Source organism: Staurois parvus, unplaced genomic scaffold (genome assembly GCF_062004578.1).
Source record: "Staurois parvus isolate SC_StPar_1 unplaced genomic scaffold, SC_StPar_1.0 ptg000136l, whole genome shotgun sequence".
NCBI lineage: Eukaryota > Metazoa > Chordata > Amphibia > Anura > Ranidae > Staurois > Staurois parvus.
This window is the reverse complement of record NW_028317932.1, coordinates 15,539,774-15,683,952: the sequence shown is the minus strand read 5'-3', so window position 1 is coordinate 15,683,952 and position 144,179 is coordinate 15,539,774. Positions and strand designations below refer to the sequence as shown.

Below are 144,179 nucleotides of genomic sequence, written 5' to 3'. Positions count from 1 at the left end.
TGGGAGGACACAGCGGAACACTGATCGCTGTACGGGAGCTCTGTGTGAGGTCCCGATCATGTGATCACTGATTGGTCAATCAGTGATCACATGAATAGTGGTAAGAAAGATTTCACTTCTGACATCATTGCTTACTACTAGTGAAATCTGAATGATCACAGAAGTCACATGGTACAAGGCTATTCACAACAGCCTTGTACCATTTGACAAGCTGTGACCAACCACAGCTCACACAGTATTTCTCAATGGCTTTGAAAGAGTAGTAGGCCCTTTGGGCCTAGAACCAAAGAGAGACTCCATGTGAGGACCCATGTGAGGACCCATGGTTGGGATACCCATGAAAGAATATTTGGTGGAACTGATGTGTTCTGTAAATGGGAAAAGATGAATTTGAGAAGCTGTTGTGCCGAGTTTCTGACTGTCGTTATTCAGTACACAATTGAAAGAGCATCCTGTGTGGACATCCTTTATTCAAGAAGAGAGTCTCAGGACAGGAAAATGTGAGTAGTGTGAGAGACTTGGGCCTCAGGCCAGGAGTATGTAGCAGCAAATCTGGGCACTTACACAGCGCTTAAATTAAAATGGAGCATGAGTGCAGTGATACCACCACTCCTTGTACTCCATTGTTTACTTCAACCAGCTCTGTAATTAAAGGTACGGAAATGGGGCTGGAGGAAGAGTCTGCAGTTGCTTGTGCATTAATCCACTGATTGCCGTTGAAATTCTTTACAGGCACCAATGCAAGAAATTAACAAAGGCAAATTTTTCTTTTTGCAATATAGGTGCATTTTTAATTTTTTTTTTTTACAAAAGGTGGAATATTCTTTAAGGGCCTTAGCATTCACTATATAACTATAAAGCTGGCCAGACATTTTGTAACATTCTGATAGCATAACCTTATTTACATTTACCAACATCTTTTCAATGCAAGGAGCTATTTAATTAGCCATTTAATTTATATATTCCCATGTGGCTTATAATTGTTGGAAAAGTTAAAGCAGATTATACATTTAGATTAATGTATTTTACCAGTTTGAAGGTTTTTTTTCCCAGGTTCAAATTTTTTATGGTATGTATGTTTCAAGCACTGCAAGCATGTGCCCCTAGTCTGCTTCAACTGTCCCAGGTCCTAGCTGGTAGTTTCCATTTCAGTTGTGTTGCACTGCTTAGAGATAAGCTTTGAGTTGAAGGAGAGGAGGAATGCTGACATAGTTGTATTACTCTGCAACTCCCCAGTACTGTTGGCCAGTCCTTTTTTGCCATGTGACAATAATTTACCCCTGGTTCACATATGTGTGGCCGTGCGGGCCACGATTTGCACAGGTACGAGAGCCCATTCATTTGAATGGGCTCCTGTGCCCCTGGGACAGGCAGGGAAGAAGTCCCTGCAGTACTTGGGAAATCGTAGCCTGCACATGAACCAAGGTTCCCAGTACGGTTGCAATTTGTAGTGCGGACTGCACGCCATTAGAAATAATGGCACCCGCCTGCAGGTCCTGCACTCCTCTGTGTGGGTGGTGCAGCTGCAGGTATTTGTGCGAGCCCCACAGTGGCACCATCCAAACAGATGTGAACCAAGCCTTAGGAATGTGGTCTCCACCTCCTAAAAAAATGCACCCAGAGTGCACACCACTTTATGCTATGCTATATTTAGGATAGATGGCAGCATGAAGGGTTCAGGTATTTGGATTGTGAACACAGCCCTTAATCATACCAATTTCACCCAGCATTCATTGGGGGGGATAGTCACTCTTCTATAGAAGGGTATTATTGCTGCCGCCTCTAGGAGGCTGCTCACTTGGCAAAACAGAAGACACAGCCCCCTCTAGTGGCTATACCCTTCCTCCTAGCAGCACTAGAGTCATTGGTTTGAATCCCAACCATGACACCACCTGCACGGGGCTTGCATGTTCTCCCTGGGTTTCCTCTGGGTACTCCGGTTTCCTCCAATACTCCAAAGACATGCTGGTAGGTTATTTGGCTCCCATCTAAATTGGCCCTAGTATGTGTATGTATGAATGTGAGTTAGGGACTTTAGATTGTTTGCTCCTTGAAGGTTAGGGACTGATGTGAATGTACTACAATATATGTAAAGCGCTTTGTAAGTACCTGTATGTCACGGTATAGGGACCCCTGCCAAATGGCCAGCGTCCATCACGGTGGCTTCCCCCCTCCCGGCCAGCTGGCTGCATGGCCTCTACTGCCCTAGCTTGTTTCCTGCCCCAGCCCTTCTGATGTCCATGGGGGTCCAGTGTCATCCTGGACCCCTCGCTGTGTCCCCTGTCGCCAGCCCATTCATCCCTGTGGTCCAGTGACCCCCCCTCCACCTCTCATCCTGCCGCCGTGGGATGAGAGGTGCGGCTTTCCTCACCCCTGCTACTATCTTCTCCCTCTCCGGTCGCAGCCGGAGGGGAGAAGGTGACAAGACTCACACCTCTCCACGGAGAGGTGCGAGCCTCCCGTAAGGATGTTCCGGGCTACGGCGTCTCGCTGACGCCACCTCAGCCCTGTCATCCGCAGCACGGAAAGTTCCCGTGCTTGCAAAAGTCCCTGGACAAAGGCCGCGCTCATGAGAGGCGTGGCCCCTGTCCAGGGGGCATGCCTCGTTGCCGGGCAACGAGGCACGCCAGCCCGCCCCGGTTACCTAGACAACCAGGGAGCATCCCGCGTCAGCTTAAGAAGCTGATGCCGGGCGCTCCGGGTTCGTTGTTCACCACTGTGCCAGCCACTAAAGGAGCCTAGCTGCGGTGGGACCTTTGGGGGCCAGACTCTGCAGACACCCCTAGCCAAACCACACCCACAGCTGCCAGCTGCCAGAGACCCCCAGCAGGGGAGGGATTGCCTACCAGCTGCCAGAGACCCCCAGCAAGGGAGAGATTGCCTGCTAGCTGCCCGAGACCCCCAGTCCAGGAGAGGGATTGCCTGCCAGCTGCCAGAGACCCCCAGCCGAGGGGAGAGATTGCCTGCTAGCTGCCTGAGGACTCAGCCCAGAAGGGGAGACCACCCGCATGATCCGGACTCCAACAGGTACCTGTGTTCCACTTTCTGTCCCTTTTACCTGAACTGTTCCTGTACTGACCCTCTACCCCCCCCCCGTATTGGACTATAAGTGTTTTAGCCCCTCCTTGCTACTCTGTACTGGCGAATTCACCTTCCCTGCAAGTCTCTCTATTGCGTGACTGTCATCTGTTTGTCTCAATAAAGCTTTTTGCGTTTGCCATCTACTCTGTGTGTTCTGTCCTGCCTACCCTCCATCACACTGTAATTATAATACTAATGTACTGAAGGAGCCCTGTTTATCTTAGGAAGTAACTTCAAGTGAGTTTTGCATTCCCACACGTGTACAAGAGTGCAAAACCTGCTTGAAGGTCAAATGCAGTTCACAAGGAGGTCGATTTTAGGATTTTTTCTGCTTAAAGCGGAGTTCCACTCATACTGTAAATAAATAAATGTCAGCAGCTACAAAAACTGTAGCTGCTGACTTTTAAAAAACAATCACTCACCTGTTCCATGATCCCACGGTGTCCTCCCCACAGCCCGTTTCACTGGCCGTCCTGTGCTCCAAGCGCTGGCATCTTCAGTGTGGGAACCCGGTTGTGATAGCTTGCAGCTTCACAGCCAGGTGCCCACTGCACATGCGCGAATAATGCTGTGCTTCTTGAATGGTCCGTAGTCTTCTGGGACCTGTCACGTGTCCCAGAAAACTATGGGGAGGGAGGGTAGGAGGACAACTCCGTCTGGGCGATTGCTGCAGAAGTGGGAGCATGTACCTGTCAATTTCAGGTACCTGCTCCCCAAAGGTGCCAATCCTTAATGGGGCGTGGGGGACCAGTCTTTACAGAGAAACTTCCCCTTTTGGGTGGAACTCCGCTTTAAGATATAATTTAGCATGCTCCCAATTCAGTAGGTAAATTGCATGTGCCATTTTTCCTGGAGGATCACAGTCCAGCTGTAGCTAAAATGGTGTTCTTTGATTTGAATATAGTGAGTATGGGTTAAAATCTCTTTCAAGCTAATATTTCTCTTTGTAACCCCTACTGGTGAAATTTTTTCTTGGCTTATTGTATGGTCAACAGAACAAGAAGCAAGGTAAATCATGCTAACAAGAATAGAGAGCAATACAGAACTTGTTTTTCAGTACAGCAAGAAAGGTTTAGAACTTCTGGCAGCTTTTTTTAGCTGTCTTCCCCACTGGAGCAATTGACCCAATGAGCTGTAATGAATAAAGGGAGTTAGTTGTATATCCTTTTATCATAGCCTGTAGGCACACAACCTTTGACACCCCTAAAGCTGGGTATACAGTACTAGCATTTTGTTCAAATGTTTTAATTTTAAGAACATTTGTCCGATTTCTTATTCTTTGGTGAAGTCAAATCAACTGCAGTAGCCTCCATGGCGTTATTCCCAAGTGTAGCTCGGGGTAAAGTTTCAGTACCACAAGCGGTAACCCCGAGCTACACTCGGTCTTACCACGCGGCGCTGCTCCGGGATCTGTTCTTCTCTTCCCTTGTCCTGCACTCCCTCCTGCAGTGTCCCCTGTAATGTCCTCCAGCGGAAGCCGGTATCTGTCTTCTGGGTTCCGTCCCCTGCGACGTCGGGACGTACGGGGACGGAACGGCAGGAAATTTGAAAAATGACAAAAAGTGATATTCACTAAATTCACTAAAATCACATAGTAAAACATTACTGTATCAAACCATTTCACATACATTTTGTCCCTAGTGCTTTGTCCTGTGCCCTGCCTACATTTTAACTGTTCTTTCTGCCTGGAAACTGAGAAACGTCTATGGCGTCCAAAAAGCGCCCCTTTAAGTTAAAATCGGTTTTAGACCAGCTAGAGAACAGCGATAGTAAATTAGAACTACTTTGAGTATTGAGTGATAATGATTCGTGAGGAAATTCGTCATCAGACACTGAAAACGATTTTGCGACTTTGCTCAGTGATATGCCAACTTGGCGTTCTATTTCAAATTTCAGTGTTTTTGGTTTGATTATATTATTGAATTAAATTTATTATATTATTACTTTTTATGATTATTTATTAAATTATAATTTATGATTTCGTGTTTCAAATTTTAACATACCCGGGATGTTTACTAGACTCTTGTTCAGACAGATTTCAGTGAGTTATTCCTAAAAATTACAGGCCTACAATAAAAAAAATACATATTTCCATGCAATAAAATGTACTGCTTTGAGCACAGAAATATGGACATAATCAGACCGCTAGGGAGGTTAACAAGAAAATTCAAGGGAACAGGATGTAAAATTTGTCAAATGAGTTTCTAACAGTGTGTATGGCTTTGTTTGGCGAGAGTTCATTAAATTCAAAATCTTTTAGAAGCAAACAAAATTTTTAAGTACTTTAGAATCACATGCATCAAGTTGTCAAACGAACTGAGAATTTTTACACAAATATTCATATGAACGTTTGTTCAAAAATCTACTAGTGTATGGCCAGCTTATGCTATAATCACTTTCTTATACACATAGCATCTTGCTTTACTGGTCCTAACCTGGCTTATAATACTATGAAAATGTGTAAATGAACATATAGAATTAGTGATTTAAAAATAGTATTAGTCTATAACTGTACAAAGAAAAAAAGCTGCTTCTTTGCTCTGTTGACTGTAGGCATAAGTCTAGGGTGCCTAATGGTGTCTTATCTTATTTCAACAGTTACGAAGACAGATAAAGAGGGAGAGCGACTGAGTAAGTGAATGGCTGAGATACATATCGTGATATTTAATAAAAAACAAAATTATGAAGGACCAAACCTGTAGGCTGATGAGGGCAGGAGATGAGACATTGATGTGTTTCCAATGTGTTAACATTTTTAACTTGGGATATTGAGCTCCTTACAACACAAGACAACAAAAATACCATACAGGATATATACTACAATCTCTAAGAAACACACATCTGAACCATACATCCCTTGATCAATGTTAAGGTGGCTTCCCATTATAACATGAAATAATTCATCCCTTAAAGGTGTCAGGTTGGGTATGTTATATATCTTGTAGTAAATAAACCAAACAGCTTAGAGCTGAGAAACATACATAGTATAAAGAAATTAACATACTGCTCTCCTATGGAAAATATCTCCCGGGGTACCATTTGGATTTGATTTAAAAAATAAGTCCCATCACTAGTGTCAGTGGGAGCAGAAGTAAACCCCATAATTAGTGTAATTGGAAGCAAGAAAAGACCCAATCATTGGTGTCTGTGGGAATGAAAATAAGTCCCATAGTTGGTATAAGTGGGAGCAAAATTAAACTTCATGGTTAAGCTGGGCAATGACAGTTTGGAATTCAATGATCAAGCAACATCTGTCCAAAGAAAAGGAAACATTTGTTGATCAGTGGCTGTGGCCAATCACCTGCAGTGGCTAATCAGTGTATTCTGACTGTATCAGAACCCTGTGGAAGGAGGAACCTATTCATTTTAGTTTTGTTTTGTTTTTTTCATTCATCCAGCTGGGAAAAAAAAATCTATGCCCAGCTTTAGTGTCAGTGCAAGCAAAAATAAGTCCCATTATTGGCATTAGTGGGAGCAAAATCAATCATACTGTAGGTGTCACTGCAAGCAAGAATAAGTGCTATTGTTGCATTGTTTTTCAGTGGTTACACACGCTCCATCTATGCTGCTGCTTTTTCGCTCTGAGATGACGTCAAAAGTAAAGGTTTGTTTTGTTGGGCAGTAAATCAGTTGATAAACTTGCTTAATTTTTGCATAATTTTTATCACAGTACAGTAAATGGTATTCAGAGAAACCAGCTGAAAATGATTGGAGCAAGAAGTAGTAGTCATATGCATACTTTCACTGTATATCAATTTGTGTTAGTTTCCTGGCTCCAGTATAACTAATGGTGTCTAAATTAACAGCAATGTAATTCCATACACCTTGACAGATTGTCTGTGCCACCTCTTCATATGTCAGCATGACTGATAGCAGCTCAGTGAAGTACAGATGAGAGCAAGGAAGTCAGAGCCTGTGAGTATTCCCAGTATTTCAGGAGGTATGTTCTGTCTCAAATGCCACTTCATGCATTGACATACTTCCTTAGATCCAGTCTGTTATGTTTATAAAGTATCCAACTCACAGCATAGCAGTCACAAACCAAGGGAAAAGGAGCAAACCTGACCTTATCCTGACTACCACTGGGCTCACTGAGGAGTGGAGTCTAAGGGATGGGTGATATTCCCCGGGGACCCTCTAACAGGAATTAGACTCAGCTGCATCCTGCCCCCAAATAGCTTCCCAGGTACTGGCACGTGTAGCAGGAAGATGTGATAGAACCACCACCAGAAGCAGCCGAGCTTATAGTAAGGAAACAGTGGAACTGATGGGAGCGCCTAGAGCAATTATTGGATGGGCTGAGCTGCAAGTGTAGAAAGTAAATTATTAAACCTCCCAGTAATGCTATTACTACGATGTTGCTAGAGGGAGCTCTAATGATTTGTAGTGTGACTTCAGAAGACTAACAACCAACAAGCTCACATTAAACTTGGAATGAGCAAGTGAGCACATGTTTTCTGTTCTCCTCTTTGATACAGGTTAGTCACACTTGGTTTATGCTATCTTTGTTCAGTTTTGTCTTTGTTCTGACATTCACTTTCCCTGTTTAATATCCTATATGTGAGTAATGGTAACTCTCTAACACAAATTGATTGCTTTCTTCATATGGCCTGTGCTGCCACTATAAAGAAAGTAATTATCTGTATAATGCGATCCATTTCTGTTTAACACATTAAACTCAGAATGAGCACGTGAGCACAAGTGTTTTCTGTTCTGCTCTTGATACAGATACCGCAGGCTGTATCTTTATCATACCTCACACTCCTATCACCGATAATTCTGTAACACAACGACTAAGAGGAGCAGAGTTTGGCAAGGTTTTGCAGGAGCAGCGTTTGGCAAGGGTTTGTAAGAGTGGAGTTCAGCAAAGGTTTGGAGGAGCAAAGTTCAGCAAACGTAGCATACCAAGAGTGGCTGTACACAGCTGCTAGGGCCCAGAGAAGCGGAGTGTGGCAAACAGAGTGTACCAGGAGTAGTTGTGTCCAGCTGCAAAAGCTCAGAGGAGCAGAGTTCAGCAAAGAGAATGTACCAAAAGTACTGCTATTGTCAGCAGTGACAGGTGGGGCATAAAAGGAACAGTTCCAACAGCTAGGACCCACCGTTGAAGCATAAAAGGAGCAACTGCTACAGAATATTTGGACCAGGTGGCGGCAACTGCGGAAACTGTACGGCACAACAGGACAGGCTTCTAAACACATGTAGGGGCTTGCATCAACATGAACAAACATTGCATGGGCGTCTATCCACAGAATATGCCAGCCATTTAAAGTTGCAGTCACATGACACAGATACTCCAGATTGGCCACGGCTGCATGGGTAAAACCCAGAGGTGTGTGTAGCCACTAATGCTAGGAGACACATTGCTGGAGCCGAGCAGGTAAGTGACCATTACAATAACAAAAGACTGCTGAGATAAATTTTTTATACTTGCCCATATGTCGTAGCTGTGAGCCACATAAAGAGCAATTTGTTTATCTGGCTGAATGTGAAATTTGATCCAGTCAAAAAAATGAAGCAGCGCCAAACTCAACCAAAGCGTGAACTACAAAAGTTTTGCAAATATATATAAAAATAATAATTAAATGTATAATATTGAATAGGTAGCTGCCCCTTAAGTGAAACAACACTTATCATAAATGTGCAACCCAGCTATACACGGTGGTGGAACACAATTTGGAGCTGCAAGAATTGGTCACCAGCTGAACTGTCACATGTGAATGATTTTTGTGATTTTGGACTTCACGTTTTTGACACAGTATTACATGTTATGTTGATTTATAGTTATTGCTTATGATTAGAGATGAGCGAAGAAATGAAAAATTCGATTCGACTGATTCGGCGAATTCGTGGACAATATTCGATTCGAGTCGAATAAATTCGCTGTGAATTTAACTTAAAAAAGGGTGTTTCTAGGCTTCAGAGAGACTTAATATTAGTGCAGAACACTGTACCTTTAATTTAAATGCCCTTGGAGTCTGCTGGGGAAGAGAAATAATACTGTCAGTCAGTATGACATGCAGATGAGTGCCGTCGATCTTAGAATCACCGCACACTTCACTCATTTGGGCAGTCACGGGGCCAAAACCAGAGTGTGGAGCCACAGTGTGGCGGTGGAGGCAGCAGCAATGGGAGGCCATACAGCACCCTATGACAAAAATGGAAACCACCAGCAGTGTGAGGAGACCTGAAAGTGGCACATGGCAGAGTGTGGCGATAGAGACAGCAGCAATGGGAGGCCGTACAGGGACCCATGACACACTCTGGACCTGGCAGCAGCATGAGGAGGCGGTACAGGGGCCCATGACAGATTACGGGCCTGGCAGCAGCATGAGGAGTCGGTACAGGGGCCCATGGCAGATTACGGGCCTGGCAGCAGCAATGGGAGGCCGTACAGGGACCCATGACACACTCTGGACCTGGCAGCAGCATGGGGAGGCGGTACAGGGGCCCATGACAGATTACGGGCCTGGCAGCAGCATGAGGAGTCGGTACGGGGGCCCATGACACACTCTGGACCTGGCAGCAGCATGAGGAGGCGGTACAGGGGCGCATGACAGATTACGAGCCTGGCAGCAGCAACTTGGACAGGAGGACGTTCAGCTTCTGCACCGTCGGGTGCGTGCTCGCAAACTGTTGTCTCTTGGAAACGGATTCCAAGAAAGACTGCTGACGGAATCCGTGAAGAGGAGTAGCAGGAGAAGGAGCATCTGAACGAGCGGAATATGCCAACAAGCGACAACAGTGGCCCATGACAGATTACGGGCCTGGCAGCAGCATGAGGAGTCGGTACGGGGGCCCATGGCAGATTACGGGCCTGGCAGCAGCTATGGGAGGCCCGTAATCTGCCAGCACCCTATGACAAAAAATGGAACCCACCAGCAGTGTGAGGAGACCTGAAAGTGGCACATGGCAGAGTGTGGCGATGGAGACAGCAGCAATGGGAGGCCGTACAGGGACCCATGAGAGACTCTGGACCTGGCAGCAGCATGAGGAGGCGGTATAGGGGCCCATGGCAGATTAGGGGCCTGGCAGCAGCTATGGGAGGCCCGTAATCTGCCAGCACCCTATGACAAAAAATGGAACACACCAGCAGTGTGAGGAGACCTGAAAGTGGCACATGGCAGAGTGTGGCGATGGAGGCAGCAGCAATGGGAGGCCGTACAGGGACCCATGAGAGACTCTGGACTTGGCAGCAGCATGAGGAGGCGGTATAGGGGCCCATGGCAGATTAGGGGCCTGGCAGCAGCTATGGGAGGCCCGTAATCTGCCAGCACCCTATGACAAAAAATGGAACACACCAGCAGTGTGAGGAGACCTGAAAGTGGCACATGTTTGGGGCATGATTCATGGCGGATTTAGTCAGTTGTGTCAGGAACTGGTGGTTTGAAATCCAGACTAATCCACGCCTGATTCATTTTCACAAACGTGAGTCTCTCCACACTTTGGGTGGACAGTCGTGTCCTCCGCGGAGTTGCAATACCTCCTGCCGCACTAAACACGCGCTCCGATGCCACGCTACTGGCCGGGCATGACAGCCTTTCAAGGGCAAATTCAGCTAGTTGGGGCCAAAGGTCAAGTTTCGTTGCCCAGTAGTCAAGGGGATTGTCTACCTCGGTTGGCAGGGTGCTGTCCAAGTAGGCCTAAGCCTGTTGTTTGAGGTCCTGCTCCAGGTCCACCTGATGCTGCTGCTGCTGCTGCGGCTGGTTAGTAGTTTCCTCACTGCGCTGGTGAAGAAAGCTACTCATCATCGACTGCAGACTGAGGCAGCCGCTGCTGGTGGAGCTGCCACTGCTCCTACCACCCCACCCCTCCCCTGCTGCCATGGCAGCGGAACACGAGCGCACAGGGCCCACAGTGTCTGAGGATGGACGTTGGCGCAGACAGGCAGAGACCAGCTGACTACATAGGTGTTTTTTATAGTACGTTATTTTGGCCTCCCTCTCAGCAGGTGTGAAAAAGGCCACCATTTTTGAACGGTAGCGAGGGTCCAACAAGGTGGACAGCCAAAAGTCATCCCTCTGTCTGATGGTTATTATTCGGCTGTCGCTACGCAAGCAACCGAGCATGCTATGGGCCATTTGTGCCAAGGAATGCGAGGGACTCCCTGCCTCCATCTCCACAGCATACTGCCACGGTGCGTCTAGGTCCTCTGTCTCCTCTTCCTCCTCCTCTACCAGATGCTCCTGCTCCTCCACTCCTGTCCGCTGAGTGGAAAAACCACCCATTTCACTCAATAATTCCTGAGCACCAATGTCCTCCTCTACCTCCTCCTCTTCTTCCAGTCCTGCCCCCACAGGGGCCATGTGGCGTTGAGATCTGTGCGCCACGTCTACCGCACCCTGACCAGCCATTGTTAACAGCATTTGTTCCAGGACGTGCAACAGAGGAATGACGTCGTTCATCCCATAGTCCTGCCGACTCACGAATAGCGTGGCCTCCTCAAAGGGCCTGAGCAAGCGCAGGTGTCACGCATGAGCTGCCAATGGCTGACATCTAAGTTACACAGGGAGTACCTTTATCTGCTTTTAACATCAGGAAATCTGTGATGGCCTTTTGCTGTTCGTAAAGGCGGTCTAACATATGTAGGGTTGAATTCCACCTTGTTGCAACGTCACAGCATGAGGAGTCGGTATAGGGGCCCATGGCAGATTAGGGGCCTGGCAGCAGTTATGGGAGGCCCATAATCTGCCAGCACCCTATGACAAAAAATGGAACACACCAGCAGTGTGAGGAGACCTGAAAGTGGCACATGGCAGAGTGTGGCGATGGAGACAGCAGCAATGGGAGGCCGTACAGGGACCCATGAGAGACTCTGGACCTGGCAGCAGCATGAGGAGGCGGTATATAGGGGCCTACGGCAGATTAGGGGCCTGGCAGCAGCTATAGGAGGCCCGTAATCTGCCAGCACCCTATGTCAAAAAATTCAACACACCAGCAGTGTGTGAGGAGACCTGAAAGTGGCACATGGCAGAGTGTGGCGATGGAGACAGCAGCAATGGGAGGCCGTACAGGGACCCATGACAGACTCTGGACTTGGCAGCAGCATGAGGAGGCGGTATATAGGGGCTTATGGCAGATTAGGGGCCTGGCAGCAGCTATAGGAGGCCCGTAATCTGCCAGCACCCTATGTCAAAAAATTCAACACACCAGCAGTGTGAGGAGACCTGAAAGTGGCACATGGCAGAGTGTGGCGATGGAGACAGCAGCAATGGGAGGCCGTACAGGGACCCATGACAGACTCTGAACTTGGCAGCAGCATGAGGAGGCGGTATATAGGGGCCCATGGCAGATTAGGGGCCTGGCAGCAGCTATAGGAGGCCCGTAATCTGCCAGCACCCTATGTCAAAAAATTCAACACACCAGCAGTGTGAGGAGACCTGAAAGTGGCACATGGCAGAGTGTGGCGATGGAGACAGCAGCAATGGGAGGCCGTACAGGGACCCATGACAGACTCTGGACTTGGCAGCAGCATGAGGAGGCGGTATATAGGGGCCCATGGCAGATTAGGGGCCTGGCAGCAGCTATGGGAGGCCCGTAATCTGCCTGCACCCTATGTCAAAAAATTTAACACACCAGCAGTGTGAAGAGACCTGAAAGTGGCACATGGCAGCAGAGTGTGGCGATGGAGACAGCAGCAATGGGAGGCCGTACAGGGACCATGACAGACTCTGGACTTGGCAGCAGCATGAGGAGGCGGTATATAGGGGCCCATGGCAGATTAGGGGCCTGGCAGCAGCTATGTGAGGCCCGTAATCTGCCTGCACCCTATGTCAAAAAATTTAACACACCAGCAGTGTGAAGAGACCTGAAAGTGGCACATGGCAGCAGAGTGTGGCGATGGAGACAGCAGCAATGGGAGGCCGTACAGGGACCATGACAGACTCTGGACTTGGCAGCAGCATGAGGAGGCGGTATATAGGGGCCCATGGCAGATTAGGGGCCTGGCAGCAGCTATGGGAGGCCCGTAATCTGCCTGCACCCTATGTCAAAAAATTTAACACACCAGCAGTGTGAAGAGACCTGAAAGTGGCACATGGCAGCAGAGTGTGGCGATGGAGACAGCAGCAATGGGAGGCCGTACAGGGACCCATGAGAGACTCTAGACTTGGCAGCAGCATGAGGAGGCGGTATATAGGGGCCCATGGCAGATTAGGGGCCTGGCAGCAGCTATGTGAGGCCCGTAATCTGCCTGCACCCTATGTCAAAAAATTAAACACACCAGCAGTGTGAAGAGACCTGAAAGTGGCACATGGCAGCAGAGTGTGGCGATGGAGACAGCAGCAATGGGAGGCCGTACAGGGACCCATGAGAGACTCTAGACTTGGCAGCAGCATGAGGAGGCGGTATATAGGGGCCCATGGCAGATTAGGGGCCTGGCAGCAGCTATGTGAGGCCCGTAATCTGCCTGCACCCTATGTCAAAAAATTTAACACACCAGCAGTGTGAAGAGACCTGAAAGTGGCACATGGCAGCAGAGTGTGGCGATGGAGACAGCAGCAATGGGAGGCCGTACAGGGACCCATGAGAGACTCTAGACTTGGCAGCAGCATGAGGAGGCGGTATATAGGGGCCCATGGCAGATTAGGGGCCTGGCAGCAGCTATGTGAGGCCCGTAATCTGCCTGCACCCTATGTCAAAAAATTAAACACACCAGCAGTGTGAAGAGACCTGAAAGTGGCACATGGCAGCAGAGTGTGGCGATGGAGACAGCAGCAATGGGAGGCCGTACAGGGACCCATGAGAGACTCTAGACTTGGCAGCAGCATGAGGAGGCGGTATATAGGGGCCCATGGCAGATTAGGGGCCTGGCAGCAGCTATGTGAGGCCCGTAATCTGCCTGCACCCTATGTCAAAAAATTAAACACACCAGCAGTGTGAAGAGACCTGAAAGTGGCACATGGCAGCAGAGTGTGGCGATGGAGACAGCAGCAATGGGAGGCCGTACAGGGACCCATGAGAGACTCTAGACTTGGCAGCAGCATGAGGAGGCGGTATATAGGGGCCCATGGCAGATTAGGGGCCTGGCAGCAGCTATGTGAGGCCCGTAATCTGCCTGCACCCTATGTCAAAAAATTAAACACACCAGCAGTGTGAAGAGACCTGAAAGTGGCACATGGCAGCAGAGTGTGGCGATGGAGACAGCAGCAATGGGAGGCCGTACAGGGACCATGACAGACTCTGGACTTGGCAGCAGCATGAGGAGGCGGTATATAGGGGCCCATGGCAGATTAGGGGCCTGGCAGCAGCTATGTGAGGCCCGTAATCTGCCTGCACCCTATGTCAAAAAATTTAACACACCAGCAGTGTGAAGAGACCTGAAAGTGGCACATGGCAGCAGAGTGTGGCGATGGAGACAGCAGCAATGGGAGGCCGTACAGGGACCCATGAGAGACTCTAGACTTGGCAGCAGCATGAGGAGGCGGTATATAGGGGCCCATGGCAGATTAGGGGCCTGGCAGCAGCTATGTGAGGCCCGTAATCTGCCTGCACCCTATGTCAAAAAATTAAACACACCAGCAGTGTGAAGAGACCTGAAAGTGGCACATGGCAGCAGAGTGTGGCGATGGAGACAGCAGCAATGGGAGGCCGTACAGGGACCCATGAGAGACTCTAGACTTGGCAGCAGCATGAGGAGGCGGTATATAGGGGCCCATGGCAGATTAGGGGCCTGGCAGCAGCTATGTGAGGCCCGTAATCTGCCTGCACCCTATGTCAAAAAATTAAACACACCAGCAGTGTGAAGAGACCTGAAAGTGGCACATGGCAGCAGAGTGTGGCGATGGAGACAGCAGCAATGGGAGGCCGTACAGGGACCCATGAGAGACTCTAGACTTGGCAGCAGCAGGAGGAGGTGGTATATAGGGGCCCATGGCAGATTAGGGGCCTGGCAGCAGCTATGTGAGGCCCGTAATCTGCCTGCACCCTATGTCAAAAAATTTAACACACCAGCAGTGTGAAGAGACCTGAAAGTGGCACATGGCAGCAGAGTGTGGCGATGGAGACAGCAGCAATGGGAGGCCGTACAGGGACCATGACAGACTCTGGACTTGGCAGCAGCATGAGGAGGCGGTATATAGGGGCCCATGGCAGATTAGGGGCCTGGCAGCAGCTATGGGAGGCCCGTAATCTGCCAGCACCCTATGTCAAAAAATTTAACACACCAGCAGTGTGAAGAGACCTGAAAGTGGCACATGGCATGAGAGACTCTGGACCTGGCAGCAGCAGGAGGAGGCGGTATAGGGGCCCATGGCTGATTAGGGGCCTGGCAGCAGCTATGTGAGGCCCGTTATCTTGCAGCACCCTATGTCAAAAAATTTAACACACCAGCAGTGTGAAGAGACCTGAAAGTGGCACATGGCAGCAGAGTGTGGCGATGGAGACAGCAGCAATGGGAGGCCGTACAGGGACCCATGAGAGACTCTGGACCTGGCAGCAGCAGGAGGAGGTGGTATATAGGGGCCCATGGCAGATTAGGGGCCTGGCAGCAGCTATGTGAGGCCCGTAATCTGCCTGCACCCTATGTCAAAAAATTAAACACACCAGCAGTGTGAAGAGACCTGAAAGTGGCACATGGCAGCAGAGTGTGGCGATGGAGACAGCAGCAATGGGAGGCCGTACAGGGACCATGACAGACTCTGGACTTGGCAGCAGCATGAGGAGGCGGTATATAGGGGCCCATGGCAGATTAGGGGCCTGGCAGCAGCTATGGGAGGCCCGTAATCTGCCAGCACCCTATGTCAAAAAATTTAACACACCAGCAGTGTGAAGAGACCTGAAAGTGGCACATGGCATGAGAGACTCTGGACCTGGCAGCAGCAGGAGGAGGCGGTATAGGGGCCCATGGCTGATTAGGGGCCTGGCAGCAGCTATGTGAGGCCCGTTATCTTGCAGCACCCTATGTCAAAAAATTTAACACACCAGCAGTGTGAAGAGACCTGAAAGTGGCACATGGCAGCAGAGTGTGGCGATGGAGACAGCAGCAATGGGAGGCCGTACAGGGACCCATGAGAGACTCTGGACCTGGCAGCAGCAGGAGGAGGTGGTATATAGGGGCCCATGGCAGATTAGGGGCCTGGCAGCAGCTATGTGAGGCCCGTAATCTGCCTGCACCCTATGTCAAAAAATTTAACACACCAGCAGTGTGAAGAGACCTGAAAGTGGCACATGGCAGCAGAGTGTGGCGATGGAGACAGCAGCAATGGGAGGCCGTACAGGGACCCATGAGAGACTCTGGACCTGGCAGCAGCAGGAGGAGGTGGTATATAGGGGCCTATGGCAGATTAGGGGCCTGGCAGCAGCTATAGGAGGCCCGTAATCTGCCAGCACCCTATGTCAAAAAATTCAACACACCAGCAGTGTGAGGAGACCTGAAAGTGGCACATGTTTGAGGCATGATTCATGGCGGATTTAGTCAGTTGTGTCAGGAACTGGTGGTTTGAAATCCAGACTAATCCACGCCTGATTCATTTTCACAAACGTGAGTCTCTCCACACTTTGGGTGGACAGTCGTGTCCTCCGCGGAGTTACAATACCTCCTGCCGCACTAAACACGCGCTCCGATGCCACGCTACTGGCCGGGCATGACAGCCTTTCAAGGGCAAATTCAGCTAGTTGGGGCCAAAGGTCAAGTTTCGTTGCCCAGTAGTCAAGGGGATTGTCTACCTCGGTTGGCAGGGTGCTGTCCAAGTAGGCCCAAGCCTGTTGTTTGAGCTCCTGCTCCAGGTCCACCTGATGCTGCTGCTGCTGCTGCGGCTGGTTAGTAGTTTCCTCACTGCGCTGGTGAAGAAAGCTACTCATCATCGACTGCAGACTGAGGCAGCCGCTGCTGGTGGAGCTGCCACTGCTCCTACCACCCCACCCCTCCCCTGCTGCCATGCCAGCGGAACGCGAGCGCACAGGGCCCACAGTGTCTGAGGATGGACGATGGCGCACAAAGGCAGAGACCAACTGACTACATAGGTGGTTTTTATAGTACGTAATTTTGGCCTCCCTCTCAGCAGGTGTGAAAAAGGCCACCATTTTGGACCGGTAGCGAGGGTCCAACAAGGTGGACAGCCAAAAGTCATCCCTCTGTCTGATGGTTATTATTCGGCTGTCGCTACGCAAGCAACCGAGCATGCTATGGGCCATTTGTGCCAAGGAATGCGAGGGACTCCCTGCCTCCATCTCCACAGCATACTGCCACGGTGCGTCTGGGTCCTCTGTCTCCTCCTCCTCCTCCTCTACCAGATGCTCCTGCTCCTCCACTCCTGTCCGCTGAGTGGAAAAACCACCCATTTCACTCAATAATTCCTGAGCACAAATGTCCTCCTCTACCTCCTCCTCTTCTTCCTGTCCTGCCCCCACAGGGGTCATGTGGCGTTGAGATCTGTGCGCCACGTCTACCGCACCCTGACCAGCCATTGTTAACAGCATTTGTTCCAGGACGTGCAACAGAGGAATGACGTCGTTCATCCCATAGTCCTGCCGACTCACGAATAGCGTGGCCTCCTCAAAGGGCCTGAGCAAGCGGCAGGTGTCACGCATGAGCTGCCAATGGCTGACATCTAAGTTACACAGGGGAGTACCTTTATCCGCTTGTAACATCAGGAAATCGGTGATGGCCTTTCGCTGCTCGTAAAGGCGGTCTAACATGTGTAGGGTTGAATTCCACCTTGTTGCAACGTCGCAGATCAGGCGATGCTGTGGAATTCCGTTCTGCCGCTGCAGCTCAATGAGGGTGTTCTTTGCGGTGTAGGAATGGCTGAAATGCATGCACAGTTTACGTGACATTTTAAGGATGTCTTGCAGTGGGATGGTGGATTTTAGGAACCGCTTGACAACCAGATTGAACACGTGAGCCATGCATGGCGCATGGCACAACCTTCCTTGACGCAGAGCAGACACCATGTTCTTTCCGTTGTCAGTCAACATGGTTCCGATTTTTAGTTTGCGCGGAGACAGCCATCTGTCGATTTCTCTGTTCATTACACTCAGCAGTTCCTCCCCTGTGTGACTACGTTCGCCAAGGCATACCAGGTGCAGCACAGCGTGACACCGTTGCGCCCTGCACATGTGATATGCCGGTCGGGTAATGGGACTTGGCACGGGGGTGGCGGCTGAGGACACGGCGGAAAAAGAGGTGGTAGAGGCGGACATGCTTGCTGGACCAAGGACGTGCAAACGTGGAGGCAAAAGCGTCGTGACCTGTCCAAGTTGCTGGTGCGGCTGTGCCGGCACCACGTTCACCCAGTGGGCCGTAAATGACATGTACTGTCCCTGACCGTAGTTACAGCTCCACACGTCGGCGCTGCCGTGCACTTTGGCAGAGACCGACATGCTCAAAGACTGGCCCACCATCTCTTCTACATGTGAATGCAGGGCTGGCACTGCCTTTTGGGCAAAGAAATGACGGCTTGGCACTCTCCACCGCGGCGCGGCACAAGCCATCATTTCTCGGAAAGGTGCTGAGTCCACCAGTTGGAAAGGGAGGGACTGCAGCACCAGCAACTTGGACAGGAGGACGTTCAGCTTTTGCACCGTCGGGTGCGTGCTCGCAAACTGTTGTCTCTTGGATACGGATTCCAAGAAAGACTGTTGACGGAATCCGAGAAGAGGAGTAGCAGGAGAAGGAGCATCTGAACGAGCGGAAGATGCCAATGAGCGACAACTCCCCTCAGCAGAGGTGTTGGAGCCTTGACTGGCTGATAGAGGGCGATTGACGACGTCGGGTGACGGAGCAAGTAACGGAGCGGGTGATGGAGCGGGGGCTGGGGCAGGCAGAACCGCCGTATGTTTATCACGGTTTTCCCAGGCCACCGAATGGTGACGCTGCATATGCTGACGCAACGCTGTAGTCCCAACATGGGCCCCCTGGCCACGCTTGCATTTCTGGCCACATAGTCGACATACGGCTACGTTTACTTCCTCGGGCGGCTTGAGGAAAAATTGCCACACCACCGAGTAGGAAACTTTGCCCCCGCTACTCTTCACTGGCTGACTGCTACTTCCTCCGTGCGCACCGGCACCACTACTGGCCGTGGTGGTAGGCTGCAGTGGAGCTGGTGCTCTACTCCGTGGACGTTTGGCTCCACTGACACTGATGCGACCCTGCTGCTGTCTCCTGGGCAACCCACCGACTGTTTTGCTCGCTGCCAAGCTGCCACCCTCTTCTCCTGATGATGCGGAAGAAATTGCCTGATGACGACGAGGCTGCCAAGTGCGATCAACCTCCTCATCATCAAGTAGGGTCTCCGCCTCACTACTAGCCCCCTCGGCTGCGTCTGGGTCAGGAGACAGACCTGTCTCTAGACCGGCTACCGAGCCACTCTCCTCGCCAGTACTTGTTCGCTTGGCTGCTGAAAAGGCCGATGTCTCCCCCCGTTCCTGACCGCCCTCTGTTAGCTCTTCCTCACTGTACAGTGGGGCTGAGCCCACAGCATGCGATACTTCGCTTGGTGAGGGAACAGCAAAGGACAGGGGCAGGTAGAGGACACGTGATTTCAGTGGGCTTGGTCCCGGGCCATGCCAACTAACGGTTGTGTCTGACGTACCCACCGACCGTTGGCTGTAGGTGTCAGAGGTGACCTGGGAAGAGGAAGACGACCGAGCCAACCAATCAATGACGGCAGGGTTGTCGGTGGAGACACGACCGCTGGATGACACCGGGAGCACTGGCCTCTGGCTGCGAATACTGCTGCCTCGACCCCTTCCTCTGCTGCCACGTCTGCTCGCTCCTAAAACATTGCCTCCTCTGCCACTCCTCTGCATGTTGTCTGACATACTATTTAATTCAACGATTAGGTGTCCCTGAGTAACAATTCTCTGGCACTCAGTAACAATTCTGTCTGTCCCTGAGTATGAATTCTGTGGCCCTGAGTAACAATTCTGTGTCTGTGCGAGTAACAATTCTGTGTCTGTGCGAGTAACAATTCTGTGTCTGTGCAAGTAACAATTTTGTGTCTGTGCGAGTAACAATTCTCTGGCACTCAGTAACAATTCTGTCTGTCCCTGAGTAACAATTCTCTGGCACTCAGTAACAATTCTGTCTGTCCCTGAGTAACAATTCTCTGGCACTCAGTAACAATTCTGTCTGTCCCTGAGTAACAATTCTCTGGCACTCAGTAACAATTCTGTCTGTCCCTGAGTAACAATTCTCTGGCACTCAGTAACAATTCTGTCTGTCCCTGAGTAACAATTCTCTGGCACTCAGTAACAATTCTGTCAGTACCTGAGTAACAATTCTCTGGCACTCAGTAACAATTCTGTCTGTCCCTGAGTATGAATTCTGTGGCCCTGAGTAACAATTCTGTGTCTGCGCGAGTAACAATTCTGTGTCTGTGCAAGTAACAATTTTGTGTCTGTGCGAGTAACAATTCTCTGGCACTCAGTAACAATTCTGTCTGTCCCTGAGTATGAATTCTGTGGCCCTGAGTAACAATTCTGTCTCTGTGCGAGTAACAATTCTGTGTCTGTGCAAGTAACAATTTTGTGTCTGTGAGAGTAACAATTCTCTGGCACTCAGTAACAATTCTGTCTGTCCCTGAGTAACAATTCTCTGGCACTCAGTAACAATTCTGTCTGTCCCTGAGTATGAATTCTGTGGCCCTGAGTAACAATTGTGTGTCTGTGCAAGTAACAATTCTGTGTCTGTGCAAGTAACAATTTTGTGTCTGTGAGAGTAACAATTCTCTGGCACTCAGTAACAATTCTGTCTGTCCCTGAGTAACAATTCTCTGGCACTCAGTAACAATTCTGTCTGTCCCTGAGTAACAATTCTGTCTGTCCCTGAGTATGAATTCTGTGGCCCTGAGTAAGAATTCTCTGGCACTCAGTAACAATTCTGTCTGTCCCTGAGTATGAATTCTGTGGCCCTGAGTAACAATTGTGTGTCTGTGCAAGTAACAATTCTGTGTCTGTGCAAGTAACAATTTTGTGTCTGTGAGAGTAACAATTCTCTGGCACTCAGTAACAATTCTGTCTGTCCCTGAGTAACAATTCTCTGGCACTCAGTAACAATTCTGTCTGTCCCTGAGTATGAATTCTGTGGCCCTGAGTAACAATTCTGTCTCTGTGCGAGTAACAATTCTGTGTCTGTGCAAGTAACAATTTTGTGTCTGTGAGAGTAACAATTCTCTGGCACTCAGTAACAATTCTGTCTGTCCCTGAGTAAGAATTCTCTGGCACTCAGTAACAATTCTGTCTGTCCCTGAGTAACAATTCTCTGGCACTCAGTAACAATTCTGTCTGTCCCTGAGTAACAATTCTGTCTGTCCCTGAGTATGAATTCTGTGGCCCTGAGTAAGAATTCTCTGGCACTCAGTAACAATTCTGTCTGTCCCTGAGTATGAATTCTGTGGCCCTGAGTAACAATTGTGTGTCTGTGCAAGTAACAATTCTGTGTCTGTGCAAGTAACAATTTTGTGTCTGTGAGAGTAACAATTCTCTGGCACTCAGTAACAATTCTGTCTGTCCCTGAGTAACAATTCTCTGGCACTCAGTAACAATTCTGTCTGTCCCTGAGTATGAATTCTGTGGCCCTGAGTAACAATTCTGTCTCTGTGCGAGTAACAATTCTGTGTCTGTGCAAGTAACAATTTTGTGTCTGTGAGAGTAACAATTCTCTGGCACTCAGTAACAATTCTGTCTGTCCCTGAGTAAGAATTCTCTGGCACTCAGTAACAATTCTGTCTGTCCCTGAGTAACAATTCTCTGGCACTCAGTAACAATTCTGTCTGTCCCTGAGTAACAATTCTGTCTGTCCCTGAGTATGAATTCTGTGGCCCTGAGTAAGAATTCTCTGGCACTCAGTAACAATTCTGTCTGTCCCTGAGTATGAATTCTGTGGCCCTGAGTAACAATTGTGTGTCTGTGCAAGTAACAATTCTGTGTCTGTGCAAGTAACAATTTTGTGTCTGTGAGAGTAACAATTCTCTGGCACTCAGTAACAATTCTGTCTGTCCCTGAGTAACAATTCTCTGGCACTCAGTAACAATTCTGTCTGTCCCTGAGTATGAATTCTGTGGCCCTGAGTAACAATTCTGTCTCTGTGCGAGTAACAATTCTGTGTCTGTGCAAGTAACAATTTTGTGTCTGTGAGAGTAACAATTCTCTGGCACTCAGTAACAATTCTGTCTGTCCCTGAGTAAGAATTCTCTGGCACTCAGTAACAATTCTGTCTGTCCCTGAGTAACAATTCTCTGGCACTCAGTAACAATTCTGTCTGTCCCTGAGTATGAATTCTGTGGCCCTGAGTAACAATTCTGTGTCTGTGCGAGTAACAATTCTGTGTCTGTGCAAGTAACAATTTTGTGTCTGTGCGAGTAACAATTCTCTGGCACTCAGTAACAATTCTGTCTGTCCCTGAGTAACAATTCTCTGGCACTCAGTAACAATTCTGTCTGTCCCTGAGTATGAATTCTGTGGCCCTGAGTAACAATTCTGTGTCTGTGCGAGTAACAATTCTGTGTCTGTGCAAGTAACAATTTTGTGTCTGTGCGAGTAACAATTCTCTGGCACTCAGTAACAATTCTGTCTGTCCCTGAGTAACAATTCTCTGGCACTCAGTAACAATTCTGTCTGTCCCTGAGTAACAATTCTCTGGCACTCAGTAACAATTCTGTCTGTCCCTGAGTAACAATTCTCTGGCGCTCAGTAACAATTCTGTCTGTCCCTGAGTATGAATTCTGTGGCCCTGAGTAACAATTCTGTGTCTGTGCGAGTAACAATTCTGTGTCTGTGCAAGTAACAATTTTGTGTCTGTGCGAGTAACAATTCTCTGGCACTCAGTAACAATTCTGTCTGTCCCTGAGTAACAATTCTCTGGCACTCAGTAACAATTCTGTCTGTCCCTGAGTAACAATTCTCTGGCACTCAGTAACAATTCTGTCTGTCCCTGAGTATGAATTCTGTGGCCCTGAGTAACAATTCTGTGTCTGCGCGAGTAACAATTCTGTGTCTGTGCAAGTAACAATTTTGTGTCTGTGCGAGTAACAATTCTCTGGCACTCAGTAACAATTCTGTCTGTCCCTGAGTAACAATTCTCTGGCACTCAGTAACAATTCTGTCTGTCCCTGAGTAACAATTCTCTGGCACTCAGTAACAATTCTGTCTGTCCCTGAGTAACAATTCTCTGGCACTCAGTAACAATTCTGTCTGTCCCTGAGTAACAATTCTCTGGCACTCAGTAACAATTCTGTCTGTCCCTGAGTAACAATTCTCTGGCACTCAGTAACAATTCTGTCTGTCCCTGAGTAACAATTCTCTGGCACTCAGTAACAATTCTGTCTGTCCCTGAGTAACAATTCTGTCTGTCCCTGAGAATGAATTCTGTGGCCCTGAGTAAGAATTCTCTGGCACTCAGTAACAATTCTGTCTGTCCCTGAGTAACAATTCTCTGGCACTCAGTAACAATTCTGTCTGTCCCTGAGTAAAAATTCTGTGGCCCTAATAACGTTTCTGTGGCCCTAAGTAACAATTCTCTGGCACTGAGTAACAATTCTGTCTGTCCCTGAGTATGAATTCTGTGGCCCTAACTAGCGTTTCTTTGTCCCTAAATAACGATTCTGTGGCCCTCATTAACAAGTCTGTGTCCCTGAGTAATGGTTCTCTGTCCCTAAGTAACTTCTCTCTGTCCCCAATTCTCGTTTCTGTGGCCCTAACTCTGTCCCTGTCCCTAGTACAGAGCGGTCTGCCTCTGTTCAATGACTGCAGGCAAATGAAGATTTCCAAAATGGCCGCTATATATACCTCGACCATTACACAGTGCTGGCTGGCTGGCTGCTGATTGGCTGATGCGATCACATGTCGTTGAGGAATGCATTATGGGGCAGCGCGCCTTGTCTGCGCGCCTTCCCCGACATCCCCGCTCCGTCGCCGCACATGTCAGCCGCCATTTTCTGAAAAATTTCGATTCGCGCGTCCGAATTAGGCTGTTTTTCGGATTCGGCACGAATCGAAATTTTTCCGATATTCGACTCGAATTCCACTTCGGATACTTCGATTCGCTCATCTCTACTTATGATTATCATGATTGCACATTTTTGTTGAGCACCTGCTTTTATTATTTGCACATTTATGAGTGTGAAATGTGACATTTCAGAGGACTGCCACATTGCCTGCCACTGGGACCTGGCTTTGAGAACGTGGAGGGTTTTTGTATGACTATTGGAAATTATAATGAGAAGGGCAGGTGAGGGTTAAATACAGTTACCACAATGTGCCAGTGCACTGCAGTGCTATTCATTTTGAATTGTACCCAAATGCACTTCAACAACACATGTGCACTGCAATGCAGCACAGCACAATACAGCATGTCCTTTGCACTGCAAAAAAAAACATTGAGCTGTCTACTGCAGTGCACCACAATACACATCAACCTATGAAAATGCTTTGTGGTGTGAATGAGCCCTTAGCCTGCCAATCAATGTGTTATCCTGCTTAATCATCTGATCAAGGCACTCCTGCCCGACAACACGCCGAGGTCCTGCACTCCCTGTAACCTTTGGGGAATACAGCAAAGCGTGGTTGGTTCAGAGAATTGCCTCTACATCTCTCAGTCTGAATATTGCTGTGCAGGGGATTACACCAAGTACACAGGCTACTGTGACAGACAGGTTGCATCCGGGGCTGATCTGTCCCTAAATTCAGGTAATACATGCAAACAGTGACAGGTAACCATAGCTTCTGTCAGCCTGCCATTACTTTTTACAGGAGTCCCAGCCAGAACGTTTTACACCCTGTGATTCCTGCCACAGGGATCTGCAAATGGCCCTAATCACAGGTGTGAATGGGGACCAATGCAGCCACCACATATAAGGACTAAACTGCAAAATATTAAATTTTTGGTTTTGGGTTCAGACACACTTCAGTGTTTAATATAGTAATAGCAGCAATTAAAAAAAAAAGAAAAAAAAAGTTTGTATGGATCACTTTAGCATATGGCTCTAGAACAGGTTTCTCTTTATTACTGGATTGAAAGGTATGTTTGTGTGTACACACTGCTGCCTATGGAAGCAATTGCAGTGGCAATCAGCAAGTGACACATTAGAATGGTGGAGGTGTGGCCGGCTGTAACTAGGTGCATGTGCTGCTCTGTTAGTGTGCATCTCAGTAGGTGTTCTCAGCATGGAAACATCCCTGACCAGTCTCCTTATAATAACCAGCTGAACTATGAGGGATGGCAGTGCAGTACGATCTGTCCCATTACTACCGGCAGACGGAGGGTGCTCAGGACCTTTCCCCAACCCTGCAGTCATCTGAACTCTGGACACCACAACAGACTCCTCAGCGATTCACAGTGTCACCTGAACGGTAAGATGCGGGTATATAGTATTCCCTCTCAATCAAGTATTTCCCATACTAATTTTTCTACAAACAAATCAATTTCACAGTTTAAGAACTCTGATCTTGGATTTGTGTGTGGAACAAACAATGAGGTTGATTTACCAAAGGCAAATATCTGAATATGCAGTAAGATACCGCTCAGCTACTAAAATATTATATTATTTATTATATTAATATGAGTTATATTATTAAGTCAAGCAGTATTTTATTAGTGAAAACATTCTTTAATGTTTCAGCTGTCAGTGGGGTTCCCCACTGACAGCTGAATGTCAAAAGAATTGTTGGCATTGCCCGACAATTACAAAAAACAAAAACGGCATTGGGTCCCCTCCAAGATCCATACCAGACCCTTATCTGAGCTTGCAGCACAGCAGGTCAGGAAAGGGGGGGGATGAGCGAGAGCCTCCACCTCCTGTACCATACCAGGCCACATGACCTCAAGGGGGGGTGCTTTGGGGCATGGGGGCTCCCCCCCAAAGCACCTTGTCCCCATGTTGATGGGGAGAAAGGCCTCTTCCCCACAATCGTGGCAGGTGGTTGTGGGGGTCTGCGGGCAGGGACTTATCAGAATCTGGAAGCCCACAGATCCCGCCTCCCCATGTGAATGAGGATGTGGTACATGGCACCACTACCCAATCACAAAAAAAGTGTAGTGTAAAAAAAGACAGGAGACAGTCTTTGACAAGTCCTTTATAAAAAATTTAAAAAATGTTCCCCAAAGTAGATCCAATGTCAATGACGATGTTTGCTTCCACCGCCAACCCAAAAAAAAGAGAAAAAAAACCGCTCCTCCCTTTTACGCTTGCTCCCGACATCTGGCAGCTGCGCCGCGATGACAGTTCTTAAATAGAGTGATGATGTCACAAGGGGGGGATTGCCCCTGCCCCCTTGTGACATCACCATGCCCTGTGATTGACCAAGGCATTGCACCTGACCTGTGGTCAGGTGCAATGCTTTGGCCAATCACAATGCATTTTCAGGGTGCAGTGTATTGTGGGGCACGGCGTGCGAATAGCCCATCGAACACCCCTACCGTTCATATGTTCAACGAACACACAAACGACCCATATTCGAGTCATACTTACTTTCAACTCGAACATGCAGCCCATCACTATTTGCCATATATTAATATATTACATTATTTTCTCTACTTTTTTGGTGAAAAAAGAAACTAGGGAACCAAGACCAAACTGATTCCTTGCTATAATTTCATAGATGAAATCTGAATAATCATAACAAGCAAAAATTCACTTTTCGTCATATTTTGTAATAGCCCCTTATGACCTCATATATTAATTTAGGGTTTCTCAGCCAGGGTTTTTTTGAACCCTAGAGTTCCTCCAGAGATTGCTAGGTGTACCTTGAGCAATGAGAAAAGTTCTCCTCTCAAATAATTTTCTACTGACACCATTTTTTCTTTTAGCTATTTGTATGGTGGGAATTCTTCCCAATGACCACAAGTGTACGGAGCATTCTTCCCACTTACAATCGCTGTTGTAGATAGTCATTTTTAGAAGGGGTTCCTTGCAAATGGAAAGTTATTTTAAGGGTGTCTGTGTTAAAAAGGTTGGGAAAGGCTGTATTAGTTGATGAGTTCATAGCAACCTCAATGTAAATCTGTGCATAGAAATACAGGAATTACCTGTTAAAATATTTTTAGCTGTGCATGTTCCAGGGCTGTCTTTCTTTCCCTGGCTTTACTATCTGTAAAAGATAAGCAAGGATGAGTGTCTATTATAAATGCAACTATAAGTCCTCTTTCACCAGGTCGTGTACATGCAGCCACCGAATTGCACAAGAATCTGCTGATCCAGTGGCTGCATGTAAATGGAAGTTTGAAAGAAGCCTAAGGTTAGAACATTACTTAAAATCTTCAAATATTTTCTGAAAGCAAAGACCATGTAGGATAAACGGGTGACAGAAGTATTTTGTATGTTACATGTTAATTTTGCTACTGTTTAGCAGATCTTTATATTTGGTTAAAAAATAAATTTTAGTGCATATAAACACAATATGATACCATTATCATTTTTTATTAAAGTATAAAAGATGAGTTTGCCTTGAGTAAAGAGATACCAAATACATACCTCCCAACTTTTTGAGATGGGAAAGAGAGACATCTATTAGCAAGTATGTAAGCGTAGGACATACCCCTGCCATGCCCACACAAAGAAGAATTCTACAAAAAAAATGATTAGTTAAACCCGCAAGTGCTTTCTTTTTTTACCATTCTTTTATATTGGCTTTTGAAATTTACAAGTGCAGCAATTTAGAATTTGGATGAAAGGTTTAGCATTGTGAAACACTTTTTGAAAGATAAATAGTGCATTTTATATACAACTATATAAATCAGACCAAAATGAGGGACAATGAGGAGGAAAGAGGGGACAAAGGGCATTTTTTCCAAATCAGGGACAGTTCCTCAAAATCAGGGACAGTCGAGAGCTATGCAAATATGTTAGGTCTCAAAATTGCTCGCACCTGTGAAATGGCAAAAAAAAAAATTGTCTATAGGTGACGCTTTGCAAGTCTTTACAGCTCATCAGTTTAGTGTTAATAGCTTTATTGCTATCACAAGGGGGCCCATAAGTCCCTAGATGACTGGTTCTTTTAAAAGAGACATCCAGGGTCTAACAGACACTAATGTCACCTCTGCTGTCTGTTAAACTGAACATAGACTGTGCTCAGTGAGATTCTACCCTGACCAGAGCGACTGGAGATCGACAGCCCCAAACCTGGAAGTGCTTAGAGCTGACTGCTTCCAGGTTCATTCTTAACAGAGGCAGTCCTCGAACATATGTTGGCTGATTCCTCGCTGCTCTCCATCCTGACATGTGTCATGGAGGTCCTGGGCACTCAGGAGAGACAGGTGAGCCTGGGACACATGTCCAGCAGTCAGGAGTAAAATGAAAACAAACTCCCTGCTGGGCAGTTTGTGCACATGCCGGCGCTGTCGCCTAAGTGATATTTACATCACTGGAAACTAAAGCATTAAAGTTGGACTCTGAAAACATATAAAAGACACAAATTACTGCAGTTCTCTATTCAATAAAGTATAACTATGGCCTTCCATTATAAATGCATCTGCACTTAGCCTCCCTGCAAAGTTCACAAATACCTGTTGATCCTGCCAGTGAAAGTGATATTAAAGGTGTGTTTTTTCTTTTAAAAAATAACAAACATGTCATACTTTCCTGCTCTGTGCAATGGTGTTGCACCGAGCAGCCCTGATCCTCCTTTTCTCGAGTTACCTGCTGGTGCTCCTGTCCCCTCCCCCTTGCTGAGTGCCCCCAAAGCAAGCTGCTTGCTATGGGAGCACTTGTGCGTACTCACTCCTGAGTGTGGCTCAGCCACACCCCCTGCTCTCTCCTCACTGCCTGTGACTGACAGCAGCGGGAGCTAATGGCTTCTGCTGCTGTATCTTAGCCAATGAGGAGAGAGAAACCCAGGAGAGCTGCTGCTCTTGTGCACAGTGCTGGATCGAGCTCAGGTAAATATTAGGGGGCTATGGGGGGAGCAGCACACAAAATGTTTTTTAACTTCATGCATAGAATGCATGAAAGTAAAAAAAACTTCAGGCTTTAGATCCAATTGAAGTTCACCTAATGCAGCTTTCAGTGATGGTGTGGCAACAATGCTGCACTGTTCCTGAATATAGAGCAGAGTTGTTACTTTCATGTAGGCTCTGCCTGCTTGCACTAGAGTGGTATGAAAGCATGCAGCAGTGGTCATGGCTATGAGCATTGTCACTACTGATTCACAAGCCTGTTTTTTAGTATGCTTTACAGGTCTGGTGCATCACTTGGTAAATTGGTTGGGTTCTTGTTTAGATGGTTATACAGGAGCCTATAGCTGTACTTTCATACCTCCATTAAATGTAAGTAGACTAAGTACCAGAATTTGACTTGGTATCAGTTTACTGCAGTCCACTGTACAGCAGAGTTCAGAACTAAACTCCAGTTTAAAGCTGTTAGATTTCTTTTGTCCAACCTGAAGCCTGATCAAAAGATATCTAATAGAGTCCTCCATCCACGCTAAACAGCATGGATGGATGATTCTTTCTGCTTAGCTGAATTCTGAAGTTGCTACTTGCTCCTGGATGCAGGAGAGATGAAAGCTGTTCGCAGCACTAGGCTGTGGAACACCTGGGTGTAGGAGAGAAGACATTAATGTCCAGTGGTATGCTCTGGAGCACCTGGCTGCAGGAGAGAAGAAGGTAGTGTACAGAGGCAGGCTGTGGACCACCTGGGTGCAAGAAAGAAGAAGGTAGTGTGCAGCAGTAGGTTGTGGACCACCTGGGTGCAGGAGAGAAGAAGGTAGTGTGCGGAACTAGGCTGTGGACCACCTGGGTGCAGGAGAGAAGAAGGTAGAGTGCAGCAGTAGGCTGTGAATCACCTGGGTGCAGTTGAGAAGAAGGTAGCGTGCAGCAGTAGGCTGTGGAGCATCTGAGTGCAGGAGAGAAGAAGGTAGTGTGCGGCACTAGGCTGCGGCTAACCTGGGTGCAGGAGAGAAGAAGGCAGTGTGCGGCACTAGGCTGTGGAGCACCTGGGTGCAGGAGGGAAAAAGGTAATGTGCAGTGGTAGGCTGTGGACCATCTGGGGGTAGGAGAGAAGAAGGTAGTGTGTGGCACTAGGCTGCGGACTACCTGGGTGCAGGAGAGAAGAAGGCAGTGTGCGGCACTAGGCTGTGGAGCACCTGGGTGCAGGAGGGAAAAAGGTAATGTTCAGTGGTAGACTGTGGACCATCTGGGGGCAGGAAAGAAGAGGGTAGTGTGTGGCATTTGGCTGTGGACTACCTGGGTGCAGGAGAGAAGAAGGTAGTGTGCAGCAGTAGGTTGTGGAGCACCTGGGTGCAGGAGAGAAGAAGATAGTGTACAGGGGTAAACTGTGGACCATCTGGGTGCAAGAGAAAAGGTAGTGTGCAGCAGTAAGCTGTGGAGCACCTGGGTTCAGGAGTGAAGAAGGTAGTATGCAGCAGTAGGCTGTGGACCACCTGGGTGCAGTTGAGAAGAAAGTAGCATGCAGCAGTAGGCTGTGGAGCACCTGAGTGCAGGAGAGAAGAAGGTAGTGTATAGCGGTAAACTGTGGACCACCTGGATGCAGGAGAAAAAAAGGTAGGGTGCGGCACTAGGCTGTGGACCACCTGGGTGCAGGAAAGAAGAAGGTAGTGTGCGGCACTAGGCTGTGGACCACCTGGGTGCAGTTGAGAAGAAGGTAGCATGCAGCAGTAGGCTGTGGAGCACCTGGGTGCAGTTGAGAAGAAGGTAGGGTGCGGCACTAGGCTGTGGACCACCCGGGTGCAGGAGAGAAAAAAGGTAGTGTGCGGAACTAAGCTGTGGAGCACCTGGGTGCAGGAAAGAAGAAGGTAGTATGCAGCACTAGGCTGTGGACCACCTGGGTGCAGGAGAGAAGAAGGTAGTGTGTGGCACTAGGCTGTGGACCACCTAGATGCAGGAGAGAAGAAGGTAGTGTGCGGCACTAGGCTGTGGACCACTTAGATGCAGGAGAGAAGAAGGTAGTGTATAGTGGTAAACTGTGGACCACCTGGAAGCAGTAGGCTGTGGACCACCTAGATGCAGGAGAGAAGAAGGTAGTGTGCAGAAGTAGGCTGTGGACCACCTGGGTGCAGGAGAGAAGGTAGTGTGCAGCAGTAGGCTGTGGACTACCTGGGTGCAGGAGAGAAAAAAGGTAGTGTGCGGAACTAAGCTGTGGAGCACCTGGGTGCAGGAAAGAAGAAGGTAGTATGCGGCACTAGGCTGTGGACCTCCCGGGTGCAGGAGAGAAGAAGGTAGTGTGTGGCACTAGGCTGTGGACCACCTAGATGCAGGAGAGAAGAAGGTAGTGTGCGGCACTAGGCTGTGGACCGCCTGGGTGCAGGAGAGAAGAAGGTAGTGTGCAGCAGTAGCCTGTGGACCACCTGGGTGCAGTTGAGAAGAAGGTAGCGTGCAGCAGTAGGCTGTGGAGTACCTAAGCGCAGGAGAGAAGAAGGTAGTGTATAGCGGTAAATTGTGGACCACCTGGATGCAGTAGGCTGTGGACCACCTAGATACAGGAGAGAAGAAGGTAGTGTGCAGCAGAAGGCTGTGGACCACCTGGGTGCAGAAGAGAAGGTAGTGTGCAGCAGAAGGCTGTGGACCACCTGGGTGCAGAAGAGAAGGTAGTGTGCAGCAGTAGGCTGTGGACTACCTGGGTGCAGGAGAGAAAAAAGGTAGTGTGCGGCACGAGGCTGTAGAGCACCTCGGTGCAGGAAAGAAGAAGGTATTATGCAGAAGTAGGCTGTGGACCACCTGTGTGCAGGAGAGAAGAAGATAATGTGTGGCACTAGGCTGTGGACTACCTGGGTGCAGGAGAGAAGGTAGTGTGCGGCACTAGGCTGTGGAGCACCTGAATCCATTTGAGAAGAAGTTGGTGTGCAGTAGTAGGCTGTGGACCACCTGGATGCAGTAGAGAAAAAAAGGTAGTGTGCAGCACTAGGCTGTGGAGCACCTGGATGCAGTTGAGAAGACGTTGGTGTGCAGCACTAGGCTGAGGAGCACCTGGGTGCAGAAGAAGGTAGTATGCAGCAGTAGGCTGTGGACTACCTGTGTGCAGGAGAGAAGAGAGAAGTGTGTGGCGCTAGGCTGCAGATAACCTGGGTGCAGGAGAGAAGAAGGCAGTGTGCGGCACTAGGCTGTGGAGCACCTGGGTGCAGGAGGGAAGAAGGTAATGTGCAGTGGTAGGCTGTGGACCATTTGGGGGCAGGAAAGAAGAGGGTAGTGTGTGGCATTAGGCTGTGGACTACCTGGGTGCAGGAGAGAAGAAGGTGGTGTGCAGCACTAGACTGTAGAGCATCTGGGTGCAGGAGGGAAGAAGCTAGTGTGCAGTAGTAGGCTGTGGACCACCTGGATGCAGGAGAGAAGAAGGCAGTATGCACGTATTTTTTAACTTTTCCCTGCAAAGGTTCCCTTTCATCTACAGTTGTGGAGAGAATGGAATATGGAGAGATTGCGACATCATCACCAGGCCACTCCACCTCATCCAGTCAGAGAATACTTTGTATTCATTGAAAAAATTAACTCATACCTAAACTTTAGCTTTAAAGCAGTGGATGATCCCCTCAAGGAAAATCTCTGTATTCCACCTGTAGGCAGGAGCAGTCTACATTCTCCACTCTTCTTGACAGGTGCTGTCTCCAGCTCCGGCCTACTCACTGCTGACTCTCTGCTCTAACAAATGTGAGTTCCCGGTCGGGTGTGCTACCCCGCTAGGCTGTTATACTTTGTTACAAGTTCTCCAATATGTTTTCTGCCAACAAGAACAAGAAAAAAACACTTGCAGAAAAAAGTTCGAAAATATATTTGTATTAAACCAGGCTACTGCACGTAGATGACGGTGGTGCCATGATCCAGCTTTAAATATTTGTCCACAAGGTACTTGCCAAAAAGTAGCAATGCCATGGCTTTTCTTTCCTTTTGTTTTGTTCTGTATTCGTTATGCATTTGTCATTCCAGTTCAAAGCTTCGCTAAGCAATAACTAATCTAAGGATTACTGTGTGTTTAATTTTTTGACACTATTAAAACCTATAGAATAGCTAAATCAATTATAACCACATACGTCTGTTTTGTTATGATTTAGGTGTGGAGAGAGATTAAACTGCCTTTGAACATGAGAGTTTTGAAATACACTCTGTAAAGCAAGAGATTAGTTTGCAGTTTAGCTCCGTACACTTGAATGTCACTGTGAATGATTTATAAGTAAACCCAGTTGTCACCCAACAAACCTGTGATTTGATACTATTGTAAAAAGGTTCAACAGTAGATATAAGAAACAGGAACCACACAAACATTTCTTCATCTGCATCTAGCTCAGGTTCTAAGCCTTGACCCTGCCTGACAACCTACTTTTTAAAATACGGTTTTTAAAAATAGATTGTTTTTTAGATCATTTTTAGAATTCGATCAGAGTTCTTTAAAAACGTAACAACTAAACAAAGGAACAACAGTATATATTTCATATTTACATAGCACCAAAGTTATAGCTATATCTATTGTGATAAAATCTATTTAATGAATGAATTATCTTTTATATATGAACTTGATCTCTATCTCTATATCTATAGCTACTTAGTTCTCTACCTTTGATTTTATTCTCTTCAAAACTCAATCTGAGCTGGTGTAACACAAGTCTAATAAAACCAAATTTAAGTTAATGCCTTCTGAAGCTGATATAGATTTTAGTGATGCTTAGAGATATCCACGATGAAAAAATTTGTTATTATCTTTGTTTCATCATATTCGTCATGTTAGAATAATTTGTTTTCCGAATTAGTTTCATATATTCGGATTTGTTTCATATTCATACTTTTAAATCGATATTAAATGCAAAATTAGAATTTCAGAAGACGGCTAAATTGGTTCCATTTTATTCTATTCTATTCTGTTCTATTTTTCTACTCTGTTCTAGTCTTTTCCATTCTATTCTACTCTATTCTTTTCTTTTATAGTATATTTGTTTATTTTCTATTCTATTCCATTCCATTCTTTTATTTTCTATTCTATTCCTTTATTATCTATTATATTTTTGTTTTATTCTAATCTATTTTCTATTTTATTCTGATCTATTCTATTCAAGACTTTTCTATTCTGTTCTATGCTGTTCTATTTTGTTTTTATATTCTATTTTATTCTGTTCTATTTTATTCTGTTCTATTATATTCCTTTCTTTTCTGTTCTAGTTTATTCTATTCTATAAAAGAGTAGTAAGGTCCTTTTTCACTTTTATACCTTACTGTATTTATTGTAATAGGTTTCCTTTCTTAATTCAAATTCATTTTCGAATTCTAATTCAAATTCATTTTCGAATTCGGATAATTCTTTTCGTTATAATTTATTTCAGAATCGTTGACATTCTATACATCCGAATCTCCGAATAACAAAAATTTTATCTGAATTTTGATTTGTAACTAAATGAATTACACATGTCTAGTGACGATGCTTCTGCCTGTCTCCCCCCCCCCCCCCCCCCCCGAGTTCAATGAGGGATCTTTCCAAACCAAGACAGGCAGCATCAACTGGTGCAATCAACTGCTGGGATCAGTGGAAATTCTTTTTAATACTAGAGTATTATGTCCTGGCTTCAGTGCATTTATATGCACTTACTGCCACCATAACCTTTGGGTGTTAAGATCAAAACTACTGTTCCCTATATTTTCCACTCTGGGGTCAACTGCTATACTGCCAAATAATTTGTCAAAGCATTATTATGAAAGTCTGTCCCATTGTTGATTACTTAGCAGTTATTAGCTAATCAACTGCAAAGAGCTCTGACTTCACCTGAGGCCAATGATATTTCTGTACTTAAGTCCAAAGCCTAATCTCTGTGCTAAATATACAGCAAATGGTAGATCTAAATCTAACACATATTTGGCTTAGTTGACAAACCTATAACACTCATTACTTCAGCTAATAATTGTTTTAAAGCGGAGTTCCAGACGTTTTTGTTTTTATTAAAAATCAGCAGCTACAAAAACTGCTGACTTTTAATAAACACACACTTACCTGCCCCAGGGTCCAGTGATGTACTCACCCGTGCCGTCCCTTCTCTCCTTTTTCTCTCCACGGTGCCAGCATCTCAACTGTGACAGCTTGCGGCTTCACAGCCGGGTGCCCACTGCACATGTGCGAGTCACACTGCGCATCCTAAATGGTCTGGCAGTCTTCTGGGACCTGTGAAGTTCCCAGGAGGCTGTGGGAAGAAGGAGGGGACTGAACTGATAAATGTGCAGGAGGCCTGAGCAGATTGTTCTTTTCCCTCAAGGGAGGGTTCCAGTTCTTCAGGGCTGCTGTTGCCCCTGGGAGATAGCCGGGGAGACAAGAAGCTGCAGTCTAGGTCTCAGCAGTGGCTGTGCTGAGGGAAGATTGCCTGAGGATTACATTTGCTGGAGGGTACTGCACTAAAGTCCTGGGTCTGGAGGAGGTGCTTATTATCTCCCTCACTAATGATCTACCTGCGGATGCTGGGTGGCAGACAGCTTCTGGGAGACCGTAAGGAAAGATCTTGCTGGGGATTGTTAGTTGTGCAAGTGCCAAAAGGGAGATAATCAGCACCTCTTCCAGACCCAACTACCAGAGATTACTACAAGGATTGCTGCTGTAGTGTCCTATATATACTGGTCATTCTCTGCTACCCCCAGAAAAGTTGCTCTGGAAGATTAGAGAGAGAAGTTTGTCTTCCTACCATTGTTACTGATCATTTTGGAGTATCCCATAACCCTAAACCCCTCTTTAGCTATATAGCCTAAAAAGACATTCCCTAGCCTGAGCTTGAATTGTCGATGTGTGTGAGACTGAGCTTATGTGACCAGCAGCCTCTGTAGTATTTGGGAGAACCTAGGCATATTCTCAGCAACCCCTTTGGGGGTGAGCAATAAAAATGCTTGTTATGACAAAAAACATTATCCCTACACCCACTAGTTCAAACCATTTGCCTATGAGCTCACCTTCCCCTTGCACTCATCTTGCCCTAGGTTTGTAGCTGATACTAACTATAACATTTGCTCCAAGCCTAACTTTTATCTTTCCCATCAAAACCTGCAAAAAGATGCCCCTACAAGCAGAGACAAGGAAGGAAATGTCTACTAATGAAAGCATCACCTGTTTTACCATGTATCCTGCTCTTCACCCTGGCTCGTTTTGAGATAAATTATATTAAGTCATCCTTGGTAACTGAGTCAAATGAATGCAGCAAAACTGTCATTAGGCCCAGGCTGAATTATTGCATCATGTGTTACCTCACAGTGAACCCTAGGTCTCTAATGAAGGGTCCAGCCTGGGCAAAGATGATTAAATGATATGGAAGAGATTGTTGTTGATTTATAGCTGGGATCTGTAATTATATAGCAGACTCTAAGATCATATATTTCTAAAGGAAAATAAAGCCTTGCTCTGTCCTGTTTGTAAATTACATTTGAATTTCTAATGTTAGCATCTTTTTCCCAAAGGAAATATGGCAACTCTAAAAAATATATAAATATCTATATATATATTTCCATGGGGATTGCTCCTGCACATCAAAGACAGGACAGTTTTCAATGGCTTTTCATTGGCTTAAAATCATTTATTGAGCTTGTTATGTTTCAGAATCTACACAGCATAACATAGGGCTTTTTCAGTAGAGAACAATGAGCAAACCGCAGTTAGGCGCAGTAACCAATTGTGAACCAGCTTTCATTGTTCTGTACAAATTTATCAAACTATGCTTACATAAAATGAATGGCCTAAAATTACTAAGAAATGACAGATATGTACGTATATACACAAGTTATATATCATAGTATTCAGCATTTTCACACATTTCAGGGGCACTTATACACTATTTCAATGCCCCTAAGCTGGTTATGCATAATAGGCTTTGTTCATAGTTGCCCACATTCTAAAGTAATTTCTAGGATAACTTTGCTCGTATGACACTGAATATTTGCCAAACACAAACCATAAATAAATCTAAAAAAACAATACCACACTAAAAACTTATACCTGGATATCTGCTTCCTACCTCAGCTGCAGTCACAGTTCCTAACCCCTTCTCCACTCATTGTCCACCAAACAATGTGTAGCCACACATCAGGTTCAGTTAAAATGAATTTACTATTTGTGGAAAAGTCTAAAGATCACCACACCTGAGTTTAATCGTACAGGCTTAACCAAAATTATTCCATGGCAACCACAGATTATCACATTCTCCATTATAATATGCCTTATGAAAAGATTTACAGTATATGGTGGCTTTATAGAGTCCATATGTTTTTCCTGTGTTGGGGTGAGGTTTCTCCAGATGCCTCACTTTCCTCCCACTGGAAGGGTAATTGGCATACCTGAAAGCCTGCTAAATCTCAGGCAGAGATGCTGGCCTTTTACTTATGTTACTAACCAGGCTCCATTCTCCAGCACTGGATGCTTGCTCAATTATTGTGTTTCCAGTTATTGTATGTAGACACTTCTTACATCCAGCAGGCCTTAGTCCACCACAGTCTATGGACTTTTCTTCACTGATACCCTTTGACAATGGGTTTTGTGTCACACTTCAGGTCACAAGACAAGTGAGCACATTTGTTTTGTTGTTGTGGGATCACATTAGTATAATTGAGCTGCTTGCTTCCAGGAAAATGTAAAAGCCCCTTAGCCACCCTACCTCCCTCAGAGACCTTCATTCATCCTTCCTCCCCTTAGAGCCACACAGGAGCCCTTAGTTTAGTGCTCCCTAAAGAGTCTCCCACCTCAGCCCTCAAAGCTCCCCTTCTTCATCCAAATTTTTTTCTCCCACTGACAGCTCCAAAGCAGCAATTTTTCCTCCACTTAACACCTACTCTGATGCCAGGCCGTTTCTTATTACCTCACTGTAATCCCCATATTTTGAATCGCTATTAAACTCTTCAATTTGCTGTAGTGTGCCACATCCATTGGCACTTTTTCACCACATGCCTTAACTGATAAATATGTTTCAGAATAGCGAGCTAGTCTTCCCCCTGTCCCACCTCCATTCTCAGGCCTGTTAAATTTCCCGAGTATGGTTATCAGAAATTGGTGGTAACATTAAAGTGGTTGTAAAGGCTCAAGGTGAACCTTCTGTGTGCAGCAGCCTGGCCCTCCCCCATACTTACCTGGGCACTATCACAATCCAGTGATGTGCACGAGAGCAGTGACTCTCTGGAGACTCATCCTCCTCATTGGCTGAGTCAGCAGCAGGAGTCATTGGCTTACATAGAGAGTGGGGGCAGGGCCAAGCCGCATTCTGTGTGTAATCGGACACACAGAGCAGCAGCTTGGGAGCAAGCCTGCTCAGGTGCCCACATAGCAAGTTGCTTGCTATGGGGGCACTCGGGAGGAAGGAGTGGCCATAGGCTCCTGCGGGGACCCAAGAAGAGGAGGATTGGGGCTGCTCTGTGCAAAACCCATTAGAGAACAGTCCAATCACATTCCCACAGCTCTTTCTCAGGAGGTCAAGGATCCACTCCGCAACATATTACAAAGCAGGTTGATACAGGAAAGCTATTGTCCCTGGGTTTCGCCTGTAGTCCTGGCACAAAAGAAAAATTGGAAGTCTGTGGTTTTTTGTGGACTGTTGCAAAATTAATGCCTGTACCCACTGGGATGCCCACAGACTGCCTCAGATAGAGGAGTCATTGATGGCACTTGGACAAGCCAAGTTATTTTCTACCCTCGACCTGTCTAGTGGCCAAGACCGAGAAAAGACTGCCTTTATTACACCCTTGGAACTATTCAAATTTAATTGTATGCCCTTCAGCCTAAGTAATGCCCCAGCACCTTCCAACATACCTAGGAGACTTCAACTTTGAGACCGTGTTTGTTTGTCTACCTGGACAATATTATCATCTTCCCCAAGACCTTTGAGGATCATGTCAAGCACTTTGACTTGGCTTTTTTTCGTGGATAACACAGTATGGGCTAAAACGCAAGCCCAGTAAGTGCCAAATGATGAGACAAAAGATCCAGTACTTAGGGCAAGTACTCAGGACTGGCACCCCCTTCCCCCATAGACTGTCATTAAACTGCGCTCCTTCTTGGGACTGATGGGGTACTATAATGGGTTAATTCCAAGGTTTGTTCAGATACCGTTCTGCTTACCCAGCTACTAAGCAGGCATGCCACCAAAAAAGGGAGTGGGACTTCACCTACCCATACAGGCCCAGTAGCAAGGCCCCCAACGGCAGGCCTTCGAGGCACTGAAACTGAAATTGACCTCAGCATCATTGTTGGCCTATGCAGACTACACCAAGCCCTTCCAAGTGTACATAGATGGGAGCCTCCAGGGTCTGGGAGCTGTCCTGGCTCCGGCCTACCTGGACCCAGCAAAACTCAGATGTTGGAGCAGAGGTGGGCTGTACGTCTGTCATGGTTCAAGCTCAAAATTCATTACCGGCCATGGCACACAGACGCATTATCCTGGGTTCTCAGTGGAGTGCCCTGGGGAGGATGTGGCCTCTAGTCAGGAAGACAGAGGTCACCCCTGTCTTGCCTGCTCTGGCTGCCTCCCATGCTTTCCAAGAACAGGTCATCGGTCCACTGGAAAAAGCTGCGAAACTCATTAGGCAAGAGGAATGTGCACTGATCCAACAAAAAGATCCAGATCTGATGCAGGTCCAACTGTTCGTCTGCTGACGACACAGGCCAAACTCCTCTGAATGCCAAAAAAACTGTCTCCCGTCGCTCGAGCGATCCTGAGAAAGTGGGATCAGCTTGAGACATAGGACAAGGTGTTATACTACCAGTAAAGATATCTGAACAACGAGATATTCTTCAAGTTGTGGACCCACAGTCAACACATTCTGCAGATTTTTCGGGAGCTCCATGTAGCAGACGGACACTTCAGGGTAGAAGAGACCTAGTCCCTGGTCAGGAGGTGCTTCTTTTATTCCTGGCTGCCAGACTGGGTGCATAAGGCTTGCTGAGAGTGTGAGAGCTACACAGTATACAAGGTTCCAAAAAAGACAACACCCATGATGATTACTACCTCTGATTTTCATTGACCATTTCACCAAGTTTGTAGGTAGTACCAACCAAGGACCAGGCAGCTTCCACTACAGCCAAATTATTCTGGGAGTGTATAGTCCAGCCATATGGCTGCCCAAAACGCAAACTCTCAGACCAGGGCCCAAACCTTAAATCTGTGATCATGATTGAATTATGTCCCCTCAGCAGCATATGCAAAATACCACACCACTCACTATCACCTCAAGGGTAATGGAGCCCGTGAGCTGTTCAACCACACCCTATTGGGGATGCTGCAGACCTTTGAACTAAGCTACTGGGACAGATAGCATCAACACGTAGGAGCAGTAGTGCGGTCCTACAACAATACCGGCCACACACCTTTCTTTTTTATGTTTGGGCATTATGGCCAAATGCCCGTGGACCTACTCTTGGAATCCCCGGAACACTCTCCACCCCAGACACCCAGTACTTGGGTACAGGAACACTGGGAGTGGATGCAAAAATCCAAGCAGCTGGTGCTAGACAGGCATAAGGAGCTGGCACCTAACTCTGCCCAAGAGGAACTACTGTTGTGACCAGGGGACTGGGTGGTAATGGAAAAGACCAAGAGCACCAGGGGCAGTAAATTAGAGCCCAAATGGAAGCTTATCCAATATTGTAACATGCTGATGCCCTGCATACTGAGTGGGGACTGCTCCAACAAACCTGCTGGTAACCAGGAGGCTTTCAACCCTGTGTAACTTCCACCTATGCAAGAGGCCCCCATTGAATGGTTACTGCCTCCTCTGTTGCTTGAGCTCCCAGCCTCCTTCGCCTTAACCATGCCTTTTGCAGTTTTCATGTTGCTCTTAAGGACAGCATCTGTCAAGGGGTGGGAGGAGTATAGGTAGGTGTAGTCTTTTTTCTCTACTGCACTTGGAAATCAAGCCCTAGCGGCATTGCAGAGGGAGAGGAAATCAGGTGGAACTTATTCCTCTATGGTTTCCTTGGAGATTGCGAAGCAATCTGGTTGGTTGTTGCTGTCCAGTGTGACTATGGTGGCCATCTTTAGTGCAGGCAGAGTGTACAAAAAGCCCTGGCTTACTGCACTTGCATTTTTGTAAGTGCATAGTGTAGGGACAGAGCACCCATCTGTCATAGAAAGTGAATAGCGGTAGGGAAAGGTTCCAGACAAGTAGGGATAGGCTACTAACACACCTTCCTATATCGGAATCGTCCCCATTGGGCTCAGACTGCCCAGCCCGCATTCCGCCTGAGAGGCAGATGCTGTGGGTGCACCAGAACCTGCTCCACTCTAAAAGTTGCACAGAATTGTGAGTGTTTCCCAGCTTGGTGCCTTCCCTCTGGGCTGTTTGTATATTTGTTCAGTTTCTGCAATACAAGTCTTATTATTCGCAACTGGACTCTGTGTTTCCTGCCACCACACCACACTGCATCTACCCACAAGTGTCCCAAACTGATATCAGACTGATGCCACTGGCACAAGCCCAAAGAGTATTGACAGAGGAAAAAATAGTTGATTTTTAACTCATATGACATCGGGAAATTAAAATATGGCTGGTTGTGTGAGGTCACTGAGTTTGCAGAACATTATTGCTCTTTGCTCCGCTTTGTTGAACAAAAAACTATTTTAGCAATGTTCTTGTGGTTTTACCCACATACGTACTATAAAGGTGGCATCTTTAGTCTTAGAATACTGCCCTATATAAGTGTAGAAGGCCTTACTGCACAGAGGACAGTCAGCATTAAAGAGGATGAAAACAGGGAGCAGACCACAGAAGACCTAATAAAGTGAGGAAGCAACTGGGTGTGATTTTTAGTGCAGCTTAGTCCAGGGAGGCTAAGCAGGGAGATACAATGTAGTTTATAGTATCTGTACTTTAATAGGTCTGATTGATGGCTTTGTGGTGTCTTGCCATTAGCAGCCAGTTGGCCGTATTCAGTAAAACAGAGTAAGGTGTATCGTTCTTCGCTGCTTACACTCTTTATTGAAACAGGAATCCTATTCTCTAGCAGGGGGTCTATCTGAGAAACTGGTACTCACAAGTGAGATATACTGTATATCTCAGGAGGAATCCCAAGTGGCACAAGAAGTCAGTTAATGATTTTGGCTGCCTGCATCCACCCAGAAATGAAAACACTGTGGACTGATGTTTTATGAGGCTAAACTAAATTGTTATATAATTCCTGAGGAAACAAAATTAGCCAACTGGTTATTTGTGGAATTGAGAAAAGGAACTAGTCACATTTTCATGAATACTCATTAATATTTATATTCTCATAAATATTTATATCTATGTAAATTATAATATCTTTATACAGATTCATGCAAATGAGAAGAATATGAATGTGTTTAGAAAGTATATAGCTGTATTTTTCTTTTTTAGTTGTATTCACTTTTTTAATTTAACAATATATTTGCTTTTTGGATGCATTTGCTTAATGTCCTGTTGTATGTTGGTGATGTTTCTGCTTTATAGTGATCATATACTCAATTTTAAACATACAATTTCAGATGTTACAAGAAGCCTTAGGTCAGATCAGCTTCATCTGTGAATTTCTATAATTTGGTTTCACCTAGTTACTGGATTTTAACATTTCCTGGCTTCATGCATAAGCCATAAAAACTGCCATTTCACTGTCCAGTGAGGCTGCCACAGCAGCCATTAAGGGCACTTCTCATTGTACAGGAAGATAGCAGTTGTTGGAACTAAGCCATGAAATCAAGACAAAGGAGATACCACCAAGTGAAACCAGTTCAAAAAGGTGCCCTGAAGGGGCTTTTCTGTCTAATACAGGTAATAAGAAGCATATTTTATGGTCTGCTCTTAGGTGGTACTTTTACTTTTTAAGGTTTACAGAGTAGAGGTTTGCTTCAAGGATAAAAACTGATGCAGTCTCTCATAAATGTTCATCCTTGTCACATAGAGTTTGGTTCTGTACATTCCTTCACGGTTTGCTGCAACCTTGCACTGTAAATATGATGCAGTTAAGATATGTTTGCATGTGTGTTGCTAGCACATTAGCAGTTCCTGGAACTAGCTATGGAAATCGTCTGACTGGTCAAGTGTATTAAATATGAATTAAATTAATTGAATCTCCAAGGGTTTCCAACAGACATAATATACTGTATAAACAAATACATATTTTATTTTTTTTACCATTGGTCAAGCCTATCCTATACACAGGTACAAAGAAAACTTTATATCATCAGTTTGTTTTCCAGTGCCACCATATTCTTTTATACATGACATACAGTATTTGTTTACAGTCTGCAATAGCTTAGTTTGTTAAAGTTGGTTAGCATAATTAAACAACTTTAATAAAGATCTCTGTTTAAAATAATTTTTTTTTTGGGTAGAGCCTTATACGGAACCATTTGTATTTGATTATAGTTCTCTTGGGTAAATTTAAAGATGTGAGACTTAAGTTGGCCATAGACGGATCAAAATGCAGCCAGTTCAGCAGGGCCTGGCTGAATTTCAACCCATGAATGGACAGGCTGGTTGTACTGAAGTTGATCTATCAGCTAAAGCAGCCAGCAGTGATCATTGTCTTCTGATGGCTGGGAAACCTCTGCTGTCAGAATACAAAAGCTCCACGAGAGAGATTCCCCCATCAACACATGCAGTAGATGCAGAAAAGAAAATTGCTTAATGTATGGCTGCTTTAAGCCGGCCATACGTATCTCAAATTTTGGTCTCTTCCTTTTGAATCAGTCAAAATTCAAGCCATGTGTGGTTCTATTAACACCTCATCGCCTGACAAAAGTCAATTTAATATCGATTGAGCCAGGTGGAAAATGACCAGCCAAACCTCAACTGCATCCTATAAGATGCATGTGTCTTCTGAAATAAGGAACCTGCCTGTTGGTAAGTGTTTTTTTTTTTCTACTTTAGCTCAACTTTAAGGAAGTTTAGTTGCAAGGTGCACTTTTATGATTGTTCCACAATGATCACATTTCTTGCATATGAAAATATACAAACATACAATATTACACTTCACTTTATAAGTACTACACTTTTATACAGGGATTTTTTTCTCAGAGAATAGGTGCAGAAACTCCCTTCCCTTCTTGCGGAGGAGCACATGGTGTTATAGGGTGGGTGTGGCCAAATTTCACAGTGGGAGGGTCTTAAAGGAACATTGTTAAATAAAACCAGGAGTGCATAACACACAAGCACAGGGTTCAGGAGTGCATAATGCACAGAGTGCAGGACTCAGGAGTGAGTAATACACAGAGTGCTGGGTTAAGGAGTGCATAATACACAGAGTGCTGGGTTAAGGAGTGCATAATGCACAGAGTGCAGGGCTCAGGAGTGAGTAATACACAGAGTGCTGGGTTGACTAGTGCATAATACACAGAGTACTGAGTTCAGGTCTGCATGATACACAGAGTGCAGGGTTCAGGACCGTGTAATACAGAGTTCTGGGTTCAGGACCGCGTAATACAGAGTGCTGGGTTCAGGAGTACATAATACACAGAGTGCTGGGTTCAGGAGTGCGCAATACAGAGTGCTGGGTTCAGGAGTGCGTAATACAGAGAGTGCTGGGTTCAGAAGTGCGTAACACACAGAGTACTGGGTTCCGGAGTGCGTAACACACAGTGTTGGGTTCCGGAGTGCGTAACACACAGAGTGTTGGGTTCCGGAGTGCGTAACACACAGAGTGTTGGGTTCCGGAGTGCGTAACACACACAGTACTTGGTTCAGGAGTGCATAGCACACAGAATGCAGTCAGGTGTGCACTACATTCAGAGTGCTGGATTCAGGGGTTTGCTAAGCAGAGAGACCACTTCTGCTCCTCATCCACAGCTCACCTCTGCACCCTTCCCTCACAGATCCTCTCTGCAACCATCTCTTAACCCTTCCTCCACAACAGCTGAGCTCTGCAAGCAGCTGCTTCACTTTTGACCCCTGCTCCCCTACTGCCCTCACCTTTGCACAATCAACAACCCACCCCCTACTCACCTCTCAAAAACCGTGGGTAGGCCACACATTCCGTTTGCAGCTTTGCCTCTCCACCACTGAAGAGCAGCAGCGGCAGTGAGATCAGTCAGCAGGGCGCTGGCATCCAAGCACCAGGCTGTTTCTCAGTCAGCATGGGATGCCCTTTCTGAAGTCCAGAAACACAGTGTGCCCCAGCAGCTGTTCCTCTATGTCCGCCCTGAGTGTCATGCAGTGCCTGAGTCCCATTCTGAGGGAGCTGCCGGGAGAACAGCACTGTCACTTGTAGCACAGAAGCTGGGCTTCTGTGTTTACAAGTGACAGTAAACAGTGGTGACAGTAGTGAAGAGAGTGATTGCCGGAGGTGGCGGAATGACGTTCTACCACGTGCCAGCTGAAAAAATGCCCTGCTTTTATATTACACAAATGTGTGGGAACTCTACACCAACTGTTTAATTGTATTTTGGATTTGCATAATTTACCTGTGTATCCTTGTCCTACACTCATACACAAACAAAAATAAATTATTTTACTTCATAGATATCATGAATATCGTTCATCCACACCTGTGGTATCAAGACTACCATGGGGCAGAGAAAGAGAATATGGAGGGGCTGGAGAGGTGTCCCTCCCTCCAGATCACCGACCAAAGACAGAACCTCCTCCACTAGAGACAAAGGGACACAAGCACTACGGATACGGTGGAGATCCCTGGCCAAGGTAATCCTTGCCATAGTATAATTTATATTTGTGTAATATTTTTATAATTTATTTTAACTACTTCCTGCCCAACCTTGGTGTCTCTTTAACAAAACCTGTACACTCAATGGGCAGGAAGGATCAGACAATTACATGAACACAGTGATTGTCTGTCACAGTAGTACAGACCAAGAGCTGTCTCTGACAGCTTGGTTACTGTGCTGAGAGCGGGCAGTAAGCATCTCTCAGAAAAGAAAGCTCTGCTGTCCATAGATATGCATTTGCAGTATGTGAGCGTTAAAGCCCACCCTTTTTGCCAACATGCCTTAAGGTGTATGTATAGCCAAAACCTATTTATTTGGATGTAGTAGGGAAGGGTTACAACCCCTGCAAGTTTTTTTTTCTGTCTGTGTACACTAGGAACATTTCTGATCACTTTATGTCTCAGAAATGCAATGAAAAGTTAGAGGAAATCTCCCAAAGTGAGGATGGATCAGTTGTCTCCAATGATGATTTCCCCTTACTTCTTGTTTATTTCTTCTTGTATTTTCCCTCACTTTCTTTCTAGATGATAGTGGTCACCAATACAGACAGAGGTGTAAATTCCTCTATGTGTATAGACACCAATAAAAAATTTGACAAAGATTCTAACCCTTCCCCTCTCTATACAAAACTGAAATTAAAAAAGTTTTCCCCAGAGACAGAACTTACCTATTTTGTCGAAGAGTACTGTGACAGACCGCCTGGCACCTCGCCTGGGTGCCTCCGTCAGAGAACTGCTTCCTCAACGCTGGAACACAGTAACAAGGTATTATAGATGGGCATTGTACCCAAGAACTAGATGACGCTAGCTTAGGTGCAACTGGAACTCTTTATTATTGGACAGTAAAGCAATAAAAGAAAATAATTTATTTCCAAAAAATTGGCAACTCACAATAGTAGTAGTCAAATGAGCACTTGTCAAACTGGTGTCAACCGCTGTGCAACTCCTGGCCGGTCCCACTGCAGGCAGGTCTCCAATCCACTGTCCTTGGCTGTGCTGGTGGTTCCCAGTACTTCCTGGTCGGTGTGGAACCACAGGGCAGGCAGGAGTGATATCAGCTCTAGGTACAGCAGCAGTAGGTATTCTGATGGTCTGATGAAAGAGCATGCATGGTCTGAACGCATGCCATGCCTACTGCTGCTATAACCTGGAGCTGACATCACTCCCGCCTGCCCTGTGGATTCACATTGACCAGGAAGTACTGGGAACCACCAGCACAGCCAAGAACAGGGCATTGGAGACCTGCCTGCAGCTGGACTGACCAGGAGTTGCACACCAGTTTGACAAGCACTCATTTGACTACAACTATTGTGAGTTGCCAATTTTGTGGAAATAAATTATCTGCTTGTATTGGTGCACTTAGATGGCGCTGCTTCCCTATTTTTATGGTTCACAAAGAGTCTTTTGTAGTTCTTTTTGAATCGGCTGCCACTGACTCAAGCATTGTTGGATTATCCCTTAACCACCTTTGGACTTTAAGGACTTTACTTGTGTGGTTAATATACTAGCTATCACATTATACATCTGGTCTTTTTCTTCTTAGTGTGCCAAATATTTATCTTGTTCCTTTATTATTGAACGGAAATGCAGGTTTTTATACACTTCAGAAATAGGGGCAGTCCGCACATGAACAATAAAACCAAATATTACACATTGGGATAAAAATACCACACTGATTAGGTAAGGAGTTAAAGTTGACACAAGACTAATTTCATCATGTAGGATCCTCCAGGAGGACTAGCCAACAGCCAGAAACAATAGGTGACTCAATTAACAATAGGACAAAAACACAGTAACAGTAAACACATCACACTTTAATAAACAGATTACAGAAAGAGACCTCAGCATTAGGTTGTTTTGAGCTGAATATATTAGCATCTGCTCTGAGTCTCTGAGTCTATGAGGGGAGGTTGAAGCAGTCAATGCTGGTTTGTGCATAGAGACCCCAAATCTGTATCCTGCTCCTCCAGTTCTCAGAGTCTGTGTGTTTCGGGGAGACATGGACTTGAATCCAATGTAAAACTACTCCAATGCCCCCCTTCCCACCCCAGACAAACATCTCCCAAAGTATAGGGCCCTCTCAGATGCCAGGGCCCATGGTCAGTAGGCAAGAGACTAGCCTGCAATCCCCTCCAAAAGCCCCAGGTGGGTCTGTCACAAGTATATTTTCTGGCTGTTCTAAACTCTGCTTAACCTCTTCCTTTCCAAGCATCCACTCATGTCAGCCCAAGATGTGTTATATTTACAATTCAGCCTATTGCTCTGTAAATGACTTCACCTTATACCCCCCCTAATTCTAAGGAATTAGTATATGGCCGAACACTAAGGGAAAAATACAGTATCATATAACAATATTCCATTTCCCTATCTTTGTGTCAGCATATGATGGGTGCAACCAAATGAAAAGAGACGATACTGCCAACCAGCCAAAATTTATTGAACACTCACAGCAGTAGAAAGAACTCAAGGACCATACTATGCTTTACTGCACAAAAGTGATAAACGATCAGTTGGCAGCTCGGTAAACTGTTTCTGTGGAAACTTTTCCCAGTGAAGCAAGAACATCTAAATGAGAATGAAGCCCATACTACCCTAGTCTTGCTGGATACGTATTACAGTGCACAAGGAAAATTAATCTTTAACTGGTTGCCTGCTCTCTTGGGTCCTTTTGACAGAATAAATAGTTGCTTGATTTTCTAAGATTACTTTCTGTAAATATGTAGAGTCTTCTATAATCGTGTCCATGGTATGAAGTTTGAGGCAGACAGAACAATGGAAGAGGCTTGTCTACATCAAACAGGAAAGTAGATTTAGGCTTTAGGCAGAAACTGAAAAAAAGGTCCTAAGACACAAGTTTTCAAAAGGAGTAATAAGACATTGACCAGAATAAAGCCTGTGTGATGCGCCAGTACCCCAAGTCAGCATATCAAGACTTAAAAGGTTCAGCTTCAAAGCAATAGAGTCATACAGATAGTATGTGTAGTGCTACCCCGGAAGGGGTGCTGGATTATGCTTGTCCTCTTGTGCTGCCCTGAGGGAACATCTCAGTCCTTCTGACACTCTAGGTTCTGACATGATGTATACCCCTTTAAATGAACTACAGACACAATGTAACCTGAATGCAGCAGACATCTGTATTGACCAAAGCAAACCAAACCAATGGACTTAAAGGTGTCAGTCAGCCAAACCCTGGGACAGCATCCAACGCTGGTTGGCCGAAGCAATTTGTTACTTTAACATAAAAGCAAACAATAATGAACAATAACACTTGATTATGCAGAAAAAGGTTGGCACCCAATAGTTAAATGTACCCAGAGAATTTAGTGGTGGAAAGGGGGTTATGTTACAACTGGATAGAGGCTTGACTGCAGGGAATCTTAATCCTATGGTGAGGGGTTTAGCTCTATTTGGGCCAGCTCACACCCTGCAGATAAAGGGAAAAGGGTAGTCCAAATGTCAGGCATGAGCACAGTCTTTGCCAGCACGTTGGAGCTCAGTAATGTTGAAGGGAATATCCTCAGTGAGGGGAAAAGATTCAAGCAGTAAGCAAGCACATAGTGGGTATAGCAAAAGTGGCAAGTTCCTTCATGATCTGGGATATGATGTCTGCATGCAGTGTCCATGTGCCGAGTGTTACTGGAGAGAAGGCTTGAGCCCACTCTCCAGATCCTGAAGGTAGTTGGCACACACAGGAAGAGTTGCAGGGTCTGTACTTCAGCCAGAGGAAAGGTGGATGCAGTAGTTCGGTCAGTTGCGAACATGGCAGTCCGGGTTGGCGCCCGCAGTACAGTCCACCAATCGCCAGCAGAGGGGATGATGCAGGCTCACCCTTTGCAGGGATATTGATGGCTCAAAAGCTCCTGGTAGGCTGCGGTCCCAGTAGCAGGACAGCAGCTCTGATGTACACTGATGGATATTGGGGAGAGGAGAGAGAGAGAGAGCCCGCTGAATACAGCTTTTTAAATAGCCTTTCCCATAATCCCCCTTTTTGATTAGCAGCATGCTGGGAGATGGAGTCTAAGGCTGAAAAACTGACAGGCAAACCCGATTGGACCATCCATAGAACTCTATGGACCAGCGAGTGTCAGTGGACAAGTGGACACTCGCTGGCATCCAATCCTGTACAGGGGCGGACTGACCATTTGGAAACTCGGGCATTGCCCGAGGGCTCGGGGTCAGTAGGGGGCCCCATGAGATGCCCCTGGTACCTTTTTCATAGGCTTTTGTGAGTTTGGGCAAGGACACAGGGGCCCCATGATCCCTTATTGCCCGGGGGCCCCATGAGTTGTTAGTCCGCCCCTGATCCTGTACACCAATAACAGACAGATGGGAATCCGTCCCCATCTGTCTGGCAGATCGGATGGCAATTGGATGGAAATGGACAGGCAGTCCATTTCCATTCAACTGCTTCATAGAAGACAGAGGTCTGTGTACGCTCTCTAGCAGCGAAGCAGATACAGACCTGTCATCCACCTGCTCAGTGGGGATCAGCAGAGATCACCCACGGAGCAGGCAGATCCAATGATGGGTCCATCCCGTCTGAAAGGGGCCTAAGAAAGACTCATGAATCCAGTTATGGGTGAACACAGGACTACAAGTCCCACTGTCTTTTGCTTCTGGGCTCAGGAATATGATGCAAGTAGTCTGAGTGCAGCACTAGAGGGAGAACTGGAACAGCCTGCAGCAATGAAGGTAATGTCCACTGCATTCATATTATTGCAGCTGGCACCTGGTTACATACAGTATGTAACCGAGGTTATAATGAGAAGGTACACACAGCAGGAGATAGTTAGTTGAATCCCTATTACAGACACAAAGGCAGCTAGACAGGGTCACCTACACATGCCATAGCTATGATGCTTTGCAACCACAGCACAAATTATACCCCCTGTCACATTTGGCAGACAGTACCACTGCCAAATACAATCTATTCAACTGAATGAGGCCAACACCATCCTGCAACTGCATGTAATGCACATGGTTGCAGCATAGTGATTTAGCATTTAAATCCTTAATGCCTCCTTACCCCCTGTTAAACACCTCTTAACCACCTGTCAAATGCATCTGGAGAAAAATCCATCATCACACATCTAAACTAAAGCTGGCCACACATGGCTCAGTGCTTTGTTTTTTTTATTCGGCCAGCTGGCTGAAAGAAACTGAACTGATTCCCCCATCCACACAATTGAGGTTGATCCTCCCCATGGCACTATTGTAGTCTAACAGCAGGGGACTTCCCCACTGTCAAAATACACAGATCTGCACTGCAGCCACTGATCAAGTAGCTTTTATCCAACAGATCCCTTTAATAAAAGTCAGTTGGTAAATTATATTCTTTTGAGCAGCAGTGGCCACACAAAGAGTGAAATTCAGCCAGTCCCTTCTGAATGGGCCGAATTTTGATCCATCTATGGCCAGCTTTAACCAAGTCACCCTGGAGAGGTCTTTCATTCGTTATATGCATTTCTTATCATAGTAAACACAGAAAAATAGGTGACAATCTCATCCTCTCTCGTTATTCCTATAAACTGCCTATATAGGATGTAAATATGACAGTTATACTGGGTGGTCCCTACTTCATATATGCATCTTCATTTGTATTTTAAAACTATATATATTTGAAAATTGATTTGATCTGTTTTGGTACAATTGAGTACTGTCCATGATACTTTTTTTATTTGCACTAACATACAATTTTGAGGACAAGTATGTCCCCTTCTTCAAAGTCCAAGCAGTACTATTACAAATCACAAAGTTTAAGCAGAATGTTAGAAGGGATGAAAGAAAAAAAAAAGGCTACAGATAAGATACAGCAAAAGGAGGGGGGAGGGAATACTACACTCACAGAGAGGGAGTCAAGCTAGCTAATAGTCATAAAACTGTTGGATAATGAGTGAGGAATCCCATGTCCAAATTAAGGCTGTTATCTCTTGTGTCAAATAGAATTATCATTCTTAGTTCAAAAGTTTTTCTTTCCTGAATGGATTTGAATTTTCCTTTCAGAACTAAAACAATCACCTCAAGCATCTGTTTTGGTAGAAATTAAACGTTTTCACATTGGACCACTGGAGGGCAGCATATTTCTTATAAAATATTGCTGTTGAAATTTTAGCATAACTGCACTTCCAAATATCTGCCACTAGATGATGCCAGAGCAGCAGATGTCTGAGAATTTGCTGCAATGTAAGATTTTGAACATTTAACAATTAATTTTACAAATACAGTATATATCCACTTTAGAGAACAAACAATGTAGTCTCTATTATAGCAAAAATAGCCAAAATCACATGCTTGACTGTATAAATAAGCACTTCACAAGTATGTTTCTTGAACCTCTTCTTCCATGTAAAACCAACATGTTATATGTACCAAGTCAAATCTAAAGCTGCCATATACAATGGAATTTCATTGTATATTTTCAGCATGCCAAGCCACATGCCTCTCTGCTGTTCTGTGTGATTTCCAGCTTCTCCAGGGATCACACAGGTATGGTATATGCATAGTTACTTTGCTCGAAGCTGAACCAATATACAGAAACTACACAAAAATATCCATACCTGGAATTCAGCTTATAAATGTATGCTATGGGTAGATGGTAACTGTAATGAAGTTTTAATTTTGGAATAGTATATTATTAGGAATGTTGTGTACTTAATTTTTTTTTCCAGTTGTTTTTTTAACCATTCTGTAAACCAATAATTCTCTAGACTTGCACACGATGAAGATCTTACAGCACACTGGACTTTCAAATACTGCTAGAGATGACCACATAGATAAGACCCTTCAACATACTTGCCAAAAAACAAGTATGCAATTTAGTCAATACATTACTGTGTAAAATAATGGCTAAAACATCTAGTGGTAAACACTAGATGAAATAAGTCAAATCTTGCAAGCTCCTTCATACACACCCTTTGACTTTGGAACTTCTAAGCAAATAAACCTGTAAATGCAAATCACACTGTCATGTTATCACTCTATGTAGTAATAAAGCATACGTGTAATGTTCACTGTTCACTTATTGCTGAAATGGTCACAATAGGGTGATGCTGGAGGTCTCAGATTGATAGTTCCACTAGCCCCAGGGTAGGGCTTGATATCTTCTCAAATCTCCTCCTTTATCAAACCAAGACTTCATGACTCATAATAAAACTGCACATATTTTCCTCTGGGAATCTTTGATCAAAGAGCTCATTTGACTCTTTAGCTGCTAGAGACGTTTTTGCATTTTTTGTGTTTAGATTATATTTTGATAAGGTTATATTTTAATTTCTGAAAGTAGAATCCCTAGAGAATAAAATAATGGTAGTTCAAATTTTTTATGTCACATGATAATTATGTAACAGTTTATCAAGAGCAAATTCTCAGTAAAAAAAGCACGAAAGTTCATTTTAGGTCACACAAAACAATATAATATGCAATTTGGCAAAATATAAGAGATTAGGTTATACCAAATAAATTTGGGGCATGCTAAAAAAAAATTTGGGGGGGAGGATCTAACTTTATTTTTTGATATGTCTTTGTGACAAGTTCTCTTTGAGGCATCAGGGACCTAGTAGACCATATTGGCCATGCTGACCAGGGAAAGCGACAACTGAAACAAGTGAGGCTACACCAGTATATGTCATTTCCAAGTTCTTGGTAGCTAGAGGAGACCAGCTGGTCCGCCATTCCTCCACTCATCAGCACCAGCCATGCAGGTCCCAGGCCCACAGGTGGAACAGCGAAGCCCAAGAATCACAGTGGGTGGTCACATGGAGGGGCCCACTTTCAGCAGTCAGTGAAAGTGCTCAGTTCATCAGAAAGCCAACAGTCAGCCTGTGAAACATACATATTGAAAATCCCATACTGCCAATGAAGTATGAAATACATTGGTGGCAGTAAAAGGGTTAAAGCAAGAAAGATTTTAACCCAGTACATTCATTAGACTTGTGAACAAACATTCATATAAAATTCATAGCTGGGAGTGTTTCTAAAATCCTTGTCTGCTAGCCATTGTTTATAAATGGTGCTGGTAGACAAGTGGTTAATCTGCTTATATTTTGCCTTCCCTGGTTCCTCCATCTCTCCCTTGCTTATCAACATGCTAAAAAATATAATAAATGAATAACCCTATTTTAGACCCAGTGATGTCATCACTGCATCTCTGTTCTTCTCTATTCAAACAGATTATGCTGGTGGAAGGGGCCAGCAGTGTGCTGTACTTAGCCAAAAAATATCACAGCATCCTACTTCTGTACTCCTCTCAAGAGCTCTCAGCCCTGCTGCAAGTAGTGGGCTGGCTCTTGGGAGGAGTTATGCAAACATCAAAATGCCTTGATGGTTGGATGTCAACTTAGAGTAGTAGGCATTCCTAAGCCTAAGTAACACCCACATGTGATGCTGAGCCTCCATGATTGAAATTCATGGAGTAAAAGGGGTGAACCAGGGACAGTAAGACTGGGAAGGAAAGGACTAGGTGTTAGATGTCCTCCATCCTGGAAATGAGGCAGGCTCTAAAGAACTTGCTGCAGCTTCAAATGCACTCTATGAGAAGTTCAGTGTGCAGCGAAATCAGACTAAGTAATTTCTGTACAAGAGAGGAGCCTGTACAACTGTGCAAGACTGAAGGGGTGATTGTCAGGCCTGGTGCTTCGTGTAGATCAATCCCTTCACCACTTTTAGGGCTCTGGGAATCCAAGTGACTAGATGCCTATTGTGTATGTTTTTTTCCCAGACACCACACAGTGGATATGGTAAACGTGTTAACTGTGACAGTTCCAGCTGAAAGATTTTGTTTGTCATGGAGCTGGCACCTGCCGATGGCCTAACAACCAGTGACTAATCCCTGCCCTCCTCATTCAGCTGTCAGTTGTCCATTCCTGGCTGACAAGTGAATGTAAACAATAGTGTTGGGGACCCCCCACAATCAATACCAGGCCCTTTGGGTCTGGTTTAAATTTTAAGGGGAATCCAACGCAAAAAAAAAAAAAATGATGTCACCCCCAAATTTCATACCAGACCCGTACTTAAACATGCCACCTGGCAGGCTAGAAACAGGGGAGACAAGTCTGTGCCCCCCCCCCCAGCCTGAACCACACCAGGTAACATGCCCTCAAAATAGGGGGGTACCTTGTCCCTGTGTTGATATGAACAGGGCCTATTCCCCACAACCCTGGCCTGGTGGTGGTCAGGGTCTGCAGGCGAGAGGCTTATTGGAATATTCCCCCATTTGATTGAGTAAGTGGTACTTAGTACCCCTACCCATTAAAAAAAAAAATAGAATGTACCTTAAAAATAAACACACCCAAATGTTTGACAAGACTTTTATTTAAAGAAAAGAAATTAAAAATGCCCCATGTACAGTACATCGTCAGTCACACTGTCTAGTGATGCAGGCCACATCAATTGCAATGAACAACAGCTGCTGTCCTGACCGAAAGAAAAAACCCAATGCCTGCCATTATATGACCAATCCCATCACTTTCCTCATGCCTAATGACATCTCTGGGTCTACGCCACTGAAGTATACATACAGTAGGAGCAGATCACCTGGGTGATGTCATTGATCAAAAATGAACAAGTTGAAATCTAGGGGCCCCCTTTTTGTTAACGATATTGCTTTGTGAATTGAGCCCTATATCACGTTACAAACTAGAGACCAGCAGCGACCCCTTCTCCCAGGCTGGAACTTTTGAATTAGGAAGCGAGCACCAGGATTGTCATGTGATTTGAGAATACAATTTTATGGTATATTCACAATTCGTTATAGAACTACAGTTTTTGTTGCATGTTTCCCGTAAATAAGACACTGTCATATTTTTTTTGGCTCAAAAAAACACACTAGGTCTTATTTTCGGGGTACGTCTTATTTTTTAAATGTTCAGGTGTGGACAGAGGGTGCAGAGGTGAGCTGCAGGCAGTTGTGAATGAGGGTTACTATGGAGAGGGGCGACTGATGACAGTTGTGAGCTGCAGTCAGGTGTTGCAGGGGTGACTTGACAGGTGAGTTTCAGACAGGGTGCAGATATAAGCCACAGACAGGGTGCAGGGGTGAGTTGCAGAGAGGGGATGCAGAGGTGAGCAGTGGCTGGGGGGTGAAGAGCTCAGCTGTGGCCAGGGGGTGCAGAGCTGAGCTGTGGCTGGGGGGTGCAAAGGTGGGTTGCAACGCAGCTCACCTCTCCACCCCCAGAAGCAGCTCACCTATGCACCCTGTCTGCAACCCACCTGACTCAATTTACCTCTGCAACACCTGACTGCAGCTCACCTTTGCACATCCCCCCTCCCCTTCCACTGCCCTCATATGGTTAGCTAGCTTTGCAAAACACAGCTGTCAGCATCTGGCCCCTCTCTATAGTAACTCCCGTTTCGGGTCCTATCTTCCCACACAGTGCACCAAGCACACTTACTCACTGCTCCGCCTCTTCCCCACTGGCCGGTGATCACCCCTGGGGCATCGGCTTCCATGCATTAGGCTGCAGGAGGAGATTCCCCACCCATAAACACACTGCATACTGCACCCGCAGATATCTGTTCCTTCCCTGTCCCACAGTGAGTACAAAGGGAGGGAGGTTCTGTGGGAGTGGATGGTGCTGTCACTTCAGCCACGCTTCTGTGTTTATAATAGACAGTAGATATGGGTGTGCGCAGGGCTAGTAGTGGAATGGTTTTCCACCATGTTCCAGCTGAAAAAAAGCCCTGATCACAACTAGGTCTTATTTTTGGGGTAGGTCTTATACTTTAGCAATTCCCAAAAATAGCACTGGGTCTTATTTTCGGGGAAACAGGGTACCAGTATTTCCCTCCTGAACTATTTTTGTTCTTGAGCCTTCATTTACACTTTAAAGCCTAAGTTAAGTAAATAAGAAAAAATAATAAGCACAATAGACAGTTGTTACCTGTAAAATGAAGTGTCCCTTATGCTGGTGCTTGCTGTCATAGTTGAAATCCGAACTCCTCTACCCTCCCTTCCAAATACCCCCACCCCCACCCCACCCCCTGTATCCCTACAGCCGTAAACCAGTGTTGGACCAGCCATAGGCACTTGTCAAGATTGTTAACTATGTCAGCCCTTTGTGCCTCCCTCCATTTGTAGCTGTACTATAGCTTCCATCAATGAAAAGCTCTCTATGAATGGAGGACAATGGAAAGAGTAAAAGGTCTGTCTCCTCTTTTCATAGAGCTCTTTTAATTGCTGGAATGCTATAGTACAGATTTCATGAATAGAGGAAGGGGCTGGAAAGAAAAGGCATAGTCTGAACTCTTGGCAAGTGCCTATGGCAGGTCCAGCGCTCATATTAACACCTGAAGCACCAGAAAATTGTGGCTGTGGGGGTTTGGGGGGAGGCTGAGAACTTACCAAGACAGCCAGCACTAGCACAAGGGACACCTCACCCTAAATTTCAGTACCATCCCTTGTGCTGATTTTTTTTTTATTTAATTTACCTGAACATAGGTTTTAACCATACATGTTGTGCATGTCTGTCACTTCTTTTCAAATTGTTTGCTTCGTAAACAGAAATGTTCTTTAGATGCTTAAAATAAAAGTTATCAAACTATGATACTCACTAACTTTCTCTGTTGTCCAGGGGCCTCCCAATACAGCAGTTCTATGATCTGACAAAGCTGAAGAAAAGCGCAGTTCGTGAAAGTGATGATCTGTAAGTAAATAATAGCTTGTAAGTTATATATAAATAATAACTTGTAAGCAATATGGATCACAACAGAAATGAGCAGTAGTGTACCTTGTCTAACCAATGAAGAAAGGACAAAAGACCGGACACCTAAAGAAAATGACCTTTCTGTAGTTACAAAGGGGCCGGAATCACCCCACACACCCTTTCTTCTGTTGTTCTCTGGGATTTGAATTAACAGTTTCAAGGTTTGCACCATTACTCATTGATATAATGGCAGTAAAAAGGGAAAGGTGATATGATATATGCTCATCATAAAGGTGAATTAGATGCATTACAGTTGCTGTTAAGAGATTAACCTGGTTCCTATCCTGAGATAAAATCCTTTAAAAGCCACCAAGATTGGATAATTGATTTTGACAGCATTTTAAAAAGTTCTACACTTACAGAAGGGGTCTGTTCCGTGATGTAGGACCCTCAGATATTTAGGCTCCATACACACTAGCATTTACTTTAAGCTCAAAAAAACACTGGTAAAAGCAATTTTTAGTGGCCTTTAGGAGCGTTTAGGAATGTTAGCATTTTATTAGCATTTTTATAGTACATTTGGAGTGAAAAAAAGGATTTAACATTTTTGTTTCTGATGGAAAAACGCTCCAAAAAAGCTCTACAAAAAAAACATTTCTGCTCCTAGACACTGAAGCTCAAAAAATGCTAATAGCCTAAAGTATTGTGCATGGACACACTATTTAGCATCCTGGGAGCAGAAAAAAAATATGCTGTTAATAGCTTCTAGGAGCTCAAAAAAACGCTAATGTGCATGGAGCCTAAAAGTGTTTTTAAATTTTATCATATTGCAGCTTACCAGTAATTAGATGTTATAGCTGATTTGGATTTCTTTTATGTGGCTTTTTTTTACATTTTTATACCTGGTAATCCTGCCAGTAACAGATTTCTTGTCCAATGGCAACAACGCTCACTCATCATACTATATAGTAGTGTGTTAGGATTACAGAACAACTCCCTTTCATTTCTTCCATAACATGGGGGGTATTCTGTAGTCCTAACCCACTTCCTGATAATATTGCATAATGCATAGGACGGTTTCTGGGAGGATCAGCAATTGTTTTTGTGTTTATGGAACAGAAATGAGCAAATAAGGGGGCAAATAGGAAAAGTTCATTATCGGGGTTTACATACTTTCTTATTCTTGATCATATAACAGCTAAGTTAGAGGTTTGTTTTCTTAGCACAGTTTCATTTTCCACAGCAGACAATGCCTTAGGTTCCAGTTACATCTATGCAGGTGCTGCAGTGCAAGTGATTTCTGCATGTCATGTTTAGGGCAGCCAATTCATTTTGAAGAACTGCTCTATGCATGAAAATCATATCAGAGAAGTGCAAGAACATTTTCTATCCATCATGCTGCAGCAAAACAATTGGAACTTTGTTACAATGAGCTTTATTGCATCATTCGGAGCACACAGTAGCAGGAATATTTAATGGCACCACCACACGCCTGCAAAAGAAAATAATTTTGCATTGCAGGAACGCACAAGTTTGTGTACATTCCTGCATCGCACACATGTGAACCTAGCCTTACCATAGGTTCACACCTAAGCATTTTCCACAGCGTTTTGCAGAAATGCAGTACAGTTTAACATGATTTCCTATGGGTCACTTTTACATCTCCGCATATTCACTCGGTGCATTTTTTGGAAAGGGTCAGGGACTTATTTAACCACCTTCCCCCCGCCCTATAGTACAATGACGGGCGCAAGGTGGTTCTCTCGTTATGATAGGACGTCATATGACGTCCTACCATTCTCATTGCGCATGCCCCAGAAGTCCCACCTGTCAGTGCCCATCAGTGCCACGTGCCAGTGCCCATCAGTGCCACATCAATGCCACATATCAATGCATACCAGTACACATCAATGCCACATATCCGTGCCTATCTGAGCTGCCTTTCAATGTCACCCATCAGTGCCAGTCAGTGCCACCTATCAGTGCTGCCAATCAGTGCCACCTATCAGTGCTGTCAATCAGTGCTGCCTATCAGTGCCAGTCAGTGCCGCCTATCAATGCCAGTCAGTGCAGCCTATCAGTGCCAGTCAGTGCCGCCAATCAGTGCCAGTCACTGATGCCTATCAGTGCTGCCTATCAGTGCCATATATCAATGTCATGTATCAGTGCTGCCTTTCAGTGCCCATCAGTGATGCCTGTCAATGCCCATCAGTGCAAACTACCAGTGCCTCCACATCAGTGCCCATCAGTGCCACCTATCAGTGCCCATCACTGCAGCCTCATTAGCGCACATCAGTGAAGGAGAAAAATCACTAAAATTAAACTAAATAAAGTTTTTACAGGATTTTTATTTTGAAGCTGGATTTACACCACTTCTGTTGCATTTAGCGTATGTTAACCTGCATTGTGCTGATATGCATGCTTTTGGGGGTTTTTTTTACAGTAGGATCCAAAATAGTTTATTTTTCTTTCCTTAACATGCCCTGTAGAGCACTGTGATGCATTTTATTTCCGCCAAGAGGACACCGCTGTAGTGCATTTGTATGAACTGGGCCTGTTGGGAACAATGGATTTCAGCTTGCTATTGCTCTGCGCCTGTATCACAGCCTAACTTAGCCCAGTACACATTGGTGTACATTTACCTGCAGAGTAAATAATTTTTCCTCCTACCTAGAAAATATTTTAAAAAGTTAAAAAAGCTATAAAAAGGCAAATTTATTAAATACCTTTTTCAGCTCTGTGTATACAAAGGAGCATGGGGGAGCTCATGTCCATAAAGAGCATGGTATTGACACAGGCCAAGATGATCCACATTGGCTCATAATTGATATGATCCAAAAATATTTAGACAGAATAAAGCACCTGGACCGGATGGCATACACCCACGGGTCCTTAAAGAATTGAGCTCTGTCATTTCAAAGTCATTGTTTCTCATTTTTAGGGACTCTAATGACTGGCATAGTACCACTGGACTAGCATAAGGCCAATGTGGTCCCTATATTTAAAAAGGGATCAAAATCTTTACCAAGTAATTATAGACCTGTTAGTTTAACTTCTATTTATTTATTTCAGGTACTTATATAGCGCCGTCAATTTACGCAGTGTTTTTACGTATAAATAGTGTATATTCACATCAGTCCCTAACCTTCAAGGGGCGTACAATCTAAGGTCCCTAACTCACATTCATACATACACATATTAGGGCCAATTTAGACAGGAGCCAATTAACCTACCAGCATGTCTTTGGAGTGTGGGAGGAAACCAGAGTACCCGGAGGAAACCCACGCAGGCACAAGGAGAACATGCAAACTCCAGGCAGGTGTTGCCATGGCTGAGATTCAAACCAACAACCCTAGTACTGCCAGGCAGAAGTGCTAACCATTTAGCCACTGTACTTCTATAATTTGTAAGACTCTGGAGAGTTTAATAAAAGACCACATAGATGAGTTCTTGTTTGAAAAAAATATTTTAAGGAACAGACAGCATGGATTCATTAAAGATAGAAGTTGTCAAACAAATCTGATTTCTTTTTATGAGGAGGTGAGCAAAACCTTGGACAGAGGGGTGGCGGTGGACATGGTATACTTGGATTTTGCAAAAGCGTTTGACACAGTTCCCCACACACAGCTAATGTGTAAGGTAAAGTTTACAGGCTTGGAAAATTACTGTGTAAATGGATAGGAAACTGGCTAAAGCAGTGGTGGGCAACCTTTTTTTTCAACTGAGCCAAATCTCGCCAAAACCATGATTGAAATTTATTTTGAGAGCCACATTTTTAAAACTGAAAATACATCTCCCATATAGTAATTCATCCCCCATAGTAATTCATCCCCCATATAGTAATCCATCCCCCATAGAGTAATTCATCCCCCATATAGTAATTCATCCCCCATAGTAATTCATCCCCCATATAGCAATTCATCCCCCATATAGCAATTCATCCCCCATATAGTAATTCATCCCCCATAGTAATTCATCCCCCATATTAATTCATCCCCCATAGTAATTCATCCCCCATATAGTAATTCATCCCCCATAGTAATTCATCCCCCCATAGTAATTCATCCCCCATAGTAATTCATCCCCCATATAGTAATTCATCCCCCCCCATAGTAATTCATCCCCCATAGTAATTCATCCCCCATATAGTAATTCATCCCCCATATAGTAATTCATCCCCCATAGTAATTCATCCCCCATAGTAATTCATCCCCCATATAGTAATCCATCCCCCATAGTAATTCATCCCCCATATAGTAATTCATCCCCCATATAGTAATTCATCCCCCATATAGTAATTCATCCCCCATAGTAATTCATCCCCCATATAGTAATTCATCCCCCATATAGTAATTCATCCCCCATATAGTAATTCATCCCCCATAGTAATTCATCCCCCATATAGTAATTCATCCCCCATATAGTAATTCATCCCCCATAGTAATTCATCCCCCATAGTAATTCATCCCCCCCATAGTAATTCATCTCCCATATAGTAATTCATCTCCCATATAGTAATTCATCCCCCATATAGTAAGTCCCCCATATAGTAAGTCCCCCATATAGTAAGTCTCCCATATAGTAAGTCCCCCCCCATATAGTAAGTCCCCCATATAGTAATTCATCCCCCATATAGTAAGTCCCCCCCATATAGTAAGTCCCCCATATAGTAATTCATCCCCCATAGTAAGTCCCCCCTGTGTCAATTCACTTACCTTTGCTCCGCGCGTTCCTCTCGCCGTGCTTCCCGCGCCGTTCTGGTCTTCAGGGCGGACTGTGAGAGGAGAGGAGTTCGTCACGCTGCCCCGCCTACATCCTGGCTGCCCCGCCTACATCCTGACAGCTGCAGAGTCCTGACTTTTGGGGCGGCCACCCGAGAGGAGGGAGGGGAGCGGGCGGCCGTCCGAGAGGAGGGAGGGGAGGGGAGGTGAGGGGGCGGCCGCCCGGCACACGCCCGTCCGAGAGGAGGGAGGGGAGGGAGAGGAGGGAGGGGAGGGAGGGGAGCGGGCGCCCGGCACACAGAAGAGCCGCATTTAAGCTTGTAAAGAGCCGCATGTGGCTCGCGAGCCGCGGCTTGCCGACCACTGGGCTAAAGCATTGTATTCAAAGAGTAGTGGTTAATGATTCATACTCTGAATGGTCTGGGGTCATCAGTGGTGTATCCCAAGGTTCAGTGTTGGAACCCTTACTTTTTAATACATTTATAAACAATATAGGGTCTGGGATTAAAAATACCATTTCAGTCTTTGCAGATGACACCAAGCTGTGCAGTGGAATAACGTCCTTACAGGATGTCTTCAATTTACAAGCCAACCTCAATGCACTGTTTAATTGGGCAACTATGTGGCAAATGAGGTTTAATGTTGATAAATGTAAGGTTATGCACTTGGGGGCTAAGAATATGCATGCATTATACATACTAGGGGGGGGGGTACAACTGGGGGAATCAATGGTGGAGAACGATCTGGGAGTTCTGGTAGATCACAAGCTTAATAATGGCATGCAATGCAAAGCTGCGGTTTCAAAAGTGAGCAAAATCCTCACTTGTATTACAGAGGTATAGACCCCAGAGAGAGATCATATTACCCCTGTACAAATCATTAGTAACACCTCATCTGGAATAAGCAGTTCAGTTTTGGGGACAAACTCACAAAAAGAACATTGGGGAACTGGAGAAAGTGCAAAGAAGAGCAACCAAACTGATAAGAGGCATGGAGGAGCTCAGCTATGAGGAAAGATTAAAGTAATTGAATTTATTCTCTCTTGAGAAGAGGGGATTAGGAAGGGACATGATCAACATGTACAGTATCGCACAGCAGTTTAGACATTAATGGCTGTGTGTTGAGTTATTTTGAGGGGACAGCAAATTTACACTGTTATACAACCTGTACACTCACTATTTTACATTGTAGCAAAGTGTCATTCCTTCAGTGTTGTCACATGAAAAGATATAATAAAATATTTACAAAAATGTGAGGGGTGTACTCACTTCTGTGAGATACTGTATAAATACATCAGTGGATCATATAGTGAACTCTGTGTAGAGCTATTCACCCTGAGGTCTTAACAAAGGACAAGGGGGCACTCTTTACATCTGGAGGAAAAGAGCTTTAATCTACAAATACAGAAATGTTTCTTCACAGTGAAATCTGTGAAAATATGAAATAGAATCCCTCAAGAGCTGGTTCTGGCCAGCTCAGTAGATTGCTCTAAAAAAGGCCTGGATTATTTCCTAGATGCACATAATATAACTGGATACTAACATTTATAGGTAAAATTTGATCCAGGGAATATCCAATTACCTTTCAGGGATCGGGAAGAATTTTCTCCCCAGAAGGAGTAAATTGGATCATTCTTTGCTGTTTTTTTTTTTTTGCCTTCCTCTGGATCACCTATGTGTATAGAATTATAACTTTTTTTTATGGTTGAACTAGATAGACTTTTTTGTCTTTTTTCAGCCAGACTAACTATGTAACTATGTTTAAAGTGTTACTAAACTCACAACAGTAAAATCAGTCTGTATATGCAGTAAAGCATGCTTGTTATACTCACTGTGGAACCTAAGGGGTTAATCCTCTGCATTGTGTAAAAAGACAGTTTGATCATTTCTTCTCTGCCCCTCCTCTTGTTCAAATGTCCACGTCTTATCTCCTGATAAAACAGACTGAACTCATAGCCACATGCTCAGTTTAGTGTGTAGTTTTTTTGTTTTTTTTTGGGAGAGTACATGTGATCAGCACAGGGCCAATCAGCACTATCCAGACAAAGGGTCAGGGGCTTTTCATCCTCCTAGAGCAGAAAGAAAAGCTTTAACCAGTGCTCTGCTGAAATTACAAGACTGCTCTAACTGGTGATAAGAAAAGGTATTTAGCAGTTTATATTTACTAAAATAATTGCATTTCCATGTTGTGTGTACTGTGGGAGACCAGATATAGTGAATGCAGGGTCCCGGGTTTAGTAACACTTTAAGATATGCATAAGATGATGATTCTTATGTAAAAACTGATTATCAAGCAATGTAATCTACAGCAGTGCAGATAGTTGCAACATGCATGGAATGTTATGAATGTCTGTTTTCTTGTTCATACTTAACACTTTTTATAGACAGTAGTTACTGTTTCTGTCTTGAGTGAAGGTGAATAATAAAATTAACACATTACAACAGTAACATTAATAACAGAATTAGGGCTCATTTTCGCATGCGGCAGCCCCTGCCACCCTGTTTGACTGTTTTAACCATAAAAAAGGTTGAACCACCATACCACAACCGCACTACATATGGTTGCAGGATGGTTGTGGCATGGCCCCATGCACTTAAATGGGTCAAATTCAGCAACTGTTCTGTCCACTTCCCAAATTTGTACAGTGAGCTGCAGGTGCGCAGCTTACTGCAAGAGGGCGAACAGGCAGGTAAGTAACTTTAATTGAACACAGACAAAGCATGTCCCTTCTTCATTACAATTCCCACCTGTTAGCCCTTTTTGGCCTCAAATTCCACTATGAGAGCTGATTCCACATATGCGGTGCGGATTGAAGCTCAGGTTTCACAATAGTTGTTCAGCGGTTAATGTCAGGTTTACATCAGGTTCAGGACAGGATTAGGTCAGGATTTTTTTATCCTGTTCACACATATGCGGTTTAGGAACGGTTCCCATGGAAGTCTATAGTCTGTAATCCACACCTGAACTGGACCTCACTGCTCATAAATCGTACAGGATTCTTTTACAAACATCACTGAACTCGTACTGAATCCACCAGTGCACTGGACATATCTGGGGCACCATAGGAAGCAATGTTATTTCACGTGTCATGCGGATTGGATGTGGCTCAAACCGCATCCAATCTGCATATATGTGAACTGGCACTAAACGATAGATAAATAACTATATACTGTACATACTAGAGAGTTATATACTGCCAAAACAGCTAAATAATTAAATTGGCTTTTTTATATTTTAGGTATCCAAAACCTCCTGCTGCTTCTCTCAGGTTAGTCAACATTTGAACATTTAAATGTAGATGTGGAAGTTGCAAAATGCTGATGGTGTGAACACTAGAACTTACCAACACACAACAGTCTGCTCATGGACTAGTTTGTATTTGGGAAAGGTATTGTTTATAGTTTAGGCCTACAGCCCTGGCCAAATGTTTTGAGAATGACACAAATATTAATTTTCACAAAGTCTACTGCTTCAGTGTTTTTAGATCTTTTTGTCAGATGTTACTATGGTACACTGAAATATAATTACAAGCATTTCATAAGTGTCAAAGGCTTTTATTGATAATTACTTTAAGTTTATGCAGATTCAATAGTTGCAGTGTTGACCCTTCTTTTTCAAGATCTCTGCAATTTGCCCTGGCATGCTGTCAATCAACTTCTGAACCACATCCTGACTGATGGCAGCCCATTCTTGCATAACCAATGTTTGGAGTTCGTAAGAATTTGTAGGATTTTTTTGTTCACCCGCCTCTTAAGGATTGACCATAAGTTCTTAATGGGATTAAGGTCTGTGGAGTTTTCTGGCCATGAACCCAAAATTTCGATGTTTTGTTGCCCAAGCCACTTAGTAATCACTTCCGTCTTATAGCAAGGTGCTCCATCATGCTGGCATTGTTCGTCACCAAACTGTTCTTTGATGGTTGAGAGAAGTTGCTCCTGGAGGATGTTTTTGTACCACTCTCTATTCATGACTGTGTTCTCAGGCAAAATTGTGAGTGAGCCCACTCCCTTGGCTGAGAAGCAACCCCACACATGAATGGTCTCAGGATGCTTTACTGTTGGCATGACACAGGACTGATGGTCGCATTCACCTTTTCCTCTCCGGACAAGGTTTCTTCCGGATGCCCCAAACAGTCAGTAAGGGGGTAAAGTGACTTTACCCCAGTCCTCAGCAGTCCAATCCCTGTACCTTTTGCAGAATATCAGTCTGTTACTGATATTTTTCCTGGAGAAAAGTGACTTCTTTGCTGCCCTTCTTGACACCAAGCCATCCTACAAAAGTCTTCTCCTCACTGTGCGTGTAGATGCACTCACACCTGCCCACTGCCATTCCTGGGCAAGCTCTGCACTGGTGGTGCCCCGATCCTGCAGCTAAATAAGGGGACAGTCCTGGCCGTTGCTTGACTTTCTTGGGCATCCTGAAGCCTTCTACACAACAATTGAAACTCTCTCCTTGAAATTCTTGAAGATCCGATAAATGGTTGATTTAGGTGCAATCTTAGTAGAAACAGTATCCTTGCCTGTGAATCCCTTTTTGTGCAAAGCAATGATGGCTGTATGTTTCCTTGCAGGTAAATTAATATTTCTGTCATTCTCAAAACTTTTAGCTAGGGTTGTATATTGCAATTGCTTCTTTTCACTTCCATGCTATTAAGATCACTTTACAGGAGTAAAACAGAATATGCCTAAATATCATTCTTGCATGCATTCCAGAATTGAATCACATTTTAGATATACAGTGGGGCAAAAAAGTATTTAGTCAGCCACCAATTGTACAAGTTCTCCCACTTACAAAGATGAGAGAGGCCTGTAATTGGCATCATAGGTAGACCTCAACTATGAGAGACAACATGAGAAAACAAATCCAGACAATCACATTGGCTGATCTGGAAAGAATGTATTTGCAAATTATGGTGGAAAATAAGTATTTGGTGAATATGAAAAGTTAATCTCAATACTTTGTTATACAGTCAGGTCCATAAATATTGGGACATCGACACATTTCTAACATTTTTGGCTCTATACACCACCACAATGGATTTGAAATGAAACGAACAAGATGTGCTTTAACTGGAACTGGTGTTCTTTGGATGCAACTCAGCATTCTCTCTCCTCCAAACATGACGAGTTGTGTTTCTACCAAACAGTTCTATTTTGGTTTGATCTGACCATATGACATTCTCCCAATCCTCTTCTGGATCATCCAAATGCTCTCTAGCAAACTTCAGACGGGCCCGGACATGTACTGGCTTAAGCAGGGGGACACGTCTGGCACTGCAAGATCTGAGTTCCTGGCGGCGTAGTGTGTTACTGAGGGTAGCCTTTGTTACGTTGGTCCCAGCTCTCTGCAGGTCATTCACTAGGTCCCCCTGTGTGGTCCTGGGATTTTTGCTCACCGTTCTTGTGATCATTTTGACCCCACGGGGTGAAATCTTGCGTGGAGCCCCAGATCGAGGGAGATTATCAGTGGTCTTGTATGTCTTCCATTTTCTAATTATTGCTCCCACAGTTGATTTGTTCACACCAAGCTGCTTGCCTATTGCAGATTCAGTCTTCCCAGCCTGGTGCTGGTCTACAATTTTGTTTCTGGTGTCCTTCGACGGCTCTTTGGTCTTCACCATAGTGGAGTTTGGAGTGTGACTGTTTGAGGTTGTGGACAGGTGCCTTTTATACTGATAACAAGTTCAAACAGGTGCCATTGATACAGGTAATGAGTGCAGGACAGAGGAGCCTCTTAAAGAAGAAGGTACAGGTCTGTGAGAGCCAGAAATCTTGCTCGTTTGTAGGTAACCAAATACTTATTTTCCACCATAATTTGCAAATAAATTCTTTCCAAATCAGCCAATGTGATTGTCTGGATTTGTTTTCTCATTTTGTGTCTCATAGTTGAGGTCTCCCTATGATGCCAATTACAGGCCTCTCTCATCTTTTTAAGTGGGAGAACTTGCACAATTGGTGGCTGACTAAATACTTTTTTGCCCCACTGTATCTTTAGTGCACATTGAGTTGTGCATACATAGTTCAAGGTAAATGTGATAAATCTAGTATGTAAGCAGGTTTCCAACTGTAAACTGGTTAGCATGGCTGCCCTAGCAAAAGGGAAGGGGTTAATGTCTTTGCCCTCATTCCCGGTCTAAATTTGTTGCCTTTTTGGTTCTGACCCACTGTTCCAGTGCAACTATAAAAAGGGACAGGGGTCAGGATCCAGGAGTCTTGCCGAGCCTTAAGATCCAAAGAGTTGCTGTTTGAGAAGAAGACACAGCCTCATCGGGACTCTAGCATCTGGTATGCTGCCACTATGGACTGTGTCTATATGGGCTCTATCTGTGCAGGTATGCTGGGGCAACCACACCTAGAATCAGGTTTAGTTAGGGAAATAACGTATTGCTCTGTTGTAATGGTCATACCAAGTTTACAGTGAAGCCTTGAAATGTTCCCCTGACTGGTCTGAAGTTTTTCAAAGGGGTGTATGAAAGTAACCAGTACTCTACAATTCATGTGTAGCTTGGGTCAGTTGAAGCACAGTGGAGTATGAAGACATCTCTGCAAGATTAAACATGGTACTGAGTTAAAGCAAGTGGTTGCCAAGGGTAAAGGAGGTATAGTGAGCAGCATAAGCAGCCTGTTGTGGGGCATGGTACCTGTGCCAGGCGAGGAATACTCCGGTAGCAAGGGGTTGCCTCTGGGACTCCCATCCCCAGAAATCCATCTCACATAGCAATGGGAGCAGATCAGCATTATGGAGGCACTGGGCCTGGCTGCCAGGTTTGGGAGAGAAGTGCAAACATAAGATCCTCGCTGGGTGCACAGCATTACCCCATTCTGTCATTGGGAGTGAGGTAACAGAGAGATGCTGGATGGGTGGAGTGGGCATAGGCTCAGGGCGTCCTTCCTAAGTGCAAGCAGTTGCAGGCAAGATGTGCATTGACAAGGGACCAGAGAGGTAACTGGAGTCCAGTTCATTCACTCAGTTTATACAGTGTACAGCCATCTCTAAGTTGAAGGACCCCCTTAAGATTGACTTTCCCAGAAAGGTTGCTCGCTTTGTTCCGGGGGCATTGATGAGCATGACACAGCAAAGGAAGTCCATGTGTAGGACGAGTGACCACGTCCACGGTGCCTAGTGCAGTCCAGAAGAACCTGTTGGGCTTACAGTCACTTGGAACAGTCAACATCCAAACACCCACACACAATCCAAGAAAACACAAGGGCACTCATGAGATGTCACTTTATTTATGCATAAATTCCAAAGGCTAGAAACAATTAAAACACATTAAGCCAAAAACATTTCTTAATGTCTCTTTCCAATTTCTTTGGAATTTATGATTAAAGAAGAGTTACATGCCGTGAGTGCACTGGATTTTGCTTTCTTGGATTGCTGTATTGAACACTTACTTGCCAGGAGCACCAAGACCCATTACTGTGATTTTACAGGGGTCAGAAGTGTGGGATCTCTAAGGGCAATCTCTGCAATATGCACTAATCTGAGCTCCTTATAGAGTTACTAATGGTGAGTTCCACAAATCTATTTTAGTTGAATGTGAGGAATCTGTGGCTTTGTCTCTATTAACATTGATCACCAGACAGTTACAGAAAACATGGAAGAAACTAGAAGATAACGACTCACATGTTCAGTAAATTGAGTCTGCAAATAAACCTAATTTTACATCATTTCTTCACCGTTTAGTGTAAATATTGTAGGAATATTGTAGGAATTTAAATTGAGATAATGTATCAGCTGTGCTGTAAATTTCGGATAATTACTCTGACCTCATACTGTGTGTCTTGCTTAAAGAAAGAAATATTTGCAGACTGCTTTCTGAAGAAAACTTCAAACTGTATGGATAGCGAGGCTTGGCTCAGCCTTTTCTATTCAAACATCATAAAGTAATTTTTTCAAGAGATAAGAAGCATGGGTCTATATGGCTTTAAACTTTGTGCTGTGTTGTAAATCCCAAATTTACAAAAGAAATCTTGGCCATAGATACCTTAACAAATATAAGTATTTAGGAAGGTAAGTCATTTACAATACATTTAGTGGCAAGTCCCCACAAATCTTTCTTCTTCTAGCCATGTCTCTCAAACCATCCTTGCAATAAAGAAAATAAATGATCTCTAACCAATCTTCTAGTGTAAATAATGACAGGGAAGTAATTGTTGCACTCAGGTCAGGGGTGCTCAACCTTTTGAAGGGTGAGGGTCACTTAAGTGGTTTGGTAACCGGTCACAAGCCACAATGAAATTAAATTGTTATGAAGTAAGAATTATTTTTTTTTAAAAGCATAATGAACATTTTTCTCCTGCAGCTGTTGCATGCCAGTGGGAGGGAGAGGAGAAGCTAGCTTACAGCAGTTTCAGGAGGAAAATGGAGAGGATTGGTTCGACTGCATGGGCCCCCTGGAGTAATTGGTGGGGTCGCTACACCAGTAGTTCGGGGGGGGGAGGGTAAAAACATGTCTTAACTATGGGGTTTTACTGCCCCCCAAACAGCAAATGTAAATGAGTCCTTACTGTCCTGATCCCCCTATAAGGCTGCTTTCACACTGATGCACTCTGCAGTTTACCCACACCACAGGTGCAGAGCAGTGGACCTGCAGCTTCTCTGCGGGTTAGCGGCTATTTGCCATAGACTTCTATTATATCTTACAGGTGTGGTACACTTTCTGAAAGCGCACCAAAAGTGCTGCATTCAGGAGTTTTGGTGTGCTTTCAGAAAGCACAACGAACATGTGATATATAATGGAAGTGTATGGCTCAGTGCAGCTAACCTGCAGGAAAGTCTCAGGTTGCCGATCAGTGTGAAAGCAACCTAATAATCCCCCTGCAGCTGCTTGCCTCCTTCACTGCCGGTGCTGGCTCCATGCACTCTGATGCTCTGGGATCGCGGGTTGGCAACCCATCCTAAAGCATGAGGTCGTCGGCCACATCAGAGGGCTCCGTGTTGACCATGAGACACAGGTTGAGCACCCCTGATCTAGGTATATCAATGAGTGATCTGCTTATAGAGATATTTTATCCCTCACCTTTCATAATAGTATATTGTATTTTTAACATAGTGGGAAACAAATACAAGCTGATTTCCCAGAAGAACATCCATACCATTCTCACATATCTAAGTTTGCCATGTTTCCAAGCTTCAGACCAGCAGATGAACCTGGGCACTGGAGTACTCCACTCCACCCACAGACACCAGCATGTGGGCATCCTACAACTGTCCTAAAGAAAACAAAAGGTATGTCTTACACCAGGTAGAAGCACTGTTTTTGTTGTTGCATTATATTTTAGCATGTGTAGACTCTATAGATCATTCATAAAATGGCACTTACCCCCAGAGGGACCCAGATCTCCCTTACTTGTTCAGAGGCCGCCGGGCCCGACACTAGTTCCAAGCGCACCAATAAACAGAGGCTCAGTCCAGGGGGATGTCTTTTGTAAATTTATTGAAGTGCTTCAAACAGGAGAGAGGTATGAGGGTGCAGGATAACCAAAAAATGCAAAACTGATACAGGTGGACAGATTCTTGAGCAAAAAATCCTTGAACAACAGCCTTTGTTGAAAGTAGAAGAAATAGCCATCTAATCTGAGATTCTATATGAGTAGCCCCAGTCCATGTAGCAACTTTTCGCACTCACTCGCCCATAGCACAAGCACACCTGGAATCTTAGATTAGGTCCCACTCACAATGTCCAACGACAACTGTCCGCCACCCAGCCTCCATGCAACAGTCTCCATTGAGGGAGAACAGGATCCTTCTCTGGGCCAGCCTCCACAGGTGATACCCTCCAGCAACATTAGGCAAACTTCCATTGTGCCCTCAGCAAAGCACACGTTGATGCGCAACAGCAACTTTCCTCAGAAATACACACGGGCTGCTTCCCAAAAGCAGTAGCTCCAGGAGAATTACCCTGCTGAACAGTCCTCCCTAATTTATCTTCTCCCCAGTCACCTTCTGGGCACCCTCTCCCTCTTCTGATGTCAGACAAATATTTATACCTTCTGGGAGAGCTCTGCAGCCTCTCCTGGTATATCACCTCAGATCCCAGATAAATACTCAGCTGTTTGGGGGAATCCCTGGGTAAGGGGAACCAGTGCCTGCCACTTTAAGATGAACTAGTCAGGTTTACCACCAGAATGCTCTTTTCCCCTTAGCTGGCCCAGTGTGTGTAGGATTACTCTCAGTCTCTTTTCTGTGAGCTGGTTTAGGTAGGTGGCTGCCTTCAGACCTTCTGCTGGGCTGGCTGCCACAGGTAGTCCTTCTTCAAGGGATTGATGAGGCTGAGCGATCCTCCTGTTCAGGTCCCAGCCTGTAGGCTTCACCTATTTTTTCCTATTGCGCATGCACGAAGCGTGCTGCGCTTTGTGAATGGGCCACAGTCGTTTGGGACATTGGAAGTGTACCAGAAGGCTGCGGATGGCGCAGAGCTTCCACCTTAGTTCGCTGCGGTGAACTGAGCCGAAAGTGGGAGCGGGTACTTGTCAAACCAGGTACCCACTCCCCCCCCAATAGATGCCAAATATGACAGAAAAGGGGGGGGAAGGCAGAAAAGTGTAGCTTCCAGTTTTGGGTGGAAGCTCTGCTTTAAGGGTTGTCGTGACCCCATGCCAAGCCTCCTGGCTGGGGAATGGTCAGGATAGGGGATGTATGCAGATGAGCCCCTACTCATCCCTGCCCACTGCTTCTAGAATTTTCTCCAGGATTCTAGAGCAGGGTGAAGTATAAAGAACTGATCTGCACATCCTCTCAGGCCTGACCCAAATTTGACCTTGCTGACTATTCCCAGGCTGCTGCTCAGTCTTTCTAACTAAGAAAACAACAAATGTAATTAGCTCCCCCTGGCTATCTAGAGTGGCGCTACACATGACATCTCACAACATCTCATGACATCTCTTCCAGAACCACTCATCCAGAACCACAAATCTGATCTTTTACAAATTAATTTACATAAATCCCTCAAGAAAGGGGTGCATTTCAACTACCAAAGTATGTTGATTATGGTTAATAATTGTTATTTACCAACACAAATATTGTCCTTTAATGGGATAGAAGGTTCAAAACCTTTATATACAATGTTCCTCCCCTATCTCCACAACACACAAAGACAGTGGAGGCCAGGCAGCTAGTATTTTTAGATGGTCAGCTAACGCAGCACCCATGTTTTCCTTAGTAAAAGCTTTATATAAGTACACATATAAACTAACTTTCAATATACTGCAGTTTCCTGGTCATGTTTGTGCACATGGTACTAGTTCTGTGTATACAGCACATTTAGTTTCTGACTAGGAAGAAGTGAAAAGGTCAGAAGTCTTCTTTTCGGAATCTGGATAAGTCAAGTCATGTGCTTAGACACCTTCACAAGATCAATGCATGTTTTTGCCATGGGCATACTGTGTTTTGCATAAATTAAAATTAATCCAATGTGCTTTAAACCCTGACTTTAACCAAAATATTTTTGGCTAGTGGCAAGAGTTATAGCCCAGGTTACTGATGGACGTCCATTCCCCTAGTTTCACAGGAACAGAAAACTGAGAGGAAAGGCTCCCATTTGCATGACTGAAGGCAAGAGAAACGTGGAAGATGTTCTACTCTTTCAACCCTCTATCCAAAACAAAGATAGAAAATAAAGTTTAACTGAATCTGGCATTAAAATGGCATCATTTACTGATTAAAGGGCTCCCAAGTTGAGATCCACCTTTAACTTTTACTTGTAAACATGTAATGAATCTGTAACCAGGAATTAAAAATCATAAAATAGAATATGTTTTACAAAATGTGTTTTCTGCAATTATCTAGGGTGTATATAGAGTATGACATTGTTGCACTAAGCCAGTAAAACTAGACTTCCACGCTTTGGCTAGCACACATCTAGCCTACTAGCTCCAGAAGCTGCTAATATGCCTGACCAGATCATGATTGGTAAAGGTGCTGTTTGGCTGATAAGTATATCAATCTGGTGAAAAAGGCAAGCCTAGAAAAATCTTTATATCAGTAAACACATAAAAGATATTGTGGATATAATACAAGTGAATAAAATCAGTAAGTACTTTCTTGAAATAGTATTCAGCAACAGTTTGTCAAAATACTGCTGGCCAAAACAGACAGTGCCAGTTTAATTTTACAACCATTATGTAGATCTGTTTCAGAGAATAGATTGTGTTACTGTCTTTTGTCTATTATGTCTCAGGTAATCCATACAGGCATGAGGTAATTGCTATTCCTTCAGATTCACAAAAGATGGCTTTGACATGGCCAGGTCAACAAGGATACTATCATGTAAGTATATCGTGTAAATATGTATATTCCCACTTATATACAGAGCCAAGAAGCTGAATAAAAAAAAAAATTGGCCTTATCTGAAATATGACATAGGGAATGCCATAAACACAGTCAACTAACCAGATTTACTATCCAATCTAACAAAATATGAGATAAGTTGGTTGGTTGTTGGTTATTGGAATTGCTGAGCCTAAAAGTACCCATTGACATTGTATGAACATTTTGGTTCTGCAGAAATAGGCAGAAAACAGGATGTTTATGAGCACTTTAGGATAATGTACTGCAGACCTAAGCTGTCAATGATGTCTATACATATACATACCTTTTTTTGTGAAATCACAATGTAGATGTAAATCCGTGCCCAAGACTATCACTCCAGCCCCCACAGCTTTTCCTCCCGTACCACTATCCCCTCCATCCTAGATTGTAAGCTCCAAGGAGCAGGGCCCTCGAACCCCTCGTGTATCGCATTGTATTGTTATTGTACTGTCTCATGTATTGTCTCCCATTGTAATGTACAGCGCTGAGCAAACTGTTGGCGCTATATAAATACTGTATAATAATAATAATATTATATATATTGATTGGTGGTCATATTGTGCATATATTAGTATGGGGGAACTGCATGCTGATTATATTGTACTGTCACCCATGTGGGTTCATTCTGGAGGCCAAACTACTTCACTGGGGCCCTGCATATGGATGGATAATGTCCTTTACACCTAACAGTGACAACTGTCCTAACACCAACTACAGAGACATTTTGAGATATACAGAGTTGAGTGCTGGGTCTCTCCACCAGCTCTTCTCACACTGTATGCCTGACCATGTTCAACATAAAAGCAAACAGGGGAGCAAAAGTGCTTACTTTGGGAGGCTTCGTACAAAGTGGTTCGAGGGCCCAGTCCCTAGGATGGTTCCCTTCCACAGCAGGCCCTAAGATAGGTATCCAGTCACTCGATAAGGTGTACCAAGTGCCAAGCCACCCTGTCTATGGAACATCCGTCACACAGGCCACCACTGCTTCCTCAACCAAGTTGGCTGATCCCCATCTAGCTACTCTTCACTTCATAACCCAAAGGATTAACTTGTAGTTGTACACTTCATTTCCCAGTTCACCAATACACTGTAGAAGTAATCTATCTATCTATCTATCTATCTATCTATTTATCTATCTATCTATCTATCGCTCTCTCTCCGGTAAGTAAATCAGACCAGACATTGCTCTTAATCAGAACTAGACAAATTCAGATGTAATTTTCATTAATTTGAGAATCGGATGTTTCCAAACTTCTGAATCAAAATAATAATGGATTTCAATGAGTGCAAAACAAATTATAATGACATGAATTAACCGAACTTGAAAATGAATTCCAATTTGAAATGCAAACATTGCAATAAATACAGTAAGGTATAAAATTAGAATAGAATAGAGTACAATAGAATAGAAATAAAAGAACAAAATAGAAAAGAATAGAATGGAATAAAATGGAATAGAATATAAACAAATAGAATATAAAATAATAGAATAAAATATGACAGAATAGAGTAATAGAAAATAAAAGAATAGGAAAGAATAGAATAGACTACATGAATAAATAGTGAAGTGCTTTCAATAAATAAATACCAAATACCCACCCAATATACAGTAAATGAATACATAGTAACCGTGAATAAAAATAATAATATTAATATCTCTTCAAATCAGTGGGTAAGCATCTAAAAAAAAATGCAATGATAATAAATAATATAGTCTCTCTTCAAAAATAATGAATGAACTCCTACATCACTGTGCAACAATAATAAATCATCATGAAACCATTACAATAATAAACACGTGAACAATCAAATCAAGTCCCACATACTGTTCAATTTCCATGCAATCGCAAATAAATTCTGATTTCTTTACAAATAAAACAGTCTTCAACGTGCACGCACACCAATGTGCCCTTCACTCCACCTTATGGGTGTCTGCTCACCTCATCTGTAAGACCCCCACTGCAATAAAAGTAGGTCAACTGCACTTTATTAAAATATAAACATCACTCCTCTCGAGTTCTCCTCCTAAAATGGTCAACAGACTCCCAGGTAAAAAGATGACATATGGGAAGCAGAAAAACAAACTGATAGTGTAGCTCGCTAATCCATTTTATTAAGAAAGATTAAATGTGTATTTGCATATCAGCAGATAAATCAGGCATACCACTAAAACATTTCCAAAGACGGTGTCCAAACTCTACCCAGCGTGATGACATCACCGTTCCTCTGACACGTTTCAACGGGATTGGCTTTCTCAAAGGAGCTTTTCAGTCTTCTAGTCCCATTACAGGGTCCCTCTATAGGGTCATCCGACTTCTTCTGCAACAACTACTGTACATCTCTGTGTATGGCCTCCCTCACAATTTTCCATATAATGGAAGCTTAGACCCCCACTTCCTCCTGCATATATCCCTTCAGAAAAGGCCTTCAAATGCCTCCACATGTGTGATCCAGACATCAGTTGATGTCTAAAACTAAGGTAACTAGCCAAAACGATTGGCATCTGAATAATTTAACAATGTATTAATTTATTATTATTTTTTATTATTATTATTATTATTATTATTATTATTAATAATAACTTGTGAGCACACTAAACATATACTTGATGTATCAGGTCCTTTGTTCTTGTGCCAATACTCTATGAACAGCTCAGTACTCTGACACACCTCATTGGGCAAGAGACAGCTGCAGATACCTATGCAAGCACAAAGATAAATATTCTGCACACAACTATGGAAAAAAAACAGGAACTGGCACCAAAACTGGTTGACTGCAAGTAGAGTATATTATCACAGGTTAAGGATAAGCAACTGTGATTATCAGTGAAAGAAAGGGTTATCATTAACAGTTAATAACCTTAGGTTATAGTGGCACCTACTTGGCAGTTATACCACAAAAATGCATAAAAAAAACCAATAATATTATATCAAGAATAACAGCAGCAATAAAACACTATCAAGAATAATACAATAATAGCAAGGCAGTTAATCTGCCTGGTAGCAATTAGTGAATGTCCAACAATGCACGCTGTATTTACCTGCAAAAGGTTTCTCTGGCTGTAAAGAAACTCCATGGATGGTCACCATAAAAATTAGTAGTTAATTGATTCCTTGTACTCAAAATTCTGTTGGCTGTGCAATGGGACCCACTTTTTATGGTGATACAATCAAGTACCGTTCCTTCAGGCAGCCAATAGATTTTTATTTTTTGCCATTCAGCCAGCAGGTTCAAGGAAAAAAAATGCCTTGATTTCCCCATCCTCACATGAGAGGTGGATGGAGGAATCCTCCTCACAGAGCCTTTGTATTCTGATAGCAGGGAAACTTCCCCACCATCAGAATACACTTATCAGCACTGTCGGCTATAGCCAGCAGTGCTGATTTTGTGGCAATTTTCCAACAGGGCAATTGTACAGAAGCCAATTGGTAGACAGACTTCTGTACAACCAAGCTGCCCATACATGGGTCCATGTATGGCTGGCTTTGTGGAATCTGCATGGTGTGGTATAGTGTTGCTAAGTGAAAATTCAGCAGGGTATACACCTCCATTTTTTTTTTTTGCACAACCAACAGGTTGAATGAAAAAAACCTCGCAGGTCCCCGCATCAACACAAGCAATGTTGATACAGTGATTACTCCCACTGTGTGTTTATATTCTGACAGGAGAGACTTCCCCCTGTCAGAATACACAGATCAGCACTTGCAGCCATTGACTGCAAGCACTGATCAAATGCTGTTTTCCAGCATGACTTTTCAACAGAAGCCCAGCTTCTCATTAGACTGACTTCTATTGAACAAATAGCAGTATCCACATACCAAAAGTAATGAACCTGCCAATTTGCTCTGCTAACAGCGGTAGTGTGAAAACAACAAGTGGCCAGTCCCCAGTCGTGTGCGTTGCGCAGACTACCGTCCAGATACTCAACAGCCAAGGCCTCCTCTGCTGTTATTCTCAGTGCAAGTCTCCTCTCTATAGAACAGGCTCCCAGCCATCTGGGCCACAATCTCAGGCCCAAGGATGATACCCTTCTAATGACTGCAAATAGCTAAGCAGGGATGTGCACTGCTCTGGTCCCTTCACAGAAAATGAAGTTATTTTTTTCACAGCCTTGGAAAACTGCTTACTGCCCTTCGATTTATATGTCTTTGCACTGGGGATTGTAAGTTTTTCCACGTCCATAGGTGAGTCCTTTTACCAAACTACATCTCCCATGATCCACCATGATCTTGCATTAAAGTCTCTCTGATACTTTATGTCCCACTGGTTCCTTCTAGTGGATGTAAGCAGAACAGCACTAGCTAGATTAGCATAGAAGTCCTGCAGCACAGTGTCTCTGTAGTTGCTTCTTCTTGGCCAGCTATGCACCCGTCTACACAAAAATGCAGCCTACTTTGAATAGCCAATCACCTGTATGTCGTTATGTCCTATAACAACTCCTGTGGGCAAATGGATAGTGAGCTCACAATGGTGGGCTAAAGGTGAAGAGGTGGGAGGGATAGGTCCAAACCAGTAGCCACAATAGCTGGTTGTTGTTTGCCTAGCAGGAAACAGAACTTTTTCTATGAGGCTGATTTTCTTGTTGATTGATTTACATGAGTTATACCTATAGCTGGTGGAAAATAAGAACATATATATTACAATTCCACCATTGTCAGTTCTACCATCTTATTTTTATGTAGTCTGCCATACACATAGCTGCATCGTAATTGAAAGGTTTGTCTTTCAACAAAATTCATGCAGCAGAAAGGGTAGTAAAGCTTACTTTACTGTTCCATATGTTTTGCTTGCCCTTTTATCTTCGTTTCCATGGAGATCACACGTTAGCTATTAGACTTTATGGGGCTAGTGTCATATTTCCTCTCTGTCAAACCAGTCTTTTACATTTTACAGCAACATTCCTTCATTTTGTTTTACTCTTGTCTACAACTTCTTCATGTTGCTGAGACAAACACCAGGAATTTCAACTGTTTCATACAAAGTTGGGGATAGTACAAACACTGCCAAAGATGCATTGTAAATGCAGATGATCGACAGCAGAGAGAAAAGCTACACTGTGTAGACATGGTGGTGAAACAAGTGCAAATTGTCAAAGATAGCATAGGTGATATGTTTTCTGATAGGTTTAGTCAGAATTCTATTAGACCTGTTAGAAATTCTGTATATAGCCCTACAAAACAGACAGTGCAAAGTCCACATGTGTTTTTCTGCTTCATTGGACAAGGAAACAGAAAACTTATTAGAAAAGACATAGAATATACTATAGATGCAGCTACAAACATATAAACACTAAATAAGTATAAGTGGCTCAGTGCCACACAGTGCCAACATATGTAGTACATATACTATATTGCCAAAGGTATTGGGACACCCCTCCAAATCATTGGATTCAGGTGTTCCAATCACCTCCATGGCCACAGGTGTAAAAAATCAAGCACCTAGGAATGCAGACTGCTTCTACAAACATTTGTGAAAGAATGGGTCGCTCTCAGGAGCTCAGTGAATTCAAGTGCGTTACCATGATAGGTTGCCACCTGTGCAATAAGTCCATCCGTGAAATTTCCTTGCTACTAAATATTCCACGGTCAACTGTTAGTGGTATTATAACAAAGTGGAAGCAACTGGGAACAACAGCAACTCAACCACAAATGGTAGGCTACGTAAGATGACAGAGCGGGGTCAGTGCATGCTGAAGCGCACAGTGCGCAGAAGTGGACAACTTCAATAGCTAAAGACCTCCAAACTTCATGTGGCCTTCAGATTAGCACAACAACAGTGCATAGAGAGTTTCATGGAATGGGTTTCCATGGCCGAGCAGCTGCATCCAAGCCTTACATAACCAAGTGCAATGCAAAGTGTCGGATGCAGTGGTGTAAAGCACGCCACCAATGGACTCTAGAGCAGTGGAGACGTGTTCGCTGGAGTGACAAATCACACTTCTCTGTCTGGCAATCCTATGGATGTGTCTGGGTTTGGGGGTTGCCAGGAGAATGGTACTTGCCTGACTGCATTGTGCCAAGTGTAAAGTTTGGTGGAGGGGGGATTATGGTGTGGGGCTATTTTTCAGGGGTTGGGCTTGGCCCCTTAGTTCCAGTGAAGGAAACTCTTTCAGGCATCAGCATACCAAGACATTTTGAACAATTTCATGCTCCCAACATTGTGGGAACAGTTTGGGGATGGCCCCTTCCTGATCCAACATGACTGCGCAAAAGTGCACAAAGCAAGGTCCATAAAGACATGGATGAGCGAATTTGGGGTGGAAGAACTTGACTGGCCTGCACAGAGTCCTGACCTCAACCCGACAGAACACCTTTGAGATGAATTAGAGCGGAGACTACAAGCCAGGCCCTCTCATCCGACATCAGTGCCTGACCTCACAAATGCGCATCTGGAAGAATGCTCAAACATTCCCATAGAGACACTCCTAAAGCTTGTGGACAGCCTTCCCAGAAGAGTTGAAGTTGTTATAGCTGCAAAGGGTGGGCCAACTCAATATTGAACCCTATGGACTAAGACTGGGATGCCATTAAAGTTCATGTGCATGTAAAGGGAGGCGTCCCAATACGTTTGGCAATATAGTGTTTTTGATTGATTGCACGGTTTAATTTTTGGACATAAAAGATTTGTATCAAAATATATGGACACTTAGAGTTTACCATTATTTTATGTGTTGTAGTTGTGGGTGTGGATTCTTTTATATATATATAAGTTGTCAGGAATGGACTCAGCACTGGTGGTGGGACTCACCTGCCGTGTGGGCTGCAGTACCAGAGCTGACCAGCGGGTGCTCTCAGCACTGGTGGTGGGACTCACCTGCCATGTGGGCTGCAGTACCAGAGCTGACCAGCGGGTGCTCTCAGCACTGGTGGTGGGACTCACCTGCCGTGTGGGCTGCAGTACCAGAGGTGACCAGCGGGTGCTCTCAGCACTGGTGGTGGGACTCACCTGCCGTGTGGGCTGCAGTACCAGAGCTGACCAGCGGGTGCTCTTAGCAGCCAGAAGCTCACAATCAGCCAAACCTGGGGCTGATTGCAGAAAGGTGTATATAAGGCATGACCAGGCCTGTGCTCTGGGCCTTGGTGTATGGTTTCCCATGAGCCTCTGTACCTAGTATCTTGAGTTCCTGCTTCGTTGCTCACCCGGCTTGATCCTGACCTCTGCTGACCGTCTCCTGTTGAACCCCTGGCTTGCCTGGCCATCCTTCTGCCTGATCCCCTGTACCGCGCTGTCCGTGAGTTACTGATCCCGGCTTGTGACCTTGACCATTCTCTGCCTGCTCCTTTTGGTACCTTGCTGCCCGCACGTTGCTGACTTGGCCTGTCTGACCACGCTAACTACTCTGCCATCCATCCATCCTGCACGGATCCAGCCGTACCTGCACATACCTCTGGCAGATCCCTCTACCACTAGCAGGTGTACTCAGGGGCCGCGACCTGGTTCCTGTCTGCTCCAAGTCCATCCCCACCATCAGGGGCCCTGGTGAATAAGCAGACTGGGACTTAGACTCCGCGCCCTGGGGAATCCTGTCCTGGGGACCACTAGAGGTACCACCAAACAGTCATTACAGAACCCTACGGCCGGCCTGACCATTCCACCTCTCCAGCCCTGACTACGCCTGTGTTCCTGCACCTACTAAGATTAGTGGAAGGTTGGTTTGTTCACTGTGCGTTTATATATATATATCTGGGTGGCTAATAGTAAACTGTATTATTATACTATACCTAAAACCTGCGTTTCCCTGTGTCAGTCCACACCTTTCTGGTCATTCCTTGATTCCTGACATAAGTATAATAAGCTTCAGGTTTTTTTTCTTTTTCAGTTCCCAAAATTCAGTCAAGAAAATGGTCAAATCTACTACCCATGTCCCCCAAAGACTGTGGCTCCTAATCTACTGTACAAGACATATGAAGAAATGTCATGTGAAAGGACAGTCAATTTACAGAGGAATGCAAATAAATCTCAGTGGTTAACAACATACAACCGCAGCTTTACAGGTAGATACAGTAAATTCTGTGAAATCTAAGACTTTTTTTGTTGATTCCCTAGTTGTTTACAGCCTACGTTTAGTTATTGTTCCCCAGGAGTAGATGCGAGGTATGTATCTGCAGAATAAAAAATTGGTAACAGTATAGTCCGGTAATATTGTTCAATATATATATATATATATTATATATAGAGAGAGGAAGTGGACGATGCTCCACAAAATGCGTTGAGTTCTTGGATGCTTCATGGTGCTTCATTTAAAGTCCCAGGCTAGGGTATTTACAATGTAAAGCACTCTGGTAATAGAGGATGGGCAGATGAATGATAAGTCTACCTCCTCCATTCATAAAGCCACCAGCAAAAGGGACACAGCTCAATCAATGTAAGTACCATCCCTTGTGCTGATTTTTAAAAAATTTTAACTTTGGCTTTAATGTTTTTTCTCATTTATTGCTCAACACAGGAAAGGCATCTTTATAAATGTTCAAATAAATAAATATTTTATATACAAATCCTGAAGTTCATTATATTTCTTTCGTTCACTGAAGTGCACAAGATTCAGAGCCTATTGGGGTTATACTGCTACCTATAGAAGGATTTGGACATTGGCAAACAAAAAAGTAGTGTCCACCCTTCCTACTCCAAGTTTATCCATGTTATTGTCCTAAGAGAGTAAAGCAAGTAAAGCATGTCTGATTTGTTTGCTAGCCATTTTCCCTGCTTTTAAGGTTATTCATTTTTCTTTCTATAATCAAGTTTCTACTACACTCCACTTGGGCTGATCTCTATTCACAGCTACCCTGAGCAACTGGGCTTCACATTGTGGCACTTTCCACACCTGAGTGTACTGTATTAGTTAGCCACAGAAAGCTTTCAGGGTGCAGAGTCATGGCACAGCTTCTGGTGTGACCCAGTCTCTGAAGATTCACTTTGTGGATAGGCCCTGTGGGCTGAGCATTGCAAGTTACCTTAAGAATAGGACCATTGGGCATTATTATTATTCCAGGTTTCCTATCAGTTTATTGTGGAAAGGATCAACAGGACTGAACTCTGACATAATACCTTAGGTGGAGAGTAACACACATACATTCTGCACTCTTCTTCCTGCCATTCAGCGTAAGGTAACACATACCCTCCAAAAAATCCTCTCCCCAAATGTGAGCAAGAGCAGTCAGGTCCATGATGTTACTCCTCTGCCGGTTCTGCAAACCGGGCTACACCTAGTACCACTTACAGAGAAGAGTACCAAAACTGATGAACAGCCCATATTTTCTGAGCAGTTTTCTGAACAAATTTTTTCTTCGATACTCAGATCGTGGTGAAATGAACCCATTACAACTTGATGATTATTATGAGAAGGTAATTGGCAGCACAACAGGAAGAACAAATGAAAATACAGGAATAGTAAGTTTTATTCATGTATGCACACATTACATAGTTAATTTACCAGCAACATTTCCTAAATGATGTGATAAAAACAAGTGTACCTTTAATTTATGAAGCAAAATGATTCCCTCTCCCAGTGTGGGGAAGAGATGAAATGTAAAAAAAGGAACTTTAAATGTGCCATAGTATACCAAATGTGCCACAAATTGATAAAAAGTATACAAAGCTTTTTTACAAAAATAGTACACAAACATTATTAAAACCATGATCTATGGAGCAGCATACAATATGTCATGGGACAGATTTGATGGAAATTGATACATCTATAAAAGGGCATTCCAAAATTTATCCTAAGTATAACAGACCATCAGGTGTGTTGTAGGTGGAGGAGGAGGAAGAGATGGCTCTCAATGGCGTTCGGAATGGTGGCGTAAGCTTGGAGAGAGCTATATCCTTGGCCTTCCTTTTGTGATTCTTGAGGATTTGTGATTTTTTTTCTATTGGACTTGGAGTTATTCAAGTTTTATTGTAGAGTTGGTATTTTCCATTTGATTCCTGGATGCGTCTCTCTTCCTCCTCCCCCTCCACCTACAACACACCTGATGGTCTGTTATACTTAGGATAAGTTTGTGAATGTCCTTTTTGCTGGTGTGGATCCTGATAAGCAATGTTAACAAAATGTGTTGATCATTCACAGCCGTTTCTGCTTACCATCGGCACAGAGACATTGTCACATCATATGTATAAATTTCCATCAAATCTGTCCGATGACATATTGTATGCTGCTCCATAGATCATGGTTTTAAATATTTTTGTGTAGTATTTTTGTAATAAAGTTTTGTATACTTTTACTCAACTTGTGGCACATTTGGTATGCTATGGCACATTTTAAGTTCCTTTTTCTACATTCCATCTCTTCCCCACACTGGGAGAGGAAATAATTTTGCCTAATATATATTGTTTATGGGGACATGCCTGAATAAGGTTAAGATCTTATCCACATACACTTTCTTTATACCTTTAGTTTACCTATTAAACCACATGCTGACTTACTGTACCTTTATGAAAGTCCTGCCATAATCTCTGCCTTTTAAAATGTGGCTTTCAAGTACAGCTGTGTTTTCTACATCTGCACTCACTTTCTAAATAAGCACATGATGATTTCAAAACGGTGTGATGCTATCCACCGAACTGTGCAATTGTACCTAAGACCATTTTTTTTTTCAATTTTGGATAACGTAGGGAATGATCCTGTACTGTAGCCACAACAGAAAAATAGGGGAAATCTCTCCAAAGTTGTCACCAGAACAGAGGTCGCCTTTGGAAGATTTAATCTATATTCCTGTTATTCCTGTAAAAGATTTGGTTTTAAATACACTTTAAACATCAAACACCCTTGATTTACAAGAGTAGCAATGGGGTTGAGAGATAACTACCATATTTATTTTTTAGTAAAAATAACTCATGCAGTATTTATCTCAAAAGTAGTTAATTCACTAAAAAACATGCATTATTTACCGAAGGCATTAAATATTTATGTTTTGCAATATTTAGCGCTTAAATTTTGTCTTTTTTCACTATTTTTTTTTGCAGGCTAATACTGCACCAGAAGGCACACATCAATATAACACTATGAAATCATTCTAGTGTGCTTTCACCAATCTCCCTCTGATGAAATGTTACAATTTATTTTCAGTCCTGAGCTCAGAGGAGAACATGTTCACACTGATACATTGTATACTTTTCACTTCCTGGCCAGTGCAGAGTTCCTCTAATTGTTATTTTGTACATTTTTAAAATACCGCCAGCAAACACCAGGTTATAAATAACAAATGTGTGTTTTTTAGTAAATTTATGTTAATGATTTATCTCATTTTTTGCGGTATTTATCTCACTATTTTTTAACAAATGTGTATTATTTACCTCTCATTCAATATTTTACTTTGGTGAATTGACTCTTTTATGTCATGTGATATTTCCAAAATTAGTCATGTGACCTTCATATTGCATGCGGTAACCTTTAGTAAATTGACCTCAGTGACTTTATGGAAATGCTTTCTTTTGCATGCTGAAAGGTGAAGTAGGGCCAAAGCTATTTTGGCCCTACCTCTATGGATCACAGGAGTGCAGTACATTTTGCACTCCCATGACCTGTTTAGTCTGCAGTAAGCTGACAACACTCAGCTGGTCCAGGTTCTGGAAAGATCCAGACTTTAAAGTTGAGCTCCACCCAGATGCCTGGACTGGCAGTTGGCTCAGCCTCTAAATGAGTCACTGAGAGCCTGAGCCAGTCGCTCCCACTCCCCCACAGCCTGGTGCTCCAGTGGGTACTGGAATGGTATAGCAGGGAGTGGTCGCTGACAAGTCACTGAAGGCTGAGAACTAAGTAATCAATGGTCTTTGATTGCTCATTTCTCAGTCTTAGAAGCAGCGGGGGGCAGATGCGGCATCGGATCGATGCTGCATCCACATAGGTGAGTATTTTTTTTATTTGTAGAAACCCATACCTTTCTTTAAAGTTCAAGTGTAAATTATTCTCCAATGTGTAATGTGTATGAAGTAGAGATCCATTCAACCACAGACATAAATAGAAAATGTCTCATCTGCTACAAAAGTCATTTATTTGCTGCAAGAAGGCAGAGCATTGGCTTTCTTAGGTGCAACTCACCACATCATGTAAATGCCATAAAAGTAATATATCCACTATGTACAATGTAATTTCACTCAAATGACAGTAGATGGTATTGCTTGGGTATAGTGACATATTTGTAAAACAAAAAAAGAGATTACACAAATTTAAAGATTTGCAAATTTGCAGTTGGATAAAAATGCATTTATGTAATTTCACAATGATCTTTTTCAGAAGCCAGCATTCTTATCAACTGTCCTTCAAGCACGGCCAATAGAAGGACGCATTGCACGTTCAAGAGAGGGTCGCCGGACTCTCGTGAAAGAGGAAGAACCTGGAAATGGAACTGTAGAATATAAACCCAGTTCAACTGATGAGGTGGAGACACCTATACGTATACCCTGTACCTCTGACACTGCTACTAACACAACTAAGAAGGAAAACACAGAGTATATATCCTCAATGCAGGGACATAAGGAGCCTGATATACGCAAAATTACAGACACAGAAAAGACAGATGTATTGTACAGAAGGCAGCTAACACCCATACCAACTCAATATGATTTGGAGTATAAAAGAGTCCATGAAGATTTACCAGGTGGACAGGATCCATATATTGTTTTTGAAAATGCTTCTGAGCTCAGTAAACCATTCCAAAAAAGGTGTTTTACCAGTCTAGAGACTTGTTCTACAAAACCACAAGATAGTATATTAAGCCACTATATTCATCAAAACACATTAAGAACACAAAGTGCCATTCAAAATGGAAAGACTTCACCACATACAACTCTACTTGTGCTTCAAGACTCCTTCTCAAAGTCAACAGCTCAAAAAACATTCCACCAAAACTTTCCAGAAAAAACTAAAGATCTAAGAGAAAATTGTCATTCTGGAAGGAAGCACAAGTTTTATGGGTTCCATTCCTTCTATTTCCACAATTAGCAGTATCAACCACTGTATAAACAATACAAGAGAAATAAAAGAGTCTGCTGAATACAACTGTAGTAACAGTCTGTAAATAATTCCATTAGCTAATATTAAACAGATTTGCTTGATAATCCTGGGTTCAACCATGTAGTAAAGAAAATCTGTACTGTAGATGTATGGAGGATGCCATTGCCAGTCTCTTCTGAAAAGCTAGTCAAGGGTGTAACTATAACAAATCATGCAACTGATATGGGGGTCATTAACTATGGGGGCTCAGCACCATTACATAGTGATTTATGCAAGCCGATATTTAAAGAATTTGGCAAATACACTTGGATACATTATTTTTATATGTGGATTTGGAAACCTTTATAAGAGCTTATGTTGCCTGGCATGTTTTCTTGCCTTTGGAATGTACATTAAACAAAGGTCAACAAAATCCTATTGACTTTATTTCAGCAGTAAACATGGCAGTTCGGAGGCTGTATTTGACCTGCTTTGTGTTATGCTCTTTGGATGCAGTGGGATAGATTTACTAAAACTGGTGCAATCTGGTGCAGCTGTGCATGGTAGCCAATCAACTTCTAACTTCAGCTTGTTAAATTACCCCTGGTTCACACCAATGCGTTTTTAGTGTTTTTTGAAGAAACGCACTACAGTCAATTTAACATGATTTCCTATGGGACATGTTTACATCTCCGCATTTTCACCCGGTGCGTTTTTTGGAAAGGGTCAGGGACTTTTTTAAAATGCAAAAAGTTGCATTTTTGGTTTTATAGACTTCAATGGAAATGCTACAGAAAAGCATGTAGTACATTTTTGGTGCGTTTTTTGCTACATTTGCGATGCATTTAACATGATTTCCTATGGAACATGTTCACATCTATGCTTTTTTGAGCTGCTGCATATTTGGAAAGGGTCAGGGGCTTTTTGAAAAGCAAAGATCAGCATTTTGCTACAATAGAGTTCAATGGAGAAACTGTTGAAATGCATGTAGTGCATTTTTGCCACGTTTTTACAGCGCCTTGCATTTTTTTCTGCCCAGCAACAAAAAAATTTCCACTATAATATAGTTAAACATTAAAAAAAGCTTAAAAAAATGTAAAAAAAAATGTGGCAAACAGAAAAGAATGTCACCAGCACACCAAGGATCTCTGATGTGGATCCAAAGGCTTTAATAAGAGATCACATAGTTACAGCAAGGTAACGTTTCGGAGTCTCGCAGGACCCCTTCATCAGGCATGTGACAACTTGTGAGAGAACTGAAAAACTATTTAAGGAACCATCCACCAACCATCCACCAATCAGTGTGAGATTTGGCAAAAACACACATGTAAAAACACAAAACACAGTGCAAAAACTGCTATAAAATGAATCAAACGCAAAAAGCCTTAAGCTTTGGCAATAAAACCTGGAAGCTGATAGGTTTCTATGCAGAGTTGCACCAGATTTTGCTCTCCAGTTTTAGTAGATCACCCCCAGTATGTCCTTTTTGAGGTGGGCTTGAACTGTAGGCAAAGCAGATCACACACAGCCTTTTCTTGTCAAGCACTGTGTTGTGCTATGGGGCCCCATCACATATACAGGTTAAGTTACTAAAGGCAAATAGACTATTCACTTTGCAAGGGAATAATACCCAGGGCTTAGTGAATGAGGTGAAGCTCTGCTAATGATGGTCAATCAATCATATGCAATTAAAATTGCTGTTTTCCTTGTGTGTGAATGGGTATTCTTACCAAAGAAAAAGTTTCACAGCATATTCTAGGCTCTGGGGAAAAATTCTGTTGCAAAGTGCAGCTTCCCTTGCAAAGTGAACTGCTTGTTTGCTTTAGTAAATCAACCCCATGGTTACACCTCTGCATGCTGTCATGTTGGTGTTATGCCTTTTAGTACATCACTACTCCGCCTAGCACAAGTATATAAATAAGTAGTTTGCATGTCACCCTGACTTAAAGTGGTAGTAAAGTTTGATTTCAACCTATAGATAAGCTTATAATACGGCTTATCTGTAGGTACCGTAAATATCCCCCAAACGTGCAACAATTAGGAGATATTTACTGTAGTAGCGCTGGTGATGTCACAGGCATGTGTGCACTGTGCTTTCAATGGCCAGATGCCATCCATTAAAAGAGCTGTGCCATGGCCGTGACTCCTGTGCGCATGTGCAGGAGTGACGTCATCGTGGCTCAGCAATTCAAATGGCCGGAGCCTGCGAATCCGGAAAGAAGACAGGGTGAAGATGGAAGCCCTGTCAGCCGTGACAGTGTGCCACTGGAGGACATCTTTTTCAGGTAAGTATTTCATAATGTTCTAGTATGCAATGCACAATATGCTCTTGCTTTGCAGGGAGAGGATTTTTTTTTATAACTGTTCTGAATATTTGTCAGGGGCCAGTGGCTTAGAAAGCTCTGAAGTCAGATACAGTCAAGCAGCAAGCATTTCCATAAGGTGAGCAGCAATGGCATGCTACAAATTCAATTTAACACAGGTTTCCTTTTGGCACCAACACATGTGTTTGACTTCTCTTGTCTTCAGTAATAGAGCACATCTAAACATGGTATAAAGCAGTGCTATCCAAAGTGTGGGACCCATTTTCTTAGTGGTACTTAGTAAGCCTCAGAAAGTTTATAAAGGACTGTCAGTCTAGACGTGACTGCTGCAGTGACAGATAATATAACGAATACTTGTGATCTATATGAGGACTTGGCATACCTACATCCATGGGTTCTAGTGGCTAATTTAGAGATTACCATATTTTCCGGCGTATAAGACGACTTTTTACCCCTTGAAAATCGTCTCAAAAGTCAGGGGTCGTCTTATACGCCGGTATACGGCATGCTGACACTTTTTAGGGGGGCAGTGCCGCCCCCGCCCCCCCCCTTCCAACGGAAGGGACACTAAGTACAGGGGTGGGCAGGGGTTGCTGTTTCTTACCTGGCTCCGGTCCCACAGCGATCCGGTCCAGGAACTGCGGCTGCTCCTTCATTCAGTTCGGCCACTGGATGTTCGCACGGCTGCTCGGCTCCGCCTCCTCACCGGTGATTGGCCGCCAGAACTGTAGCTCAGGAAAGGCACACATGCGGCCAATCACCGTCGAGGAGGCGGAGCCGAGCGGCCCCGCGAAAATCGAGTGAAGGAGCGGCCGATAAGTGTGCCGTACAGAGGTGCTGCTGCAACCACATATGCTGGCTGCAGCAGCACCATACTGTAACAGGGGTCAGCAAGTGTCATTGGTGTCAGTGGGAGGAATAGTGCCCCATCATTGGTGTCACTGATACCAATGATGGGCCATTATTCCTCCCACTGACACCAACGATGGGGCACTATTCCTCCCACCCCCACTGACACCAATGATGGGGCACTATTCCACCCCCACTGACACCAATGATGGGACACTATTCCTCCCACTGACACCAATGTTGGGACACTATTCCTCCCACTGACACCAATGTTGGGACACTATTCCTCCCACTGACACCAATGTTGGGACACTATTCCTCCCACTGACACCAAAGATGGGGCACTATTCCCCCTACTGATACTAATGATGGAGCACTATTCCTCCCACTAATACCAATGATGGGGCACTATTCCTCCTATTGATACCAATGATGGGGCACTATTCCCCCCACTGATACCAATGATGGGGCACTATTCCTCCCACAGACACCAATGATGGGGCACTATTCCCCCCACTAATACCAATGATGGGACACTATTCCTCCCACTGATACCAATGATGGGGCACTATTCCTCCCATTGATACTAATGATGGGGCACTATTCCTCCCACTAATACCAATGATGGGACACTATTCCTCCCACTGACACCAATGATGGGGCACGATTCTTCCCACTGGTTTGCATTGGAAGAGGGGTAGTCTTATACGGCGACTATAGCCCAAACACTACATTTTAACAGGAAAAGTAGGGGGTCGTCTTCTACGCCCAGTCGTCTTATACACCGGAAAATACAGTACTTTTTCTTAAGGTTACAATTATAAACATCAAATACATTTATTAAGATTTTTTAATTCATATATTTTGTATAATAATAGTTACATCATTTTACATACATACCAAGTTTCATACCTGTCAATGTTAAACAGAATCAGAGGATTGTATAGATAAAACTAAAAATGGATCTATTCAGCAGAAAAGGTAGTTCTATTACAAGGGTGTTATCTGAAATATTGAAAGGCAGAAAACTAGCAACATTTTATTGGAATGTATAGGATTGGAAGGATATTGGGTTTTTTTCACATGAGAAGGTGTAGGCCATCTCAGTATAGAAATTATAAATAAAGGTGATATACTGTACATCAGTAATCAACAATGTGAGATGAGTCTGAGTATACATTTTTGAGCAATAATATGTAGTGACAATAAAACTCACCATACAGCAACTTTAAAGGGTGGATTATTGAGCCTGAAACCTTGCGATAACGTTGGGTATTAGAATTAGATTTATATTGTTGTCAATAGCATACTATTGATCTCATTGTCTAAATAGGTAGACAGCTCCTACATACACCAAAGGGTTACCACAACCACTATGGGTAGTAAGGGAAATATTTAGATCTGAAATGGAAGAGCCAAACCAAAATATTCAAGTCCGAAATTATGTTTATTTCAGACATAAATTGAGTACAAATTCCAACACATTTCAGGTGATAGACACTGCTCTTTCATCAGTAGCAGTGCAATCATAGGAAATGACCCAGCATTATTGTGAAAAAACATGTACATGGTCTAAAGCCTATAACAGCCATTCACATATGTAGATTGTAAAAAATAAAACTTGGCACAGGCAGCTTCCACATACTATATCTTTTGCACATTTAGGCAACTGAGAATTCTGTATTTATTGAATTGTTAGGAACAGCTTTTAGTCACTGAAGTTCAGTCGATTGTTTTTAAAAAGGCCTGGATTCTTTCCTAAATGCACAAAATATAACTGGATCCTAATCTTTATAGGTAATAACACCAAGTGTAGTTGATCCATGGAATATCTGATTGTCTCCTGGGGAAATGGGAAGCAGTTTTTGTCCCCACAGGAGCAAATTTTTTTCCTATCTCTGGATCAACTGTGGGTAAAGGATTGTGCATAATGAGTTTTTTTGCATGTATTTTTTTTTTCGTTGGTTGACCTAGATGGACTTGTATCTTTTTTAACCAGACTAGCTATGTAACTGACTACAATACTTACTTTTCATAATACACTGCAATGAAAATGAAATGAACAAAAGACCTGACTGTCAAGAGATCAGTCATGAGAACCATCCTTATATCAGCAATTGTTCATATTTGTGTGCTGTACAAGTGACCAGGATGCAAGCTTATCTTAGGAGGAACACTAATAATCATCTAGGAAAATCTAACTGAACCACTGATTCTCCACCTAGGCCAGGGATGTACTCAGGTTACAAAGAACCACAGAGAAGTGATTATCCAAAGGATCATTGGACAACCATTCTTTGTCTAAGGGCATCAATGCCTTAAAACCAACTGCATTGCCCCCCCTTAATCAAAGTTGAAAACATCAACACTCCCCCCACCCCCCCCTCCCCCCAAGATGCAAACAAACTGATCAGAGGGTGGGACATTTAAGTGACAGACTTCTAGCTGTGAGACAAATCGTGTTTGCATTGGAACAAAATAATGGCTGTCCACAATGCATACTGTGGATATTTACTATTCTCTATATTAGCCTTTCTCAACTAGGGTGTTGCAACACCCTGTGGTGCTATCTGGGTTAACACATACAGTATATACACAGAAGATAAGTGGCATGTGTTTGCGCTGGGAGCAGGCTTGATCACGCACCCCCATAATAAAGGCTGCACAGCAAAAATTTAACAGCATGTCAGGCAGGAGTAACCGCAACCCATTCAAGTGTATAGGGCTGCGCTGAAACCTGCCTGAAACCATGTGTAATGCACACAGCCACAGCACTGTTTAAAATAGGTGTTCAGGAGACAAAATGTCACTTCTGATCCACCTGTCAAATGCCTGGGTGGTAAACAACAACGCACATGTAAATGAGCTGGTAGTGTTACTGGCGGTGTGTTTTAGGTGGAAAAAAAAGGTTTTATATTTAATGTCAGTGTTAGTGTTAGGACAGGACAGTGGCTAAATGGTTAGCACGTCTGTCTGGAAGTACTAGGGTCATTGGTTTGAGTTCCAACCACGGAGTTTGCATGTTCTCCCTGTGCCTACGTGAGTTTCCTCCAGTTTCCTCCCACACTCCAAAGACATGTTGGTGGTTAATTGGATCCTGTCTAAATTGGCCCTAGTATGTATGAATGTGAGTTAGGGACCTTAGATTGTACACCCCTTCAGGGTTAGGGACTGATGTGAATGTACAATATACTGTATATACGTAAAGCGCTATATACAGTTGTGTTCAAAATAATAGCAGTCAGACATCACTAACCGGATCAATCACTGTTTTTGGTAGAAATAATATTTCTACATGGCAAATAATTTACTAGCAGGTGTAGTAGAGTAATAGAAATCCAACAGACCCAACAGTCATGACATGCATGCTGCTGATTCTGTGTAATTGAATCACTAATTGAAAGGGGCATGTTCAAAATAATAGCAGTGTGGAGTTCTATTAGTGAGGTCATTCATTCTTTGAAAAACAGGTGGCAATTATTGCCCTTATTTAAGGAAGGAAGGCAGCAAATGTTGTACATGCTGGTTACAGTGCATTTCTCTCTGAAATTCTGAGGTAAATGGGTCGTTTCAGACATTGTTCAGAAGAACAGCGTACCTTGATTAAAAAGTTGATTGGAGAGGGGAAACATATAAAGAAGTACAGAAAATGATAGGCTGCTCAGCTAAAATGATCGCAAATGCTTTAAAATGGCAACCAAAACCTGAAAGTCGTGGAAGAAAGCGAAAAAATACCATTCGAATGGATAGAAGAATAGCCAAAATGGCAAGGACTCAGCCAACAATCAGCTCCAGGAAGATCAAAGAAGGTCTAAAGTTAACTGTGAGTACTGTTACAATTAGAAGACGCCTATGTGAAGCCAAGCTATCTGCAAGAAGCCCCCGCAAAGTCCCACTGTTGAAAAAAAGACGTACTGAAGAGGTTACACTTTGCCAAAGAGCACATTGACTGGCTTAAAGAGAAATGGTGCAACATTTTGTGGACTGATGAAAGTAAGATTGTTCTTTTTGGGTTTAGTGGCCGGAGACAGTTTGTCAGACGACCCCCAAACACTGAATTCAAGCCACAGTACACTGTGAAGACGGTGAAGCATGGTTGTGCAAGCATCATGATATTATTATTATTATACAGTATTTATAAAGCGCCAATAGTTTGCTCAGCGCTGTACATTACAAAGGGGGACAGAACATGTGACAGAACAATACCAATACAATGCAAAACATGAGGGGATTGAGGGCCCTGCTCTTTAGAGCTTACAATATGGGGATGTTTCTCATACTACGGTGTTGGGCCTATTTATCTCATGCCGGGGATCATGGATCTGTTTGAATACATCAGAATACTTGAAGAGGTCATGCTGCCTTATGCTGAAGAGGAAATGCCCTTGAAATGGGTGTTCCAACAAGACAACGACCCCAAACACACCAGTAAACGTGCAACATCTTGGTTCCAGACCAACAAGATTGACATTATGGAGTGGCCAGCCCAATCCCCGGATCTTAATCCAATAGAAAACTTGTGGGGTGACATCAAAAATGCAGTTTCTGAGGCAAAATCAAGAAATAGAGAAGAACTGTGGAATGTAGTCCAATCATCCTGGGCTGGAATACCTGTTCACAGGTGGCAGAAGTTGGTTGACTCCATGCAACACAGATGTACAGCAGTTCTCAGAAACAGTGCTTATACAACTAAATATTCATTAAGTGATTTAAAGGAAAGCAAAATCTTCAAACATTTTTCAGTTTATATAGTGAATGTTTGAGTTTGTAAAGAAGAATACAAACGCTGCTATTTTTTTGAACAGTCTAATATTCACTTTTCTTCAATTTTTTTAGAGGAACAACACAAATTTGATATTGTTTTCTTCATGTTTTGATTTGGAATAGAATGTGTAGTGTTCCCAATGCATTTGTGTGTATGGAAATAAAAGCTATTAGAAGGATTCTGAGCTTTATTCATGTTTTTCAACACACTGCTATTATTTTGAACACAACTGTATATATATATATATATATATATATATATATAATATTAAAGTAAGGTGCAGCGCTAAGACAAGACAGTATATATAGTAATATAAAGTGCAAAGAAATCACTAATATTTCATCATAACCATCTAAGATAATCTTAGATGGTTATGATGAAATACTAGTGATTTCTTTGCACTTTATATTACTATATATACTGTCTTGTCTTAGCGCTGCACCTTACTTTAATATTTATATTTGAGGGTTGTTTTTTGGTTACCGTTGGTGTACAAGCGGCTATTTCCTTGAAGTAGTGCTCGCTAATATTATATATATATATATATATGTACCTGAAAATAATCTGTTTAGGTAACATAAAAAAAGCAAAAAACGCACTATAGTTTCTAGATTCTTACGGCTATAAACAACAAAAAAGGCACATATGTGGTATCCTCATGCAAATCAGGAAGATCATTTTTTTGTTATTATTTGTTTTGTTTTTTTTATAGCAGGTTAATACCATAAAAATATACAACTACATTACTTTTTTTATATACTATTTTGGACTATGTTTTCTTTAGGAACATAAATTGAGAGATATTAACATTTACCACCATCAGTTTGTCCTGAAAAAACAAGTTATAATTTACCTGGGATGCCTTGAGATATTGCATATATTTAATGGGAGCCGTGCCTGAAAAAGGCTAAGAAACTGCTTTGTGTACCACTTTTACAGAGCAGCTTTTGCACAGCAAAAACTTTAATGAGCCCTGAGCAGGCCATAGCAGTGAAAAGACTGGGTTATCTGCATCTGAGATCTGTAATGATACATGATGAGGACAACATTACTATTTAAGCTCCCAGGTTTCTATTTGATAGTATAAGAAAGTCCAGTTATATCGAGAATTTTGTTTGATAGTCTAAATTCTTGTTTCCTTCTATTAGGTATTCTTTGGAAACAAAGGACAAAGTGTTTGACCTTTGCTAGATATCAGTCTACACCGCATGAGGTCTCCTTGTAAAGTGAAAGTATGATTGTATCACAGACTACTCTGTACACCAATCAGCTGATTTATGACTGCTATGCCATATGGACAAGTGTCAAATGACTGGGCTTTCCTGAGACAGTAGCAGGTGACAGTGAACTAAGTACAGTGTGTACTACATCGACCTGACCTGCCTGAACAATGAGCAGTTTTTTTGTGATTACACAGCACATAATAGATTAATCTGAAACAGGAGCGAATATAGAACATTGGCTGAACAATAAGATCATATTTGTCTCCCACTAATAACGGGGACTAACAGATCAGGGACCCATTTTTGGTCCATTAATACCTTTGTGCTAATAAACGTTGTGTTAACTATAACTGAAGGCAAAACTTCTTTTTAGATTTGGGTAGAGTGGTGAGGGGTTAAAACCACTGTCAGGTTTTTATTGTCGTCTGGATCCCCACTAGCAAGTCGAGGGAGCCAATACAGAGTGAGTTTGACAGGTAAGCAGAGAAAGGTGCATGTCCTCAAATGCAGAGCATGTGCATTTGGAGCCTTGCAATCATCCCCACATGGGTGGTGCTAATGCTCCTAGACCCACTCATCATAAGATCGTTAAGACACAGGTTTAGTCATTTCCTGAGTAGATCCACAGGAAACCAGTTACAGGGGTTGGACAAAAAAAATGGAAACACTACATGATTTGAAGGTGTAAAAATGACCACGTTTCGCATTGAAAGCGGAAGTGATATAATACTCTTTTGCTTCCGCTGTGTGATGGGACACCTAGCTAACAGGTGGGAAGCCTTACTGTGTGCACTACCAGTAATACTGAGTCATGTCAGCTTACTGAGCTTCAAAGAGGGCAAATTGTTGGTGCCCGCTTAGCTGATGCCTCTGCGACTGAAGTTGCCAATTTGTTTGCTACGTCGTGGGGTACAGTATCAATGGTTATGACAGCATATACAGTTTCTGGGAAAACGTTGTCTGATAAGCATAAGCATGGTCGATATGGTCAACTGATCAGAAAAGGCAAAAGGACAATGCACAGGATTGTGATCCAGAATAAGAAAACAACTGCTGCAAATGTGACTGCAGAGCTCAATCTCAGTCTTCATACAAACTATTTCCCAAGTGACCCTACCCTGCAACCAGTTACACAACAGATTCCTAACCTCTTCACAGAGATCTGGGGGAATGTTTCAGTATCTTCCTCTAATGGGGGTGGCATTGCCAGTGTATATGGGGTGGTCCAAAGTGGTAGTACAGCCATATTCCTCTGGCACTTCAGCAAAAACAAGCATGTGTTACATCATTAACTGGTGTAGCAGTTTGTTGATTAGATGATAATTCATGCACTGGTCAGGGGGAAGAAAAATGGCCGGAATTGGTGGTCAGTGGCAGGAAAAAAATGTTCAGCATCATTGGAAGGTAAAAATACCCCAATGAGGATAAAGAGAGGAGGCATTGGTGCTCAGGGGGTGACAATGGTACAATGAGACAGGGAGAGGGGGGGGCAATGGTGTCCATAGAGGTAGGGGGGAGCCATTAGTGTCAGTGGGGGGCTTTGGTGCTCAGATGGTGACAAGGGGGACAATGGTACTCTGAGGCAAGGTGAGGGAGGGCACTGGTGTCCGTTGAGGTAGGGGGAAGCCATTAGTGTCAGTGGAGGACATTGGTGTTCTGTAGTTTACTTACCTATTCATGACTCACATGGCCCACACGGCTGCCTCATTCTGCTGGAAGTAAAGTGTTCCTGATGGCCAGAAGATCACTCCACCCAACAGAACTGCAAAGAAGCTGAAGCTGAGTACAGGAATGAGTCTTACAGCCCCAGCCAGCAGCAGGACAGATCCCAGATCCACGGCACACCAGTACTGTTACATCATGGGACATTCCAGCATAATCTGGGACTGTTGGGAGTTATGCCTGTATTCCATCCTCAGTCATTTGGTAGTGGTTGAGGTGTCCAGAAAGTTGACTCGTATATGGCAGCCTTAGGGGTCCAATTCACTATCATCTGCATTGCTGAAAACAATATACAATCTACTCATCCCACATCGATAATTGCCTGTTCAGTCAGCTCCCTTAGGCTAGATTTAGGCTTGTGTTTAAACAGCTGCACCTATTAAAGGTGTTCCACATTCAGATCACTTTTCAGAGGTAATTGATAGATGAGGCAGAGAGGAGGTGATATATCGTCTCCTCCCTGCCTGTTTTACAACCGTAAATGTCACATCAACATGCCACAACCATTTGCATTGCACACAGTTGTGGAGTGTTTGTGGCATTCTCAATTCACTTGGATAGGTTGAATGGACAGCACAGTGGCTAAATGGTTAGCACTTCTGCCTGGCAGTACTAGGGTCGTTGGTTTGTATCCCAACCACGGCACCACCTGCCTGGTGTTTGAATATTCTCCCTGTGGGTGTCCTCTGGGTACTCCAGTTTCCTCCCACTCTTCAAAGACATGCTGCTAGGTTAATTGAATCCTGTACATTGGCCTTAGTATGTGTATGTATGAATGTAAGTTAGGGACCTTAGATTGTATGTCCCTCGGGGGTTAGGGACTGATGTGAATATACAATATATATGTAAACCGTCATGATGTCAAAGCCCATCCCCCATCAGGTCACGTGGCTTCATCATTCCCCCTGATGAAGCCATGTGACCCGGTTGGCGTAACGCGTAGGGAAGGGGCTTTGATGTCACGACACTCGCAGGAACAGGATTGAGGATATAGCCGGCTGTAAGCTTGAGGTTAGAGGATCTACAATCACACAATCATATATCACTGGAGATTTATTATATGAAGCGCATTTTTACTTCATTCATTGAGTGGAAAACTGTTGTTTTATATGGATAAAAACCTGTTCTGGTCACCTCTTCCCTGTGTAAACATGATGGTGGAGGTGTGTGGAGAAGGAGAACAAAGAGAGGCACTCATTGGAAGAATGTACCCATTCCCATACTGAGGGATGCATGTGATTTATGGCCTGACCTAGCGGTTTGGTGGTATATACCAGGTGAGAGCACAAGCGCTGGAGGCGGACACACAGGAACATTTGTGGTGGCATATTATGGAAGCGCTGGGTGTGTACAAGGCACTTTGGAGCTGAAGCATGTTCTGTCTGTGAGGACACACTCCATGGCAGTCTAGGCCTAGTTCAAACATAGAGGCAGGGGTGTATTTACAACAAGGCATTTGCCTAGGGCGGCATTTTTTGGGGGGGGTAGCACTGCCCCTCGGACAAAGGGACACACGCGGCATGGGGACCTGGTGGGTTCCGAGAGACGCTGCGAGTTTCATGATGTTGTATGCACAGCCCGACTCTCATTCCCAGGGATGTCCGGAGCTGCTAGGGTGAGTGTCTCTCTCTTGCAATGGGGGATGGTGGCTGGTGTATGGGGGACAGTGGTAGTGGCAGGCTCTCTGGTGGGGGGGGAAGGGGTGTTGTTGGTCAACGTCAGGCCCTCTCTGTGGGGGGAGGCGCCGATTTTTGTGTTGCCTATGGCAGCACAAGACCTAAATACTCCCCTGTATAGATGTTTAGGCCAGATCTGATTTCCTGCACATTACGTTTGTGTTCTGTTTTATTTTATTGTATAGCAATGTATATTGGTGAAGCGTGACACTTAGATTGTTACACATTTCTATAACACCAAACGTCAACTAGAAGCACACCGATCTCTGATACGTCTTCTAATGCCCCAAACCATCTTTCCCTAAAAATGAGCTCATCACAGTACGCATGCGCACTATCTCCAGTCACGTAACATTCTTATCAGCGGCTTCTTAGAAAGACCCACCTCTCTGCCCTTTCTTACGTCACGGGTCGGCGCCTGCGGGCTTCCGTAATTCCTGGGAACGCCTCTTCCTCCGTTTGTTCAGCCTAGTATGGTTACGGTGGAGCGGACCAATGAAAAGAGAAGGGGAGTGGAGGCGATTGGGTGGTTGGCAATACTGGGGGCGGGGATTGTAAACGTAGCACGCAGTACGTAAGTCTGGTTGCATAAACACCGGTTACAAAGGGTTGGTACAGCGTGTCCTTGGGAGGAGATAGTTCGTGGTTGGCTGCGGTGTACATCGTCTTGGTGGAAGTCCATAGAGGGTGCGGTAAGCTATGGCGGCCGGGGGCTCCTCTCCATAGAGACTCCTCTCCGTTCTCACTGTACATATTAGAAGCGTTTCACCTGTGCTGGGGTGACCTTGTGTCAGCCGGAGCCGGCACATGCCGCGCTGTTCTCATCACCGGCAAGGCCTTCCATGGGGTGCACTGTGAGCCGGATCTGGGCTCCATCCCCCGGGGGTAGAGGACGTGTGTGGGGACGGAGTGGTGGCTGGGTATAGAGCCGGGGATTGGACTCTTCTCATTCATATCACAGCAGTGCCGGCTTCCGTCCCACTCATTGATATCAGCTGTGTGGATGGGAATTATGAGGTCTGATCAGACGATGGATCTCCCCCATTATAACCAGTCTATAGGAGCTCCCTGTTACTGATGACCCCTGAGAAGGTCACGGGGGCCTTCATATAGGCCGAGGGAGGGAAGGCCGCCATTCTCTATAGGTCACCTCTTCCATCTGGAGAGGAAGGAATGGGGGAGGGATAGATATTTGACCTCTGTAACATTTTTGTATTTAATGAATATAAATTAATTAAAAACTTTTTTTGTTTAATGTGAAAAATTGATGTCAAGTCTTGGGTGTTAAATATATACTATTTTTATAATTTTTTTTTGTATTTGCACCTTTTTATTATTTAGGGAAAGGAGCGGAAAAAATAAAATATACAAAATTTTAACATTTTACATAGTCTGGCTGAAAAAAGACAAAAGTCCATCCAGTTCAACCATTAAAAAAAAAAAAAAGTTTAATCCTATACCCACAATTGATCCAAAGGAGGGGAAAAACCCCAGCAAAGCATGATCCAATTTGCTCCTGCAGGGAAAAAAATTCCTTCTGATCCCCCGAGAGGCAATTGGATATTCCCTGGATCAACTTTACCTATAAATTAGTATCCAGTTATATTCTGTGTTTTAAATTCTTTTACATTCAATACAAAATGTTAGAGGTTAAATCTAAATAGTAGTGGTTTTTTTTTTAGATATATTTGACTTCAATAACTTTTTGCATGTATTGAATGTAAAATAAAGATAGATAGAGAGAGATATATATATATATATATATATATATATATATATATATATATATATATATATATATATAGTCAAATTATATAAAACCTCTCTATCATAGGAAATAAAAACTTGACTTTCATAGATTGACTTGAGCACAATCAGCATGTCCATAGATGAACCGGCCAAGATTTGAACTATGGCCAGCTTTAGTGTCACAATACATGTTACAATCTTCTTTTAGAAGTACCAACACTATGTAGTTTGAGTAATCTCCCTATCTATCCAGTCTGTCTGTACCCAGTCAGGCAGACCCTTGCACTATAGACTGGTGTAGATTTACATCTAACCCCCCCCCTTCCAGGGACATAAGGCAAAAGGTATCAAGTAGTGGTTGGTACCTCTGCCAGGCTTGTATGCCTGGTGTTACTGTGATTTCCTGTCTTGCTGTAATAGACAGGAAGTGAGCGAAATCTCTACAGTGGGGCCACACAGACAAAACAATCTTTATTGAAATATTTGCCAGCTACTACAAAAAGTCTAAACCCAGGAATAAGAATTGATATTGCAGCTTACCCTTCCTTAGATGCAATGGCTGCATTCGTTTCTATTTTCACTTTTCCTTTATTTTAGCCTGGTAATTCTGCCATTAACCCCCTGTACTTGGGTGACTTCTGTACTGAGCTGCGTTGTCACCTCAAGATAGGAATTGTGTTGGAACCACCTCCTTTCCTTCTCCATAACAGGAGGTTGTTGTTTTGTAGTCTGTGGACTTAGCAGTGCCAACTAGTATTAGTCCAGAGGCAGACATCACAGGAGGTTATCAAGATTACTTGTAGGAGGTACAGCTTTTTTTCCCTCAGCTATATATTAACACTCTTGAATAGTATATGTAACAAAGCAAAAAGGAGCAAATACAATATCCATAATGCTGGAGTTTACACACGCTTTGCATGATTTATTCTTACTGAAATGTATTACCTTAGATCATAGCCATGGGAGACCCAGAGAAGGGAAAGAAGATCTTTGTCCAAAAGTGCTCTCAGTGCCATGTCTGTGAAAAAGGAGGCAAGAACAAGGTCGGACCTAACCTGTATGGTTTCTTTGGCCGCAAAACCGGTCAAGCCGACGGCTTCTCTTATACTGATGCAAACAAAAACAAGGGTAAGTGGAAGCATTTGTGACTTGTTTCTAGGGATTCCTTATGAACAGGATCTGTGTACCTCAACCAGCTGGTTTCCAGCATGCCCACGGCTCTAAAAACCCTCACACAGTGTCTCCCACCTTCCAAGTGTGAAGTCAGGCAGCAACTGTGCTAACACTGCAGCTAAATCATGTTCTGGACTAAGTAAATGTAAGATAAATGGGTGACTGGTATATACACCTCCTATGCTGGTGTGTGTCCGTTTGGGTCCTGTTAATGCAGCCTGTAATTTTGTTAAATGTAGAAGAATGCTATTCAAGCAAGTAAACAGTTATGCATATGTACACTTTTATACTTCCAAAGTGTTTACATAGTCCAGCCATGTTAATTAACCAAATTCTAGCCACCACCATTTATAGCCTCTATTCCTTCCATTCTGCTGCCTTCTCACCTTTTTTGGTACCTGGTGGGATGAGGGTTATCTAAAATTATACTAAACCTTCCTCAACACTTTCCTCTTTTGATCTTGCTACTACCTAAGAGGTCACTAAGCTTTTCTCAGAAGCCCGTCTCGCTACCTGCCCCCTGGATCCTGTCCCCCTCAACTACTATGGTCACCCTCTTCTTCCATCCTATGCTCCCTCACTCACATCTTCAATCGTTCCCTCTCTACTGGTGCCTTCCCCCTCCCCTCTAAAGCATGCGCACATCACTCCTATACTTAAAAAGCCCTCCCTGGACCCCACCAACCTGAACAACTTAAGACCCATCTCCCTGCTGCCATTTACCTCTACACTCTTAGAACGCCTAGTCTACAATCGCCTGAGCTCCCACCTCACCGACAACAACCTTCTTGACCCTTTACAGTCTGGTTTTCACTCTCTGCACTGAAACTGTCCTACTAAAACTCACTAATGATCTACTAACTGCTAAAACCAATGGACACTACTCCATACTCTTACTACTTGACCTCTCTGCAGCTTTTGATACAGTTGACCTTCCCCTCCTCCTCAAAACTCCACTCTCTTGGCCTCAGACTCTGCTCCTGGTTCTCCTCCTACCTATCACAGCACTCCTTCAGTGTTACCTATAACGCTGCCTCCTCTTTAGGGGTCCCTCAAGGTTCTGTCCTTGGACCCCTTCTCTTCTCCATCTACACCTCCTCCCTTGGTCACTTGATAAACTCCCATGGCTTTAAGTACCATCTCTATGCTGATGACACACAAATCTATCTTTCTACCCCTCACCTCACCCCTTCAGTCTCCTCGCATTACTAAACTAAGTGACATATCGGCATGGATATCACTCCACTTCCTCAAACTCAATCTTTCCAAAACTGAGCTCTTAGTATTCCCTCCAGCTTGTGCCCCCTCCCCTGACTTCTCCATCAAGATCAATAACACAATCATCAGTCCCTCCCCTCATGCCAGGGTACTAGGTGTAATCCTAGACTCCCATCTGTCCTTTCAGCCCCAAATCCAATCGCTGTCCAAATTGTGTAGACTTCACCTACAACATCTCCAAGATATGACCTTTCCTAACCTCGGAAACCACTAAGCAACTTATTCACTCACTTGTTATATCTCGCCTTGACTATTGTAACTCCCTCCTCATTGGCCTACCTCATCGCAGGCTATTCCCTCTTCAGTCTATCATGAATTCTGCTGCCAGACTCATCCACCTTACTAACATTCTGTATCTGGCAGTCCCTCCACTGGCTTCCCGTTGCCCAACGGATAAAATTCAAAACGCTAACCATAACGTATAAAGCCATTTATAACTCTGCCCCAAATTACATCACCGATCTTGTCTATAAATATCACCCAAACCGTACTCTCTGCTCCTTGCACAACCTCCTACTCTCTAGCTCCCTTGTCTCCTCCCATGCTCGTCTCCAGGACTTCCCCCATCCTCTGGAACTCTCTAACACAATTTATCAGACTATCGCCTACTCTGCTCACTTTTTTAGGCGATATCTGAAAACCTATTTCTTCAGGGAAGCCTATCCTGCCCTCAGCTAATACTGGAATCTTCTACTCTTCCAACCAGTCCATCCCCCGCAGTTACTACTTTTTTGTACCACTAGCCCCTCCCTCCTATATTGTAAGCTCCAAGGAGCAGGGCCCTCAAATCCCTCTTGTATTGTCTCCCGTTATATTGTAAAGCACTGAGCAAACTGTTGGCGCTATATAAATCCTTTATAATAGAATACTTGAGAGAGTATGATTGGCTCACCATCTGGCCATGTTCACTTTGCTTTCTGATGTGCACTGGTTTACATTGGAAAGACTTCAAGTAATTAAGTAATCAGTTTTGAGGAAATGATAAAAGTGAATCATGTTTGTTGGCTTGAGTTTCACCTAAAGCTTAACTAAAGTTCTGTTGTCACAAACTACTTGCTGTCCTGCTAGACATATAAGCTGTGCTGCATATGATTGGCTTTTCTTCAGTGGTCCCCCCTCCCTTGCTGGCATTTTCTGCTGTATGCTAGTCTTTGGCCATCTTCATTGGCCGTTGTGGGATGATGTAATTCTTCCTAGCACACAGAGACCACGCTGGCCAAAGACTGGCATCCAGAAGAAAATGCCAGCAATGGACAGGGCCTAATGAAGGAAAGCAAAGTTTTTAGCTCTGCTTTAAGGCATAGTACACCTTTTTAGAAATTCACCCACAATAATGAAAAGTAAAAGCATGTTTTTTTAGAACCCACAAAGCATTACAAACAGTCGGTGGATTATGGGTACAATCTCTGCCAAACGTAAACCTCCTGTATTTGAAAGTGGTTCTCAGATGCTGTAGGCCATTGTGTGGTTTTTATTCCACACTTGGATCCCATAGACATCAGACATGCACACTTTGCTGCCCTCTAAAGACTGGGGTAGTCTAGATACGCTGCAACCATAAAACAGAGGGCATACCAGCCTAGTGCATTATCCTATGGTATCCTGTATTAATAAAATAGGTGATATACTCACAGACCAACATATGTACAAGCTTGTCAGAATACATCCAATTCCAGATCATCAGCACATCTTATCACTCAAAGGAAAGATGCTGGTCTGAAAGGTTAATGCATTTTGAACTGTATCTGAAATAGGTTTACTCTTTTACTTGTCAAATCTGCCATATCACACAAGGTGACTGCCTAAGCGGTATACCTTTTTTGTTCTTTGGATTTAAACTGGCAAACAATCCAGATCAAACAGGTACAGGCTCTGGCTCGCCACCACACACTATGCAATAGGAAGAAGGGTTAGCCGCACACCAGAGGATAGATGACGATAGTGTGTATTTATTGATCCATAGGACACACAACACTAAGACATAAATACAGGTCCTTTGTTCATGTCCTAGTGTTTTGTGTCCCCTATGGATCAATAAATACTAGGGCATGAACACAGGACCTGTATTTATGTCTTAGTGTTTTGTGTGTCCTACGGCTCAATAAATACACACTATTGTCATCTATCCTCTGGTGTGCGGCTGACCCTTCCTCTTGACTGCCAGTTTAACAGGGTAGGTGATGGGGATTTGTTACAATAAACCTTTAATAGGAAATGGTTTCACCTACCTGGCTCTGTTATGTTGTTTTTTGTAAATCACAAAATGGCCTAATACAGTATTACATAATTGTTTGGCATATAAGGACAACATATAACCCATCTTTGCCTGGAAATATTGCATTCTGTAAGCATGGCCTAAAAACTGCTAATTTTGAGATCACTAGAAAGTCCTGTTCAGGCTACAGAACTGTAGCTTAGTGCTGGCTGTATGTCTTTTGTAAAATGCATGATTGCTCTTCCTCCATCTCCTTGCAGGTATTATCTGGACTGAGGAGACCCTTAATGAATACTTGGAAAATCCTAAGAAATACATCCCTGGCACAAAAATGATCTTTGCTGGAATCAAGAAGGCGGCAGAGAGGAAAGACTTGATAGCATATCTTAAAAGTGCAAGTTCTTGTTAATTGCTGAATTTGATGCCTTATTTATTTCAAGGAGGGAACCAGTGTGATGAGATACTTTTTACAATTTATATTTTTATTTGTCCATATTTTAGATTGTGTCTCATCAGCCAGTGAATGTAGTAAAGTTATTGAATGAAAAATAATGGTGAAATGAATTTGGCTGTAAGATGTCACTCTGAGGATCAGATTGTATTGTGAAAAATCAGATTAACATAAATATTCTATTCACTAAACATTTGTCGCTGGAAGTGTGGTGTGTGGGGTGTTTTTTTTTTTTTTTGTTTTTTTTTTTCCCCAGTTAAGTTTTCAACTTTCACTTTAATTCTAACCTTTTTTGAGGGTATCATGAGGACAACGTAACTGCTAATAATTCATACACATGTCTGTTCATTCTTTCCAACTGTCCAGCACAAAAGGAGCAGTTACAAATGTTGCTGGGTATGAAAGGTTACAACTATGTAGCTGTGTTAAAGTGGACACTTTAACATAACCGTGTGTGGGTATTATCCAAGAAGCTGAGGGATGGGCATTGATTTATTAAGGATTCCAAGAAAGCGTCTCGACATGTTTTCACTTGTCACAAATTTAATAAACATTCCAGGACATCTGCTATTTAGGAAGACTGTCATTAACTTTGTTACCACTCTGACAATGTAGAGAGACTGGGTGTTTAGTACTTGTCAAAAAAAACTTTACTGTTACCACTGCAATATAGAATTTTATAAAACGATCCTTATAATACATTTTGGGGCTCACAACTAAAGGAGACCTATCAAGAATAAACTGGACAGTTTGTCTCAAATAACTCTCCAGTCAAGGGTTTGACCATCACATGTGTCAGATGTTTGTGCTATAGCTCAGGTTCCAGAGGAGAATAGGGTAAGGTTGCATTTTCCCCCCTTTCTCAACCTGTGGAAATGATCAGGAAGAAGATGGTACTTACACAATCGGAGGAGGGACCATTAATCTACTGGCTGATGACAACTCTCCCCTCAGAAACTGAAGATGGCCTGAAAGGTGATTAAAAGAGCCTGTGGTTTGGCCTCCTTGAACATCAAAAAGAACAATAGCATGACCACTGTAAGAAATGGATATGCCAATATTGTAATATATGAAAAAGGAAGGATACTAGCCTAGAAACCAACTGCAGATTGGTTCACAATATTATGTCCTCCAAAGCGGCCTATGTCTGTGAAAGTTGGACCATGAAGAAGAACTAGACAAAAGGATTCCTTTTGAAGTGTGGTGCTGGAGAAAGCTCTTGCATATTCCATGGAAAACAAGCAAAGTCTGTAGTACATTACCCTAGCTCAGTTGTTAAGCACAAAAGAGCTTGATATTTAGAGACCATAAAAGCCAGCACATGGGGGGGGGGGAAACCTAGTTGATGCACTATAAGTGGAGAGAGCTGGCTGATAGAATGTTGGACACTGCTGAGTAAATAACATTATTATAATCATACCCCCAGCCGTACATATGCCCCCAATAAGATTTGCATGCTGTTCTACACATGATGCTGAAGACCTATAGTGCAATAAAATGACTGGAGAAAGGAGGGAGATATACTAAAACTGGTGCATGATAATCAATCAGCTTCTAACTTTGATTAAGCTTTGACAAAACCTGGAAGCTGATTGGTTTCTATGCAGAGCTGCACCAGATTTTGTACATTCCAGTTTTAGTGAATCTGCCCCAATGACTAACCGTATAATCTACTTGGCTTTTGGTTCTGCAAAGTACACAAGATGTGTACAAATATTACAATGTTGTCTGAAAAGAAACCTCAGCACACATCATGATACTAATTACAACTTTGCAAAACAATATGAAGTGAATGCAGAATTTCTTGTTTGCCTGAGCCTACATTTATGCCAAATTTCAAAGCTGGGCAGAAGGAACCAAGAAAGAAGTTGTGATTGTGAAGCAAGGAGACTTCTGAAACTGCTGGACAATCCCTCTAGCTTTGTAACTAAGTAGAAGTATCATTTTGTAAAGTGCTGCGTACACTGTTGATGCTGTATAAATCCTGTATAATAACTATAGGCAAACCATTTTTTTCATTGTGGATAGAGGTATTTTTATTTATAGAGGTATTGAGGATATCACACTATATATTTTCTGGGGAGGGTACATCTCTTATGAAGGGGAGGATGAAATAAGAGGCTGTGTATTGGAGCAACTTTGTTGGTGGAATTTGTTATAAGGTGTTTTCAAGTAAAAAGGGGTAACAGTTGGAGGAAGGAGTATCAATCACGTATGGGAAAAATACTAAATAAGAACACTACATCACTATTGGGGTTATTTAAGATCATATAGATGCTGTCAAAGACTTTATTTTGGACTTTCGGGGAAGAAAGCGATATTCTGACGTCTAGGCTTTGAATGTATATTTTGTGCACAAACAAGGGATACCGTTTTTAAGGAATTTATCAGGACATTGTATAAACCTACAAAAAATCTGCAAGGTTTATTATTTATTTTATTACTGGTACTTGTATAGCGACAATTTATGCAGCACTTTACACACACAGACATATATATATTGTACATTGACATCAGTCCCTAACCCTCAAGGAGCGTACAATCTAAGGTCCCCAACTCATTCATACTTACCCATACTAGGGCCAATTAACCTACCACCATGTCTTTGGAGTGTGGGAGGAAACTGAGGTACCCGGAGGAAACACGCAGGCAGTGGGAGAACAATCAAACTCCAGGCAGGTGGTGCCATGGTTGGTATTTGAACCAGGTGAAAGTGCTAACCATTTACCCACTGTGCTGCCCCACACAGTGTAGTGTAGCATTACTCACAAATTATGATTGCCCTAAATGTCCCAATCACAGTAACTGCCTGAGCATTATTAGCAAAATTTGGGCTGTTTTTGCCCTTCCTAGGGTTGTCTAGATAATTGTTTTGCTTTTCCAAGAAATTGAAATGAAACTGCCAAATGGAAAAGAATAATTCTACAGTTGTCCAACATAAATCTAGGGGTTGTAGTCAAGCACTTGCAGACAGTACTACGTCACTTCATTAACTAAAATAATAACTGCAGATTTAAGAGACATAATCACCTTGTGACAATACCTTTGCAAAGAGGCCCTTTGATCCACTGATACTCCCCTTGTCGGTGCTCTCTGCCACTCCTTGCTCTATTGCTGCCAGCGCTTTAATTTTAAGTGGCAGCTGGTGTCAGATACTTGGGGAGCGGTAACATCACTTCTTTTGTGTGCACTAGCCTAGCAAATAGCTGCTAGACCCAAGCACTCTTACATGAGAGGAAAGTTGCAAAGACACTGTTACCTTGCCTTAAATGGGCAGTATGACAGTGTCTCTAAAATGTTGCATCCAATGCCCCAGAAAATATTTTTAGAGGTGTGTGTATGAAAGTTTAGGCATTTTATGCTGCCGTATATAAACAGCCTGGGGCCTCAATTATTAAACATTCTTAAACCACTGAGGGCAAATAAAGAATAGGTAAGTCCAGCATTTCATATCCCTGAAATGTGCCTGCTGTATTATGTACTTCTATGGAAAAAATATCCTGTTCGCTTTGTATTGTGTGTGAAATCCCTGGTGTTCCTGCCAGCCCCTCTGCTTTTCTATTAAAAACTAACCAGGAGAACACACAGTAGTCAGTTCTCTTTCTATGCTTGTAACTCAGCCTGCTATCCTCCAATGATCAGACTTGTCCTGACACACACTCCCTGCATAGCCTTTCACTGGGAAGATCTGTGTACTGCCGTTTCTCCTCCCCCAGCTCTTATGCAAGTGAGAACAGAGGATATGTGATCTTTTTATTAATAAAGGAAAAAAAGGTAATTATAATGTTTTAATATTTATACACAAATGTTTTCCCTTTTCTTATTTTAAACTGCTTGGGTTGTTTTACAAGGTGAGGGTTTAAAATCACTTTAAGAAAGAGTAAAGGGCCACAAGTGACCCAAAACACCAATTTGACAGGCCTGAGATAAACATTATTAGAGTCATTCATCTAGGATCTGCTATCAGATGGTTTCTGGGAAAACTGTTCTTCATACAAAAATACTGTATGTACACAATTACATATATGCAAAATATTTACCAGGAAAGTTCCAAATAAGGAATAATATTAAAGAGCACATATTCTATACTACTGATTTTTGAACACCTATGAAGACAACAATATCCCGTATATCTCGTGCGATCAAAGGGTTTAAAATAATTTTACTACTGTGTACATAATAACATTCAATATTTTTGCCAAATCCTACTTGGCACTTAAGTATTGGATTGCTTCCAGCTTTTAAGGAAGTGTCTACATTCTTGCTATGTTTGGTTTGTTCAATACCAGATAATCCAGCTTAATACCCAGATAATACAGTTTAGCCATTCTCCTATTAGAAGTGTGTCACTGCAAACATAGGATTTGCTTATATATTTATTCTTCATACTGCATAGGGATGTGGTTTGGGTTCGCTCTTTTTCAGCGTGTTCAAAATTTGTGGTCTGACCAAACTCTTTGTAACCATAATGGACTGTCTTTCAACCTTGGTCAGCAGAGTTGCAATGACCAGTATTGGCCCCATCAATATAAAAGGGTTGGTTGCCCTCTTTGCTTCATACTGTGCTATACTGAGCTAAATTGTGGATTGCAGTGTGACAGTCTACTAATTCCTGTGTAGCCTTCCTGTTTACAGACCTAACAGGCTTTTTCAGGACTATCATTTGTGTGTGTCAGCAAAAACTTTAGCTGCTGCCCACCTCCCTTGCAATTTATTGTTTGTTGTTTTATTGGCTTATTTTTATTTTCTATTTCACGTCTATCCATATTTTTCTTTTTTTCTGCTAGGTTAAAACACTAGGTTGGGTGTATAGCGTTTCGTGGTTTATTTTCATGGGGAGGTATATTATATTTTGTTAGAGCCTTCTTTTTTATTTCGGGGTCCACAGTAGACATGTGCAGTTTGTTTCGTTCCGAATCAAAATTCTGAGAATGTTTTTATTTGGAAATTCAGGTGTATCCAAACTTCCAAATTACAATAGTAACAAATTTAAACGAATCCGAAATAATGAAATTAAATTTCAGACAAAATTGAATTAAAAAACACATTTGAATATAACATAGTGCTGATTTCCTTCAAGAACTGTGTATTCGTGTTAGAATATAGCTATCTTCCGAAATTTAAATTTAGAAAAGAATAAAAGAGAATGCAAAAGAAAAGCATAGGGTAAAACAGAATATATTAGAGAATAAAAGAAGATAATAGAAACTAGAAGAATAGAATAAATTATAATAGAAAAATGAATAAACAAAACTAAACTAATTTAACTAAACAAAATTATTTAAATATCGGACTGAAACAAAACAAATGTTTTTCGTTCTGCACATGTCTAGTCCACAGAGGACGGGCAAAGCTTCCCTTTGTTTAAAACAGTGGTTCTCAACCTTTCTAATGCCGCGACCCCTTAATACAGTTCCTCATGTTGTGGTGACCCCCAACCATAAAATTATTTTCGTTGCTACTTCATAACTAATTTTGCAGTGGGAGGACTAGCGCCCCATCACTGATGTCAGTGGGATGAATAGTGCCCCATCGTTGGTGTCAGTGGGAGGAATAGTGTCCCATCGTTGGTATCAGTCGGAGGAATAGTGTCCCATTGTTGGTATCAGTGGGAGGAATAGTGCCCCATCATTGGCATTAGTGGGAGGAATAGTGTCCCATCATTGGTGTCAGTGGGAGGAATAGTGCCCCATCATTGGTATCAGTGGGAGGAATAGTGCCCCATCGTGGGTGTCAGTGGGAGGAATAGTGTCCCATCGTTGGTGTCAGTGGGGGGAATAGTGCCCCATCGTGGGTGTCAGTGGATGGAATAGTGCCTCATCGTTGGTGTCAGTGGGAGGAATAGTGTCCCATCGTTGGTATCAGTGGGAGGAATAGTGTCCCATCGTTGGTATCAGTGGGAGGAATAGTGCCCCATCATTGGCATTAGTGGGAGGAATAGTGTCCCATCATTGGCGTCAGTGGGAGGAATAGTGCCCCATCATTGGTGTCAGTGGGAGGAATAGTGCCCCATCATTGGTATCAGTGGGAGGAATAGTGCCCCATCGTGGGTGTCAGTGGGAGGAATAGTGTCCCATCGTTGGTGTCAGTGGGGGGAATAGTGCCCCATCGTGGGTGTCAGTGGGAGGAATAGTGCCTCATCATTGGTGTCAGTGGGAGGAATAGTGCCCCATCATTGGTATCAGTGGGAGGAATAGTGCCCCATCATTGGTATCAGTGGGAGGAATAGTGCCCCATCATTGGTGTCAGTGGGGGGAGCAATAGTGCCCCATCGTTGGTGTCAGTGGGGGGAGGAATAGTGCCCCATCGTTGGTATTAGTGACACAAATGATGGGGTACTATCCCTTCCACTGACACCAATGATACTTACCTTGCTGACCCCTGCTCCAGCCTGGGCTCGCTCTCTCCCTCTCCCATCTACAACCTGCATACCTGGCTGCAGCAGAAAAATTTGCACTTACCTGTCAGCTGTCTTCCTTCTCTGGCCTCTCTCTTCACTCGCTCCTGCAGCTCCCTCGATCTTCTTCGATCTCTGCGCGCTGCCGCTCGGCTCCTCCTCTCCAAGCTGCACCTCCTCGCCGGTGATTGGGCGCCTGTGTGCCTCTCCTGAGCTACAGTTCAGGTGGCCAATCAGTGGTGAGGAGGCGGAGCTGTTGAGTGATCCCGGAGGTGTGGCCAGGTTACAGGGGCAGCATATCATCCCGCCCACAGATCGCCTGAGACAGGAGCGGTGTCTCGGTTCCTAAGACCATCGGAAATCTGTGTTTTCCGATGGTCTTAGGCGACCCCTGTGAAATGGTCGTTCGACCCCCAGGTTGAGAACCGCTGGTTTAAAACATGTCGCCACATACTTCTTGTTGTGGTGGGCACCAAAGCACAACATGTTTATTCTCTCTTATTGCCATATCTGCCATTAAATTAAGGCAATCGTCTTTATTAAAAGATCAAGCAAGCCTAAAGTGAGAGGCAGAGGTTCTGCATGCAGAGGTATTAAGAGCGAGCAGGTTCTGCAGGGCAAAGTGGAGATGGGCCACACCATCTAGAAACAGGGCATTTCTGCCTTTTTTTTATCTCAGAGTAACCTTGCTATACAGCCACAGCAAGTACAGGAGGTAGTTGGGTGGCTGACAAACCCTTCCTCCTTTCAGGCACAGAGTAGACAGTTTTCTGAAACTAATGCATTCTCTTCTTCCTCCTCTTTCTCATATGCCCTCAGCAGAATTATTTGATTACATGCTCACTGACTTGCTGCAGAAAGATGATCTTGGTCTTGTCCAAGCCTTCCCCCTTTCAGAAATTGGGAATGATAGATAGTGCCATGACCATAGAGGAGCAACAAGAGTGACGTAGCAAGAGTCTACTGCAAAGAGGTGTCTACTGATAAGGGGGTGGATGATGAGGTGTCAGACCTTCTATGCGTACGACTGACTGAAGAGGAGGAAAGTGCTGAGGGAGAGGCAAAATCTGAGCAAGGGGCGATTTCATGCAAGGGCAGTGTCACGTACCTGACCGGAGGCTGCGGTAATGAGAGGGTTCCCCTGACGGCTAAGTGCATAGCACCCCTGAGGGTAGTAACGGAAGGTGCAGTGCCCAGAGAAGCACGGGTTGCCAACGATATAGATGCCTGATGATACCAGATGAGATGCCATACGTGGGTGGACAGGATACCGGAGTGGGTTCTTCAGTACACAGGCGGATCCAGGTGGATGGGCATAGCAGGAAGCAAAGTCAGAAGCCAGAGCCGGGGTCAAACACAGAGCATCAATCAGGAGTAAAGACAGGAGCGAAGTCAGGAGCAGGCCGGGGTCATGCACAAGTCATCAATCAGGAATAGGCAGGAGCAGATCCGAGGAGCAAGCCAAGTTTGAGAGCCAGGAGAGAAGCCAAAGCAGGGTTGGTAACAGATAATCAGCAAGATAATACACACAGGAACAGGAGGCTGACAATAATCCAGCAATTATTGTGAGAGGCTGCAGTCCTTATAAAGGCCACTGGGTGCCAGCAATTGTCGTGCCCTGTGTGTGCAGATGGATGACATGGCGTGCGCCTATGCGCACATTTTTGCACACATTAGCACGGCCATATTTGGCATTGGCACATTTGCCAGGGCTTCGTTTCCTTCCCTGACAGGCAGAGGATGGGAGGGAGCATTATTCCTAATCCGTTTGACAGCACAATCCCACAAGTACACGCCACTGTTCTCCATAGGACTGGTTCACACAACTCTACAGGGTTGACCTTTTTTTACCATATCTGCTGCCTAACTCACTGTTCTGGTTTCTAGTTTGTGCCTGCAGTGTATCAGCCATGGTACCAGCTATTTGGATACCACCTGTATGGGAAAACACATGACTCTGCACCACAAAGCTCTGAGCTAGCAGCATGTCAATGAGATGGCAGCAGAAGGTTAAAGCCTGGTACACACAGGCCGAATATCAGACATTATCAGCTGGTTCAACAGAAACCTGCCAGCATTGGGCCCCTGTGTACAGCAGGCCGTCTGACAGAAGCCAGCCAAACGTTTGGCTTCTGTAGAAAGGGCATGCTAGAAAAACATCTGCCAATCGGCATTCAATCAGTGCTGGCAGCTAATGGCTGCGAGCACTGACTGGTGCGTTCTGGCACAGGGGCAGTCCCTCTGCTGGAACACAATAGCCCAGTTGGGAGATTGCTGTAGTAACATTGCATTGTTAGTTCAGAGACCTTCTCACAAGCTACTTAGTTTTTTTTTTTCATTCAGCCCACTGAGCTGAACAAACAAAAAAAAAAAGATTTTGTGTGTACCGGGCATAACACTCCTCCTCCTTGTTCCTTACTTTCCTCATATCCTCCAACTCCATGACATTCTTCTGCTACATCTTCCTCAACATCTTTTACCTTTAGCAACAGGCAGGAAAGTCTCACTAGAGGTTTCAGAGGCCTAGAGGAAAGGGGTTTCAGCTGTTCTTTGGTCCTCTGCCATGTCATGTGGAGAAGAGGGTTATGGGGCTATGCTGAGGGGGGGTGAAGGCTTGAATTTTCCTACACCTGCCATATCCAGCAACACCCTTCCCAGGGCAGGGGTCTTTTCCTCAGCTGCTGGAGTGGAATTGAAAAATATGCCCACATCACCCCATGTCCAGTGTCTTAGTGCTAGCTTGGCAAAACTGCTGTCTTTGCAGCTGCACAGAAAACGCTGAATGAAATAGTGCACGAGCGCGTCCAGGTGTTGTGAAAAGTAGAGTGGAAGTCATGAGGGAAGTGTACTGCAGCTTTAAAGACAAACACTGATCAGACAGCTCCTATGTATCATTTTATAGCATTCAGAAAAAGAAAAAATAGTCCCAGAACAAAATACAGCCTCTAAACATAGACGTAATGCTGTAAACTAATGATTTTGCAGCTGCTCCCGTTCCAGTGGGATAGGGTGCTACCATTAGTTTATGCCTGGGGCCAGGGCCGAAACTGGGGAGGAGGGAATCTGCCCCGGGCGCCGCATTAAAAGAGGGTGCCGGGAGGCTCATCTGATCTTTCCCTGCTGCTCCTCCGGCGCCCGATCTCCTCCAAATCACAAGTGCTAGAGCTGCAGACACTGAGGAGATCGGACGCCGGGAAGGAAGGACAGAGAGAAGATGGGATGAGACAGCTCATCCTGGCAGCTGGGGGTCCACCAAGGAGATGGGGAGCTGAGTGTTGGGGAGGGATCAGAGGTGACTGGCAGGAGCAGAGTCCTCTGTCTCTAACAGGGACAGACTGACAACTAATGGGGCCCCCGGGCAATAGGGGATCATGGGGCCCCTGTGTCCTTGCCCAAACTCAAAAAAGCCTATGAAAAAGGTACCAGGGGCATCTCATGGGGCCCCCTACTGACCCCGGGCCCTCGGGCAGTGCCCGACTTTCTAAATGGTCTGTCCGCCCCTGGTCTCTAACATGCTCCTCCACTCATCAGCATCCACTGACATGACTCAGGGCTCCCTTCTACATCTTATCTGCATGGATGTCCTGGCTTTGGCTCCCCCACCATTGTCTGCAGTGCTTGCTGTCTGTCAGTGGTGAAAGCTTCACACACAAACTACACTTTTTATTTTTTCCCTTGTTTTCTTTTTTTTTTTTTTTTTTTTTTTTAAAGCTGCCACCTTGTTTTCCATGTCAGGAGGATTTTATTTGTGGATTAGGCTTCAAGATGCAAGGCTGGATTTTTTTTTTAGCAGATTCACTATTGTTTTTAAGTTTTCAGCAGTGGTCAGCACCCCCAAGGTTGTCACTGTAAAAGCTGCCATTCTTCATTGCACTGATCTACTGACACCTGGAGAGGAGGGGGGGGAGTAAATTCTCCTTTTCTGCATTATGCTGCGACAAATAGAGCCGATCGTTCTTGTAAATGCTGTCCTGCTGCCCCTCCTCTCCAGGTTCCACTTCTTTCTGCTGCCCAGGCCCTGAAAAATAAAAAACTACTGACACCATCCGCTGTTCTGTAACCGTCACCGTCCACTACCCTACTGACACCATCCTCTGCCTTTCTGACAAAGTCCACTGCTCTACTGACACCACCTACTACCCTACTAACACTGTTCTCTGCTCTACCGACACTGTCCCCTGCCCTACCGACAGTCCTCTGCTCTGTTGACACCATCCACTGCTCTACTGACACCATCCACTGCTCTACTGACTGACAATGTCCGCTGCTCTACTGACAATGTCCACTGCTCTACTGACACCATCCACTGCCCTACAGACATTGTCCACTGCTCTGCTGACTGACAACATCCATTGCCCTACTGCCGGGGATGAAAGAAGAGTACACAGAGTGCACAGACCTTATTAAAGACCTGCTTCTTGGCTCAGTTCTTTCCCAGAAGCGCCCCTCCTAATTCACTATGGAAGTGATTCTTGAAATTGCATCATTCAGACCTCACCTCCGCGGTGATTGTGTAGGCCTTCATGCTACATGTGCAGTGAGTCACTATTACCAACACTTTGAAATGACTAATATATATATATTATTACCATCCTATGGCTTATTTAGGTATTTATGACACCTGAACCTCTCTCTCTGGGCGGCGGCCTGGGGGTGCGTTGATGGAAACGTCTCTCTCAGATGGGAGGGTGCCAAACTGAGTCTTTGCCCAGGGTGAAAGAATGTCTAGCATCGCCACTACCTTGGGCTACACCACAGTAGCAGATACCCACTCACCATTATTTTTGCCCAGAAGCCCATTCCTGCTCTTCACCAGCATGTGGAATGTAATCTGTCTATTTCGCTGAACCATGTTACATAACTAAGGATGCGTGGAAGGGTAGCATGGGCAGGGATGCTACATATCGTTCATGCCACATTGGGCAAATTATATAAATAAGTCCATCAAACGTCCCAGTAGAAGGTATAAAAAATAATGAAAATAGCCAGGAAATTACCCCAAAGTGATCTTCTGTGCAGATATATTTATTCTCAAGGACTGAGTGGTCAAACAGCGCTTTCAATAAACCATCACTGAAACCTTCTACAGTGGATGCCCCGGCATGGTGTTTATGGCAGTCTCGCATTCAATTTTCAAATGGTAACTCTCCTCCAAGATTTCAAATATATGCTTTGCTCATAGAAATGGTAAAAAACAGCCTCATAGTGTAGTATTTCAAATAAAAATGTATTCATAAAAAATTCTTAAAAACTATATATTGTACTCACATGGTTAAAAAGCTAATATGCATATCAACAAACATTCACAAACAGAATCCAACAGATCGTTCCGCTGTGCTCTGCATGATGACGTCACATGTCATGTAGACTCTGCAAGGTTTCTGAAATTAGGATTTTTTTCTTATGCTTTACTTGATACACAATTTTACCTTTGTGAGTGCTGTTAAATAATTTTCCTTGAATGATATTTTTATAGAGGATCTCCTTTGTTTTTATTATTTTTTTGCACATACCTTTTTAAATGTTTTGTGAATTGCAAATGAATTTATTATGATGAAATTTGTATTGTTACATTTTGCCATAAGATGGCACCGAAGTTGGCCCCCCCGTTTTTGTAAGATGGAACTCATGGGGTTATAGGTTGCTGCCCCCTTGGTGATTTTGTGATGTGGAGCGCATATGGCAGTGGCAGGGACAATCTGTTGGATCCCGTTTGTGACTGTTTGTTGATATGCATATCAGCTTTTAAACCATGTGAGTAAAATGTATAGTTTTTAGAGTAGAGTTACCATTTGAAAATTGAATGCGAGAGTGCCATAAACACCATGACAGGACATCCACTGTAGAAGGTTCCAGTGATGGTTGATTGAGACCATTCAGTCCTTGAGGGTCAACGTCTTCTGGTAAACAGCCTTTGATACTCATAATTGGTGCTTATTAAATGAATATATCTGCACAGAAGATCACTTTGGGGTAATTTCCTGGCTTGTTTATTTTATTATTTTCTATAACTTCTACTGGGACTTTTGATGGATACATTTTCACTCATATAGGATTGAATATCCACTAATTGACTTTAGTCTATTTTTGAACTTGTATGTTATGTATACTGTTTGTTTTATTTGTTGTAGATTTAGCCATGCACTTATTGACAAAGGATTTTTTTTTAGTCAACAAATTGTGCCAGCTGCTTTAGTTCTGGAATTGAGAGTCTAAGCGTAGGTGTGAGAGTTTGAATTATTTAAGAATAACATGTTTGTTATTGCAAACTAGGTATATATATGCCTTTTCAATCATTTTTATGTTCTCATAAGTAGTGAGGGGCTCTTAAAAATATCCAAATGTCCCTAAAAGTCCTGAGCTTGTTTAAGTATTAAGATTTTGCTTCCACAGCTATCTTTAGAAATACCAATATAAGAGCGCTACTGGTTACCCTAATAAAGTATATTTTCTACTACAATCATGGTTTTGCAGAGTACTGTTTTGCGAGACAAAAAAATCACTTTCACTGGAAAATTTGCACACCCAGCCAGTGTTGGAACAAGGTAATCTAGTGCCCAGGGCTAAAGTGTCAAACTGCCCCCCCCCCCCTCCTCAAGATGTACAGTGGGGATCAAAAGTTTGGGCACCCCAGCTAAAAATTTGTATTAATGTGCATAAAGAAGCCAAGGAAAGATGGAAAAATCTCCAGAAGGCACTTTCAAAATAACAGAAAACAAAAAAATGGCATCTGCAAAAGTTTGGACACCCTGCAGAATTTATAGCATGCACTGCCCCCTTTGCCAAGCTGAGACCTGCCAGTGTCATGGATTGTTCTCAATCATCGTCTGGAAAGACCAGGTGATGTCAATCTCAAAGGTTTTAAATGCCCAGACTCATCTGACCTTGCCCCAACAATCAGCACCATGGGTTCTTCTAAGCAGTTGTCTAGAAAACTGAAACTGAAAATAGTTGACGCTCACAAAGCTGGAGAAGGCTATAAGAAGATAGCAAAGCATTTTCAGATGTCAATATCCTCTGTTCAGAATGTAATTAAGAAATGGCAGTCATCAGGAACAGTGGAAGTTAAAGCAAGATCTGGAAGACCAAGAAAAATATCAGACAGAACAGCTCGCAGGATTGTGAGAAAAACAATTCAAAACCCACGTTTGACTGCACGATCCCTCCAGAAAGATCTGGCAGACACTGGAGTTGTGGTACACTATTCCACTATAAAGAGATACTTGTACAAATATGGTCTTCATGGAAGAGTCATCAGAAGAAAACCTCTTCTACGTCCTCACCACAAAAATCATCGTTTGAACTTTGCAAATGAACATATAGACAACCCTGATGCATTTTGGAAACAAGTTCTGTGGACCGATGAGGTTAAAATTGAACTTTTTGGCCGAAATGAGCAAAGGTACGTTTGGAGAAGAAGGGGCACAGAATTTAATGAAAAGAACCTCTGTCCAACTGTTAACCATGGGGTTGGATCAATCATGTTTTGGGGTTGTGTTGCAGCCAGTGGCACAGGGAACATCTCACGAGTAGAAGGAAAATGGATTCAATAAAATTTCAGCAAGTTTTGGATGGTAACTTGATGCCATCTGTGAAAAAGCTGAAGTTAAAGAGAGGATGGCTTCTACAAATGGATAATGATCCTAAACAAACCTCGAAATCCACGGGGCATTACATCAAGAGGCGTAAACATAAGGTTTCGCCATGGCCTTCACAATCTCCTGACCTCAACATAATTGAAAATCTATGGATAGACCTTAAGAGAGCAGTGCGTGACAGACAGCCCAGAAATCTCAAAGAACTGGAAGACTTTTGTAAGGAAGAATGGGCAAAGATACCTCAAACAAGAATTGAAAGACTCTTGGCTGGCTACAAAAAGCGTTTACAAGCTGTGATACTTGCCAAAGGGGGCAGTACAAGATATTAACTCTGCAGGGTGCCCCAAACTTTTGCAGACGCCATTTTTTTGTTTTCTGTTATTTTGAAAGTGTAAATGATGGAAATAAAATCTAACTTTTGTTGACATATTATAAGAATGTCTAATCTGTAATTTGATGCCTTTTGGAGATTTTTCCATCTTTCCTTGGCTTCTTTATGCACATTAATACAAATTTTTAGCTGGGGTGCCCAAACTTTCGATCCCCACTGTATGAGTAATAGGTGTCAGCAAAAATCCCCCCCCCCCTAAAAAAAAATAAAAAATCAAGCACTACTCTGCACTCAAACCCCCTAAGCAGATATTCCCTTTGCAAGCCAATATTCTCCACAAACAAAAATTCCCCCTTCTCCCAGTACAAATCCCCCTCCTGGCAGAAATCCCCCCTCCCCGCATGAATCTTTTGACCCCCATGCCCCCACCCAGCTTTGCTACTCTCTCCCCAAATCGTCCCTCATAGTATAATGCCCCCTCCCCCCCAATCACCCATTCTAGCACAAATTATCTATACCTCATAGTTTCCCTCAAAACACAAACCCTCCCCCAGCACAAATCTTCCCCCCATACACCCCCACAAGCAAATCCTTCCCCAGCACAAGTCCACCTAATCATCCCTACTAGCACAAATCCTGCCCTTCAAATCCCCCTTCCTAACACAAATCCCCCCCAAAAAAATTTCCCTTCCTAGCACAAAGCCCTTCCCCCCAAATCCCCCCTCCCAGCACTCATCCCACCTCCTAGCACAAATCCCCCCCCCCCCAATTACCCCATGAGCACAAATCCACCCGAAACCCCAGGGTTGCAGCTGGGGACACCTGACTATCAGATCAGGATTTGTAGGTTTGCAAACCCTGCGCAGTCCCGATCTGAGAGCAGCAGGTCTCAGGAGGAAGAACTGGAAGGAAGAGAGAGCACCTCCTCCCTTTCTTTTGCTCTCCGGATTCTGCCAGTGACATCCCGCACTGAGCTGACCGGCGTAGTGATGCTGTTGTCACTACTCATGTCAGTTTGTAACGGCAGGCGCCCTTCCTCCAACCACACATGATACCAGCCAGGGGAAGCTTCCCCTTCTGCCCCCCCTTGTCCGGGCCCTGCACTCATCAATGCGGGTTATATGTTATGCCCTTGATTGGTTTTGAATTTTGATGGGTGGTATGATTTGTCCAACCCTCTAAATTTCTGACTCTGCAAACTGGCTTTGTAGATTTGATTGGAGCAGCCCAGCACTGCTATGTGTCGTGGACCGTACACAAACCTCAAAAATACAACCATGTCACTGATCTTTCATAAATTTAAATTTGGCCATTTATTCACCTGTTTATTTATTTATTATAACATTACCAGACTGAGAATCTGTACAATAATGTATATCTGGTGGCACAAAGACTGATGACTTTTTTGTCAGATGTAGACACTGACTGGGAGGATAAACTGCAAATGATCTTTCAAAAATCTGAAAGAGTTGACAAATCCAATCCTGCTCCTGTGAAAGATACTTGTAACCAATTACGTGATCTAGACATTAATACTCTAAGGTGTCATGGAATATACACAAACTGGAAATGTATTTGAAATACAAAATCTAGCCCTGGGGTCTGAGAGGACAGATTTTTTTCTGCTTGGGAAGTTTTGGAAGATTTTAAAAACAGAAGTGAGAATTGAGTCTTAGAAAATGTTCAAAAATCGGGAAGGAAGGCCACAAAAACAGCACTAGAAAAAAAAAGGATTCCAGAAATGTCTGTTATACCAAACAGGGAATTGAATAAATTGGATAAAGGGCAAGCAGAACAACTAAAACAAAAATGGTTAACTATCATTAACCTGATGGAACATCATTTAACGGAAACAACTACTAACAGTCTTGACAAATTCACATTCATTAAGATCTATATCTTTTTGCAGAAAACTAATTTTTTAAAAATCTGTGGCAGGACTACAAAACGTAATATTGTCTGATTTGAATGCATTAGACAGGCAAAATATACAGCATATACAATTGCAACTCAAGCCATATTGTAATTGACTGTTATTAAAAATTACCTTTTCTTTTCAATCTGCAGCACTGTCATTTTCTGCAATATGCAATATTGGTGTACAGAACGCCCCTGGAAAATGTAATTTCCTGCTTGTTTGATTGGCTTACTGATTATTATTATACAGGATTTATATAGCGCCAACAGTTTTCTCAGCGCTTTACAATATAAAGGGAGACAATACAGCAACGATACAGTTCAATACAAGAGGGTTAGGAGGGCCCTGCTCCTTGAAGCTTACAATCTAAGATTTTTCCAGAAGTCTACACTAAGATATAAATCAGATGTTTGGCATCCCCTGCAACAAGAATGTCAATTTTTGGTGAGATACTCCCAAAGGGAAATCAAGTCTAAAGGAATGCAGGCTATTGCCAATTTCCTCATTAGGTCCCTGCAGCTGATAGATAATTATGAAAAACACTGCCTTACAGATTCGCTCTGCACATGGACACAGACAAACAAACTCTTATTTCTTCAGAGTAACTAGTGGTAGGAATATGCAACAAAGTTTGTTAAAATTCCTGCAATGTACACTATATTGTCAAAAGTATTGTCACACCACTCCAAATCATTCAGCGGTGTGGAAATTTTTGAAAAAACTACTTGTCCATGGACTAAATTGGACCCCAATCTACTTGTACCTCATGACAATCTACAGATATAAAAAAAAATAATAAAACATTTTAACCAAAACTGTATTTAAATCGGAGGTGATATTAGGAATGTCTTGGGCATTTGTCTGCCACCCAAATGCTTCTGACAGGTGAGCCCACTGCTTGCATGCAGCAGGGTTAAAGGTAGAAAAAAAAGTAGCTGCCTGACGCCCAGAAAAACATGTCCCTGGTGTCGGGCAATAGGAATCGAACATCCCTGTTATTAGATTCAGGTGTTCCAATCACCTCCATGGCCACAAGTGTATAAAATCAAGCACCTAGGCATGCAGACTGCTTCTACAAACATTTGTGAAAGAATGGGTCGCTCTCAGGAGCTCAGTGAATTCAAGAGTGGTACTGTGATAGGTTGCCACCTGTGCAATAAGTCCATCCATGAAATTTCCTGGTTACTAAATATTCCATGATCAACTGTTAGTGGTATTATAACAAAGTGGAAGCAACTGGGAACAACACGAAGTGGTAGGCCACGTGAAATGACAGAGCGGAGTCAGAGCACGCTGAAGCACACAGTGTGCAGAAGTTGCCAACTGTCTGCAAAGTCAATAGCTAAAGACCTCCAAACTTGGTGTGACCTTCAAATTAGCACAACACTGCATAGAGAGCTTCATGGAATGGGTTTCCATGGCCGAGCAGCTGCACGCCTTAAATCACCAAGTGCAATGCAAGGCATCAGATGCAGTGGTGTTAAACCAATGGACTCTAGAGCAGTGGAGATGTGTTCTCTGGAGTGACAAATCACGCTTCTCTGTCTGGAAATCCGATGGATGTGTCTGGGTTTGGCGGTTGCCAGGAGAACGGTACTTGCCTGTCTGCATTATGCCAAATGTAAAGTTTGGTGGAGGGGGGATTATGGTGTGGGGATGTTTTTCAGGGGTTGGGCTTGGCCCCTTAGTTCCAGTGTAGGGAACTCTTAAGGTGTCAGCAGACCAAGACTCTTAAGGTGTTAGCAGACCAAGACATTTTTGGAAAATTTTGTGCTCCCAACTTTGGGGATGGCTCCTTCCTGTTCCAACATGACTGCGCGCCAGTGCACAAAGCAAGGTCCATAAAGACATGGATGAGTGAGTTTGGGGTGGAGGACCTTAACCCGGTAGAACACTTTTGGGATAAATTAGAGCGGAGACTGTGAGCCAGGCTTTCTTGTGCCTGACCTCACAAATGTGGAAGAATGGTCAAACATTCCCATAGACACACTCCTAAACCTTGTGGACAGTCTTCCCAGAAGAGTTGAAGCTGTTATAGCTGCAAAAGGTGGGCCAAGTAAATATTGAACCCTACTGACTAAGACTGCGATGCCAGTAAAGTTCATGTGTGTTTAACCATTAGCCGCCCGGCCAATGGCCGTTTGGCGGCTTCAGATGTGTCTCTGCATTCCGGGTGCACGCCATTTGGCGTGCTCCCGCACATGCGCCGTTTGCGCTAATGCAGAGCGGCGCAGCAGTGCGATCTGTCACCGGCCGTGCACCTCGGACACGGCCGATGACAGATCCGAGTACCGGCTCCCGTTGCTGGTACCATGTGACCTGCTGTGACCAATCACATAACATCTTCCTACTATAGATGCAGAATTCTTGGATTTGTGCTTACACAAAATACATAATGGTAATATTTAAACCACAATTTACAAGAAATTATCGTCAGTAGAAACACTTGCAGAATATACTTCATAAATATTGGTTTATTGCTGTGCCCTGATGCTACCAATAGCTGTCATATTAGTAGCCATCCATCCATTATGATTAGTCAAATACATAACAAAATTCCCAAACAACAGTTGCAAATTCCCAGAACGACCTATTATGTCTGGGCTCGGGAGTTTATTATAAAAAGGTTGTACTTTTATTGATTTGCTCTGAGTTGATATTCCTATTTACACAACGCAATGCATCTACTTTAACAATTAGAAAATACAAATATACCAACAAAATCATTCACGGTGATGTCGAATCTTTCTTTATTCCAATATTTCACATCCATTATCACTAGAAACATTTAAATATTTTTGGAACATAGAGTCTCAGGAACCCAATTGTCAGCGTACGTTTTTCCTGGAAATTCTAGAATTTGTTTTGCAATGTAATCATTTATTTTTTATATTTTTTTAATGCAGATTTCTGCGGTTGCAATTGGTGCTGTATGTGCAATGTGACAATTCTCGTTTTGGGCTGGTGAGAGGTACACCTTTGTCACTTTTTCCTCTAACACAGGTGATCAGGCACTATTGCTGGATTCTGTGTTCTTCAACTATAGCAGCCCCCTTTCCCATAGGGTAAGCAGGCCTACTGGTACTTATACACATGGCTATAGTGCCAGGGCAGGCGTGAACTGAGCACAGCAAACAGGCATTTGCGGTTGGCAAACAAGCAAAGTGGTTCAATGACAGGCTAGGTACAAGGCAGGCAAGATTCAGGATAGCCAGGATCAAATCCGTGTTCAAAAGGCAAGCTGTCACATACTGTAGTTGGAGGCCGATTTGACGAGAGGGCTTCCCTTGTGGCTCTAGTTTTAGCACCCCTGAATGTGGTAACAGATGTACAAGGCTCAAAGAGCCACAGGTGCCGGTAGCTTGATAGCAGGTGACTGTCATGGTCGAGACGTAGTCGCGGGTAAGCCAGGGTCATACACAATGAGACAGCAGCATGGTTAGGAGGCAGGCTGGGGTCGGTACAAGGTTAGCAAGCAGAGCGAGGTGCAGTAGCAGGCTGGGGTCAACACCAGGAGATCAGGGAGAGAATAGTCAGAGGCAAGCCCAGGTCAGCACTAGGAGATCCGGCAGAGAGTAGTCTAAGGCAAACCAAGGTCAGAATCCAGAATTCACAGAGAAAGGTCAAGAACAAGCCTGGTTAGCAATGGAAGATCAGTCAGCACAAACAGGAACACAGGAACATGGATCACAGGAAGCTGAAGGACATCCAGTGATTAGTACACAGCAGAATCTCCTTAATAGGCAGCCAATGCGCAAAGACATGCATACCGATGCGTGCTGGCGCACAGAAATGCGCCGACGTGTCAGTGCATGAGAATTAGCATTAACTGAAGAAGAATTAGCATGAGCTCTAAAAGAATTAGCATTAGCTGTACAGAGTTCAGAGAGTAGTTGATATCTGAGGTCATCAACAAAAAAAGTCCAGACTAACGGGCAGGGAAAATAATAGGGAGCTTGAAGCATGTGTTATAAATGCAGTATCACAAGCATGAGAATGCAGGCTTGGCTGGCTTAAATCAGGTTTGTTCTCCACCCAGAGACTGGACACAGCAATCATCTTGCAGGTGGACAGACAGGGAGAATGTATCATAGCCAAAACTAGAATACTGGAATGATACCAGCAGCTGTGATGGCACAGGCACGGTACATGCTCCTGTCAACCTTTCATGCTCACACATTTTGCACTGGTTTAGATCAGGGCTTAAAATTTTGAGTCTAGGCCTACTAGCCAGGCACCAACCTTACTCTCCACCAGTTACCCCACCCAACCTTGCCCAGGTCCACCCCCAACCCCACCCCCAGCCCTGCTCCCAACCACGCCCCCTTAAAGCTTATGAAATTACATTTTTCTTTAGAATAAAGAGTCCAAAATATAAAAAACTGCAATTATAACATAGCTTTATTATGTCAATTTAAACATAACAGCAATAGCTTAATAGCAATAGGGTGCAATCAAAATATCAAGTTTTACAGCTTTAAACCTGTAGTAAACATTTTGTATTTTTTTTTGTTTATCTCCTTCATCTAAAAAGAGACTATAGTAACTAAAGTCTCTTTTAAAAGATGTAAGTTTAGGTTACAGAATTATATATAATATAATGTTTCTTTTATATCCTTGTATATAATTATATATTAGGTATGATATTATGTCTCTTTTATATATAATTAGATAAATATATAATATTATGTTTCTTTTATATCCTTCTATATAGTTAGATATAATTATACATAAAAGAGACATAATAATATGTCTCGTGTCTCCCGCGACGGGGGAGAGCGGATCTCTCCTCGAGTCCCCCGTGGTGCTGGAGAGTGGGTGTCTCCTCTCAGCGGAGGAGAGCGGACCTCTCCTGTACTTGTCCCCTCAGCGGTGCTGCCAGTGTAATGGCAATGCCGAAGAAGAAGCCGGAAGTTGGAAACTGGAACTTGGCTTCACAATGAGGCTTGGAGCGCAGGTGGAGCCGCTCCATCTGTGCTCACCACACAAGGATTTCCCCTCACATTTGGCGAGCGGGCAAGCGGATTTTTCAAGCCCTGGTTTAGATTATAGATGACATCTTGAACTCATCATCCTCAATCAAAAGGCCAAAGACTGAACCCAGGAGAAGACAAGCCAAAGTTCTCAGCAGCTGGTGAGCACGTTCCAGGACATCACAGCAATAGAGTGGAGGTGGACATATGCCCGAGGAAGCCACATGACCCTGTTGTGCAATGCGTAGGGGAGGGGCTTGATAACGTCAGGACGATCGCTATTCATCGTTACAACAACACTGTTACATCTGATGAGTGGAGTTTCCTTTGCTTACATATACAAGGATTGCGGGATTACAAATGTGCATACATTTGGTGCGATTTAGCACCCATACCATGTGAGTGGCCACTGTTCTATGATTTTAGTAAAGTAATATGTTTTAAAGGAATAAGCACTATTGTGTTTTAATCGTTTTTTGACATTTATGCTGAGTGGAGGAGGAAGCAGTAAAGGGATCGGTGATCTTTGGAGAACGAGTTAAATTCCAGGATACACCTGCCAATTTATGTCCATTTCAAGGGACAAAAGCGTTTTTTGACCAAACTACACAGTGAGGTCAAAAACTCCAGGTGAGGGCACATCTGGTGTTTGTGGTGGAGGATTAACATTGCATGAAGATATGAAATTGTGAAGTTGTTTTCAAGTTGGAGAAAAACATTATATTTAAATAAATTTTTTCCACATATGTTCACTGTTTTCACATATGTTCATTTTTTTCACCTCACTGTTGTTTAATTTATCAGCAATCACATATTAAAAGAAAGTGCGGCACTGTATGTTATATGTATTAGAACTTGTACACATGTCAGGAGTATGTGTTAGTGTGAGACGCTTTTCATTATATGGTTTAGATTTTTTACTAAAGGGCTTAGTTTCAGTAGAGTGGAGGTGAATATAGTTCTGCTTTAGGATATGCAGACACAGCCAGAAAGATTAAGAATAAGCCAACTATCAATATATATCCACAAGTTCTTTGCAATGTCTGCAGGTTTTGTTGCTGCAAGCTCACAAAAGGATGTTGCTTGACATATGTGGAGTCATTTGAAAACCTTCAGTCCCTTAATGACATAAACTCAAACCTTGGAAGAAGAAATTGGAAAGTTAAGTTAGGAACTAAGCAGTGGCGGCTGAATAGAAAATCCAGATGCTAGAGGAAATCATCATGACTGAGCAGGAAAATGAAAAGCGAACAACTAAAATGGACAACCTTTGGCAACATGCAGCATAGTGGTTCTGCAGAAGTTGGTTTAGACCCCAGAAGATTTAGAACTGAAGGACAAAATAGATGGGATCTGAAGCTTACAGCAGCTATTTACTCACCTTCAAGATGAAAGCTCAGGAATGGCAGCATCAGTCAAGGCAATGGTTGATGAGGTTTCAGATTCTGCTAAATCTGAAGAGAAAGAAATCGACAGTGAAGCAGCCAGTCAGGTGGATCAAGAGTCATCAAGACAAATTCACTAGGATGAAGAAGTATTTGTTGAAGAGACTGAAGTTTCATATTCTGCATTGTTGGACTAATCTCAATTAACACCAATGGCTAACAAATAGTAGAGTAGATGTTAATCCTAAAAACATAAAGAATTAAATAGTAATAACATCAACATCTTTTTTGACATAACACCTTCCTACTATATGCAGAATTATTGGATTTGTATTTACACAACATATGTGATGGCAATATTTAAACTACAATTTACAAGAAATAATGGTTGGTGGACAAACTTGCAGAAGATACTTCACAAATATTGTTGTGCCCTGATGCTACCAATAACTTTCATATTACTATCCGTCCATCCATTACAGCTAGTCAAACACATAACTAGAGACAAAGTATGCAAAAGTGATTTTGATTGACCTTCTGTTCGTTTACAAAAGGGAAACAGATTCGTGGGCAGCCATCCATGTAGATCGTGTTTAGCTTGCCAGTATATGATCTGGACCCAGAAAAATTCTGGAAATATACATTATGTGCAAGTTTATTACTTGCAGGAACATAGGTGCGGTCTACATTATCAAGTATTATGTAATAAAATTTAGGTGGGTCAGACCAAATATGAGTTACAATGCATGATACAGAAATATAATTTGTATGTCAGATTATTGTCTCAACGTGTATTCAGGGGTGTATTTACCATACTAGGCACTTGCCTAGGGCGGCATTTTTCAGGGGGGCAGCACCGTTCCCCAGAAGAAGGGATAGAAGAAGGGACACACGTAGCATAGGGACCAGGTGGGATCCAAGAGAGGCTGCAGGCTGCTTGATGGTGTATGCAAAGCCTGACTCTCATTCCAGGGGATGTCTGGAGCTGTGAAGGTGAGTGTTTTTCTCTCTTTTGCTGAGGGGTGGGATGGCCAGTTTATGGAGGTTGGTTGTAGGGGAAGGCTCTCCCTTTATCAGGGGGGAGGAGGTGGAGGGGGATGATATTTTTTGGTGTCAGGGGGGCGAGGCCAATTTTTGTGTTGCCTAGGGCAACACAAAACCTAAATGCACCACTGCGTGTATTGTGGGCATTTGACATTAGTAACAGAGCATATCCTATTGGTACATCAAAGTAAGTTCCAGAACCTGCAAACGGTTAGCTCCGGTCATATTAGACACAACAATAGAGGAGACAATATTTCTAAGGCACTCCTAAAGGATGAAGTGGGGTGGATCTTCATAATGGAATCAGTTGTGACATCGGCTACAAATAAAGAGTTGCCTTTGCAAGACCTTTTTGGTTGATGGGGTTTTATTCACTTTCTAATATGGGCATTAGGGGTTCTGTATTCACCTGGTGATTTCATGGTTGCAATTTGGGGGAAGGATCGTGTGCTGGAGTATGGAATGAGTCCATTGATTCTTGTAGTTCTTAGTAGTGTCAACATTGGGAACAAGCCAACTGTGAGAGTCATCCTGAGACTTGTTAAAGCTTTGTTCAAGGAAATTGGGCAACAGTCTGACAGAGAATTTCTACTGAAAGTCATATTTTACAATTGAACTGCACAGTGTACAATTTCAGCATTTGCTGAGATGTCAGCTCAGCCAGGCCAATCAAACAGGCCGACGATTGGTGCCAGGACAAGATTGGCTGAAGATATCAAAGGCTGGTGAGGGAGCTCCAGTTCACCACTGCAGTGGAGGTGAGTATAGTTCTACTTTAAAACAAAAAAATCCTGCAGAATAACACTTTCACTGCCAAATGAGCCATCAGTGTGTTGCATGGTGCATTTAAAAAAGTAACATGCAAAATACCACTCATTAAAATGCGTGCAGTAACACAACACACTGAAAAGGTGTGAAGGTGGCCTTAATAAATGAGCTAATAATAAGCCAATACTCTATAAATTCCCACTGAAAAGTCAAACTTCCACCCTTGAAAGTGCAAAAACATAAACCTTTTCAACAATCCATACAAGACCCTCTCCCACAATTCCCCACCACTCTCAAATTGTCCACACCACAGTCCACAGTCCAAAATCAAAGTCCAAAAAAAAAAAACAATAAAAATAAAATAGCAATATTCCAAAAGTGTCCAAAATCTTCCCGTTCAATCCGTAAGATCCTCAAAAAAACAAAATACAATATAGTGCATTATCCTTGATACAAAATACTGTGAGTGATATCATACAATCACACTAGTGATAAACATAAATTTAATTAGATATAGTTAAAGTGAATCCACCATATCACTAGTGGTCCAGTGAGACACCACTGCAATCGTGAAAAAATAAACCACACAGTGTGATCCGTGCCACAGTAATCTGTGACAATAGTGCCAAAATAGTGCCACACTCTGTTTAGGGGATAAAATTGCAATTACCCTCTTGCTGTAGATCAGAAGACATTTGGGATTCCTTTATGCCACAAGGTAAACTTCCTAGGAGGTGCGTCTTCCTCTCAGGAATAAGCAATGGGATCCCTTTTTCCTCATACAGCCATAGGTCATAGATACCCAGGTCCCCGTTCCTCGCGGGGAAATAGGAGCAGACTCAGTGGAGTAAAAGGTAATACACACTTTTATTTAGTAAACTTACATCTCAGAATATACCGTCCATCCTCGCTCTCGTCCGTTCACTGTTGTGAGTAATTCAAAAATGGCCGCGCTGCTCCTTCCGGCTACAGCGTCTGACGTCACGACTCTGACGCGTTTCGTCACTTCCGACTTTTTCACAAAAAAAGATCCCTTGTGAAAAATTCTTAAGTGACGAAACGCGTCAGGGTCGTGACGTCAGACGCTGTAGCCGGAAGGAGCAGCGCGGCCATTTTTGAATTACTCACAACAGTGAACGGACGAGAGCGAGGATGGATGGTATATTCTGAGATGTAAGTTTACTAAATAAAAGTGTGTATTACCTTTTACTCCACTGAGTCTGCTCCTATTTCCCCGCGAGGAACGGGGACCTGGGTATCTATGACCTATGGCTGTATGAGGAAAAAGGGATCCCATTGCTTATTCCTGAGAGGAAGACGCACCTCCTAGGAAGTTTACCTTGTGGCATAAAGGAATCCCAAATGTCTTCTGATCTACAGCAAGAGGGTAATTGCAATTTTATCCCCTAAACAGAGTGTGGCACTATTTTGGCACTATTGTCACAGATTACTGTGGCACGGATCACACTGTGTGGTTTATTTTTTCACGATTGCAGTGGTGTCTCACTGGACCACTAGTGATATGGTGGATTCACTTTAACTATATCTAATTTAATTTATGTTTATCACTAGTGTGATTGTATGATATCACTCACAGTATTTTGTATCAAGGATAATGCACTATATTGTATTTTGTTTTTTTGAGGATCTTACGGATTGAACGGGAAGATTTTGGACACTTTTGGAATATTGCTATTTTATTTTTATTGTTTTTTTTTGGACTTTGATTTTGGACTGTGTACTGTGGTGTGGACAATTTGAGAGTGGTGGGGAATTGTGGGAGAGGGTCTTGTATGGATTGTTGAAAAGGTTTATGTTTTAATAAATGAGCTGCCTCAGCACAGCGTATTTTAATGCACTGATTACTGCACGTTAATGTGCATGCAGGAACACATCACAATGGAATGGACAGATGTAAAGAGGCCTTATATGTGTGCCGTAAATTGCCTCATATTTGTGTTTTCTTGCATTCTTCCAGTTGTCCACCAGAGGGCTCTATGCACAAACAAATACTAGCCAGAGAAAAAGGAATACTAGGCTGGTTAAAAACCACTTGCCCTTTGGAAGATTTAACCCTCTTGCTGGCCAGGCCATTTTTCTATTAGGCACTGCATTACTTTAACTACTTGCCCTCCAGAGGATTTACCCCCCTTCCTGACCAGGCCTTTTTTTGCGATATAGCACTGCGTTACTTTAACTGACAATTGCGCAGTCATGTAACGTTGCACCCAAATGAAATTTCCTTCTTTTTTTCCCACAAATAGAGATTTCTTTTGGTGGTATTTGATTGCCTGTGCATTTTTCATTTTTGCGCTATAAATAAAAAAAAGACCAACAATTTTCAGAAAAAAACATTTTTGACTTTTTGCTATTAAACATGTCTAGTAAAAAAAAGTTAAAAATCTAATTTCGGCATAAATTTAGGCCAAAAAGTATTCTGCTACATGTCTTTACTAAAAATAAATCCCAATACGTGTAAATTATTTGGTTTACATGAAAAATATAGCATCTACAAATGGCAGTATATATACTTGATTTTTTTTTTTTTTACTAGTAATAGCGGTGATCAGCGACTTATAGCAGGACTGCGGGATTGCGGCGGGCATTCTGACACTGGGGGGAACTAACTTGGTGTCACTGACATCCCCTAATAAAAAGCACTGACACTGTACTAATGGCACTGGGCATGAAGGAGTTAACATCTGCGGCGATCAAAGGGTTAACTGTGTGCTGTTTTACTATGGGGGCTGTGTGTGTGCTTCACTGTAAGCACACTGCTTTGTATGGTATAGCCATACAAAGCAGTGTGCAGGAGCTGACAGGAGAGAGATCTGTATTGTTTACATACAGGTCTCTCCCCCGTTGGAGATACTCGGCGATCACCGGGTGCCGGCGAGTAATCACCGTCCAGGACCCGGTGACTGACAGCTGAGGTTGCAAATAGCCGCAAGGATAGGGCACGTGATTTTGCACACCCATGCCGCCCTGTAGCAGTATTTCTGCTATAAGGTGGCACGGAACTGGTTAACTCATGCAACACTATACCCAAATGAAATTTATATAATTTTTTTTCACACAAATAGAGCTTTTTTTTGTGGTATTTGATCACCACTGGCTTTTTATTTTAAGAAAAGACCAAAAATTTTTACTTTCTGCTATAAAACATATGCAATAAAACATTTTTAAAATCAAATTTCTTCATAAATTTAGGCCAAAATGTATTTTGCTACATATTTTTGGTAAGAAATCTTAAGTGTAGAGTTTGTGTTTAAAGTTTTAGCATCTACAAACTATGATATACCATATTTTTCGCTCCATAAGACGCACCTGATCATAAGAGGAGGAAAAGAAGAAAAAAATATTCTGAACCAATGGACTGCAGACATAGTACAGGAGATGACCAGAGACTGCAGACATACTACAGGAGATGACCAGAGACTGCAGACATACTACAGAAGATGACCAGAGACTGTGGACACAGTACAGGAGATGACCAGAGACTGCGGACATAGTAAAGGGGATGACCAGAGACTGTGGACATAGTACAGGAGATGACCAGAGACTGCGGACACAGTACAGGAGATGACCAGAGACTGCAGACACAGTACAGGAGATGACCAGAGACTGCAGACATACTACAGGAGATGACCAGAGACTGCAGACATACTACAGAAGATGACCAGAGACTGTGGACACAGTACAGGAGATGACCAGAGACTGCGGACATAGTAAAGGGGATGACCAGAGACTGTGGACATAGTACAGGAGATGACCAGAGACTGCGGACACAGTACAGGAGATGACCAGAGACTGCAGACACAGTACAGGAGATGACCAGAGACTGCGGACACAGTACAGGAGATGACCAGAGACTGCGGACACAGTACAGGAGATGACCAGAGACTGCGGACACAGTAGAGGAGATGACCAGAGACTGCGGACATAGCACAGGAGATGACCAAAGACTGCGGACATAGTACAGGAGATGACCAGAGACTGCAGATGTAGTACAGGAGATTACCAAAGACTGCGGACACAGTACAGGAGATGACCAGAGACTGCAGACGTAGTACAGGAGATGACCAGAGACTGCAGACGTAGTACAGGAGATGACCAGAGACTGCAGACACAGTACAGGGGATGAGCAGAGACTGCGGACATAGTACAGGGGATGACCAGAGACTGCAGACGTAGTACAGGAGATGACCAGAGACTGCAGACACAGTACAGGAGATGACCAGAGACTGCAGACGTAGTACAGGAGATGACCAAAGACTGCAGACACAGTACAGGAGATGACCAGAGACTATGGACATAGTGTAGGAGATGACCAGATCTGATCAGAGACTGCAGACCTTTGGGGAGTGGAAGGAAGGGGAGCGGGTGCCCGAATTTGACAGGTACGCGCTCCCAATTCCACGGAGTTGTCCTCCCTCCCTGTCTTCTGGGACATGTGACAGATCCCAAAGACTGCCGGTCCATTCACAAAGCACAGCGCTTCTCGCGCATGCACAGTGGGCACCCGGCTGTGAAGTCTCAAGCTGTCACAGCCAGGTGTCCACACTAAAGATGCTGGCGCCAGGGAGAGAAGACGGTGAAGACACCGCTGGACCGATGAGCAGGTTCTACTGCACAGGACAGCTGAGCGGCTGGCCCGATATTCTAATACAGTGGCGGCGGGGCTACGGAGCCGACCGCTCCATATTTTCGCTTTTGGGGGGAAAAAGTGCTTCTTATGGAGCGAAAAATACGATATATACCCGAAGCACACAGCCAGGATAACCAAGGAGTGGCTCCATAAGAAGCATATCAAGGTTATGGAGTGGCCTAGCCAGTCTCCAGACCTAAATCCAATAGAACATCTTTGGAGGGAGCTGAAACTCCGTGTTGCTCAGCGACAGCCCCGAAACCAGACAGATCTAGAGGAGATCTGTGTGGAGGAGTGGGCCAAAATCCCTGTTGCAGTGTGTGCAAACCTGGTCAAGAACTACAGGAAACGTTTGACCTCTGTATTTGCAAACAAAGGCTTTTGTACCAAATATTAACACTGATTTTCTCAGGTGTTCAATACTTATGTTCAGCAGTGCAAGACAAATACATTCTTTAAAAATCATACAATGTGATTTCCTGAATTTTTTTTTAAATTCTGTCTCTCAGAGTGGGACTGCACCTACAATGTGAATTTCAGACCCCTCCATGATTTCTAAGTGGGAGAACTTGCAAATTCGCAGGGTGTTCAAATACTTCTGTTCCTCACTGTACATATTGCTGTACACGCTGGAGTGACAGCAACTATTCTAGGCCCATACTCAGATTGTAAGCCTGAAGCCTCTCTCGGATCCCACCTGGTCCCCATGCTGCATATATCTCTTCGTCCAGGGGGCAGTGCTGCCCCCCTAAAAAAAATGCCACCCTAGGCAAATGCCTTATTTGCCTTGTGGCATATACACCCCTGCCTGTAGGGGCTTTTAAAGTGTTGGCTATGGGAAATATAGGATACTGAAGTTTTATGTAATGAATAATGTAATTAATTACATTATTGTATTTAATGTATACAATAATTATAGTAATGTAATGACTCTCTCAAGAGTTGGTTCTGGCTAGCTCAGTGGATTGCTTTAAAAAAGGCCTGGATTCTTCGATACACAGAATAACTGGATACTAACATTTATAGGTAAAGTTGATCCAGGGAATAGCCGATTGCCTCTCGGGGGATCGGGAAGGAGTTTTTTTCCCTGCAGGAGCAAATTGGATCATGCTTTGCTGGGTTTTTTTGCCTTCCTCTGGATCATCTGTAGGTATAGAATTATAACTTTTTTTTTTTTAAATGGTTGAACTGGATGGACTTTTGTCTTTTTTCAGCCAGACTAACTATGTAACTATATGTAACTATGCACTGAATAGATGTCCACCCATGGATGCAGTTAGATTGGGTTCAGGGACACTTGTCCCTAAACACAAGTAAATGCTTAATGTGTTGATACATGCATAAAGATGTTTACAGTGATGAAGAGCCGTGGCTCTTGTCTGCCTGTTCATTCAGTTGTACAGGCTGAGCAGCTACCACTGACCGGAACACCTGGGATCCTGGCCATGCAAGGATAGTTGGGGCATTACTGTACATACTGCACAGTTCCGGGTACATTTGTGGGACTAAACTACACTTTAAAGGCATTCCTGTAAAATCTTTAAGTGATTGACATAATCTAAAAAGGGAAATATTTTCCCTTCTGAATGAATAGAGTTTCTATAGTTTGCAGTGAATATTTCTAATAAAACTATACATTGCATTCTGTTATTTGTCCAGCAGAGGTCTCTGAAATTATATTCTGAATTATTCATGATAACATTTTCAGTGAACCTGCGGCAACAAAAAGTAGATAAAAAATGTTCAAATTTTCATGAGCATGACACATCTGACAACCTGAACCATAAGCACACATACCTTTATTTGCATGATTTTCACAGCTCTGCACCTCCCGGAACCCCCACGCCACCATGTGACAATGCTGAATGTTATCATTGACCAGCTGGGCAGAGCACTGCAGAATATGGCTGGGGGTGCACGCCTATCCTCTACAAACAGGAAAAGGGAAGAGCAACCTGGATTCCCCCTCCACTCCTCCACCACAATCAAAGTATTATAGAAAAGGTCATCCTGTCACCTTTCTCATGCTTATGTTAGTTTAGAGCATTTTTATTGTTACGTTTGCAGGAAACAAAAATTCTTGTAAAAAAAAAAGTTCCTGTAATTTCTACTGTTAAAGCTGTTAATATAACCCACTGACTGTTTTGTCTGCTGTTGTCAAAGTAAAGACCATTGAGAGAAAGGGGGGCCATCATGTGTATACCCTCCTTTTTATTATAGTGTGGTTTCTTCTGTTCAGCGCAGCATTATTACAACACAGGCTTTTAGGGCGGAAAGTTAATGTCCGCTCCAGGACCAGAGATCATAGCTGGCTTGTGTGGCTTCACCTATAACAGCTCTGGTCCCCTTAAGGCAAACAGGCCTAGCAGGACTTGGTTGATCCCCAGACTTATTACACAATGTTATAAACTCCAGCCAGGTAGCACATAAGGGTAGGCAAGGATGTAACACAAGGTGTACCTGTGGTCTCTGGGAATATCAGGTGTAGACTGGAGTTTCAGCCAGTGTAGATACAGTAGCAAAGGCAGATAGAGGTTAGGGCATGCAGCAAACAGTAACGTATTCCAAAGGCAGGCAGAGGTCAAGGCAGGCAACAGACAGTAACGTATTCCTAAGGCAGGCAAAGGTCAAGGCAGGCAACAGACAGTAACGTATTCCTAAGGCAGGCAGAGCTCAGGGCAGGCAGCAGACAGTAACATATTCCTAAGGCAGGCAGAGGTCAGGGCAGGCAGCAGACAGTAACGTATTCCTAAGGCAGGCAGAGGTCAGGGCAGGCAGCAGACAGTAACGTATTCCTAAGGCAGGTAGAGGTCAAGGCAGGCAGCAAACAGTAACATATTCCTAAGGCAGGCAGGGGTCAAGGCAGGCAGCAGACAGTAACGTATTCCTAAGGCAGGCAGAGGTCAAGGCAGGCAGCAGAGAGTCACGTAATCCTAAGGCAGGCAGAGGTAAAGGCAGGCAGCAGACAGTAACGTATTCCTAAGGCAGGCAGCAGAGAGTCACGTAATCCGGGGACAGGCACTGGTCAGGGCAGGCAGAAGACAGTAACATATTCCAGAGACAGACGGGTTCAGAGCAGATGGCAGACAATAAAACAAGCTTTGACAGGGAAGAGGGCAGACAGGGGCATAAACCAGAAAACAGACAGAGGTCAGGGCAGGCAGCAGACAATAGTGCACAGACAGCAAGGTATGGTCTAAGTGTCATATTGGTGTAGCACAACTCATCAGAAGTCCACTCACACTGACACTAAATATAAACTATTCACAAACTCTTCTTCAAACAAGAATAACAAGATACAGTGTGTCTTTTCCTCCTCACAAAAGGAGGAATAATACTGGATACTGGGTGAGTTTTCACAGTAGTGATCGCTGTGATTGGCTAATACAGTGATCACATGATTGGGAGCCACTTCTTCCAGTGTGCTCAATCAGAGAGACTTAGGCCCCATTCACACTGACAGTCCAATAATTTTTTCAGATGGACCCAATTGGACCATCATAGCTCTCTATCGAGCAGTGGGTGCCAACAGACCAACCCACATGAAAACAGTGGGCTGTGTCTGCTCTGCAGCAGCAGAGTGGACACAGAATTGTCATCCACTTGCTCAGCAGGGATCAGCAGAGAGATCCCCCACTGAGCAAGCGGATCCACTGATGGGTCCGCCCCATCTGAAAGAGGTCTTAGGAACTGAATCATGCCTAAGGAAGTGGCTACAGTTGTGAATATGCACACTGGAAATGCAGAGACTGGAAGCTGAAGCCCCCTTGTATGCAGCATGACAAGTTGTTGAGCACTGAGTTCAGTTTTAAGGAAGGACAATGAGCACTTGGTCAGGACTTTATCATTACTATTGGCATATACTGTAGAGTACAGAGAATAGGAGCATATAATGTACAAAGTACACAGTCCTTAAAGTGTTACTAAATCCACAGCTGTAAATTCAGTCTGTATATGCAGTAAAGCATGATTGTTATACTCACTGTGGAACCTAAGGGGTTAATCCTCTGCATTGTGTAAAAAGGCTGTTTGATCCTTTCTTCTCTGCTCCTCCCCTTTTTCAAGCAACTACCTCTTATCTCCAGACTGAACTGTAGGCATGCACATGCTCAGTTTGGTGTGTATTGCTAGAGAGGATGTTTTTTTTCTTGGGAGAGTGCATGTGATCAGCACAGGGATAATCAGCACTGTCCAGACAGAGGTCAGGGGATTTGCATCCTCCTAAAGCAGAAAGAAAACTCCTCCTACAAGCTTTAGCTAGTAGTGGGCTGGACACAGATAGAAGCGTTTTTTATTTTTTGTGCTATAAACAAAAAAAGACCGACAATTTTGAGAAAAAAACTATATTTTTGATTTTTGCTATTAAACATGTCCAGTAAAAAAAATTAAAAAATCAAATTTCATCATAAATTTAGGCCAAAATGTATTCTGCTACGTGTCTTTGCTAAAAAAAAACCCAATACGTGTAAATCAATTGGTTTACATGATTACATGTTTACAAATGGCGGTATATATAATGGAATTTTTTTTTATACTATTAATGGCGGTGATCAGACTTATAGCAGGACTGCGGCGGGCATTCTGACACTGGGAGGAACTGACTTGGTTTCACTGACATCCCCAGTGACACCAATACAGTGATCAGTGCTAATAAAAAGTACTGACACTGTACTAATGGCATTGGGCAGGAAGGGATTAAGTATGTAGCAGTATGTAAGGTGTCTGTACATGCAGGGTATGGTGTTCAGGAAAATGCAATGTACTCACAATGTTAAATATTCTTGACTGCTACATTCTGTATGTTGTACTGTGTGTTGCTGTATGCTGTGCTGTATGTTGCGCACAGTACAAATTGATGGCATACAGGAAAATATTTCCCTAGTAAATCTCCCCCCCCCCAAAAAAAATACAAAATAAAATCCTCTACTCAAATGCAAAATTCTCCATCCAAAAACATACCTCCTAAAATCACTGTAATCACTGTTCACCACTCATTTTTCCCATTCCTGCACTACTGCTAACCTCTGCACAACACTCCTCTTCACTCACTCACTTATAGACATGTGCAAAACAAAAAAATTTGTTTCGTTTAGAAATCTAACACATTTCATGTAGTTGGATTCGTTAAATTCGTTCAATTCATTTTTGGGATTAGTTTCGGCAATTTTTATTCGAATTCAATTCAATTTAAAAACATTTTGACCGGCTTTGAGGATTCCATCCTTTTTTGGATTCAAGCCCTGTATTCTTCCCCTTCTGCTTTGGTTAAGTATGCAGGGTATTTCTCAGATCCCTTTCCTATTTGTCGAGAGACAAGACAGGGATGTCCCCTGTCTCCGGCGCTATTTGTCCTGGCGCTTGAGCCATTGGCCTTGGTGCTCTGGGCTGACTGTAACATATCAGGGGTCCCTTACACGGGTCTGGAATTTAAGTTGAATCTTTTTGCAGATGATGCCCTCTTGACTCTCACTAATCCATTGATAACACTCCCATGGGACTTTGCTTCAGTGCCCCATACCGGGCTTATTGGCTCACCAGCAGAAGTTGGCCTCCTATTTGTTCTTGTCGGCAATAGAACAATTGCTCAAGCTTGGAAGAGTAAATCTGTCTCTCTTCAGGGGGTGTATCCGTAATGACTTCCAACGCAAATTTTTCAAAATCTGGGAGCTGTGGTTGACATATGCTTTTCCCACGCTCCCCCCGGGTAGTCTGGGTTCAGGTTGTTGATCGATATTGGAGTTCCCGGATCCCTGCTGTTCGTCTTGTCTCCCTCTTTCCTTACTCTTTTTTCCCTTTGTCTTTGTCTGATTTTTGTGAGGCGGTAGATATCTGCCTTAGCTTTTCTTTACTGTTGGTGTTATAACATTTTATTTTTATATTTTCTGTGCCATTGATAGCCCCTGCGTGGGCGTGCCTTTTGCACTGCTGGTGCTACAGCATTGTTTCTTTTGTGTTTTATGTGCCATTGATAGCCCCTGTGTGGGCGTGCCTTTTGCACTGCTGGTGCTACAGCATTGTTTCTTTTGTGTTTTATGTGCCATTGATAGCCTCTGCATGGGCGTGCCTTTTGCTTCAGTTTTCTTTGTCTAAAACCTTTAAAATTACTAATAAAAACTATTGAACTACTAAAAATTTCGACCAAATTAGAAAAGTCGTACACATTCGAAATTGGTTCAACCGAATTCAAAATTGATTCAACAAACTTGGAAAATTGATAAGATTTCAAATGAATTAAAAAAAATTCAACCAAATTCGAAAAGTAAAGCTGGCCATACACATGTAAATTTTCATCTGAGAATATTCATTTCAAGAATATTTGTTTGATTTTCTAACCATTAGTGGGGTCAAATCGATGTTTGTTTTCAACGGCAGTGACGGAAAAATTCCTAAGTGGCAGGAAGGAAAACTTTTCTCGATCAAAAGAAGTTTTTGCCAGTGTATGTGGTGATCGTTCAGAAATTACATTCATTTTAAAATTGAATATTAAAAGCAAGAGACAATTGTTTGTCTATTCACTGAATGTGCAAAGAATTTTTGTAGACTTTTTTTACGAATATTTTCGGCCGAAAATCTATATGTGTATGGCTAGCTTAATGCTCCGTACACACAATAGGAAAATCATATGAAAATTTTCATACAAGGACCGATCGTCTGATAATTGGATTGTTAGTACACAGCTTCCGAGAGGTTATCATGACAATTCGTGCGACAATATCTGGAGGGACAAGCGCAAATTTTTTTTTCGTACAATACCAGATAGTTCGATTTTCCTTTATTCAGTACAGTTGTTGCCTGAAAATGCAATACAAATACATGACATCACTTTCAAAAATTATTTTCTTTCATACGAGAATGTTCGTATCTTTAGTAACCTTTTCACTTTCAATGTGAGACTAGCAGGAGCTTAAGGCTGACCATACACGTGTAGATTTCCGGCTGAGAATATTAGTTTCAAGAAAATTCATTTGATTTTCTAATCGTTAAGCTGGCCATACACATATAGATTTTCATTTGAGAATTTTCCTTTCAAGAATATTCATTTGATTTTCTAATCGTAATCTTGTTTTCAAATTCGAGTTTAAAGCTGAGTTCCAGTGAAAATAAAAAAAAAAATAAAAAAAAGTCAGTAGCTTCTGACTTTTAAAAAATGGACACTTACCTGTCCCTCGATCTCACGGTGTTCTCCCTGCAGCCCCGTGTGGGTCCCCGGCCATGACAGCTTGCGGCTTCGCTGCTCATGCGCAAGTAGCACTGCACTTTGTAAATGGTCCCATAGTCTTCTGGGACCTGTCACGTGTCGCAGAAGACTACGGGGAGGTAGTGGGGATGACAACTTCTGCTGCTGATTGCCTAGGCGCAGGAAGTGGGAGTGGGTACCTGTCACTTCCCAAAAGGTGCCGATCCTTAACAGGGAGTGGGTGACCGGTCCTTGAAGCTGAACTTCCCCTTTTGGGTGGGGCTCCCTTTTAAATTTGATTTTGATTGTTCGATTTTGTGTTTCAATTTGTTTTCGAATTCAAAATTTGTTTTTTACTTTGTTTTCTAAGCGAAATTCGGCTGAATTTCGTTTCGTTATCTTGGATTCATTTAAATTTGTTATTTTTGTAATTCATAATTCTGATACATCTGAATCTCTGAATAACGAAAAAAGTAGTTCGAAATTCGATTTGGAACGAAACAAACTGCACATGTCTACTCACTTACAATGCAGCTCTCTGTCTCAACACACACATACATACAATGTAGCCTTTCTCTCCGCACATACATACAATGAAGCACCCCTTCTCCGTCACACATACAGTACATTAAATAAAGTAACGTCTCTCCATCCCCCCTTACACATACAGACTATGAAACCCCCCTTCTCACACATACATACAAGCAGGGGCGGACTGACCGTTTGGAAACTCGGGTACTGCTTGAGTGCCCGGGGTCAGTAGGTGGCCCCATGAGATGCCCCTGGTACCTTTTTTCATAGGCTTTTTTGAGTTTGGGCAAGGACACAGGCGCCCCATGATCCCCTATTGCCCGAGGGCCCCAAGAGTTGTCAGTCTGCCCCTGCATACAATGCAGCCCCCTTCCCACTTCCCTTGCCATCCTCTCCTTCTGAAAATGCAGGTTCCCTAAATGTCATGGTTACCCAGTGGCTTCAGTACTTTTTAAATTACTGATTCGGATTAAAGGGTCAGTGTAGGTTCGTACACTTGTATGGATGTACCCATTGCACCCCCCGGTGCATTGATTGCAGTTGCAAACCTAAAAATAATAAATGCATGTGTTTTCTTTTATCAATGTGGGTGTATTTATTCATTTCTTTTAAAAGGTGGACTATGCCTTTAAGCATGCACATTTGCAGTTCTGGCATCACTCTGACTCCTATTTGCCAATTTGTTCTGGTCAGTGAGTTGAAGTACTGAAGCCAGAGACACCCAGGCAATTAGCATTTTCAGAAGAAGCTGATCAGTGACAGCTTTCATATACTGTATCTCTAAGTGCAGTTTTCCTTTA

At 43.5% G+C, this 144,179-nt stretch overlaps 2 protein-coding genes and 1 long non-coding RNA gene across 4 annotated transcripts; 2 read left to right on the top strand and 1 right to left on the bottom strand.

Moving 5' to 3' along the window:
• The first annotated feature begins 25,181 nt into the window (after positions 1–25,181).
• SPMIP4 (sperm microtubule inner protein 4) lies at positions 25,182–87,250 on the top strand. Its single transcript, XM_089673223.1, has 9 exons — positions 25,182–25,371; positions 45,380–45,559; positions 57,149–57,220; positions 65,180–65,209; positions 70,997–71,172; positions 74,123–74,211; positions 82,073–82,247; positions 83,549–83,640; positions 86,486–87,250. The coding sequence occupies exons 1-9, from the start codon at positions 25,238–25,240 to the stop codon at positions 87,191–87,193; spliced, it is 1,656 nt and encodes a 551-aa protein (XP_089529349.1). The 5' UTR covers positions 25,182–25,237; the 3' UTR covers positions 87,194–87,250.
• On the bottom strand, positions 53,050–71,152 carry LOC149465980 (uncharacterized). The gene is made up of 3 exons (XR_016312200.1): positions 71,040–71,152; positions 57,129–57,218; positions 53,050–53,399 (listed from the first exon to the last, which is right to left on the bottom strand). It is a non-coding gene; the product is annotated as an uncharacterized LOC149465980 (long non-coding RNA).
• A 13,026-nt stretch (positions 87,251–100,276) lies between the features above and the next one.
• CYCS (cytochrome c, somatic) lies at positions 100,277–106,800 on the top strand. 2 transcript variants are annotated; one of them, XM_089673213.1, is made up of 3 exons: positions 100,277–100,435; positions 102,443–102,620; positions 106,419–106,800. In XM_089673213.1, the coding sequence occupies exons 2-3, from the start codon at positions 102,452–102,454 to the stop codon at positions 106,565–106,567; spliced, it is 318 nt and encodes a 105-aa protein (XP_089529339.1). In that variant the 5' UTR covers positions 100,277–100,435; positions 102,443–102,451; the 3' UTR covers positions 106,568–106,800. The 2 variants fall into 2 exon arrangements, with proteins under 2 accessions (XP_089529339.1, XP_089529340.1); XM_089673214.1 differs by having other exon boundaries at positions 100,282–100,430.
• Positions 106,801–144,179: the final 37,379 nt, after the last annotated feature.

What these genes read in the sequence shown, in the direction of transcription:
- SPMIP4 (XM_089673223.1), top strand. Translation starts at nt 25,238, where the DNA reads ATGGCAGTGCAGTACGATCTGTCCCATTACTACCGGCAGACGGAGGGT. An exon ending in GTTCGTGAAAGTGATGATCT is followed by an intron (nt 57,221 to 65,179) that starts GTAAGTAAATAA and finishes TTTATATTTTAG; the next exon opens with GTATCCAAAACCTCCTGCTG. An exon ending in CCTCCTGCTGCTTCTCTCAG is followed by an intron (nt 65,210 to 70,996) that starts GTTAGTCAACAT and finishes TTTTTAACATAG; the next exon opens with TGGGAAACAAATACAAGCTG.
- CYCS (XM_089673213.1), top strand. Translation starts at nt 102,452, where the DNA reads ATGGGAGACCCAGAGAAGGGAAAGAAGATCTTTGTCCAAAAGTGCTCT. An exon ending in TGATGCAAACAAAAACAAGG is followed by an intron (nt 102,621 to 106,418) that starts GTAAGTGGAAGC and finishes ATCTCCTTGCAG; the next exon opens with GTATTATCTGGACTGAGGAG.